General features: G+C 44.2%; 1 protein-coding gene and 1 pseudogene across 2 annotated transcripts; both read right to left on the bottom strand.

Annotated features, from left to right (window-relative positions):
- Positions 1-10,698: 10,698 nt before the first annotated feature.
- BAALC (BAALC binder of MAP3K1 and KLF4) lies at positions 10,699-83,350 on the bottom strand. Of its 2 annotated transcripts, XM_076005106.1 has the most exons (5): positions 83,036-83,350; positions 79,498-79,514; positions 35,002-35,083; positions 24,877-25,043; positions 10,699-13,087 (listed from the first exon to the last, which is right to left on the bottom strand). In XM_076005106.1, exons 1-5 carry the CDS (start codon positions 83,193-83,195, stop codon positions 12,977-12,979), a joined length of 537 nt encoding a protein of 178 aa, XP_075861221.1. In that variant the 5' UTR covers positions 83,196-83,350; the 3' UTR covers positions 10,699-12,976. The 2 variants fall into 2 exon arrangements, with proteins under 2 accessions (XP_075861221.1, XP_012639764.1); XM_012784310.3 differs by lacking the exons at positions 35,002-35,083; positions 79,498-79,514.
- A 45,432-nt stretch (positions 83,351-128,782) lies between these two features.
- LOC109731104 (NADH-ubiquinone oxidoreductase chain 1-like) lies at positions 128,783-131,437 on the bottom strand (annotated as a pseudogene).
- Between the last annotated feature and the right edge of the window lie 12,742 nt (positions 131,438-144,179).

The raw sequence follows: 144,179 nt of genomic DNA on the forward strand, positions 1-144,179 counted from the left end.
GTGTGGTGGGCGTTCAAGGGGTTGCAAGTAGCCTGATTTGTGGCACAAAGTATGTGCACCTTGGTTAGAGCTGCAGAGACAGGGAGGGTTTTGAAACCCAACCAGACTGAGAAATTGGTTCTCAAGCCAGGCAATGAGAGCCACTGAAAATTTAGAGCAAGGAAGGTTCAGATTTAATTAACATGGATTGAGTGCCTCCATTTTACAGATTAGGCAAATGAGGCTCACACGGGTTAATGACTTGCCCAGGTTGCAGGGATTGAAAGTGGCAGAGCTGGAATTCTATCGCAGTCCCTTGACTCTAAGATGAATAGTCCCAGCACACCACAGCCACGCCTTTGGCAGATTCACCATGCAGCAGGGAAGGCCCAACTGCACGGAGGGAGACTGAAGCCTGGGAGCCTGGCTGAGAGGAAGTGAGAGATGTGCCCTTCACCCTCATTCATCAAATCACTGCTGCAAATAAAGCGACCTCGAACACAAGGCAATCCTCCATCTTCCCAATGAGAAGATCCCAAAAGGTCTGACCCAGTATAGACAATGACTGAAGGTGATGGAAGGAGATGCATTTTGAAGCAAATATAAAGTAAGCCAGTCTTGTTAAAGTCTACATTTTAAGGGGTACAAAAATATAGTTAGGTAGAATTACTAGAGTTCTAGTATTTGATGGTACAGTAGGAGAATCATAATTTATGGTATATTTAACATAATTAAATAGTTAACATAATTTATGGTATATTTAAAAATAGCCAGAAGAAAAGAATTGTAATGTTCCCAATAGAAAACATAAATGTTTGAAGTGATGGATGTCCCAGTTACCCTGATTTCACACAGGGGTGGGGAACCTGCGGCCTTGGGGCCACGTGTGGCCATCTGGATCCATGAGTGCAGCCTTTTTTTTTTTTTTTTTTTTGAGACAGAGTCTCCCTTTGTTGCCCGGGCTAGAGTGAGTGCCGTGGCGTCAGCCTAGCTCACAGCAACCTCAAACTCCTGGGCTCAAGCAATCCTTCTGCCTCAGCTTCCCAAGTAGCTGGGACTACAGGCATGCGCCACCATGCCCGGCTAATTTTTTCTATATATATTAGTTGGCCAATTAATTTCTTTCTATTTATAGTAGAGACGGGGTCTCGCACTTGCTCAGGCTGGTTTCGAACTCTGACCTTGAGCAATCCGCCCGGCTCAGCCTCCCAGAGAGCTAGCATTACAGGCGTGAGCCACCGCGCCCGGCTGAGTGCAGCCTTTTGACTGAATCCAAATTTTGCAGAACAAATCCTTTTAATAAACAGATTTGTTCTGTGAAGTTTGGATTCAGTCGAGGGGCCGCACTTGGGGATCCGAGGGCCACACCGTACGTAGCCTTGAAGCTGCAGGTTCCCCACCGGGGCAAGTGTTATGATCGGATTTGCATTTTAGAAAGAGAATCTTGTCAGCAGTGTGGAGCCCGGATTAGGGGCAAAGAGGGAGGCAGAGAAGCGAGAAGACATCTACAGAAATCCAAGAGATTTGGTGGCCTGGGCTAAGGTGGTGGTTGTGAGAGGAAAAGACGGCTGTAAGAGGCATTTGGGAAGTGTATGAGACAGGATTCGATAACACAGGGGGGAAGGGACAGTCAAGGGCGACTCCAGAGTTTCTGTTGTGAGCAGTTATGTATATAGTGGGTCACTGAGTGTCAGATGCAAGGCACATTGATGAAGACAAATTTACAGAGCTAGGAAACTGAAGTGGTATCAGGAAGGGAGAGATAAAGGCAAAAGAATGGGAGAGAAAGAGTAGGATAGCAATATAAAAACAGAAGAGCCCGGAGGAGCAGCTGATCAGGAGGAGTAGTTGATCAGGAGGAGTAGCTGGCTGGGAGGAGTAGCTGATCAGGAGGAGTAGTTGATCAGGAGGAGTAGCTGGCTGGGAGGGGTAGCTGAGCTGAGGGAGGCTTGAATTTCAGCTTTGTCTTGAGAATTAATCATGTGGTACCATCAGAAAGACTGTCTTTCTTGCTTTGATTATTCTAGGAGGAGCAAGACAACATGGTAATTACCAGTCTGTAATTTCCTGCCAGGAAAAGCTAAATCTTCTTCAAAACGAATATAATATTTCATTGACATAGAAAAAATGAACATAATGAAAACAATCTTCCTTTGAAGACAAGAATAAACAATGTCACTCGCTGTAATCACTTCCATCTCAGCTGCTGTCTGTCACCAAAGGACATCTCCACTCAACTGTTTAAAGCATCAAACACCAATGCCCAACCAGAACTCTGGATTTTCTTTCCTGTACCTGCTCTTCCCCCCATCTTCTCCCTCAGCAAGTGACTCTATCAACCAGCTAATTGCTTGAACCAAAAATCTAGGAGTCATCTTTGATTTCCTCATCTGTTCTCTGTACCAATTCCAGGTCAAGAAACCAAGAAATCTCAATTCATCTACTTCTAAAAACAGTAGGCAGAGGGACCTTTGAAAAATACAAACTCTAACTCCCTGCCATGACCCATGAAGCCCCATGAAACCCTGATCTGGCCTCTGCCTCACTCTCCCATCTCGCCTCCCACCTTGGCCCCTTTCTCCCTCTGCCCCAGCCACACTCGGAGCCTCTGCACTTATCCTTCATGTCCCTGGACTCCTTTCTGCCCAGGCCTTTGCACACCTGGCTCCTTCTGGTCACTCGGGTCTTGGCTCATATGTCCCCTGTGCAGAGAGGCCTGTTCTGATCACCCACCCTATGCTGGGGTAGATGCCACCCACGGGAGTGACAGCTGGGCTGGAGCCGTTTGGACGCCTGCCCCAGAGGTCAGATTGGGAGGGTGATGGGTTTCAGCAGAGGGAGTCTGTGTGGGGTGGACCACTGGAGCCCAGGGCAGAGCAGGGAACGGTCACCGTATCACCCCGTCATAGGAGTTACAGCCGGAGAGGTCCAGCAGGGGAGTTTATGAGAATACAAAAAAATGTCCAGGCAAAAAACCAAAGAAGCAAATACACAAGAATGTTAAGTATCACAGGACCCTGAGAACTGGCAGCAAGCATTTAACTGTCAATGAGAACTCTTGGCTCCAGTTCTCTCATCCTCTGGCAAACTCCAAATTAGAGGAAAGAGAGGAAGTGAGCAAAGAAGGATTAGGAACGATCACGCCTCCTTCCCGACAGCAGATTGTCCAGCTCCTATGGTCCCTAACAAGGGACAGGGGAGGAGAATGACATGCTGGGTGATTTCCAGGACTTGCCATTCTAATTTCTGAATTGAGACCACGTTTATGACTTTCAGTAACTGCACGGATTTCTGTTAACCACGAGTGTCTAGAAACATCCTAGGGATGCTGGAGATGGCAGGGGGAAACTTCCCTTTTAGAATATATTCTAATGGTACAGTTAGAGACAAAAATAAAATTTATTGCGATCATGTCCCATGAGCTGTGCTTGAGCTGTGTATCCAAGTAGCGCAGCTTGGAGCTGAACCCAGTCTGTCTGAATCCCAGGCCCCAGGCTGAGGCAAGGAGTGTGATCAAGGCATCAGTGTGAAGTGTAGGCTCACCAAGGTCTCATTCAGTCTGTCTTTTTTTTTGCTCAGAAGATTTTCTTTGTCTCAAAAATGAGTCTTGATTTTGCTCAAAGAATTAGCAGGTGAATAATCTCTATTCTTCCTCTTTTAAGGATCTCAAATTAAGCTGTTTTAGAAGCATGTCTTCTTTACAAGGACTTAATTTTCTGTGCCCACTCAACTGATGTATTTGGACATACATAGTTACCTGGGTCTTTTCTGGATCTACAGCAGGTGTTGCCGACCTTGCCACACTGCAGGCCTGGGTATCCTCCGTGCCTGGAGAACATTGCGCATTTGAAGCTAGGTTCTAGACGATGTCTCCGTACAAAAGAAAAATGTGAAAGCCCCAAATCCATTGCCCTACAACTCCTCACACCAGACTCCTTTATATCCAATGTCATTTCTCACTTCCTAGTTTACCAATTTGGGCAAAATGACCCTCCAGAGAGTCTGCAAATGAACGGCCTGTCAAGTTTAAAGATACAACATTAAGTCCCTGGAGTCTAAACCAACTAAAGAGTTTTCTTTCTCTGCATTGTCCTGAGTCTGTGCTTCTGCCCAGAGCAGAGCAATGCTTTCTGGGAAAATTTCTTGAAGATGTTTACTTTTCTCATCGCAGGGGTGCCCAGGGTATATTTTGTATTAGACAAGAAGAGCTTATCTTGAAAAAATGTTCATGTTGTGGTACGTGAGAGCAAAGTGCTGAAATAAAGGGCCAGCCCTCTGGTACATTTATCCATAACAGCTGAATTTGATATACCAGGCCTTGCCCATGTCTGTCCTGGAAATTTCAGGACTGAATCACAGTTCAACAGTAAAAAACTAAAATAAAATAAAACCAGCTTGTGTTTATCTTCATAGGCTAGGGACTGTGCTAAGTGTTTTAGATGTGTTTCCTTACTTAATCCTCCTGATAGCATGAGACGCTGTGAGCCTCATTTTACGAGCTCCAAACGGGAGCATGGAGCAGTTAAATGACTTGCCCAAAGTCACAAAGCTAGTACGTGGTGAAGCTGGCACCCAAAGTTAGGGAGTCTGATTTAACATCTCCTCATGGAGGTTTTTTGTGCTTTGCTGCTAAGGCTGGAATGCACTGGTGTGACCGCAGCTCACTGCAGCCTGCATCTTCTGGGCTCAAGTGATCCTTCTGCCTCAGCCTCCCAAGTATCGGGGACTTGTACAGATGCACACATGATGCCTGACTAATTTTTTAATTTGTTTTTGTAGAGATGAGGGGGGGGTCTCACTATGTTGCCCAGGCTGGTCTTGAACTCCTGGCCTCAAGTGAATCCCTCCTAAAGTGCTAGGATCATAGGCATGAGCCACCTCACCAGGCTGCTCATGGAGTTTTTAAGACACTAATTCTGTCTGCGATCTGCTAAGCCAGTCATTCTCAACCCTGGCTGCACATTAGAACCCTTGGGGGGGGCAGGGGGGGTTAAACATCATGATTCCAGACTGCACCCCAAACCGATCAAACCAGACTCTGTGAGGTGGGACCCAGGCATCTACAGGTTTTAAAGCTTCCAGGTGATTGCAACGTGCACTCATGTTGCCAGTGTGCCACACAATCATAATTCTTTCTACCTATTACTCTTTTAAAACTAGAAAACAGTTCTGTTCCATTTAGTTCCTTTCCATGAGCAATGGCTGAGAGGCCACTGAGTACAAGACATGGTGCTACCCTCTGTATTCGCATTTCCTTTCTCCTGGGGGACCCAGCTAGCTCGGGCCTTCACTTTGCTCCTCTAGAACAAAGACGGGAGTGATTGCTGTAATAGAACTACAGTGTTTAGGTTTGCAATGCATTCTAGTGTTAGGTTTGTTAGTGTTAGGTTTGTTCCAGTTGGGAAGAAAAGTATGTATAGGATGGAATGTGGTTAAAGGAAAACTGAGGTTTGTGAAGCAATAGCTGCAGGAGTCTGGAGAGTCCCCAGAGGTTGTAAAATCTAACAGACAGCTGCGGCATTCCTCTCCCCCCTGATAAGGATGGAACTACCCTCCTTCCTTATCTCTACAGGATCAGGATGAGACTGATGTAGGGGTCCCAGAAATTGGATGTTTTAAAAAAAATTTTTATTGCAGTGGCTGTTCTAGCTCAGGTACTCACACTCCCTAAGAAACCCTCTGTAAAACCCAAGGCTTTCTGCTCCCTCACTATGGATGCTTTTTCGCCTCCACCCATGTGCACCCAGATGCTTAAAATAAATAGCATTTTGCTACACATGAGGCTTCATCTCTCTCTCTCTCTCTCTCTCCCCCCCCCCCCGGACCTAACACAAACCTCCGCCCCAAATTTATTAGTGTTACCTTCAAAGGAATTTTAATATTGTGGCACAACTCAAAAGACTGCTACTGCTTTGTTGCTATTAACAAAAAAAGTTAAAAGAAACAAAGTGAAATTTCACAAATTTGCAACTGGAGTGCTGTAATTGATCCAGGATTGGCACTGACAGTAGTTAGAAGTGCTGAGATAACAATGCTATAAAAAGGGCTGTGAGGTTACTTGCCATCCATCATGACGGGAAGGAAATAACATTTATTGAGCACTTGCTGATGGTGCTGTGGACAGAGCATGGGTTTTTATAGACAAATGTGAGTTCAAATCCCAACTGTGCCATTTAGTAGCTGTGTGACCTTGGACCTTTAAGTCTGCTTCCTCATCTGCAAAGTGGTTCACCTGGCAGGGTTGTGTGTTTGATTGGAGATGGTGTGTGAAGCGCCTGGACACAAGACAACGGTCATGATCATGTGGCAGACACCATGTTATCCGCATTTGTTATCTCCCCTAAGCCTCACAATACACCCTCAGAAAGATGCTGTTATTTATTTCTATTGACAGGAAGTGAGCCTCGCCCCAGGGCACACAGCTGTAAGATGTCAAGTTAGGATTCACTGGAAGCCTGTGTTCCCTGTGTTTTTCCAGGTTGCCTGCTTCTCCAGCCTGGCTTCTCAAGCCATCCCCTGGCTGATTTAGCTGTTAGAACAGAAGGAGATACTTTATGGATAGTGAAATAAAATTAAAAAGGCAAATACATTTTCAGTGATCTCCCAGGCACATGGCAATGTTATGAAAAGGGACATTTGCATTAGAAAAAGCAATATAATTTACTCCTTTTCCTTTTAGAGTTCCACCTGGAGATCACCAAGCTCAGAAACTAAAACTGCAAAGCTCACTCTGGCATAAGTGCCTAGACTTAGCTCTCTGCTGAGCAAAAAAACCCCTAGGATATCCACTCTCTGATCATGCCAGTTCCTTTAATAGTTCCATATTCCCAGGAGAATTAAGTATAAAAATCCCATGGGACACCATAATATCAATAATTCAAATTGTGGAAACAGTTTGAAGTAATTTAAGGAGAATTAAATATTGACAAAATAGTTGAGGAGCTCTTTGTAAGTGAGCCTGGGAAATACAGCCCAGGAAGGAAGGGGATGGGTTTGGAGGCTGGTAGCAAATCCCTGCCAGGCAGGCCGTCCCGGTGGAGGTTTCCAGCAGTCATTTGGAAATACGCTTTAGGTGCTTGGGATAGAGAGTAGACCTGGGATATAAACTGTTGAGGCCATGAGATCAGAGGAGCTTGTCCAGGAAAATTAGGTAGAGTCTGAAGAGGAAAGGTTGAAAAGGGAACCTTGAGGAATACCAACATTTAAGGGGAAGGTGGAGAAAGAGGAAGCTGAAGAGGAGACAGACAAACAGTAGAATCAGAGATATGGCGGTGACCAAAAGGCGGGGTAGCATCTCCAAATGCAAAGGTAGAACTTTTGCGAAGGACATTGACAAGAAACAGATGCAGAGAGGTCGAGCAGGCTAAGAATTTAAATGGTATCATTGAATTTTGCAATCAGAGTATTGGTGACCCTACAGAGTGGCTGCAGTTGGAGTAGTGGGATCAGAGGTCAGGAAATTCGAAGTCATGAAACGGAGCTGGCGAGCAGCCCCCGCTCGCTGACAGCTGGAGACTTTTCTGGCATTCTAAGCAACAACTAATTATGAAGTCTTGTATTTCCTTTCAAACTAATGCAAATGTCTTTCTTCACTGGGGAGAGTGAGACGTGGCACTTGGCTGGCCCACTGCAAGGCTCAATTGTTTTCCCTGGCATCCGTTCCTGACCTGTGCTTGCTATGGGATCCTCACTGGAGCACGTGAGTCAGGGGCGGGCACACACATTTAAGGAGAGGGGTTCTCTGGGTGGAACAAGTCCAAATAGCAAAAATACTTTGGCAAAACCAATTATAAGAGTTATCAGATATCACCACTTGGGAATCTACAAATGTTCCTTGAACAAGTCCAATTGTGAACCTATAGAATGGGTCACAGAATCTTGGTGCAATTGTTTGTCCTGCCAAGCTTTTTCTTTTTCCAGGCTGTAGTACCCTTAAGTGTGACATACATGTTCCCTCTCATCCCAGGTCCCACTACTCCCAGTGGTCTACAAAATTCATTTGTATCACCCACTTGTCCCTTGAAAGCACATAGTTTGTGACTTTTGTTAAGATATCTTTTGGTGCTCCTTTCCAAGTTACTTCTTGTATCTAGGATATATCAGAGAGTCCCTCTGAAACAAAATAGAGCATCTATTTATTTATTTATTGGTCTTAATGTCTCTTTTAAAATTGTGTTACAATATACATAAACAGAAGAGTTAGTTATAAATCGGTGGCAGCAGAATGTATATCCCATGCAAGGGAGAAGGGGGAGGACTATCTACTGGTGAAAACAGGGTTTTGGAAAAGATGATGTTCAACCGTGATAATAAAAAAGAGAGGAGCCAGGATGCTTTCCTACTGAAGCCTTTGACGACAGCAAGGCATCAACCCTAGAAATTAATCAGAGAATCATTCAGCAAATAAATCAGCTACCCTCTGGGTACCTGGAGCTTAATACAGCTGGGAAAACTCTAGGAGCTCGTAGAAAGCGCATTTCTGAGCATTACCCCATCCAAGATCGAGGGAGCTCCCAGCAGCCACTGACTGACAGGTGCTGGGATGGAGAGAGAGGTGAATAAGCACCACTAGCATCAATGCCCTGGCCACGCCTGACCTGGGAGCAGCAAGATAGAGCCCCAGGCCAAGGAAGTGCTATTGTTGGATGTCAGATGGGTGACTAAAGGGATTGAGGGAAAGGTAGACGCATTGTAGTGTCTGCTGCAGTCCTGTGTTCTTTTGTCCTCTGTCATTCTGGCTCCTATGGAACAAGTTCTAAAAGTCTGAATACTGTTCCACAAATACCTGCTTTGTAAAAATATGCAAATATTTTTCTAGGGCATTGCATTAGTTTGTTAGGGGCTGCCATAACAAAACACCATCAATTGATTGGCTTAAAAAACAGAAATTTATTTCTCACATTCCTGGAGGCTGAAAGTCTGACATCAAGGCTGGTTTCTTCTGAGGCCTCTTTCCTTGCCCTGTAGATGCCTGTTTTCTCCTTGTGTCTTCCCTGCTATGTTTGTCCTAACTAAGGGCAACAGTCATAGTGAATTAGGGCCCACCCAGATGACCTCTGTGCCACCCTTCCACTGGAATTGCTCTTGTCAAGGTCACCAGTAAGCTTCTTGGTACTAGCTATAGTCACATCTCTGATCTCTCATGATTTAACCCATGGGCGGCACTTACCACGACTGACCATTTCTCCTTCCTGAAACATTTTTCTATCTTGGCTTCAGTGCACGAGCTCCAGTTTTCTTCCTAACTCTCTCACCACTTCTCAGTAGCCTCTGCTGACTCTTCCTCCACCACTAACTCCCTGAATGTTGGAGTGCCTCCTGGCACAGTCCCGGATCTCCTCTCTAGCTCCTCCTCAGATAAATTATTAATGATTCCTGTGCCACTAAATACCTCTGTGTGTTGATGACTCCCAAATTCCTCTCTCCATCCCTGACCAAAAACCCCTGACCTTTATACAGATGTGTCCAGCTGCCTCTTAGACACCTCCACCTGGATATTTCATACTTAATGGGTCCAAAATAGTTCTCTTGATTGACACTATTCCCCCCAAAACTTTTTCAACTCCATCTTACCCTTGTAGCCAAGAACGGAGTTGTAAAACCCAAAAAACTTAAGAATCTCCTAGCTGATTTCTCCTAGCAGCACGGGAGGCTGGAAAGTATAATCTTTATTCTAAGTGGACATGTGCCCAGCTAAGGAAGAAGGGGAGGATGGATATTGGAGTTCTAAACTAGGAGTCTCTGCTGGAGCTGGCTTTTTATGTGACATTCCCAAGTGTTAACACAGGGACAGACAAACTAAGCAGTCTGTCATCTGGTTTCAGTAGAGGAGCTGCCAGTGTCGTAAGCCCTGCCTAGAGGAGCAAGGAGGGATGGCATGCATTTCTGCAGGCAGCCCACAAGTAGGGCTAGCGAGGACCATAAACAGATGAAGGTTAGTGGGGCTCAGGCAGGGCCTGCAGGAAGGAGTGTGTTGGGGAAGGCTGGGAGGTGGGGACAGGGTGTGGGGAGCTCCATGGAGGTGGGCAGTGGGGAAAAGGGAAAGGGTACAGTCTTTTACCTCCACATCCACGACTGTTCAGGGCATAGCAGCAGCAGGGATGGTCCCTGACTTCCTCCATTTTTAGGTCTAAGCAGTTATTCCAAGAGGTGCAGCTTCCATCTCCTTTGAATTGTAAAGTCCCTTCTGCGTGCTCAGACGTCCACTGAAGCTGCCCTCTCACACCAGGTCAGGATCACCCTCTCTGAAGGGACAGGTGAGCGTGGACCAACCCCAAATCCCCTGAGAGCTCAGTGGCCCTCTCCAATCTCTGCTGGCCCTGTCCAATCTTCTCTCTGTGGGCTTCTCCAGTTACCCAAATGGCCCTCTGAGACTTGAGCTCGGCCCAGTCTTAGGCCCCATCACATTCCCCTGCAAATGGCTTAGACTCGCAGCCACGCCAGCCCGTCCTGCCATGGAGGCGCGTGTGCGGGGGAAGCACCTGACTCGCAGGCAGGACGCCCTCACTTGAATCCCTGCACCACCACTTACTAGCAGGGTGGACTACCTATAGATACTTCCACAAGTGTAAAATGGGACTAACCGCATTCTCCTTACCTACTTCACAAGGCAGTATCACTTATGTAAAAGGCCTTCATTAAAAAAAAAAAAAAAGAGTCTAAACAGCTCTATATACAAATTTAAGGTTCCAGTAAAGATTCTCTATAACCACCCAGGTATGTTTGAAATTAATGATTTTATTGACACAAACTTTGCGATGAAAAGTGTTATCCTAATAGGATAGTAAGAATCAGTTTGTCTTATACACATACGAAAAAATTGCCGGATGAATTTTCAGTAACGTGGTTTAACTTCTGGTCACTGTCTTGGTGAAATCCAGGTTGTTCTGGGGAGGGCCAGATCCTGTGCCTTTGGCACTTCCTTCCCAGAGTGGGAAACCGTTTCTATATAAAGCAGAGACACCTTTTCAAGGTGATAAATTCCAGACAACATGCAGCAGTGAACTGGTGCAGCAACAAAGCTGTAAAGAGAAGCCAGGCCCAGTACCTGGCAAAGGAACACCTCGCACTAAATGCACATGCCCTGGGAAGAGCCCTTGAACTTGCAGGATCATTGCCAACCACTAGCAGTTGGGGGCTCCTGCCGAGTAACGCCAGTGGGGGCACAGGAGTCACAGGTTTTGCTTTTATTTTATTTTATTATTATTAAAAACATTTTTTTAGAACATTAAGTTCCCCAAAAGCCCTTTCTAAAGGAATCACAAAATGATAAAAGTTTAGGAAAACTGTAGTTATGTGTATGGTAAAGGCTTATCCATTGATTAGGAGAACACCCAGTTTAAGATAAACCTTCCCTGAATATAAAAGTGAGATTTCACTGCAGAGCAATTCACAAAACATGCTGTACCCTAGGGTCTAAGTCAGTCTCCTAGTTGTAAAGTCACTGGTAGATTCAGAATATACAGTCATGACTGACCAGACTCCAAACCCCTCAATATCTGCATAGTGTCTGGCATAGGGTGGAAATTTATTGTTTAATGAATAAATATACAATCTACCCATGGAAGGAATGGGGGAGGGAAAGAAGGGGAGAAGGCAAGAGGTAGGGAGGGAAGGAAGGAAGGAAGGAAAAAAAAAGACACTAATCACTTGTGTTGGAGGAATGACAGAGTTAGCAGATAAGGAGGTTGCATATCTGACTTTCAACCTGTATGTCAGTTCTCTGAACTATGTTACATAAACACACACCATCAGGCTGCCTATTTCTGCTATACATGGAGTTTATTGGTATAGTTTGGTACAACTTTAGTCCTACCTTTCCCAACCCCAGGCATGTTAACAGTCCTTTAAAAATCATGCTATATTATTTTGGAAGAAAATACTTCCAGTTGAACATGTTTAAAGAAATGGTAGAAAATTATTCCTATCAAAACTTGCTTTTTCTGTGTCAGCTACCTGATTTCTAATGTAGTGCACATCAATCTAATGTCAATGTGAATACACATCAACTGGGCACTGGCTTTCTAAAGTGATTTCGTTGCAAGTGCCAAAATGACATAGTCCTCAGGCTGTGTACATACAAGCCAAGGGGAAGCTGTGTGTGCTGCTTCCCTGGTTATCTCCCTCACACAAGCAGTGTCCAGCCTTTGATTGACAATTGCAAATAACCCACGTGCAGAGGGAGAACGCTCAAGAAGACAAGCACAGGGGACTGGAAAGCTATGAAAAACTGCCACATCTGGCTAAGCCTTGAGGGACATTCTAGTTTGGCCACAAGGATGGTGACATTATGGTCTGGAGGCCAACATGGGTGCCAGCTTGGAAGACTTTCCAGGCATACAAGGAGCAGGTGTGACTGCATCGCAGAGACCTCCCAAAGACCCGCCATGGGTGTGGCAGAGCTAGTGCGTGAGGAACTGGATCTGATCTCATACCAAGAGCTAAGGAAACAAGGATAACAGGGAGTTTTCCTGTTTCTTGACATCTCGTGTATCTGCATTTAGAGTTGGGTGAAAGCCAGCTTTTCAGTGAACATGGTAAGTTTGGAGATGGTGGTATTTAAAAAGAAAAAAGGAAAGAATAAGCTTGCCTGAAACCGAACACACCTTTGTGGCCAGGAGAGCTTTAGTGCTAAGATGCGGATCTTTCATCCAGGAAACCCACTCCTCCTGCTTTTCTCTGCCTCATAAACTGATGTGTAATATTAGCTCTTTTACACCTGACCCTGTGACAGGAGTTGGAAAGAGGCAAACTGAACTGCACATCTGCAGTTTATTAGCATTCGTGAGCACTGTGCCAATATATTTACATGATAAACAGGAGGCTCAGAAGGTCCCAACAACTCAGGCAGCTTTTTGCTGCCAGGTAAGACAGTCTCTCAAGGCACTCAGCAGCGTTCAGGTTCAGCAAGGAGCATCCACTTCCTCAAGCTTCCTTGATAGGATCCAGGATTGTGAAGAGCAACAGAGAAGTCCGTCCACTTTCTATATGGACACTGCTAGTTGACACAGTTCTTTGTGATTCTTCGACTTTTGTCTATCTGTCGGATGCTGTCTGTAACATTAATGGTGACTTCTTTTGCAGACATTCTCTTAGTATCTCTTTTAGCCTGTTGGAAAATTTAAAACCAGTGCATTGAGTTACTAGGAAATTGCCAAAGGCCCTTGAATTTGAATTAATCTCTTGAGGTTGTTGCACATACTCACACACACACACACACAGACAGGAAGAATGACCCACAAGAACACATACACATACTTGGAGAGGAGGAAAACAAAAAAAAAAAAAAAAAGAACACATACACATAAGCTCTGTTTCAGAGGTTTCTCTGATGGATCTCTAATACCAACCCAACATAGAGCCTGGCTTAAAACATTATCAAATGAATGAATTAGTTATTAATAGCTAAGGTCCATCAAAGAGTAACGTGAAAGTTTTCATAGTTGGCTTTAGCAGAGCAGTTACGTTTTTGAGCTTTGGAGTCAGACAGACTTTGGTTCAAATCCTGGCTATATAATTTCACTATGGGCAAATTTTTTCTAACCTCTCTAATGCTCATTTATAAAATAGGAAATAATAATATTATCTACCTTAGAAGGTTATTTTAAGATTTAAATAAGGTAATGCTTGTCACTAAACAAGAATAAAATAAAACTTAAAAAGGAAAGTATCCACTTCTAAGTGAAGATAAACCAGTGATAAAGGTCCAGAATTAACATTAAATATTAAAGCTTATGTGCCCAATCCCCGCCCCCACTCCCCCCAAATAGAAAACAACATTAACTAGCGAGGGGCGACACCCCTTCCACTCAAGGACTGTGCGCTGGGAACGAGCACAAGGTGAGCCTGTGGGTCGTGTCCAGCAGTGGCTGGACTGCCAATACCCGCTGCAGGGAGAGCAGCCAGCAAACAGCCTCCAGTTGTCCCCACAAGCGGTTTAGCTCCAGAGCGCCCCCTGGATGACCCCAAGGGCACTTCCTACCAAACAGCCCGTATAATGACGTCACTCAGTCTGCTTCCTGGAAACAGAGTCCGTCTCAGGTCCCGCGGGAGCAACCCTTACGGTGTGAGCATCTTCGCGTGCTGGGTGTCGGGAGATGCACATTTTTCATACACCATGGCCCCCGAACACAAGCCAACTACTTCCTCCGCCGTGCACCCCCAGGAATGGTGGACTCTGGCACCACTGGAGAAAAATAAGTTGTTCTGCTGTATTTGTTTACAATTGGTTTCTGGTGTGTCACATAAATCCTGTGTGCCTGTGTAGCTGCTGGTGACGCCCCTCTCCATAGGCCCTTGACTCCACCGAGCAGAGGCGCAGGTCCTGAGGGTTGGCTGCTAACTGCTCGCACAGCAACCTGCTTTGGAGAATTGCCCTCACCAGATTGGAGCCAGGGATGCCAGGAGGTCACACCCTAATTCCTGGAGAGGCCCATAGCCAATGACTGATTGTCAAGGAAACAAAAGTCTGGCCCTTTTGCCTCCAGGGGGTATAAATCTATGATGCCAGGCGTGCTCCAGGGCTCCCTGTGGGATCAGGGCGAGGCCAGACTGCAGCTGTTCAGCGGAGTTCACAGGTTCCCTGCACTCGGTCCCCTGCCCTGCCCTGCCTGCTCCACTACCGCGCAGATTTCACCTTGGAGTACGTACGTTTTCAATACTTCCGCAAGAATCCTCATCTCAGGCTCTGCTTCTGGGGAACATGACCTAAGATAATACTTTATGGGTGATTTGAGGAATGTCCAAGGATAATTTTGACTCTGTGCCTCATCTATTGATTTCATGAAATAGGATTTCATTTTTTTCTTCCTTGGGTTCCCAGTGCCTAGAGCAGTTCTGAGGGAGAGTAGGCTCTCAATTTAACTTTGGTCGAATGAATGGATGAATGAATGAGAACACTGCATTTGTCAGCAGACTCTTGCTTTAATGACCAGTAAGCAACACTGTTTAGGGTTCGGTCTCACACTCAGACCTTCCGAGCCTGAACTGGCATCAGGGCTGGCAAAGATTCTTAGGAGTTAATTTTTTCCCAAAAGCAGAGAGCTCATAAAGTCTCACAATCTTCAAACTAGACATCTCTGAGTATCTATCTATGACCAACTCCTGTCTTTAAGGCATTTTTCCTAAGAGTAGTTACTTCATCTTCCCACTTCACATCGGACTTCCTTATGCATGCTAATCACACGCGCACACACAGAGATGAAAAAAGGCAACAATTCTGCTTCCTAAAGAAATGTGTGGCCACTGCAAGGCCAGTTCCATCTGACTTCCATCCTTATTACAGAAAAGCTCCGAGGAAGGCCGGGCGAGGTGGCTCATGCCTGTAATCCTAGCACTCTGGGAGGCCGAGGAGGACGGATTGCTCGAGGTCAGGAGTTCAAAACCAGCCTGAGCAAGAGCAAGACCCCGTCTCTACTATAAATAGAAAGAAATTAATTGGCCAACTGATATATATAGAAAAAATTAGCTGGGCATGGTGGCGCATGCCTGTAGTCCCAGCTCCTCGGGAGGCTGAGGCAGGAGGATCGCTTGAGCCCAGGAGTTTGAGGTTGCTGTGAGCTAGGCTGACGCCATGGCACTCACTCTAGCCTGGGCAAGAAAGCGAGACTCTGTCTCAAAAAAAAAAAAAAAGCTCCGAGGACTGAGGCAGGGGAGAGAGACACAGAAGCCGTCTTTGACGTGAGCCAGGTTGATGGCAGCACACCCCTCAAAGTGGCAGGAAGTGGCAGAACTTTCCAGAATAGAAATGTAAACTTTCCAGACTACAGAAATGCTTTTCTTCAGAAAAGCTTGCTGGCAAGATGTCACAAAAGGTTATTAAAGATGACACACTGTTCTCTATTCCAGTCTGCATTTCTAAGCTTAAAAATCCAAGCAAAAATTCAGTAGTTGGATTTCCAAGCTCATTAAATAAAGAGTCAAAGGCTACAAAATTCCTGGAATTCACAGAATATATATGATTGTAATCCCAGTCACAATGTGGCAATTTCTTAAATCTATGTGTCACAAGCCTGCACAATGGAAACGTTCAGAGCACAAGCTTTGGGGCCAGACAGACCTGGATTTAGAGCAAGCCTTTGTCACCAGGTAGCTGTAACAAGACATGTTGCTTTAACCTTTGAGTCTCAGTTCCATTACCCCCAAAATGGGAAAATCATGCCTGGTTTTTTGGTTTTTTTTTTTTTTTTTTTTTTTTTTGTAGAATTAAGTATATCAGATAGCATTGATAAAGTGACCAACTTTTCTCCCTGTTTATCCAGGACTGATACATTTTGAAAATAAAAGTCTCACATCCCAGAAAGCTCTTCAGGCCCCAGCACACCAGGATGATTAGTCACCCCAACTATAGCTATTAGCATCAATTTTATTTGCCAAAAGATGATGTCAGTCAAACATAGCAACCTGCAATCTAAAACCTCATTCTACTGAAACTATGACTACTGCTACTTCTAAATAGCAACAACAACAATAACTATAAAAGATACGATTATGGATATAGCACAAAGCAGAGTTTTATACTCCAGTTATGGGCGCAGAAGATTCCAAACCATAAACAAATCCACTTTCAAATAATTGCATTGCATTAAATTTAGCAAATTAAGCAATTTATTAATAGAATCACAATGTAAATTAAACAATTAGAACAACAATGTGTTTTCTTGGAAACATTTTATAAAAGAGAAGCTTTTGAATCTGAGACATTAACCAAAGGCACCCACCCCTTTGACAGCTGTGAAAATATTCAGGAGGTTGGAAGTTGCAGCAATTTAGTTATGACTTGGAAACCTTAGATTCCAAGCCCAAATGAGGGGGAGAAAAAGAAGATGAGAAAGAAAACTAAAGTGCCAGATATTTTCTCTAGAAGTTCTGAGAAGTGAGTTTCTTTGCCCTCCAGTGAGGAAAGAGCTATGTAAATACAAAGAACAATTACACCATTTTGTCCCTCAGTGGCTGTGACACTTTACACAACAGATATTTTCCCTTCTGATGGGATTTTCAGCTAGCAAAACCTTTTAACACCCCACTCCCTTTTTTTAATGACAGGAAAAGAAAATGTGTTCCTATTGCAATTACTAGCTAAAAAAAAATCTTCTAGTTCCCAATATGATGATGAGAGAGGCCTATTTGGCACTTTTTTCTTATGAAGCTATCTGTGAATTCAATCCTTCCTCTACTTTTAATATTCTTGTTTTGTGAGTTTTATCACCATTGACTCTTGTTAATGGGCCACTTCTTGTTTCTCACCTAGTTTCACAGCTTTTCTATTCCTTCCTTGCCTCATTTTAATTTCTGCAGTTTTAATACCCTGTGAATTATAGATTTTAGTCCTCTTGGTACTGCCTCTTAATTAAAAGTAATGTATTAGCTGCCATTTCTCAAGGGAAACCAGATTGACTGTGATAACTTCTTGGCAGTCTCCAACCCAGATGGATTTGTTTCTCTTGGGGTTCAGAAGTCAATGATCCAGCCTGTTCCCTGTGGAGGTGGGGACAGCCTGGCTGCTCCACAGAGACCTGGATTCAAGACTGCAGCTACATTTTGCTTAGCCTTTTCTCACTTTCCCCAACATGGAAACAAAGAGATGTTCTTGGCTTTGCTTGGACTCCACAAATATATCTGTATCTGACATGGGATTGTATGAACCTTTTCACAGTCTTTGCAGACAACAAAGAAAAGCAAGGCTTACTGAGATCATGATTTATGAGACACCATGTTTTCCGTATAATTAGTATTTTTTAATTATAAAAACAATACATAATTATGATAAAAAGAAATTCGCAGAGTAGAGAAGGCCACATTGAAAAGTAACATTTGCTTCCTAGCTCCTGGCTTTTGGTGCCTTCCCCACAGTGAATCACAGCTAATAATTTCTTAGGGAGATTTTCAGGGGTTTTCTGATCACATATAAGCATAGGGGCCTGTTATTCTTTCTCCCTATACTCTTTACTTCCTGGCCTTTAACTACAGTTTCAACTTTACATTTATCTGTTTGTTTACTTATTTCCTACCTTCTCATCAGATTATAAACTTCAAGAAAGTAGAGATCTAGTCTATTTTGTTCACTACAGTATCCCCAGAGTCTAACTTAGTGCCTATCCCATAACAGACACTCAGTAAATAATTTGATGATGAATACATGTGTGAAGGCAAGTCTCAAGACAGAAAGAAAGGGAGAGAAAAATCCCTGGGAACGGCAATTGTTTTCATTGTTCTGCCTAAATGTCCCAGGGCTTCCCTATAGAATGTCAGTCATGTTCATGATTGATTGTTCCTTGCACCATCCCTGAGAGACAAGTGGGAACGTTACTGTGGTCACTTTCCCAGTGAGGCAGCTGAAATCACTCAGGCTAATGCAATTTGCCCAAGGCCAATGTCAATACAGGTGGTGAGTCAAACTAAAGATGGTGGCCCACGGTCCTACATCCAGCCTCCCACAAATCTGCTGAAGCTCACTCTAAATTCTCCGTTGTTTCAAGTAATGGGAAGGAAGAACATGGGGTTTGGAGGCAGATAGACCTGAGTTTGAATTCTAACACAGCCAAATCACTACTCCCTGGGCCATGTTGGCTGAATCCCTAGTTCCTGAGCCTCTATTTTCCCAAGTAGGGAATGATGCCTCTTACATTTTGGGGTCGTGAGGGTTAAAGATGATGTTATATATAGTGTGCCTGGCACATACTAGGGACTCTGAAAATGTTAGTTTCCTCCTCTCCTCCTTTTCCAAAGATTAAAGACCTGAGCTTTGTCAGTTGTAACTCAACTCATTTGACTTCTTTTCAGTCAGGTCCTACTAAATGGAGAAAGACAATAACAAAACCTCTATTTGTTCCAAAAGTCCATGAATTTATTTGCTGCTGCTTTATGAATTTTTATGGCATCAATGCGAGGTCAGTCAGGGAACATTCGATCTCAACAACTCCATCAAGGGCCAGCTGCTAGCCTGGGAAGCCAATGCCAGACCATGCTTCAGGCAAAACTCTCAAGAATCCTCCAAGCCTGGAGCAAATCCTGTGCAGACCACTGTTCTATGCCCAGTTCTCATTTAGACTCACTCAGCCTAGGGGTTTTCCCCAAGTGCCAAAAGGGGTTGTTGCTTTTCAACTTGAATCTCAGATAGAAGATCAAACATTAGGAAGGCAGCAGAACCTGCTTTAGAAAAGCAACTGAGAAAACAGTCATTCTGTGACCGTGGTGCAGAGCCAGGACGGGTGAGGTCTGAGCCATGGGAAACCTTTTCTAATCTGAGCCAATTACGGGACTGTCTCATTCAATCAACACCTGGTTATCGAGCACCTGTCCGGTGCATAGCCCTGAAGGGGGCTCAGAGGTCAAGGGAAGAATATAAAGAAGGAGGGCTCTGCCTTGAGAGCCTTTTAATTGAACTGCTTTTCCCACAGACCTTTAGATAAATAGTGAATCTTGCAAATCTCCATAACAGGCAGCGGGCAATAAATAGGTGCACATCCCTATACTGCTAAATACCTTCCCTTTTCCCAGTCTTGAGCTAATGAGTGCACCAAAGTGCTGCTGCTTTTTTTTTTTATTTCAAAACATTAACGGGGTACACATTTTTTGTTACATGGATACCTTGCATAATGTTTAAGCGGGGGGTTTTAGCGTGCCCATCACCAGAAGAGTGTTCCCTGTACCCGATAGGCAAACAAGTGCCCTTCTAACAGCTTTCCCTCTCTTCGGTTTTCCCCAGTGGTTTCTTTTGTTCTCTGCCTCCGTTTAATGTCTTGTTTCTGTTTTTCTAGTTTGCTTTCTAAACTCTTCCCTGATATGTCTCGTGGTACTGTTGTCCAGGAGAAATTCTGAGCTGGTCCTGTGCTGCTTTCTTGATCGGGTCTCCCATCTCTGTGGGGCTTCCTCTGTCTTTCCTAGGATGGGCCAGACACTGGGGGGTGGAGGGAGGGCAGAGGGAGGAAGCTCCTTAGCTGAGAATAAGCCCATCAGCTAATTACTTTAGCACGGTCTGGTCCCTTTGCTAAGAATAATAAAGCATCTCAAGGCCTGTAATCCTAACACTCTGGGAGGCCGAGGTGGGCAGATCACTCAAGGTCAGGAGTTCAAGACCAGCCTGAGCAAGAGCAAGACCACATCTCTACTAAAAATAGAAACAAATTAATTGGACAACTAAAAATACATAGAAAAAATTAGCCGGGCATGGTGGCGCATGCCTATAGTCCCAGCTACTCGGGAGGCTGAGGCAGGAGGATTGCTTGAGCCCAGGAGTTTGAGGTTGCTGTGAGCTAGGCTGACGCCATGGCACTCTAGCCCAGGCAACAAAGTGAGACTCTGTCTCAAAAAAAATTTTTTTAAATAAAAAAATAAAGCAACTCGAAAATACACAGCTTCTGAAGGCATGAAGGCTCCTTGGGAGGCCAGCCACATATTTGGAGCTTTTTGTCTGCATAGAGCTATATCCACATATACATTTCTACTCTAGCTGAATACCTGAGGAGGCAGTTTAGGAGGGGGAAAAAACAAGAGACCTAAGCCCAAGGACATGGCATATCCTGTTAAAGAGTGAATGTTTGGAGGCAGCCCAGAGTTCCTGGACAACGGATGGGCAGGAGGAGACAGGCAGCTACAGGCCTGCCTCTCGTGCTGCTGTGGAGCTCAGGCAGGGAGCTGGGCGGAGGAGACTGAGCCAGTGATTTATCAGGCACTGTGGAGTCAATAAGGCCTCAAGTGATCGAGGAGATCAAGGTGCAATAAAGAAAAAGAAAGAGCTCCCCCCAGAGACAGTCAGATCCAATTTGTGAAAGATCATTTTTGCCACAATCTTTTTGCCAGTTAGCACCTATTAACACCAGGCATAAGGCAGAGGCCAGAGGGAATAGGAAAAAAAAAGGAAGATGGTTTGTTTATGAAGCTATGAAGCGGAGAAAGGCCCAGAACATGAGTTGTTGCTGCTCACAGTCATTAGCGACATTAGGTGCCCCCCCCCCCAGAAAGTGCTTTGAACTGTGGAGCAGCATCTGTGTTAGATGGAGTAGTTGCTACCCCTAGTGACTTTCTTTTTCCTTCCTAGCACCATTTCGAGACTATAAATGCTTTGCTTATTTATTCTATATTATCTGACTCCCCACGCTCACCCCCAGTACAACTCGCAGCGGCTTCAGAGCAAACGCCACGCCTGCCTCGTCCCCTCCTGGATCCCTGGCACTAGAATGGTGCCTGGCACCTCGACGGCACTCCGTGAACACTTGATGAATGGATCTTAAGAGTAGTTACAGGAACTAATGAGGAAATTTTCCAGGCCTAAGGATTGCTTTGAACACACAGACTTGTTTTGTAAATCTGAACGGGTAACTGCGGTAGGCATGTGGCTGAGGATGCCTGCTTCATGAAATGGGGTCTTTTGGAGAAGGAAAGCTTTAGAAAAATGCCAAAGAATGATGCACAAACGAATTGCTGTGAAATGCTGCTAGGTCACCTTGAGGGTACAAAGGAAGAACAGAAAAAGCAAGTGGATACTGAGCTTTGGCCCAGAGTATAAGAGACAAACTAGGAAGAGACAGTATATCAAAGGCCCAGGAAGAGAACAGGAAGAAAACTATTTTCTTTGGGCAGATTCTGGGCAGGTGAGAGGCTGCCCGAGTGTTAGTATGAGATAGCTCTGCTGACAGAAGCTTTCATCAAAGGCAAACTTGCCTTGTAAACTTATACTTTAGACACCTTTAGATGGAAAAACCTTTGCCTTGGCCTTTGAAGGACTGTTGAGGACTCAGGATTTGAAGACCACTGATAAACTTCAGCAATTGTCTGAACACTGAAAACTGAAGTTAATCTGCTGCCTGGTCTTATTTTGGAAATAGTTACAACACAGCCATGTTCATTGAACTGCAAAAACAAAAGCTGCCTGTACTGCTTATGGATGTGATCATCTGCTCAGTGGTGCTGTGTTGGTCAGGTGTATGTGGCTGTCACTCCCTTATGACACAGGTTCTACAGCTGCTGGAGCCCTGTGGAAGCTAGCTTTGCCCAGCCCCATCTCAGCTGTCCCACGAGCTCCCAGATTGGGGTGTGCTTTCCTTAGCTCTGTCTGAATCTCAATTCTCATCTGTAACTGGAGACCACAATATCCACATTGTAGGGTTATTGTGAGGATTAAGCAAGACAATACAATGAAGTGTTTAGTGTACTGTGTTGTACCTAGAACACACACAATTGTTGCTATTACAGGCCTTAAGAAGATAGACGAAGCACAGCCAACTGATTTTAAATTCTTATCTTCCATAGCTGGAACATTCATCCACTGCTGGTTAGAGTATAAAGTGGTATAACCACTTTGGAAAACTATTTGTCAATATCTAAAGTCAAATATATCCCGATCCTATGACCCAGCAACTTAACTCCTAGGTACATGCCCAAATGTTAGCAGCTATATTGTTCACCATAGTCCCCAACTGGAAACAGCCCAAATATCCATCCAGTAAAATGGTTAAATTGTGGTGAATTCATATAATGAAATTTACATAACAATGAAAATGAGAAAATTATCCCAACTCACAACAACATGGATGATTTTCACAAGGATAATGCTGAGCAAAGGAAGCCACACACAAAAACACACACACTGTATTATTCCATTTATAAAGGTCTCAAAAATAAACCCAACTGATCTACAATGCCAGCAGTCAGAAGCAAGGTTGCATTGTAGAGGTTGTATCATGGCTGGGAGGAGTGCACAGGGCATTTCTGAGTGGGTGATAATGTTCGACATTTTTACCTGCACGATGGTTCCATGGGTGTGTCAGCTTATTAAAATTCACTGAACTTATGACTTCTGCCTTTTTCTGTATGCATGTTATTTGTGGTAGACTGCACTATTGCTCCTCATTCTTTGCTCTCTCTCCACTTTGGATGGAGTGTGCCTCTCTGTTGAATGTTGGGCTTGTCCTTCGACTTGCTTTGACCGATAGGACATTAGCAGGTATGGTGTGAGCAGAGACATGAACAGTGTTCAAGCAGTCTGGCTCTGCCCTCTCTAGTTTCTGCCGTAGTCGTGAGAAGAACATACCTCTGAGAGCTCTGCTCTCTTGGCCTGATTTCCAGAATAATGCACATGAAATAGACTGAGCCTGGAGCCCAAGGCAGGCCTGGCCTATTTGAGTTGCAGCTGACTATGAGAGGGGAAAACAGTTCTTTTAAGCCACGGAATGTTGATGTGCTTTGTTATGCAGCACTGTTGAGGGAATAGTTGACTAATACATAATTCTTCTAAAACAAGTACTTTAAGATCTCATGCTCTACCTTTCTGACAGCAACCTTTTTCAATTTAAAGTTACTGACAATTATCTCCAGCACTTATGTGGCCTTATTCATGTCACACAATCAAATGAGCCTCAGTTTCCTTGTGTATAAAATGGGGGTAGTGCTTACTTCACAATCCTCTTGGAAGGACTTAATGAGCCAGTAAGCCTAAAAGCACTTGCTGAGCTGCAAAACACAATTTTAAAGTGATGAACGATGGTGGCAGGAAGTGAGGTGGGGAACAGGTGCGTGGATCACGCCATCCACCAGGGAAGCTGCCTCCTCCCCACCGAGGCCCATCTTGGCTCAAAAGGTGGGGCACACGTGTGGGCAGGAGACTAGAGGACAAATGTCAGGGCCTGCGCTAGAGCAGTCACCAAGCTCTGCGCACAGTTCTGTGAGGCCCAGATGGCCTTGGGAGATGGCAACTAGTAGACATTACAGGACCCACAAGGCAGGAAAGACACCACTACGCGCCCATCTACCCCCCCCCCCTTACCTTCAGGGCTTCAGGGCCACTGCTAGTGTCTCATTTAAGTGGTTGTGGCGCCATCTGCCTAACTCCCCTCTTGTATCCTGAGATTCTGAGAGATTAAGTGATTTCTGTAAGGTCCTTAGCTGTGAGCTTTAGAGCTGAATTTGCAACAGGTTTTCTGGCCAAAGCTTAGAAAGGCAACTCATTGACGTGAGCAAGAATTCCATCATTGGATAATGAGTTGTACCCTCAGAAAACACATGGCACTGGCCTGAAGGGACAGACAGGACCAGTAAGTTTTGACGGAGGAGACAGGAGAAAACGGGTTTGGAGCGCAGGGTAAGCAGTCGACTTTGAAGGGATGGGGCACAGGGAAGGTGAGGAGGTTGGAGGGAGGCTCTGAGCAGGAGAAAGAGACTGCAGATCCCCGAGCCCGGCCTCCCGAGAGCATTCGTTCCAGGCTGCGCCCTCCTGTACCCATGGGAGAAGCCAAGGGCAGCAGGATGAACACTCCCCAACAATAGCTCTAGGAGGAAAGAAAGGATCAGAAAGGTTGCCAGCCAGGTACAAGAACACCACTGCCCTGCCTCCCCTCCAACAAACAGTCTAGGATGATGCTGTCACCACATTCTGCTATAAGAATGCTATAACCCTTGGGGACCCTTCCAGTGCCCACCTGGTTGGAGGGTCTGAGACAAAATGCCAGGCTTGTCTCCTACCATGCTGGTCTCTCCCCTTCTTCTGCCTACTCCCCACTTGGCCAACCCCTGCCAGTGGCCGGCTGACTGGCCTAAGTCTGATTCCTCTAAACAGCACAGTCCTTACATCAAGACAGTAAGAGCTGCCACAGAAAAGGAGATCCTTCAACAAAGCTGCACGTAAGCAACACACACTTCCTTTAGAGTGCAAATATCAAAGACCTGCTTCCCCTGATTCAACAAAAAACAGCAACCCTCAGGCAGGGGAAAGGCTGGGGTTAGGGTGGGGTTTGCAGCCATTTTTATATAGCAGGGTGGAGTATTTCCATTGCCAAGGTGAGCCATCCAACCTGGGAGGCAGCCTCTGCCAGGGACACAGCCTCTGGGTGGCTCTGCCTTGAAGCAACCCCCGCCTGCCCCCAATTCTCCAGTCCCCAGTCGATTCTGTGGCTGGGACCTTACCTCTGTGGTCCGAAGGCCATTCTGTTTCTGGGTCAGAGGGCCTGAGCTGAGGTTCTGGGGATTTGGGCACTGGGTCCCACAGTTCGTCTTCTTCTCTGGGTTGGATATTCCACCTGGTGCTGTAGATCGGGGCACACCATTGGAGGACAGTCCATCTTCTAGCACACCTGGGGAAGGTAAGCGGAGAATGGCAACGCAGCTGGCACATGGCAATTGTTGCAAACAATCCCAAGATTGTGGAGAAAAAAGTAGTCAAAAAGAAAGAATGAAAGTTACCAGAAATCCCAACATGCATAGCTATACTTTTCTTTTAGAACATGTGTGCTTTTTCCAAAAGTTAGATTTTAAAATAATTTGTAACCTGAAATTTTCACTTAATGACACCTTGATGACATGTTCCCATGCCATTACATATTCTGCCATATTATTTTTCACACACATCTGCTGTGTATGGATATGTCACCATTTATGTAATCCCATCCAATCGGATACTTGTTTCCACCTTTTCATGATCAATGCTAGTATGATGAAACTCCTTGTGGTAAAGTTTTATTTTTAGTTACTTCCTGGGGATAAGTTTCTAGAAGTGGGATTACTAGCTTGAAGGTTATGCAGAGTTTTGCATTGTTCCACCTCAAAATGTGGGGCTGAACATGTGTGCCTCACAGAGCAAATGCCAAGAAATGACAGAAAGAGGTTCAGATAGCCTCACTGAAACACAAGGGCAGGACTACACTGAGGAATTAATGAAGGATGAAAGTATCTCATTGGAAGGAGAGAAGGTGGCCCAGGCAGCAGGAAGGGGAGGGCCAAGTGGGATGCAAGAAGCAGGCAGAGGCTCTGCTGTAGCCATAGGGAGGCCAGGGGCTGCCACATGGCTCATCCATTCTACCTTTCAACCACACAGCAATGATGGGGGAGTCTGTGAGGCGTGTGTCTCAGAGGCTGGAGACACCTGAGAGACAGAGGAAACCCAGGCCAAGAAGACTGGCTTTGTGAAAACAGTGCCAAGAGTCAGGACAATAGTCATCCTTGCCTCTGGGGCTTCTCAGATAGGTCCAGAGGACAATTAAGTAGGAAATTTCAGTTACGAAAATTAGCACAAAAACAAGAACAAGAAAACATTTGGGGAAGGACAACGCCATTAAAGAGAAACAACTAACTCCCTGTTAGAGACCCAAAGGAAATGGAGATAGTATGGTACACAGAAGAGAATTTTAGATAAGTGTAACCAGTCTGCTCAGGAAAGTGAAGGAAGATAATATAACCACAAAATGAGGACAAGAGTGACTCAAAACGGTTCAGAGATATTCAAAATAATAATCTTAACTATTGAGATGAGAGAGAGAAAAAAAATCCTCAATAGAGAAGCTAAATAGCAGGATAGATATCATTGAAGAACAATTTACTGAGCTAAAAGGGCAAGCTAAGGAATTTTCCTGGAAAGTAGCAGAAACAGTGAGTGAGTGTATAGAAAACAAATTAGAAAACATAGGATAGAAATCTAGAAATTAAACCTTGATCTAACAAGAGCTTTAGAAGGAAAGGCTAGAAAAGATGGAAGGGAAGCAATATTTGTAGAAATAATACAAAAGGATTTCTCAGAACTGAAGAAAGATGTGAAACCCTAACTCGACATAGCCTACCAAATACTTGGTAAGGTAATTATCCTAGTGAAATTTCAGAACATCAGTGACAACAAGAACAGCCCCAGAAGAGGAAAAAAATCAAGACTGAGACTGACAACTTTTCATCAGCAACCGATGAAAAAGAAGACTATGGAACAATGTCTTCTAGATTTCAAAGGATAGCATATTTTTCCATCTTTTACAAGATATTCCCAAATGCACCTCTATAAATCTTTCTCCTTATTGCCTTTCTGCCACCAGTATACAAAATGGCAATATTTCCTAAAACTCACAAATACTGAATATTCTTATTTGTCATCTCTGCCAATTTAGCAGGCAAAATAAAGTAGCTCATTGCTGGGATTTATGCTTTTTTATTTACTAGGAATATTATATTATTTATATGCCTGTTGGCTAATTGTGTAGGATTTTTTAAAAATTCATCATTTGTTTCTCTTTCCTTTGGGGTGTTTGCCTGGGTTTGCATTTAATCAAACTTAAGGAACATAAACAAAATCCTTTCCCTGGGTGTTGAGAAATGACTTGCCACGCGGCAGGCATCAGAAGCACAGTGCACTTGACCTCTTGGGGGCTGGAGGTGTGGTTGACCGAGCAGGGCTGATGACGCTGCAGCTCCCAGCTGGGGAGGCAGTGGTCCACGGGACACCGAGCCACACGTAGCCCATCTGCTCTGCCAGATGCTAAAGAGGCCCTCACTGTGACCGTGGGATAGAAATCAGAATTCAAAACACTAGAAGCCACAGGAGAAAATGCATGGTTCAGAGCTTCCTGACTTGCAGGCTTCAGCATATTGGGGTGCTGTGGATGGATTCTAGGTGAGATTCCTTCGCAGCGGCTTGCCCCAAATCTCTGTGACCCCCTTCCTCTGCCAGCCACAGCCTGCTCCTTTCTCTTCCCATCCCCTTACCCTCCATCCTGCTCCAAAAGGGGCCTGAAACGCATGTGTATGGGCACCCCAGCATACACATCTCATCCTTGCCCCTGTCCTCCCTGCAAGCAGCGTGGGCCCAGGGCATTGCATGCCTGGAGAATGGTCAGGAGAAGAGGCCCATGAAGACCCTGGAAGCAGGCTTGGTGTGATTGGACTTGGTGGAATTTAGATTGCCTTCTAGGGTCCCAGCACCTACAGAAGAGTCTAGAACAGAGACACTCAATGTGGCCCAGGGACCAAATTGTTGTCACTGGTCTACTGTGGGGTAAGTATAAAAAACTGAGTGCAAGCATTTAGAAATTTCTATAGCAACTTGACATTGCCAGAACATCCAAGAGCAAACTTGTCTGATTGAACTTCTCTGATTACACAGGGTACAGACTACTTTGGGTGCTGTCAAGCTCATGTGGTGAGTCACAGGGGGTGTGAGCTGGGTATTAGTCACACACAGCAGGACCATGGATTTGCCTGTGATGGATTGGGGGTGGGAAAGCAACTATTCCTGAAGGAGGGCTGGGGCTTTTGTAGGTACGTCCCTTTGGCCCCAGGATAACTCAGGCCCTGTGGGGAAGGGTGGCCCTGACAGGGTAGGAGGGACAGGGGAGTTTAAAGCACAAGACTGAGGCAGAGACCCCACTTCCCTGAGCTAGGGTACAGCTGCTTCAGCCCTCGGGGCTACTGAGCATGATCCAAGGTTAGCCGGCGCTACCTCTGCCATCTGCCACAGTGTGCCACACAGATGCTGCCATTCCCTATGTGTGTCGTGACCCCGGCCTGGGTTGAAGGTGAGGGGAGGCCCCTGCTGAGCCATCCACTGAATGTCTGTTGGTGCTGCCAGCCTGCATGGTGGTCACCACCCCCTTGTTCCACCCTAGCCACCTTAAGGTGTACCTGACCCCAGTCCTCCCCACACCCACAGCCAGGTCCCTACAGGGGTCGAAGGACGGGAAACACAACTCCCTTCTCCCTCCTCCCAGGAGGAGGGCAGCAGGGCAGGAAGGGGGGGGCCCCAGGCACAGGGTCTAGAGCGGGCAGCAGAGGACGCATCCAGGAAGGCAACAGCAAGTGGGGCCGAGCATGAGTCAGGGCTCCAAGCTCCAGCACATGCCCCATCGTCCACTGGATTTACTTACAAAACACAAAGTCAAAGATAAAATTATTAAGAATTTCAAGATTGTGCCTGCAGAGCATTAGATCCTGAGCACTGGGCCTGTGTGAGCCCCGCAGGCCCCGTGCAGCCCCACACCTGTGGACACACCCTGCCAAAGCCGAACACAGACCCAGGCAGAGCCCCTGCGGCCAGGTGCAAATGGCCAGCGCTTCCTTCTCAGTGGCCCTCCTTTCCTGGGCATCTTTGCTGAGCTTTGGGGCTCCTAGAAACACCATCTGAAAATCCATGATTTGGTCCAGAACTTTCACTTGTCATTGGTGGCTAAACAAAAATTGCATCTCTGGTTTCTTAACCCCCTACCCAGGGACTTCCTCATCTATGAAATGGGAATAATGATCTACCTTCACGGGGCTAAACAAGACCACATAGACGAAGGTTCCAATGGTGCCTGGCACGAGTTGTACTCATCATCAACGGCCCAGCACCTGCTGCCAAGTCCCCCTCTGTGCCCCTGTCCATTAGTCACGTTAGTTACATTGTTGACTCATGAGTCACACAATCAGCTGAGTGCTAAACCACTGGTCCACCAAGTCTGATAAATTAGCTAAGCTCTGACGACAAGCAGGGCCAGCTTGGGGACTAGCATTGCCAAATAGTGGGCAGGGGTCACCTGCCCAGGGTGGTCAAGAGGTCACCCCAGGGGTCAGGAATATGGGGTCATTTACTATTACTTTTGCTTGCAACAAACCAGGTGCTTTTGCTGCACAGGTTTAATGAAACTTGTAGTTTCTAGTTCCAAAAAAGTAGACTCAATCTTAGAAAACTTTTAAAATATGGAAAAGCACAAAGGAAAAATAATTTTTACCTCATCACCTAGAGGTATGCTCTGTGTGGGAGATCAGCATATGCCACCCCAAAATGTGTCACTTGGGTGTAAGGATTATTTTGAGCTGAAGGCAACAGAGATGAAGCAGATACAACAAAGTTCTCTGCCTGCACACTCCCCCGCATTTGCCTAAAAGTAGGACACAAATTTACTTTTCCCTGGTGGCTACACAAGAGGCTAGGGCTCCTCCCTCTCTACCAGGGAAGACAAAAGCTATTGTTCACCAAAGACAACTTTAGACCCTTATCTCCCGGAGGGGCACCAGCGGAATGCGCATTGACAGCTTTACTCACCAGGCTGTATCTATTCATACTACATATCTGCCTTCCCGCAGTTTGCCTCCCCTGGACACTCCAAGTCTTTTTCCTTCCTCTTATCAGTTCTCTAAAGATTCACTGTTGTTTGTTGAAGATGCTACATAAGCTGGAATTCTAAGCCACTTCTTTGAGATTTACTCCTTTGCTAGATATCTCCCATGTATCTGTGAAATATACATGTAAATAAACTTGTTTATTTTTCTCTTATTAATCTGTCTTTTGTTACAGGGTCCTTCTCAGCTAAGAACTAAAAGTAGAAGGGAAATTATTTTTTTCCTCCCCTGCACCTGAATGTCCTGCTGGCAGATGCCACTGGTGCCCGCCCAGATCCATGCACCCGACCTTGGACCCGTCCCCCAGCAGCAGTTAATGGCTCGCCCCTGCCCCCTCCTCCTGAGGCTTGCCCTTGGCTGAAGGAACCCCCCTTCAGGAGAAGCCTGGCCTGGCCAGTGGCATCAGTGGTAGTCCATGGCCAATGACCAACTAAAAGTATGTGTGGGGGGCGGGTAGGGGATAAAACAGCCCCACCCCTTTGCCCGTAAATAATTTCTGTAGCTGTCTCCAAAGCAACCCATGGATCAGGCTGAAGCTAGACCAATCCTGAAACTACATCTTTTCCCAGCTCCTTCTCCTGCCCCCTCCTGCTTCTCTCCCTCCTTCCCTCACATGGGGATCCTCCCAGAAGTGTCCCCAGGAGTCACTTGTGCAAAATCCCCATCTCAGGCTCTGTTTCTAGGGAACCAAACCCAAGACAACATATATACCCTGCTTGCTGGATGCATTTTCTCTGCCCCTTCAGACTCACACTCCCCTTCTCTCCACCCTGCTCTGTGACCCGGGAGACTGATCCGAATGCACCTGTCAGCAGGCTCCCTTGCCTGCTGGCTTCTGGTTGGGTTTGGCCGGTGGGAGGCACCAGCCGTGGAGGGGAGGATCTGCGGTAGCACATTGAGCCAGGTCTTAATTCCCAGGCAGTCATGGGTAGACAGTGTCCTCTACGTGCTCCTCCCCAGGAAGAGGATACAGAAGCAAGAAAACCCAAGAGGTTGTGCCGTTAAGTCTCCTGATCACTTCAGGGAGAGCTCAGGGAAGTGGTGGGAACAGAAGACAGATGGCAAGTTGTTGAGTAGAGCGGTGCTGTATTAGTCAGGGTTCTTAGCTGCAAGCAACAAACATTGACTGGAGAATTAAAGTTAAAAAGGGATTTATTAAGTGATCTAGGAAACTCACAGAATTTCCGGGAAGGCTGGAGCTTGGGCATGGCGGCCACTGAGGGATAACTTTCCAAATCCCCCCATAGAGCTTGTCCCACCCATCCCAAGACCCTGGAAACTGCGCTCAGCGCTGCTGCTACACTTATATTAAAAAAATCATTGTTGTTTTTCTGAGATTCAGATTTAACTGGGCATTCTGAATTTTATCCAGCAGCCCTACTGGGCATCAAGTGCCCCAGACTGGGGGGACAATGTTGGGAAGGCTGCGTTGTCCTTGAACCTGGGCTCCACCTGCATGTCTACTCCACACCACCCCTCTCGAGCCTGGGAGATGGGAGAACTACCCTTATTTTGCAGGAGAAGAAATTGAAGTTTAACACAGATTCTGTATGTTTCAAGCCTTGTGGTATTACCAAGTATTTCCTTCTAGGAAAAACTCCCAAGTAAGCAGTTATCAAATTTTAATGTGCATGAGACCCACCTGGGGTGTCTGTTAAAATGTGGATCCTACATTCATTTCAACAGAACTTCTGATTCAGTAGAGACCTAGTGATATGCATTTTAACAAGTTCCCCCTACCCCACTCCACCCCAGGGACTTGAGACAGGGGATTCTAAAGACTGTAGAGGCTCATCTGTCTCATACACATAGACATATACACATCTATCTGTCTATACGTATGTATATCTGATACAGAGACCAACACTAATGCTAGTTGAGGGTTGCATACAAAATGCTCATCTATATTTTTTCCACAGTGAATTCCATAGCAGTAAATTAAGAGACATTTGAGTGCCCCTCGAGTATGTCTTTTTGACACCCTTCACAAAATTTTCATTCCATCCAGGAGACAAGCCAGATTGCTGACTTTGCCAAAAGATGGGAAACAGCTGTGTCCAAAGCTTGCTGATGAATTGCAACCAATGACTTCTTGCCAAAGCTCCTTGCTATTTTGGAAATGGAGCCAGGCAGGAGGGCAGAGTATGGAAATGTAAAAAGGTAGCTGGATGCCATGGGGAGAGCAGGCAAAGGGGCAGTTTCTGCTTAGCTCGAGCACCTGGCTTTCCTTGGTGAAGGTGATCACCGAGAGTCTGTCCAAAAATAATCAGAAACAGCCTGCAAGTCATTCCCTCAATGACAGAAAACCAAAGTATAAGACATTAGCAATCTATCTGGGAAGAATCTCCTAAAGTCACATCAGATGAAACTGGTTCATCAAACACTTTCTGGGCTCAGGTTCTGAACATATGGCTGATGATAATTTTGTCTGAACTGAGGCATAAATTAAATAAATTGTGATTAACAAGCCACTTACTGAGCATTTGTCTTATAGTTCAAAATAGGAGGGTGTCTGTCATTTCTTCAGTTCTGCTGAGTAATCACTGACCACATATCATGTGTAATATGATATGTGATCTTTTGCATGGCTTTTATAAAATAATTCTTAGAAAATATCTAGCAATGCTTACATTTATGGTCGGTTGATTTTGGACAAGGGTGCCAAGATAATTCAACGGGGAAAGAGTAGTTTTTCAACAAATGTGCTGGGACAACCAAATATCTACATGGAAGAGTACATACACACCATCTATAAAAATAAAGTCAAAAAGGATCAAAGATATAAATGTAAGATCTAAAACAATAAAACACTGAAAAGAAAACATAGGTGTAAATCTTCATGACCTTGGATTAGGTAATGGTTTCTTAGAAATGACCCCAAAAACATAAGCAACAACAACAAAAAGTAAATAAAATGGTCATCTTCAAAATTGAAAACTTTTGTGCTTCAAAGAATGCCATGAAGAAAGTGGAATGACAATCCAAAGAATGGGAGAAAATTTTTGCATATTATATATCTGATAATAACTCTTGGCCAGGTGCGGTGGCTCATGCCTGTAATCCTAGCACTCTGGGAGGCTGAGGTGGATAGATCGCTCAAGGCTAGGAGTTCAAAACCAGCCTGAGCAAGAGTGAGACCCCGTCTCTACTAAAAATAGAAAAGAAATTAATTGGCCAACTAAAAATATATAGAAAAAATTAGCCAGGCATGGTGATGCATGCTTGTAGTCCCAGCTACTCGGGAGAGTGAGGCAGAAGGATCGCTTGAGCCCAGGAGTTTGAGGTTGCTGTGAGCTAGGCTGATGCCACGGCACTCTAGCCCAGGCAACAGAGTGAGACTCTGTCTCAAAAAAAAACAAAAAGAGAACTCTTATTCTCAAAGAGCTCTTACCACTCAATAATAAAAGAGACAAATAACCCAATTAAAATATAGGCAAAGAATCTGAATAGACATTTCTCCATAGAAGATATGTAAATGGCCAATAAACACAGGAAAGATACTCAGCATAATTAGCTATGAGGTAAATATATATCGAAACCCACAAGGAACTACTACTTCATGCTCAGGAGGATGGCTAGTGAGCGCTGGAGAACACGTGGAGAATTTGGAACCCTCATTCACTGCTGGTGGGAATGTGAGATGGTACAGGTGCTTTCAGCCTGACAATTCCTCAAAAGGTTAGACACAGAGTTACCATGATCCAGAAATTCCACATGTGGGTATACACTCAAGGGAAATGGAAACCTATATCCACATAAAAACTTGAACATGAATGTTCATAGCAGCATTATTTACAATAGCCAAAAAGTAAACCCAAATATCCATCAATTGATGAATTCATAAATACAATATGGTATATACATACAATAGAATATTATTTGGCAATACAAAAAAATGAAATACTGATATATCTACAACAGTGATGAACCTTTAAAATACTATGCTGACAGAAGCCAGTTACATAAGGCCACATATTGTATGATTCCATTTATCTGAAATATGCAAAACAGGCAATTCTATAGGTTGAAAAGTAAATCAGTGGTTGCTGAGGTCTGAGGGTATGGAGGAAAATGAGAGTGACTATTCATAGGTATGAAATTTCCTTTTGATGCAATGAAAATGTTCTAAAATTGACTGTGGGGATGGTTGTACAACTCTGAGAATGAAAAAAAAATCATGTAATTGTATGCTTGAAATGGGTCAATTGTATGGTATGTGAATTATAGCTCAACAAAGCTGTTATTTTTAAACTGGTAAGCAACACATTTCAGAATGTTGTATTTGACCAAAGAAAATAAAGCAGCCCATTTGGACTTGAACAGCAATGAGTGGGGAGAGAGATTGACTGGTGGACTTCCACAGTCCTTAAGGACAACTAAAGCATGAGCAACGGTCCCCAAAGGACATGGGTCCTGACTGAGAGGGCCCTGGAAGACCACTGTTCCCTGAGATGAACCACCAGCCTGTCACATCTGCCCTTGGCCATGGGGTTTGGAGGTGGAGACGGCTCCCTCATAGTACCCAGCAGTATGCAAGGAAGATGCCCGCTGAGAACTACAGCTGGAACTGAGAGGACAGCAAGCAGAGGCAAGGAGAGTCCTGTTTGTCTTTGGTGAAATAGACCTGGATTCTTCTCTCCCCAAAGAGACTCCCAGGAGACAACAAACAAGCTAACGAACTGGGGGACAGCCAAAAGGAAAAATCACAATCTCACTTTTCTTCTCCCTACCGCTACCCTTGGGACCTGTCAGTGTTCTCCGAGGCTTGCTTACTTCTCTCTCCCCCTTTGGTCCTCTCCTTGGTACCTTCCTTCCCTGAAGCTTCATCTGTGCTCCGAGAGCACCACAGAGCAGATTCGTTAGGGCAGTTTAAGGTGACACCCCTAAACTGCTCCAAAGGTGTCTGGCACCATGCTAGACTTGATGGCCTACAATTTGGGGTCTTTTCCTTAGTCACTGAAATTTTTCTTTAGGGAAAGACTCTTCTAATGCAATTTTCCTCCCTGCTATAGTCTGAATGTTACTGCCTCCCCAAAATTCATATGTATAAATCTAACCCCAGTGCAATAGTATTAAGAGGTGGGGCTTCTGGAAGGTGATTAAGTCATGAGGCTCCTCGCTTATGAACAGGATTAATGTCCTTATGAAAGGTTGAAAGGAGCTTCTTGACTCTTCTACCATGTACAGCAAGAGGTACCATCTTTGGAGCAGAGATCTTGCCCTTGTCATATGCTAAATCTGCTGGTGCCTTGATCTTGGACTTCCAGCCTTCAGAATTGTGAGCAATAACCTTCTATTGATGATAAATTACCCAGTCTAAGGTACTTGTTATAGCAGCCCAAACAAACTAAGACACTCTTCTTTTCCTGGTTCAATCACTTTTGGGGTGGTTAGCACTTTAAGGAAATGCCAGCTAGTTTCTTGGTTTTTGTGGGGGTTTTTGTTTGTTTGTTTTTAACTCCTTGCCATTTTTGGAGTTTAGTACAACCAGCTTCTTCATGAGGCTCTTTCCACACCAGCTGTAGCTGGCACTAAATTGTTCTCTGAGATGGACATTAGAAATTAGATGATATATCTTTATTAGAGCTAAGAAATATATTTGGGTCAATCAAAACTAGGAGAATTTGATCAATTGAATTGTTTTAATTCTTGTAATTTTTAAACCACCCAAAGCAATCAATTCTCTGGTGCCCCTGGGTGCTCACTTTGTGCATAGTACTGTGCTGTTATGAGTGGATATGTTAATAAAACATTTACTTACCTGAGCCCTTTATGCTCCTATCATTTCCTGGAAATTTACAGATTATGTAAGAATTACTGAAAAGTAGAGCCATGCAAAATTTAAATATGTATCGTTTCTTACCCATCAGAGTAACAAAAGTTAAAAAGTGATAATATTAAATGCTGAAAGGATATGGGATAATGGGTTCTCTCATACACTGTTGGTGGGAGTGCAGATAGAACTATCCTGAAGGGCATTTGGCAGGATCTATTCAAGTTTAAACTGTGCGCCATTATGACTCAGCAACTTTTGTCCTCAGTATCTACTTTAGAAAACCCCTGACCATTGCACAAAGAGCCTTGTTGAGGATGTTCCTTATACCCCTGTAATAGTGAAAAATGTAATCAGCATAGTCATTGGTTGGCTGGATAATTACTAAAATAAATTGTATGCCTATACTATGGAATTCTATACAACAATTAAAAGTATGAAGTAGATTTACATAAATAGAAGCTTAATATATAATACAGTAATGAATGGAAAAGCAAGTGGAGCATTGTAAGGCTGGTGGCAGGCCCCCTCCCTTCCCTAGATCAAAAAAGAAAAGGCTCATGGGACCAGACCCACCAAGGACCTGCCAAGGACGACTGCCCCACTGAAAACTACCACACCTGGATAAAGTTTTGGCTCCTGGATTCCACAAATACTACCAGCTCCTCCTATTTCTCAATGACCACCAAAGGTCACCCCAGCTCTTCCCGCCAGAAGTCCCTAGCCAGGCCCAAATGGTATAAAAGGCCTCACCCCCTTCAAACCAGGATGACTTCTGCTCCCCCCCTTGGGACCCCAGAACTTTGTCCGGGAGTGCTAAATAAAGCCACGTTGTTTGGCCCCACTCTTTCTCTCTCTCTGTCTGTTTCTTTCACTGCCGAAAAACCTTACATTTGGTGCCAAAACCCAGGACACTTGGCCCTACTTTCTCTTTTCACCGAAAATAACTTATAAGCATAAATGTGCACAAATGACAGCTTTGATGTTGAAAAAACTATGTTATATACTATGTTATTATAATGTTTTTGTGTGGGAATACGCACACACACATACTATTTTCTGTGTGTGTAAACACAGAAAAGGGTCTGTTGGGATATCTAACAAACAGATAATAGTGTGTATCTCTGAGGAAAAAAAACAGAGGAGCAGGATCAGGGGTGGTCAAAGGGTCTTACAGCATTTCTACAGTTTTTCATTTATTACTTATGAAACAAAAATGATTTTTAAGAAATAGAGCTATGTCATATTCTACCTTTTCTCATTAGTAATAGCTTTGGACCCATGCAAAATATTTGCCTATTTATTTTTTAGTAATTATATCACATTTAATCATCAAATGTACTATAAAAATAGTAATGAAATATAAAACACATAAGGACAAGGACAACACACAGGAATTAAGACATTGCTATATCAGCCTATTCCACAAAGTCCGATCCTGTTAGAATCAAAGCGTGAGATGTCCAACTCCCTGTAGGACAGTCAGACAGCAACATTCCTTGAGGCACCCTAACAGTATATGTGAGTGGAACAAATGACAGTTGTTCATAAGAATCTGTGGGTTACTTACGTGACTCAAATCAGGCATGGTTAGACCTTTAGAGTAGAGGGTTACTGAGCAGTGTTTAAAAAGAAAGACTGGGCATTGTTGGCATGAAGGCAAATAAAAGAAATGAAATAAAACATAAATTTGTGGGCTCATGCCAGCCCCATGCTCAGAGTTAAGGAAACAAAGGTAGAAAGACTGCTGAAACAACGTGTAGCTAAGAACATGGGGTTGGAATTCGATTCTCAACTCTACTTCATTCTGACAACAATCTTGCAGGTAGATATTATGATACTCCACTTTTTTTTTCAGAAGGGGAAACCGAGGTTCAGGCAGGTTAAGTAACTTACCTGAGGTCCTGCAGCTGGTGCCAGGGCAAGGCTGCCACCCCAGGTCTGCCAGACTCTAAAATCTCTGCTTTCACATGCCCTTGTGTTTGTTCACATCATTTGAAAAAAATCTGCAATGAATCATAGTCTCCCATTTCAGGGCTAAGCAATAACTAGTGGATGCATGGTGCCATCAGAATAAATGGAAGGCTTTTGTTTGTTGCTTTAAGGATAATCCACAGCTCAAATGTCTTACTCCTGGGGTGGGGGTTTGGGGAGCAGATCTTTAGAATCCAAGCAACTTGCCTTAAGAATTAAGTAGGCGGCACTGAAGTGCAGCCAGTGAGAAGATGAGTGTATTTAATTAAACTACCCTGGTGTGTTTCCTCCTCCTCGGACCCATGCCATTGTCTCCTGCCAGGCACTCAGCCCTCTGGGTCACCCACTGAAGCTTAGACACTGGTTCCCTGACACTTAGGAGCCACTGTCTGGCTTATTTTCTGCACACAACAGCTCCTGTGTGGGGGGTGTGGCTGGCTGGCCTTGGGCGATCTCTGCTCCAGGTAGGACAATGACTACCTGCTCTGAGGTGGAAAATAATCCCAGGGAAGCTCACCAAGGCAGGGTTCTGCAGACATCTGGCAACCCAATCAAGGGGGGAGAGAGAGAGGCTGCCACACTGAGAAGGGGTGGCAGCCTGTGGACTCCATTGTCCCCTGGGCAGCCAGTGCAACCATTTAGAACCATGAATCTGACCCAAGCCCAGCCCTTCATTGACTTTTCAATGACCTTAGGATAAAGACGCCAATCCCCATGTGCCCTGCAAGGCTCTTTGTGCCTCTCCTGCCTCTTCCGGCCTCCTGAGTTTATGCTGTGTCCTCTGTGCTGCTGCCCATGGGACATCAAAGGCACCTCCCAGCCACTACAACCCTGTCCCTTCTACTCAAAGGCTCTCCCTGTGGCCTGGCTAATTCTCCATCTCAAGTTAAATGCGACTTCTCAGCAGCTTTCCCAGACTCCTCCCCCACACTAGTTGGGCACCCTGGCCCTCCCACAGGCTGCACTTCCTCCTGGAGCACTCATCTCTGCTGGAATTACTTGTCCCTGGCTTGCCTGCCCCACTAGTCTGGGAGTTCCACGAAGACTAGGACCATGCCTGTCTTGTTCATTACCAGGCCTGGCATACATTAAGCACTCAAGAAATGTATGTGGGAAGAGTCTTGAACTGTTGCGCAGGTTGCCAGAGTGGGTATGATCACCGCAGGAAGACGCTGCCATATGGCCCTTTGTGTATTAAAGTGTTTTTCCCTTGATGTAGCAAACAACTGAAATTCCAAAGAAAGCAAGTACAAACATGAACCATGCTTGCTGTTCTGATTCCTGTGGAGGTATCAGGAAAGGAATAGCTCACATGAATGGTGAGATTGGCCTTGACAGACACCTCTCATAGCCCCCCAGCCACTCGCCCCCGACTCTGCTTCAGGTTGCTGCAGTCCCCTGGGGCTCCCAGAGCAGGCTGGCGTCTTTCCAGGATTTGGGGCTGAATGCAGACTAGAGGACAGTGCTGGCAGTCCTCTCCAGATCCCCCCTGAAGTCCTGAGCAATTGCCTTGACCCTTTGGGCATTAGTGCTGCAGGAAGGAGGGATAGTTTCTCCTCGAGAACATCAGAGCTCTCTGATAACAGCAGTTCTCCAACACCCTCAGCTTGGTAAAGATCACCCTGAACCCAGCTTACAGGAAGCGCTGGTGACAGGGCTGGGGAAGGCTGCATGGGGGCTGGGGAGGGGACATATGTCTTCACCTGACACTGAACCTATTGGTGCCTTGATCTTGAATTCCCCAACCTCCAGAATTGTGCAAAATAAATTTCTCTTCTTTATAAATTGTCCAGTCTCGAGTATTTTCTTATTACAACACAAATGGACTGACACCAGGGAACAGTATCTTTTATACTATGATTAGCACTAAGGTTTAAACTTTAGCTCATTCCAGGAGAGGGAATGTGGTAAACTTTAATTCACCTCTGTCTACCTCTCCCAATCCTTTAAAGACAGAGGATTCTTGACCTCACAGCTTGCATTCTGCATTGAAGAAAGAGAGGGAACATGATACCTTAAATTCACATTCTTCCGTGACAAGGATTAAATAAAAGATTGCATTATATTATATATATTTGCAACCTCTCTCTACCTACCCCAGTCTTCTGAAGGCACAGGATTCTTGTTTACTAGAATGATCTCACAGCTTGCTTCTGGGTTGAAGAATCCAGGTAATTAACCAGTGGAAAGAAAGTCAAAGAAAAGAGAGACATTAAATTGATTTATGTAGAGGGGGGGGTTGGTGGAAAAGGGATGGAGACGCAGAAGAGTGGTATCAGGGAAAGAAGATTTGGAGAAAATCTCTGCCTGGCTTGTAAGAAAGTCTGAGAGCAATAGAATTTCAAAGAGGTTTAATTGTGCATCAAAACAAAACAAAACAAAACAAAAAAACCCCCTCCTTCCTTTGTGATGTTTTTCTTGCGGGACAGAGAAGAATTTGAGTTGCTGTTTTTCCTTCATTGCCATGTCTCTGCATTTGACTCCATTTTGAGACTGAATCTGTTGGGGCCCTATATATTTGTGAGTTCGTGGCTTAAATTCATGTTCATCCTACAAGCATCATTGGTAGTTGGCTCACTGTGTACTGGTAAGATTTTGCTACTTCGGGGCAGCTACTGGCTTTGGAGTCAGGCGGGCCTGGGTTCAAATCCTAGCTCTGCCCTTTGCAAGCAATGTGACCTTTCAGAAGAAACTAAATAATAATATCTTCTATATGTTTTTGTGTAGCAAGTGTCAAAAATACTGTGATGTGCAGTATTTATTGTCACTCTCATTTTGTAGACTAGGACAGAGCAGCTCGGAGAGGCCTAATAACTTGCTCAAACACCACCAGCCAGCTGGTGGTGGAGCCAGGACTCACAACCCAGATCTGTGCCACTCCAAAGACAGCTTGCTCCCTCTCTTGTCTGTTACTGCTCTACCAAGCCTTTATTTCCCTGGGTGTAAAATGAGAATCATGATGTCCGCATCAAAGATTGTTGATCAAAGAAAAAAGAGTAGGTGAGCTGGCAGACCGTCAGGGTTCATTTCACAGCTGCCCACACCCAGGCACAACAACATGCAAACGGCTCATTTCAGATCCTTTCCTGAGAGCAAGGGAGGGCGCTGAACAGGTGAAAGAACCGAAAGAATATCACCAAAGATCAACTTTGCCAAGTCCACACCTTTGTTCCTGATCTGGTCAGGGTGTAGCAACCTCTAAAGGGACTAAGACCCAGAGTTAAGAGGCCCCAGGAGGCCAATCAGGAGGTCAAAGGTTGAACTAAAGTGGGAGATCTGGATCTACGGAGCAGATGCTGTTTACTGCACGTTATCAGAGGGCTGAAAAGCGACACCTGTGACAGAGATAAAGCGTAATGTTCACAGGCTGTTTCTGTGCCTCACCTTCTTAGAAGGGCAGATAATTTGGGGCTTGACTAGCTACTGAGACTTGGTCACACTGAACAGAAATGGACAGAGCCAGAGAAAGACAGACCATGCAGAGCGGATCATGGAGTTCTGGACCAAATATTTATTGCACCTCTCTGATGGGCCAGGCTCTGATCCAGGATGGTGATGCAGAAGGAGGGAGAGAGGCTCAGCCTTGCCCTGTGGGGACGATATTTGGGATGCTGGAAGAGAGAAGTCCAAGAGGTATTGCTGGTGGCAAATCACAGGACAGGCCAAAGAGTAGCAGAGGCCAAATCATGGGTGGCCATGGGTACCTTGTTGGGAGTTTGGATGTGTCCTATGGCCATAGCAGCCCTAGAACGTATGGAGGATCCCTCTGAAGGGTTCAAGCCTGGAGGCAGGGAGACCAGCCAGGGAGCCTTGCCTGTAGGGCTCTAGCTCCTCCCAGAGTTTTGCTTAGCCATCGGAATGTATTTCTGAGATGGCTGTCTTCCCAGCTGGACTCACCAAATTAGAAACCACTCTCAGAAGGCTGTGACCGGAAATCACCCCACTTTAGAAAAATGGCTTTTGCTAAAAAACTCACCGATGAGTGCAACTGAACATTTAGAAAGAAAGAGAAAAAAGGGAAAAAAGCAAAATGATAGTAATTTAATTAGGACAATCATTTATCTATAACCAAAATCTAGATAAAAAGGTTTCCAGTAACAATTCCAAAAGGACATGGTCAGAATCAACAGGTGCAAGCTTATTTTTTTCTTCTGAGAAATCAAATTCAAGGCCCTCCCCCCTCTTGACAAGTTCCTGAAAGGGTCTAAGAGCAAGTACAGTTAGCTTTTCTTGAATCATATTACCATTTTTGATATTTATAAGGAGTTGGCTTTTCTAATGGAAGGGTTTGCTCATCATCATCCACAAGTCAGTGACCCGCTTGTGTGATCTGATCCCAACCTAAACGCAGATTCCACTTTGAAAAAGTTCTGCTTGGTTCAGCATAATACAACCAAGGATATGAGACTGAGACAAATCAAAATCCTTTGTAGGGATTTTCCTACAAGCAGTTTTCTTCAATATAAAATCATCTTTCTTTAGTTTACACATACTGGATTTACACATACTGGAAAAGCAAGAAAAAAAAATAAAATAAAGTAAGAGATTTTAAAAATTAAAAAAAAAATAAAACAAATAAATAAATAAATAATAAATAAAATAAAATAAAATCATCTTTCTTCAAGTTTCCCCTTCAAAATATCTGGATCAGACCTCAGGGATATACAAGAAGGTCAGCAGCCCTAGGGAAAACCTCATGAGCCCAAGGTCATGCAGAGACTTAGATGCAGTACTAGGATGGGTTAATCCAAGCCCCACACTACTGACCCGTGGCTTTGTAGTTTCTGTCCAGGAAAATCAGCACATGTGGCTCCCACCTAACTGAGAAAGCAGACACCCTAAGAATCTCGTTTCCCCCCTCTGTTTTGATATATTCCTCTCTCAGAAACCGCACTGTCCAGCTCACATCTGATACCCAACTCTCTGTTCCTGTCAGTTCATCTCACCTGTATTGCTGAACCCCCTCCTCCCCCTCACACACCAGATATATCACCAGGCCCTAGTGACACACAGAGGCATAAGTTAGTTACTGTCAGTACTGAGTACTCATGGTACTCACATTTAGGGAGAGAGTTGAAAATATAATTCAATGCAGTCCTTATAAATCAAATCCTCCTTGTGGTCCAGTCTCAGAGTGCCATTGGATTAAAGGAAACACTCTTAAGTTATTAGAAAGTAGTCTAAATCCTTTACCGGCTTTTTTTTGGAAGAAAAACAAAGGAAGTTCCATTTATAATCCATTGCAACACTTTACAATATCCCTAGACAAATAGTGCATTTACTAATCAGGAAAACAAAATTATAGGCTTAATGAAAACATGAGAGAAAAGTCCAAAGACACGGAGTAGGATGGATTGAAGGGGATGAGCCCAGAGGAAGGAAAGTCGCCCAGGACTGTTACAGCACGGAGGCAGGAGGTGCTGAGGGCCTCGGCTCACACAGTGGGATGGGACAGAGTCGAACACGGTGGATTCAAGAGATAGTTAGGAGAGAGGAGAGGGAAAGGCTCAGGAAGTGACGCTGACAGTCCTGCAGGACCAGCTGCCATATAACTTTCCCACATGGAGGTCTCTCAACTAACTTTAGACTCAATATGTCCAAACTGACCTTCCCAGGTTACCTTCAAGCCAGTTCCCATTCCTGACACTGCTATTTCTGTCAGACATGCCACCAATTTTCTAGCCTCTGGCTTTAAAAACTTGTGAGCTATCATTTCCCTTCCCTTCTCTTCGTTCCCTACAATCAAGTCTGACACTAATCCCTGTGTATCTCCTCAAATAGCTCTTTGCTCTCCATTTATACTCCCATTGGAAAGGCCCCGTTCACCTCGCCTCACCTCTAGATTACAGCGATAACCTCCAGCTGGCCTCCCTGCGCTCCCCACGGTCCAGCACGTCCTAACCGTGAGAGGAAGATGGATCTCCCCAAAGCACAGCTCTTCCTCACGCCATATTGCCCCCCATCAGGTCAAACACCTCTGCCTGGCTAGCAAGTGCTCCCTCCTGTGGGCTCGCGGTCTAATGTCAGGCCTTCCCCTCCAGTCAGGCTGGTGTCTTTACATTCCCCTGAGGGCCAGGCTCAGATCCCCACCCCCTGCACTGTTCGTCCGCCCTCCTCCACCTTCCAATCTGGCGAGGTGCCACTGACCAGCACCCTGCTCACCAGCGTCTGCCTCTGCAGTCAGCATGGCACAATCCAGCTCTAAACCATTCCTTGCTTATTCCAAGTGCCCGAGCTTCCCCCCACCCCCCACAGCGAGGCTGTTCATTCCTTCAGGAGCAAAGCCTCTCACTTTGCCCAGCCACCTCTGCTAACCCAGAAAAGAAAGATCTCAAGGGAGCAGCGTATTTGCATTAGGGACTAAGGGACCCTCAGAAAATGACTCACTCTGAGGGAAGAAGACTCTAGAGGGGAGGAGCAATTTTAAAGAGAATCAGCATTTGTCCCTCAACACTCTGTTCACAACCTGACCCCGTGGAGATGAGGGGGCCACAAGAACAGATGAGAAAGCTGTTTGCCAAAAAATTATCTAAGACATAGGGTACAAGCAACACTACTTGGGGGCTCCTCTAAGATTACAGCCTAACACAAAACGAGGAGAGAGCTCTTCTCTCCTCCCTTACAGTGTAACCCTGCTTGTGCTACACAAGTGCACATACGCTGCCGGCACCCACCAGTTTGTCCTGTCACAACCGCACTCCAGCGTGGCTCCCAGCTGACACGCAAACAAGGCAGAGAATCTTTTGTGAATTGGTGTCCAAGGAGTGTGGCACTTGGATGGGTGCCATTGAAGATCAGGCTTGTGGTTTAGACTGTGTGCCAGTTGGGACTCTTGGTGGCAATAAATAAATAAACAAACAAACTAGCACCCAAAACACAAAATAAAACTGGATCTGGAGCAGGGTTTCTCACAAATGCCAGCAATACTGACATTTGGTGACAGACAATTCTTTATCGCAGGGGACTGTCCTGAGCATTATAGGATGTTTAGCAGCACCTCTGGCCTCTACCCACTAGATGTCAGTAGCATTTCCCTACACTTGTGACAACCAAAATGTCCCCAGACATTGCCAAATTTCCCCCGAGAGGCAAAGCCACCCAGTTGAGAACCACTGCTGTAGAGCATTGGTGGCTGTGGCAGTACCTAAGAGGACACTTCAGTGCCCAGTGGACGTGGCAGTCGTGCCCAGCCATAACAGTAAATGTGCCTGGAAGGTATGGCAGTGTCTAGGATGTGTGCATGACGTGGGAGGGAGAACAATGAGTGTGGCAGGAGTTTCTAAAGCAGAAAGGGAAAAAACAAGAAGCAAAAACAGGCCCCTGTGGTAACAGAACAGCACCTGGCCTGAATTATTTGTTAGAAACAGCCCAAGGACCCCTTAAAATACTTTGGGAGATTTTGCAAAAGGTCTAGGGTCCTGAGATAGCAAGTGGCTGCAAGAAACAGTGACATATAGCTCATCACTTCTCGTGTGAGCCCATTGTACCCAGAGACCAGTGAGACCTGAGGACATTTGGATTAGACTTGGAAAATTCCGTAACCTTGAGCCATTATCAAACACCTTGGCTCAGAATTACCCAGCACCACTCCCTTGTCACAAGTGCATTTACTTACAGCTACAGGACAATAGACTCCAGGGACCATGGCTTAAACTCAGCATGTTCTCCATTTCTGGGGCTTGGCATTGCAGCGTGTGAACTGGGGGCTACACATTAAAACAAAGCAGGAGAGAGTTTTCTGGGCAAATTTAATCAAGAGACTACAGGGCAGCAGGAAGACCAGCTTGGATGAAGAGGCCTTCAGACAGACAAAAAACAGTCCCAAAGGGAACAGGAATGGAGCTTGTTGACTAGAAGCAAGACCCTTTGGGATTTTCAAAAGGAACCAGGTCCATTTATTCTCCACATTTTTACTGGCCTCTCACAGCTAATGCTGAGGGGCTGTGGTACCACGAGAACTGGCTTTGGCATCAAACAGAGCTGGGCTCCAACCCCTCACCGCCACCTACCTGTCGTGTGACCTTAGGCAAGTTTCTTCTCTAAGTCTCAGTTTCCTCATCTAATAAAGCAGAGCTCATAGTTCCCACCTCCCAGGAAGATTGTCAGGGTGGCAGAGAAAGAGCGGCTGGCGCAGGCCTGACCTTGGTGGATGTCACCTGCTAGGGAACCACAAAGGGAAGCAGAAGGTGACTCCTGGACGCCCACTCAGAGTGCAGATGTTCACCGGCTGCTGTTGCCTGACAGGCCCTAAGGGAGCCCGGCAGAGGAGTGAGGCTTGGGCTCTGCCCTGAAGCTGCTCAGCGTCTCATTCTTGGTTCTGTTCAACAAACATGCAGATTGCGTGCAAGGACAGACATGGGCACGCGGCTGCAGTGAGGACTAACGGAGGACCCTGGCAACAAGTAGAGAGGAGAAATGAGATTTCACGTGAAAAAGAAATGGAAGGCTGCTGGGCGCCGTGGCTCACGCCTGTAATCCTAGCACTCTGGGAGGCTGAGGCAGGAGGATCACTCAAGGTCAGGAGTTCGAAACCAGCATGAGTAACAGTGAGACCCCCCCATCTCTACTAAAAATACAAAGATTTGGCCAACTAAAAATACATAGAAAAAAATTAGCCAGGCATGGTGGCACATAAATAGAAAGAAATTAGCCAGACAACTAAAAATATATATAGAAAAAATTAGCCAGGCATGGTGGCACATGCCTGTAGTCCCAGATACCCAGGAGGCTGAGGCAGGAGGATCGCTTGAGCCCAGGAGTTTGAGGTTGCTGTGAGCGAGGCTGACGCCACGGCACTCTAGTCTGGGCAACAGAGTGAGACTCTGTCTCAAAAAAAAAAAAAAAAAGGAAGAAGAAGAAGAAAAGAAATGGAAGGCTGAGCTCCAGCTCCCTGGGCATGTTCTAACTAAGTGTTTAAGGAGACAAAGAAGTAACTCAGGGTCCCCACAAGTGTCCATGCCCACAGTGCCTTGTGTTTCAAGTTCAAAGCCCTTTGCACATGTGTGACTATTTTACTAATGATTTGGTTACTGTTTGTCTCAATGCTAGACAATAATCCTTTCTTAAATGAAAAATGTCCCTGTTTGGCCGGGAAAGAATCACAGTACCACACAGACTCCAGTTTACAATCCCAACTCCTCTAATCTCCCCTGATCCCTTGCCGATGTGTCATTGGTCACAGTTTCTTAGGAATCACTTATCTGCAAGGCCTGGGGCAAAGCCCCATGTGTTTAGAAGCACCAATGTCTTTTTTATAGGAAAGCATTAAATTGACATAGAAACAGGGAAAGATAATAAGATAATATCTTTATCTTTAGACTTTGATCAACTATGTATATAAAAGCTTTAGGATAATTGTCAGAATACAAAGAGAATGCAAAGATTCCAAACTAAAATAGTATAGGGAAAAAACCAGAAATGGAGAGAAAAATCCAAAAGAAGATGAAAACTTAGGGGAAAAAAATAGAAAAGTTGGGAGGAGAAAATTTGAAGAATTTCAAGTGTCCATTTCTTCGCAGAAGTAGGAAGTGCAGTGCTCCACAGAGGGGGTGGAGGAGGTTCAGAATGGTTAATGAAGGGAATGAGAAGAGGCCAATCTAGATTGAGTCAAATAACCACCTTGCAGCAACCAGGGCCTGACTGAGGTTTACAATTATGGTTTTGCAACTGATGCAATCAGCTGTCAAGATAGCAAATCAAGCTGAAAGCTGCTTGGTGAGTACAGAATCAGTGAACATAGAATTAGGTTTTGAGGCTATTCTAGCCCCAGGCTTGGGAGAGGTGAAGCCAGAGATAGGAACACCACTCTACTATCTGGCATGACACTGTGCCCAAGGACACTCTCTCTCCTCAACAGAGGGCTGGGTAAAAACCAAGACATTCTTATTACCCAGTTCCCACATTGATCAGACTCCAAAGATACCCCTATATCAGTCAAGCTATAAATAAACTGAGTAAATGACAGCTCTCTGTGCTTTAGTCCATGTGGGTCTCTTGAGCCTGCATCCTGATGGCCTTCCGTTGTCAGCAGTGGGATAGTCACCAATTGTTCCTTGCGTAAATCACCACTTCTGGTTGCCACTCTCATCTATTTTAAGTTGATTCACCTTAGCTTCAAGTTCAGGAAGTGACTTCTTACTATGATTTTTCCCTTACTCCCATATATACTCATACATATGCTAACATACATTTTGAAGCCTCTGGGTCCTTTTGGGAGGAAACAAAAGGTAACACAAGGCAGTATGGATTGGAGGACATATGGACTGAATTCCATCATCACCAGCTGTGTAATTTCAGGTAAATCACTAAGGCTCTCTGACCCAGTATTTTCTCACTTGGAAATTAGGGATCGAATGTTGGGGAATTAAACGAGATAATCTGTACAGCACCTAACACTGTCTGACACACAGTAGGCGCTCAATAAATGGCAGCTCTCTATGTATTGAGCACAACTCTGGTGATGTGGTATGTTAGACAGAATAATGCCCCCTCCCACAGAAGTCCACTCGTAATCACCAGCACCTGCTAATACGTTAGGTTCTGTGGCAAAGGGAATTAAGGTTGTAAATGGCATTAAGGTTGATAATCAGCTGGGTTTGAAATAGATTATCCTGGAATATCTGGGTGAGCCAGTATAATCACCAGAGTCCTTAAAAGTGGAAGAGGGATTCAGAAGATAGAGAATCGAGGATGTGACTACTGAAGAAAGGCACAGAGAGATGCAGCGTTGCTAGTTTTGAAGACGGAGCAAGGGGCCATGCACCAGGGAATGCAGGCTGCCTCTAGAAGCTAGAAGGGGCAAGGAGGCGGATTCTCCCAAGGAGCTTCTAGCAAAAAATGCAGCCCTGCTGATACCTTAGCCCAGCGAGAGCATGTCAGGCTTCTAACCTACAGAACTGGAAGACAATAAATTTGTGTTGTTCAAGCCACTAAGTTTGTGGTCATTTATTACAGCAGCAACAGGAAACTAGCACATGTGACATGGGAGTTTTTCCATCCTGCTTTCAGGAACCATGTCCAGAAATTCACTTAGTACCCAACAGTGCTCAAACTTAGCTATTTCAGTGACAAAACTATGACTTCTATGCCCATGACCAGTTTCAGAAATTTAATGTGCCTAGGTTTGTGGGCAGATATGGGACAGAGGTGGTGGGGCTGAATAGTTACTCACTGCAGCCTCTTTGTTGGAAAAGAACTGGTCACTGCTAGCAATTCCAGGGCAGCTATGCTGAAGCCTCAATGTCCACCCACAGCAGGGAATATGCCTCATGACACCTGGGCCAGAGAGGTCTCCCAGGGTGTGAATCACTCGGTCCTTGTACAGCTGTCCCATGTCCACCTGCCCAGATCTGGTCCTCCATCCCCTCTCTGACCTGTGCATGGGCTGTGGCTGTGCTGCCTGAGCAGTCCTTGATCCAGCAGAGCCTTAGACTATCGTCCCTCTATGCAAGTGCAAAGGCAAAAGGGTAACAGGCTGATGGGCAACACCAGGGGAATGTGGACAATGGGATTTGGTGATGGAAGTGGTTAGGGGCTAAAAGAGGAATAAGACTTTCCCTGTTATCCTCTATTTCCCATCACTTTGGCATTCTCACGAAGGACTCTTGGCCATATTGCTGGTTGCCCACCAACATCCATTCTCTCCCTTCTTGGAAGACCCCATCTTTGGTGAAAAAGGCTGAAATACCAATCCTGGCTCTCCCAGCTCTCTGGCGGCGCCTCCTCCAGCCCAAGGGGATGAAGCATGACTGGTTTGAGATAATCATAATAACATCTTCTCCTTTCTCAGTAATTTGTTCTGTGGTGAGCATGAAATTTGATTACGTCCAATGAGATGTCAAGGTCATCTTCTGAGGGGCTTGTAGGAAAGAGACAAAGGGGGAACCTGCCTATCCTCCCTCTGAATAAATAGTGTTGCCTGAGAATGAATGAAGGCCTGTCGTCACGGGGAAGGCGCCCTGGGAGCCGGCCATGCTGTGCCGTGCCGTGCAGTTAGGTCACTTGGAGCCAGCCTGCCTCTGAGCTTCTTGCTACGGAGACGACACATTCCTTACTGGTCAGTGGCCTCCAGCGGGGCATTCTGTCCCCTGCAGCCAAAAACTCTCTCACTGACAAGCACTCTGGGACTCATGCAGACCCCAGGGACACCTGCTCAACTGGCCCCCTTCTGATGGAGACATGCGGGCTAAGTGGGCACAAGTAGTAAGACGGCGTCTCTGCCCTTAGGGCTGCACAGTGTAATGCTGTTATGGAAACCACTTCCTACCTGCTCCTACCTCTGCATTCCAGAAGTCAAGAAAATGGTGTCTGGGTTCTCTTACTTCGCGTTTAACCCACATTTAAATCTCACTAGAGATTATTGATTTTCAGATGGCAAATCTGCTCTCTTAAAATCCAGGTGTTCCATATATAACCACATGCCAAGCCTCTCCAGTCTTCCAGAACCCCACAGGACGAGGGGCACAGAGAGCAACACAAGCCATTTGGGTGGCTGAAGCAGGCATGTTGCAGAGTTCACATCAAATGGGTGTAAATGTTCAAATTTCTAGCATTTTGTGGATTTAAACAATAGGATACCGTGAAAGGCTCTGGCTGGAGCCTCAGGAAGGAGCTTCAGGAAATGTGGCCGGAGATGTTGCACACTTGTGCAGGAAGAAGTGTGGACTTCTTGGATGTTGACTGATCCTGTGGCAAACCAGGGTGGGCTATGAAACGGCAAAAGATAAAGAATAAGGAAGACAAAAGAAGAAATGGCTCTGGACAAAGCAGAAAAGAAATTTCATGTTTCAGGCCCAACTATTACCATATTTTCCCCAAAATAAGACCTACCCATAAAAAAAGCCCTAGCAGGATTTCTAAGCATTTGCGCAATGTAAGCCCTATCCTGAAAATAAGACCTAGTGATGGGCGTGGCTACGCAGTGTGTCTGCACAACCCATGCATTTCGTCGTAGAGCGGTAAAGAAGACGAGCAGCCCTTCTAATCTGCCCCATCGTGACAGCTACTATCCCAGAGGGGACCAGAAAGGTGCGGGCAGCCCCACCAAAAAGGTCAGCTCCCCCTGTCAGCTCCCGGCCATCCTGTGCGTGCTGCAAGCTGAGGCTTTGAGGGGAAAATAACACATCCCCTGAAAATAAACCCTAGGATGTCTTCTTGAGGAAAAGTAAGTATAAGACCCTGTCTTATTTTCGGGGAAACACGGTAATAAGTGCTTTGCCCAAAATCCTCTTGGCGAGGGATCGGGAGTCAGCCCTGGAATGACAATGCCACATCTACCCAGTGTGTGAAGCATGGTTATGCGTATTCATGGCTAGTGACAGCAAAAAGTTTACTCTATAATGCAGGTTTGGCGTTCTCAACTTCACTCTGGTGGCAAAGTACCAGGTTAAAGGAAACCAGCTTTTCACCCGTTATGTAAGCGGGCACCACCCCCCAGTAGGCCACAGCTCGCCTCACAGGGCAATGTCGTTAGTTTCTGTATTAGCTACTACTAGCCAAGTTCTTCTCATAGGTGGGTTATCATAGGCAAGTTCTTCTCATGTGCTTCTCATGACAGCACACTTCAAATATTACATCTCACAGATTTAAAACAGTGCCAATTGATGAGATGGGTAAGAGGGAGCCAGAAATGCCAAGATGCCCTTTGGAGGAGGAACCATAGGAAGGCAAGTGGCTTGGCCCCAGTTGCTGGCCATTCTGTGGACTCCAGAGCCTGGGGATGGACCCAGACTTGGAAACGTCCTCAGTGTTGCCACTGTGGGTCAGTCATCCATGAATTCATCTCAAGTGCTGTTTTCCAGAGCGAATTACTCAGAGGATTAAGTTTATAGAATGATAGATGGTGTCTGTGAAAAAAGTTATGATAGATTTATAAGTTTGGGTAACTCTCAGTGAAACAAAAGTGTATTTGGTTTCTGAGGCCACTGTAACAAATTACCCAACTCTTGGTGACTTACAATAATAGAACTTTATTCTGTCATGGTTCTGAAGGCCGGAAGTATGGATTCAAGGTGGCAGCAGGGTGCCTCCCTCTGGTGTTCCTTGCCTCATCTAGCTCCTGGTGGCTGCCGACAGTCTTTGCCATTCCCCGGCTGGTGGCCGCGTCACCCGAATCTCTGCCTCCATTTTCCATGGCCTTCTCCTCCGTGTGTGAGGTAATGCTGACACGCCTCTGGCTGTCGCTTATAGGGTCACGTGGGATTGCATTTAGAGCCCATCCTGATGACAGGGGTTCAGGGCACTCTACCTCACAATGTGGGATCTTGGCATATTGAAGAACAGCAGAGGCAGGATGGTCTCTCTGATATTCCTCCTGTCCTTCTTTCTTGAAGCAGGTCAAAAGACCTAGGGAGGATTTTTCAAACTTTCCCTTGAAGCAGGTCATAAGACCCTTCGGGAGAAGTGCCCTCCTTGTACCCAGAGGAAAGGAATATCCTTATCTCTGAAGAGAAGGGACACAGAGGAGAATCTGCATCACGAGCCTCTCTAAGATCCCCCAGAACCATCAGATCACACTCCTTTGTCCTGTCTATGTTTCCATGACGATCCACTCTTCAGCAAACCTGGCATAAAAATATACAGGCTTAACCATTTCTCTGGATCTCCATTTCCTTATGAGGGCTCTCATGTCACATAAAATTTATACTAAATAAATTTGTGTGTGCTTTTTTCTTGTAAATATGGCTTTTTTGATAGGTCCTCAGACATAAACCTAGGATAGATCAATAAAAAGATATTCCCTACCCATACTGATAATCCAGGATAAACTATGACTTTCCAGGTCTTTAACTCAATCGCATCTTTGATATATGAGATAATGTTCACTCTTTTGCCATGTAAAGTAATGTTTACAGGTTCTGGGGATTAGGACTGTTGTCCTAGCTTTGGGACCACCACTCAGCCCATTACATGGAGTGAATAGGTTTATTTACTGTAGGATTCTGCTAATATGCGCACATACATGGTGGCCCTCTGAGAGGAGTTTGTGGTATGGAGCATTTCCCAAGCTTATCTAACCACAGGGCGTGGCCCAGGTGGTCATCCTAGAGCGAGTCTAAAACGGTGGCTAGAAAGCCATCATCTGCGAATCGCCCTTTGCACGGTATATATTTCCAAATGCATTCATCCGGGGGTTCCTCTGCCACTTGTCCACTTCTTTGCAGTTTGCAAGGTAAGCGCAGAAAATCAGCTAGCTGGCATGTCTGCAGCAGAGGCCCCGGTTTGTCTAGAAGAGCAGCAGGCCATGCCGTGAGCCCGTGAGGGAAGCCCTTCCCAGGACCTGGCGTGCAGTTTGCTTTGCTGTCAGGCCCTTGCCTGTGCCCAATGCGAGACGCTCCAGTCTCACCTCGGTTCTTTCTCAGAAAACACATAAATTGCTTTCCCCTTTATTGCCAGGTTCCCAGAACATACTGGCTCAGTCTTTCTTTCCTTCTGGTGATATGCCAGAGGGGTTTCCCTGACAACCACATTGGAACTTTTCCTGCTAGAAGTCCATCTTGATGGAGGGGGCTGGAGGGATGAATTCAGGGCCCAACCCCCTTTCAGAGCCTTATTTACCATCAGCTTTTGTGGTCTGAATCTTCTGGAAGCTGCTCTGCATGCTGGCCCTGTAATTTGCCTTCTCTGGATTGTTTATGGATCAAGGCCATCAGTGTTCTCTACAAGGACAACCTTGCTCATTGTGAAAATACATTTTCCATAGCCTCTTCCTATTTCATGTGAAAGATTTTAAAAGTCATTTTTTGAGGGCCTTCTGGTTTGTATGTACACTATAGGCCTATGGTCAAGGACCATAACTTTTAAATAATTTTGCATGTGCAGATCAGTTTATTCACTTCTGGCATCACTGTTACCAGTTACTTAGATTCAAATTCAACTTTGTCAAGGCTTAAGTTGAGTAACATTTTCCCTAATCCCTTTTAATTTTTTTGAAACATGGAATCATTGAAGTCCAGTTGACTTAACTTTAAATATAAAGTCTGGAAATTTCTGCCCTTACTGGATGACTTTGGCATAAATTTCATAAAAACATTTCTTTATCAAGTGCCTACTACATGCTGGATGCTTTCCTACATTTTTGTCAATTTGCCTAAAAATGTGGTGGTCAGCAAACTCCTGGGGGTCTGAGGATATACTATCATTCTCCCATCTGGATGGCAACTGTGAAAAAAAAAACAACTATTATAAGCAAATTTGGAATCATCCAAATGAACTCAGCTTAGTAGAATTTCATGATTTGGTGCTTACATTTGTACTGTTTTAAAGGCTGAATTAGCATCAACTTTTTGAATAGTCTTGAAGTGTTAAGAAAGGAATAATATGAATGAGACCTCTGTACTTCATGAAGGCAAAATGTCAGCATGAATGAAGGCTTCTGAGTCATTTAAATAGAGAAAGGGTTGTGAGAATAGAATCATCCCCCAGCACAAGGTAACACAGGGGCTCTGTGCTGGAAACCATGGAATTCACATCTGTGTGGTCCACAGTCCCCATCCTTGGAGGTACCAATGTGTTGTATGGGTAGTGGGTGATTAAAGTTGGCATCACCATAAAAATGAAGAATAGCTGCAATAATGATGGTGATTCAAATGACGGTTTACTGTGCTCAAAAACCAAAAGAATCTATGGGCAAAGGTGAAATAAAAAAAAAAAATAAGCAAATGTATCTATCACTGAAAGCAACATATGCAATTCAGTTTCTATAAAACAAAATTATTTGTTACATTACATTAATACTATTATTCAGAATGTTACTGGCTTACAGGTCTCTTCTTTGTGAATCATTTTTTGTTTTATAATTGTTTATGAGATATAAGAAGTAGCTTCACCTAATTTGCACATTTTTAAGTAAATTGTGATTTAAAAAAAAATTAGGCCGGGCGTAGTAGCTCACACCTGTAATCCTAGCACTCTGAGAGGGCAAGGCAGGAGGATTACACAAGGTCAGGAGTTCAAGACCAGCCTGAGCAAGAGTGAGACCCTATCTCTACTAAAAATAGAAAGAAATTAGGTAGACAACTAAAAATATATAGAAAAAATTTTCCAGGCATAGTGGCACATGCCTGTAGTCCCAGCTACTTGGGAGGCTGAGGCAGGAGGATTGCTTGAGCCCAGGAGTTTGAGGCTGCTGTGAGCTAGGCTGATGCCACGACACTCTAGCCAGGCAACGGAGTGAGACTCTGTCTCAAAAAAAAAAAGAAAAAAAAATTAAAATATCCCAGGAGTCATTTCATCTTTACACTCGTGGAATTGGCATTATTACCCTCATTTTATAGGGAAACTGGAGCTTAGGAGATATAGAAATTTGCTTCTGCAAATAAAAAGCAAGCCAGATTAGAATTCAGGCTACCTAATCCTAATTACTATCTACTGTCTTCCTAAAGCAAAACATGTTTTCTTGAATAGAATATCTGGCTTCTGGGTCATTTTATGATATTGTAATTCACCAAAAACCATTTCACTGAACGACCAAAAAGACCAGCCAAAAGCTAGTCAAATGCTTTTTCATTAGAGGAGAAAAAAAAGAACCCAAGTGCTTAGTTCTCCCAAGCGCTATCAGACAGTTATGTTAAACTCAGTCTAGAAAAGTTTGCTAGAACTATACGCTGTCCTATGGAGAAACAGAAGCAGACAAGGGCAGGGGCTGGGGGTGGAGCAGGAACAGGAGCAGAGCAGAAGTCCAAAGAGAGAGTTAGAACAGCACAAATGGATGTAAAGAAAAGTTCAGGCATGCTCGCTTAAAAGAATCCTGGACTAACAATTCCAAGCTAAAGCAGTTGCAGCAGAGTTGAGGCAGAACTAAAACTCGGGGAAAGACCTTAGGTATTCACGTGGATTCACTAATTGGCAAATTTATTTTTGGAGAATTGTCCTTTGGACTGACTCTGTTCTTGTCTCGTGTGAAATCTAGATTTGGTGATATTTCTTCACCAACTGTGCTGGGAAGCTTGATCTTCCCTGAGTTTCCTGCATTCTGCCAGGTCCACCGGTTTCAGAAAGTCTTTTGGGGAGCTCCTCTTTCCCCATTGTTGCTCTTTGCTCTCCACAAGTCCCTATGGTCACCAGGCATTTAGTAGAACTACACCCCCTACCTCTTTGGGAAAAGCTACAGCCCAGGGCAATTGAAATAGCTGGCCCCCAGCCCAGATGAGGGCTTCAGTTATGGTAGGAGGATTAAGTAACACAAGTGATAGGAAGTTCTTAGAGGAATTCTTGTGGACAGACAGGAATCTGGATTTCATGGAAGAATTTGGGGGACCCAAATTTGATTCTGGGGGTTCTGGCAACCTTAGGAGGAAGAGGCAGCAGGGAATAGAGTAGGAAGTCTCATTGGGTTCATTGTTGCTAGATTTCCCACTGTTTGGGTCAAAATAAATAGAGATATAGTCCAAATTTTTTTTTCTTTTCTGATTAGCTTTTCTAAACTTCAGCAGGCCCTATTCCGCTTAATAGTTTTCCAAAGAAATTAGATAGGCACTTGAAAAGTTAGCCAGAAAAATAAGACACATATGATGTGTGCTATACAATGACAATTTTATAGTATGGAAGAAAAATTAAGACATTTATTCAATGAAATTGCTAAATAAGAAATGATATAAAGAACAAATTTCTGCTTCAGAGAAAATCACCTTCTATTTCTCACAGCACTTTCCATTTCTTGTGGCTCTTTTTTTTTTGAGACAGGGTCTTGCTCTGTCACCCCAGGTAGAGTGCAGTGGCATCATCATAGCTTACTGCAACCTCAAACTTCTGGGCTCAAGCCATATTCCTGCCTCAGCCTCCTGAGTAGCTGGGACTACGGGCGTTCACCCAGCTAATTTTTCTATTTTTAGTAGAGATGGAGTCTTGCTTTTACTCAGGCTGGTCTCGAACTCTTGAGCTCAAGAAATCCTCCCGCCTCAGCCTCCCGGAGTGCTAGGATTACAGGTGTGAGCCACCGTGCCTGGCCAGCACGTTCTATTTCTAAGAACATTGGAAGTTTCTCCAAGTACTTTCATTTCTAAGAACACTAAATTACATAACTTAATATCCATCTGTATTAGTTTCATAGGGCTGTCATAACAAAGAACCAAACACTGGGTGGTTTAAAACAACAGAAATTTATTGTCTCACAGTTCTGGAAGCTTGTCTGAAATCAAAGTGTTGGCAGGGCTGGTTCCCGGTGGAGGCCTTCAGAGAGAATCAGTTCCATACCTCCCTCCAGCCTCTGGTGGTTGCCAGCAATCCTTAATGTTCTTTGGTTTATAGATGAATCACTCCAGTCTCGGCCTCTATCTGCACATGGCATTCTCCTCCCTATCCAAACTTCCTTCTTCTTATAAGAACAAAAATCATTGGATTAGGGCTCATCTTAATCCAGTATAACCTCATCTTAACTTGATTGTATCTGTAAAGACCCTCCAAATAAGCTCACATTCATAGGTAGTAGGAGTGAGGACTTCAATCTATCTTTTTGGTAGATAGAATTCTACCCACTACACCATACAAAATCATGAGGCATAATGAAATCCATTTTCTACACTATAACCAAGGTGCTTTAAAAAAAGGATCATTGAATTCCAGTTTTTAAATGGCAAATTTTGTAATCACAAATGCAATTAGCTCTGTTCCACCCCCAAATCCCACTAAAGCAAATGTAAGAGAATTTTTAAAGGCATAAACCTATAAGAACAAAGAGAAGAGTAGATATACTACAAAATTATGGAAGCCAGAAAGGAGATGAACAAGTGCTTACTATTTCAGCAGTCCAAGAAAGTTGTATCCTAAGCAGAAAAAGGGAAATTTGAAGCTGGGCGCGGTGGCTCATGCTTATAATCCTAGAACTCTGGGAGGCCAAGGTGGGAGGATCACTTGAGCTCAGGAGTTTGAGACCAGCCTGAGCAAGAGTGAGACCCGTCTCTACTAAAAATAGAAAAGTTAGCCAGGCACAGTGGCGCATGCCTGTAGTCCCAGCTACTCTGGAGGCTGAGGCAGGAGGATTGCTTGAGCCCAGGAGTTTGAGGTTGCAGTGAGCTACAGTAATGCCACTGCCCTCTACCTGGGGCAACAGAGGGAGACTCTGTCTTAAAAAAAAAAAAAAAAGCATAACGAAATTTTTGAAGCAAAGTCTCAAAAAATGTCACCTTCCACATAGAAAGCTATTTGAGAATGTTCTTGGCCAAACAAGAGAACAAAACAAGAAAGAGAAGGACACAGAATACGGGAGGAAATATGGGATACGGTCAACATGAGAGAGGCCAGGGGAATCCTCAAGTCAATGTTAAGGAGCAATTCTGGGCCAAGAAGTCCACAGCCAGCCTGGGGAGCAACCAGCCCAGACTGGGACAGGTCAGAAAGCTCCAAGGGCAATTTCTTCAAAAAGAAAAAAATGGATACAATTCCTAATGTGCCTAAACATGTTGAGAGGAGATTTACACAAACAGAGGAAGGTTTGATGTGAATTAGTGATGAGTGCAAATAAAAAAACACATTTAATGAAGTAAAAATCAAATGTTGTGTGCGAAAGGAAAGGTAATCAGTCTATTATATGGTGTTAACAAAGTAATACCAACAATGAACATTGATCTAACCAAATTTCGTCACAAGCATATTGGCAGTGATTATGGGGAAGGTGAAAGAGTGAAATCCTCATCTTTCCTGTGGGTAATCAATAGATCAGGCCTTAGGCAAGAAACAGTAAGACTTGCATATTATTTAGAGACAAGGAAATAAAGAGAATCAGCTTAAAGAGGTGAAAGTAGTTACCTCTAGAGAACTGAAAAATTGGGAAACATAAGCAGAGATTGTTGATTTTCATAGCAAGTCTTATAGAACTATTTGACTTTAAATTTTGTGCCTATATAACTTTGAAAAATATTTTTCAAAATTTTCAGTGTAATCGGATCATGTTATTTCCCTGCTCAAAACCCTTCCAAGGCTTTTCACTGCTGTTAGGGTAAAGCCCCAGCTCCTTAGCATGGCCTGGGTTCTATGGGAGCCAGCCATCAAACTGCCTGCCTCGAAGCCTTTGTACATGCTATTCCTTTTGCTAGAAGTGTTCCCCACACCACCCCCAACCTAATGATTCCCAAGCATTCTTCAATTTTTAGCACAAATTTCAAAGATATCTTAGCTGACCCTTAGATTGGGTTACATTTCCTAGTTTTATTTTCCCATAGCATCTGACTTCTCTTTTGTAGCATTTACAACAATTATAATTAATTAATTGTGTGAGTTGGTTTGTTACCTGTCTCTTCTTCTATCTGCACTATCCAGTATGGTGGCCACTAGGTACACTGGGCTATGTAAATTTCAATCAACATTAAATAATATGACAAATTCAGTTCCTCAGCTGCATTATCCCCATTTCAAATAATCCACAGTCACAGCTACTGTATTGGACAGTACAGACATAGAACATTCCTACCATCACAGAGAGCTCTATTGGACAGTGCTGTAAAGTGCACGAGGGCTCCTCCTAGATCTACCCTGAGTGTCTAGAACTATGTCTTGCACTTTGAAAGTGCTCTCTAAATACCTGTTGAGTAAATTCATTCATTCATTCATTCATTTAGGGTAAAAACTAAGGCCACTGTCCTACAGAGGACATTCATGTTCGGTCTATCTCAGTCTCTTGAGCTATTCAATAATGTCCATTTCTATATCATCCCAACAGCAAAGTCCACATAAAAGAAAATTAAAACTTAAGTAACAAAATCAATTAATACTCATGGCACCATGTGGGGCATAATAGTGGACTTAATAAGTGACTCATGAAAGCAAAAGCATTACATTTTTCCCCAGTTATCACTCTTAGAATTAGCTTTCCCATTTGCCTTGTGAACCAATCATTAGAATTAACCTGGAAGATGTGTATTCTCAGAGTCCATTTAGATTTAAAGCATCCCAATGTGTCCTTTGTGCCAAGTGAAGTCACTTTGGGCACTGCGGATTATAAATCCAATTTAGATGCTGTATTTAGCATTTCACACAAAGAAAGAGATTAAATAGGTATGGTTTCCTTTTAAGAGGATTATTACAGGGCTTTCCAAAGAAGTACAAGCACCTCATTAATGGTTAATGTGTTCATTGGGTATGAACAAATTCAATAGCCCAGAGATGCATTCAAATATATTTGTTTAAGCACACTGGAAATTTTTCTTTTTAAATAAAAAGAAAAGCCAGTCAAAGGGTCTTTCATGACAATAGTAAAATTACTATCTCCCCCGCCCAACACGCTGGCTGTGGGAGAATCTCCTCCAGTTCCAAATAATGGCATTTGCCCTCTCCCCACCCACACACTTGCTCCACCTCAAGCTCTGATCCAAAGTGGTCCCTGGAAACAGAGAAAATGATTCCTGAGGCCTGAAAAAAAGTGTGGAGGAAGCAGGGTTCTCTGTGGCTGTCTTTTCCAATAATGGATATTTATTTATTTCTCTTGCCTCCCGTTCTTCCACTTTCTGGAACAAAACAATGAAAGGGCAGGCCTGCCGCATTTCAACCGCAGACAGTGGCAGAAACAAAGGCTACAGAAGCAAATGGACTCTACAAATCAAGTAAGACAGGGCGTGGCAGAAGTTTAAATTCTGAGTCTCCAAAGGGCCTGGGGCCGAGATGACCTCCTGTCTGTCCCCAAGCCGTGGCCTCGTCCCACACTGACGGTGCACAGCCATTTCAGGGAACTCAGGCAATGGAGAACCTGCTCGGGTGACAGTTAGACCCAGGACAACAGAAAGGAGTTGAACTTGTACAACTAGAAGCAAGGGATTACGTTGGGAGGAGCACAGGCCAACACAGTCACAGCCCTGATAAATGGTGACATGTATCGAGCACTTGCTGAGCCCTCGACATATATCACATCACACATTTCGTCTGTACTTCACATTCTTGGGGTGTGTTTTGTAGGAAAACTTTGGCACAAATAAGATAGTATAGAAGGTGGATTTTGGCTACTAGCCTGAGCCTCGAGCGAAAGCGTAAGTCTGCTTACAAGAGGACGAGGCAACCATTGGAGCAGGGGTCTGCTGGCCCCAGTCAAAACCAGCACAAAACTGGCTACTGCCAAGATAAAGCCTAAAGTTGACTGCTCATAGACCTTTTCCTTCACTTTAACGCTAAAAATCATGCTCAAGGGTAGAGACTTAACATGCTAGCGAGACATGTGATATATAAAGCATGATATATAAATGCATGGGCAACTGCCAACCAAACCCCACCTCTACATGCTATGACTTCAGTGCTGGCACTAAACTTTCTTTCTCTCTCCCCTTTAGAAGTTCCTCAGTCGTCTGTTCGGAGAGCCTGTCTGGTCGCTTCTTAACCAGCGCTGTCTCCCTCATGTTCGAACATGAGCCCCCACTAAAGCCTTGCCCCTGACTCCCACTCGGCCTCTGGCTAATTTCTATTGCAAAGAGAGCCCAACGGCCTGTGCTGGTCACACAAAGAGGATAAGTGTCGTATCAACTGTGTGGCTTCATGTGCAAAGTGGGGGTAATCTGACCCCATGCAGTTGCTGCAAGTATTCAAAGAGTTTTGTGGATACAGTTAGAGCAGTGTCAGGCCACAGTAAGTAATATATACAAGCATTTGTTATACAGAAACAAGTTCCCATTTTACCAATGAGAAAATGCATTCTAGTTGTGGCTCTGTTGCTGACAAACTGGGACATCAGGCAAGACGCTGAAGCTTCTGGGTCTTGCTGTCATAAAAACGTCAGGGTTTGTACTTGGTTATTAGGATCCCTTTCAGCTATGAGCTTCCTCTGATGAACAGAAGAACATAATTTCTTTGTAGCTTTTCCTTCACCTTACTCCCCTTGTGCTCATAACCTAGGGGTCTTAACAGGTGGGAAGAGGGGGAGTTTGGAAAGGGAGAGGGGCATTTTTGGTTGTCTTGATGATAAGGGAGCCATTTGGTACTGCCATTTGGTGCCAGAGTCAAGGGATGCTCAATGTTTAGCAGTGCATGCTGCAGTCCCACCCAAGATGCCAATGACTCCTCTCTGAATAATACAGTCAGCTTCAGAATCTTGGTAGAAATCACAATGTAACTCGTGGGAAAGCAAAGGGAAGGTTTTCTGTCAAAGCTATGGCGTCACCCAGCCACAGAGCCACGCACGCTGTGGCCAGACAGCTATGCTTATATATACTGCAGCTAAACAGCTAAATAGTTATGCAGCCATGCAACCACACAGATAAATGTTCATGGAGCCAGGCCCCAAATCCCGCAGTTGTGTAGCCAAACAATAACCCATCACATTCTTCAAATGCAAGATGGGTAACAAAATCAATGTGTGTCTGGCTCGTCAACCTCAGACAACAGTGGTGGAGCTCCTATTTCATGCAGGCCTTCACAGGGGACTGATGATGAGCAAGACACAATTTCTGCCACCAAGAAACACTCATTTCTGAGGAAGGGCACACCTGTGCATAAGTGCAAAAGGCTGACCGGATAGCCGTGGAAATAATGATGGGAAGAACAGGGATATTAGAACAGATTAGTTTCACTTGGGGAGAGCCTAGGGGGTTTTGCACAGGGGGTAGCTTTGGGGTTAGGCTTGTACAATGTGTAAGTGTGAAGGTAAAATGTTCCATCTGAGGAAACTACAAGACTAAAGACAGAGAAGGAAAGAAAGGGCAGGCCTAGGAAACAGTGGGGACTCAAGAGTGGAACTGATAGGGACAGAGGGCTCAGGCCAGATGGTCAAGGGCCGTGGTATGACATGCTGAGAATGTCATCATTCATCTAGTAGGAAATAGGGATCATAAAACCTTTTGAGCATGAGAGTAACCCACTCACATCCATGCTCCAGAAAGACTCTTTGGCAGGAAAGTGAGATATGGACTGAAGAAAGGAAAGGTCAGAAGTAAATAAGGGGTTTAGAGGTTCTAATCCTATCTCTGCTTTCCCCCTGTCATGGGAATGAAGCTTAAATCCCACCCATCACTCACAAGGCCCTCTGTATCCCACCCCCTAAATATCCTCTCTCCTACCCCACATCCCTCTCCTGGTTCCCTTCAACCACTGTTGCCACATTCTGTGTCTCAATGCTATCAAGCTCATTCCTGCCTCAGGACCTTTGCACTTGCTGGTGGCTCTTCCTGGAGCACTGTATCCCCTAATGTTTACAAGGCTACCCCTGCTCTTGATTCACAGTTTAACTCAAATATCATTTCTCAAAAAGGCCTGCCCTGACCACCTAATCTGCTAGGCTTCGTCCATCTCCAGTTACTCTCCACTTCACGACTTTGGTTTTGTTCATGCTGCTTACTGATACCTGAAGTTACCTTGGTTATTCATTTCGCTGCCCACCACCATTACCCCCAACCTGAATGTAAGCTCCAAGAGCAGGTCCTATCAGTCTTGTTCACCACTACAGCACCAGCACCGAAAACAGTGCCCACCCAGAGTGGGTGCTGAGGAACATTTGTGGAAGGGAAGGGAGGGAGGAAAGAAGGGCATTTTCTACGTAAGAAATGCTAAAATTCAGCTGACCTTGTGATTTTGTAAGAGACAAGCATGGAGCAATGAGGGGGGAAGGGGACACTTGCCAAGCCACCAAGATGCCCTGACATCAATGGAAGGTCATTTGAAGGGGAGCATTAATGAGGGCCTGAACTAGGGCAGTAGTGCTGGGACTGGAAGGTAGGGACCAATTCACTGAAACCATTCATTTCGAAGACAATCTGTATGATCTGGCTCCTCATTGGATGTGCAAAGAGAGAAAGATAGGAATAAAACGAAAATAACCCCCAAATCTTGCACCTGGACAACCAGAGATGATTCTGGTCACCTGAGAGGGACGATGGCACAGGATAGGCAGGTGTGTGGAAGAAGAGGGATATTTGGTTTTGGACAAATTGAATGTGAGGCACCCAGCTGACAGCACTCAGAATGTCCTCGAGAGTAGGCAGGGGGGTCTGCAATGAGGAGGGGCACCGTGGAGGCATCCACGAGGGGGACGAAGTCAGCAGTGGCTGAGCCTCCGGAGAAAGACCCTGCTGGACCGGGAAATTGAGCTGAGAAGGGAGGTGAGGAGACATGGGCAGGGTGGGGGTGAACCAGGAAAGAGACAAAAAATGAGGATGATGATGAGGCTGAGAAGATAGTAATCAGAGGTGGAAGAGAAGCAGTGGTTGAAATGAGGGACAAGGTCATATTCCAAAGTGGGGAGGAGGGGCAGGCAGAGGAGATTGGCCAGATCAATGGTGCTGAAAGGTGCGGAAAGGTCAAGGGACACTAGCTCTGACCCTCCATGTACAAGGTCTTTGCTGCCCTTTGTGAGAAGAGTTTTGGTAGATTAGCAGGAACAGAAGCCTGTAACACATGTGTGAGATCCATCTGGACCCATCTGCTTCTCCCCAGTGAGACATGGGGAAAGGGAATTGATGCAAGCGTGCTAATAATGCTCATGTTTGCTGTGCCACAGTAACACAGTCCCGTGTTTCTGACCTAAAAGTCTCATGTCCTGTCATCGTCCAAGAAACTGTGACAGGCTAACTTGAAGGGTAAAATCTCGGATCCTTCGCAGTTCTTAAAACTTCCGTGCTCTTCTATAATGGAAACTCGCCATGCCTCCATCAACAGGGGGAGTCTAAATCTCCTTTCTTTGAATCTAAGCAGGCTGTGACTCACCTGTAACCAATAGAACACAGCAGAAGTGACACTGCATGTCTTCCAAGACTAGGACATAAAAGGCAACACAGCTTCTGCCTTGCTAGCTGGGACTTGCACCAGAGCTCTGGGAAGTTATATAAACAGTCTGACGGCCCTCACGCTGTGAGGAAGCCCAAACTAGCCCTTGCAGATAGACCATATGGACAAGCCCTAGGACTGCACCTCAGCTGCTCCATCCGATAGCAAAAACCCAGCAATTTATTCACCAAATAACTTCACAGATTTTTTTGCTTTTTGAAATGTCTCAGTCATCCTCAAAAGATGAAAATTTGCAACTAGTAAATAAGATCAAAAGGACAGGTCTAGAGATGTGGACAGATTGTATACAGGGGGGAAAAGGCAATTTTGTCCATAATCGTATGAAAAGACAGCAACCTCACTCATAGAGATCCACACTTAATCCAACTGAGCTATGATTTCTCACCTATTAAAATGATAAAAATGCCTAAGTTTGACGATATATTCTGTTGGCTAGGCTACAGGGAAACAGGCATTCTCATGCACTGCTGATGGGAATGCAAAACAGTAAAAGCCTTGGGAAGGGGAATTTGGCAATATCTAGCAAAATTACATTTGCGTTCAGCCTTTGGCCCACCCATCCAATTTTCGGGAATCTATCTAAATATACACTGGCAAAAGTGAAAAGACACATGGACAAGACTATTTGTTACTGCAAAAGACTGGAAAGAACCCCAGCCGCCATCAGTAGGGGGCTGGCTTAATAAACTAGGACATATCCACACAATGGAGCACTATGTAGCTATAAAAAACATGTAGAATTTATATAGTGCTTTGAAGCGATCTCCGGGATATAGTGTTAAGTGAAAAGCCAAATACAGAACAGTGGTATAGTATGCTGTTTTTTGTCTTTAAAAGGGAGACATATAAATATAGGTATAATTTGTGTGCATGTGTGTTCATTTGCTTATTTAAAAAAAGAAAAGATAACCCCCAAAACTAATAAAATGGTTATTTATAAGATAAAGGAAACAGAGGGGGCAGAGATAAAAGTTAGACATCTTAAATGTAGTTTGTTTTATAAATTTATCACTGGAAACTTGTAAATGTTTAACTAAGGTAAAACAATATTAAACTGAAATGAAAGAAACAGCAGTTTTGCCTGAAAAGCAAAAGCAACATGAAACAAATGAACCTACCTTTATAGTAAGTTGATGGCTTAATTATTTCAAGTGACTCTAAAACGTAATAATCTAACTGTATGTATGCCCTTATTGGGATATACCCTGAGGACAGAAAAAAAAACTTTAGAAAATATTTTCAGTATTCATATTGTTAGATATATAAGACAAAGCAAATAAATACTTATAATGTTGTTAGGAACCAAGATTTTCAGCATCTGAAAAAAGAACAAATATAAAACTTTAAAAGAATGAAAATTTGAATAGATCAATATACATTGTTCTTTTTTTCTTCTTCTTCTTCTTTGAGATAGTCTCATTCTGTCACCCAGGCTAGAGTATAAGTGGCACGATCATAGCTCACTGCAGCCTCAAACTCTTGGGTTCAAGCAATCCTCTCATTTTGGCCTCCCAGGTAGCTGGGACTACAAACACACACCACCTCAGCTGGTTATTTTTTAAATTTTTTGTAGAGCTAGGGGTCTCAACCTGTTGCTGAGGCTGATCTCCAACTCCCAGCTTCAAGAGACCTTCCCACCTTGGCCTCCCAAAGTGCTGGGATAATAGGCATGAGCCACCGCACCTGGCCACCACACTGTCTTTTTTAAAAAAAAATAAATAATTCCTATCTCTGTCCACTGAAAAGATATGTAAACAACAACCAACCCAGAAATGAAAAGCAGCCTAGGCGCCCAGGCTATATAGTCTCTAAATATTATATTTCAATTAAAGGAACCAGGGCTCCTTAGAGAAATGGCTAATTCCAAGTTTAGTCTAGAAAAATACTAGATAAGCCTACAAAACAATGTATCATACCAGAAAGCAAAGATTATCAAAGACCATTAGAGTTGTATGAAGGGGAATAAAGAGTTAAACTGAGGCCTCCCACTAGCCAAAAAGGGGACAGTTTGAGTACACACACAAAATAATAAGTGCAATGAATTAAAACTCATCAAATATGCTAAAAATCCATGAACTCACGGTGATACTTTAAAAAATACTCAAATGTTTACCTTTGAGAGATATTAGGAAAGAAACTGAGAACTGATCATTAAAGGAAAAAAATATTAGGCATTTAATTCACTCAGCCTTCTCAGGGAAACCAAACGGGCAATGAAGAAAGGTCATTCTTAATAAAAAGAATCCCAGCTAATAAATATTGAAGCAATGTTAGAATATCACCATTTTGTGACTCTCAATGAAATAATTGATACAGGCAATGGTTATCCACAACTGCTAAAATCATTTGGTAGAAAACTAATGAGAAACTTTATTACAGATGGATCAGGTTGCATAAGCTGATCTCAACACCACAAAAATGAGACATAACCAGATATTGTGTGGTTCTGATGGGTCACAATGGAAAGAGTCCACCATCACTTACTAAGTATTCTTGCCAAAAAATATCAATCCTGAACCCCATCAAGCCTGTCATTCTAATTACAGTTTACAAGAAATATAGAAACATTTTTTTCAATGAATTAACTTAATTGACAAATGAAATAATATATATTTATGGCATATGACATGATGTGTGGATATATGCATACATTCTGGTATGGCTAAATCAAGCTAATTAACATAGCTATTATCTCACATATTTTTTGCGATGAGATTATTTAAAATCTACTCTTTTAGCAATTTTCAATTACAGTAGACTGCCCCCCCCTTTTCTGCAGTTTCAGTTTCCACAATTTCAGGTATCTGTGCTAAACCAGAGTTTGAAAATATTGAATGGAAAATTCCAGAAATAAACAATTCATAAGTTTTAAATTGCACACTGCTCTGAGTAGCGTGAAAAAATCTCTCACCACCCCCTACCATCAGGTCTGGGATGTGAATCATCCCTTTGTCCAGCATATCCATAGTGTAGACACCACTGGCCCCTTAGTCACTTCATAGCCATCTCGGTGATCAGATCGACTGTGTATAGCAGTGCTCATGTTCGAGTAACCCTTCTTTTACTTAATAACGGCCCCAAACCTCAAGTAGTGATACTGGCAATTCTCATATGACAAAAACAAAAAAAGTCATAAAGAGCTTCCTTTAAGTGAAAAGTGAAAGTTCTTGACTTTAGAAGGAGAGAGAAAACATAGTACATATACATTCAGTACTACCAGTGGTTTCAGGCATTCCCTGGGGGTCTTGGAACACATCCACATGGATGGGGCAACTCCAGCACACAATACATTGTTATTAACTATAGGCACCATGTTGTGCAATAGATTATCTGAACTTTTTCCTTCTGTCTAACTCAATATAGGAACATTTTAAACAACACCATAGGGATGCAATTCACAAAATTCAAAAATTGGGAAACTCAATAAGACAAAAACCCCAGTTTCTTCAACAAGTAAATTGAAGGGGGAGGGAGGAAATGGGAAACCTATACATTAAAAGAAACTTAAGAAAGATACCAACCAAATACAATGTGTGGGCATTGTTTGTATCTTGATTCAGACAAACCAATTATAAAAAAACATTTATGAGACCATTGGAGAAATTTGGACCCTCACTGAGTTTGTATTATATGAGTGAATTAGGGAATTTCATCAATTTTTAAGTGTGATAGTGGTATTGTGGTTATATATTAAGTGAAAGCATGTGGAGAATGGCTGATACTATGGTGTTTCAACCTGCAAAAATGACAATTTCATATAGTCCAATCTAATATATGTTATAGTCCTTATTTCTTAGAGATTCATACTAAAGTATTTATGGATGAAGTTACTTGAGTTCTAGAATTTGCTTCAAAATTATCTAATTGGTGAAGAGGAATAGAGCAGGGATGAAGCAAGATTTGTAATGTGCTGATAATCGTTAAAGCCAGGTAATGGATACTTGGGGGTTCACTATGCTAGTCTCTAAATTTATATATATGAGGGTATATAGTTTGAAATATGTGCATTTAGTTTTACAGTTTTAAACTTTTATATATGTTTGAAATGCTCTGCAAAAAATGCCTAAGGCTACAATTGAAGGGTTCCAGAATTGGTTTTGAGCAATTGCAATCATATGATGTTATTGCTCAATTGAAGATATACTCTCTGGTTGTGTGTGTGTGTGTGTGTGTGTGTGTGTGTGTGTGTGTGTGTGTGTTCGCACGCACGTATCTGTGCATAGGCTTGTGCCTGTACACATGTTTAAATCACCTTCTCATATAACTTTTTGGTACATTTCCCACTGATTTTTTACGTATTGCTACAGGGTTTTAGAGTCCGGGAATAGACAGTGTTTGAATTTTGAATTCATGTGCAAAAGAAAAAAATACAGCTAAAGATCACACTCTTTGGGTCCCTTTGTTAATATTTTTGGTAGCTTCTATTTAAATGATGCCTTTTCTCTAAGAAGTTCACTGGGTGTTTTCTGAAGCCTTATGTAATGGCTGGAAGCCCCCCTGCCTCTGCAAAGAAACACCTGATTCGGAAAAGTAAACATCGTAACAGTAGCCCATTCATTAGCTGCCCAGACACACAAGCAAGCAGACGTGCAGAGACTTTCTAAAAACCCTCAACTCTGGCATTGTGGCCTGTGGCAATAACTAAGAGTCAAGGAAAGGTGAGTGCAGCTCAGGGAGACACAAGGGAGAGTTATTCCTCACGCCTAGAAGAGCAATCCGGACTCTCAGAAGTGCCGTCTCAATCAGAGTCAGCTGGGAAAACAACTCAGGCCACAGCAGCTGCTCTGAAAACTGATTCAACAGTGACCTGTGCTGAAGGGACAGGAGGGTCCTAACACTGCTGGGAGCCCAAGGCAAGGAGAGCTCCTTTGAGAACTGGGAAGGAGATGAAATTAACCTTCAGGTACCCCTGCCTTGCTCTGGGTAACACCATGATGTTCTTCCCAAATCGCACCCAACTCAAGAGCATTATTTGCATAACAAACTCTCTAATACCTTAACGAGCTCATCGGAGATGCTTTAAAAACTGCCTTCAAGGTGGGAAATAAGCTTAATCCCATGAATTCATTCTTTGTTCATCTCACAAACATTGTTTGAGTATGCACCAAGCATATTTGGAGGTGTATTTGAGGGCTGGCACTGGTAACTGCACATCCTTTGCTCTTTTCTCTCCCTATATTGCCTTCCACGTTACAGCGGCTCTTAAATCTGGTCGAGCCTCAGGCCCGCCCAGGACAGGAGGCACTGGACCGCAGACGCACTCATTCACGTATGTATATTGCTCATGGCTGCTTTGGCACTAAAACAGCGACGTTGAGTAGTCGCAAAAGAAACCAGGTGGTCCGCAAAGCCTAAAATGTTTACCTTCTGATCCTTTACAGAAAAAGTTTGCCAATCTCTGATCTAGGACCTCTGGTCTCGCTGACTGGTCCCTCGACCCGCAGCATCAGCATCAGCATCATTTGGGAACTTGTTAAAAATGCAGAATCTCAGACCTACCAAATTCCACCCTACGCTGACTAGAGGACTTGTTAAGCAGGCAGGCTTTCTGGCCTCACCACACCCTACCTAGCATGTCAGAAGCCCCGAGGGCGTCTTTGTTTTAGGTTCCCCGGGTAAATCTGGTGCGTGGCCACTAGGGAAGCAGAAAGACGGGTAAGGTGATTGCGGCCCCTGCCTGTAGAGGTCGCTGTGGTGGCCCGCCGGGGAGCCCAGTGGGGTGGCCGCACCAAAGCCTCCAGCTGCCTGCTTTTCGAGGACATGGCCCCACCCAAGGTCACGTGTCCTTGCTGGGGGCAGCCAGCACCCAACGCCTGGTGGATACTGGGTAAGAAGGCCTGGCCTTCTCATCTCAATCGCTGAAGGCCATCGCAGCTCCAGAGCTCCCCAGGGGATCAGCTGAGGCCCCTATTGCAACAGCCATTCAACTTCTCCCTCTGCCATCTGCAGCCTGCACCCCGCAACCCTCACAGATGGTGTTCCCTAGCTCTCTCCCCATCAAGAGTCCAGCTCAGAGTCTGTTTCCTGGCTCTGTCTTTATGAGTATACAGTATGATAGCAGAAACAAGTCACAGCTAAATTCAAAACAGAGTTAAGTGTCCTAAAAGGTGTGTGCTAGCATGGAATGCATGACTGGGGCGGAAGGGCAGCGGGATCAGGCCTTCAGACACAGGGCAACCTGCTCGGTTGATTGGAGAAGACGTGTGGATAACTGGTGGAAAATGAGCTGGCCTTAAATGCCACGCTGAGACCTTTGCATTCAGTAGGCAGTGGGAAATCATGAATGGCTTTGAGCAGAAGATTAACACCATAATGATCCCAGCTATACATCAGGACTGTTCACCTGGCAGTATGTAAAAAGGATTAGAGTGGGAGTGACTGAGAGTAGGGGGACTGCTTCACAGCTGTTGCAGATATCCAGGTAAAAGAAAGGCAGTGAGGACCAGAGTTAGCAATTGGCCAAGGGGCTGGTATAGTGGGAAGAGACTGAGCCTAGATTCCAGCCCCCACCCAACTGCTTACAACCTGTGTACACTTAGGTCATCTCACCAGTCCAACTCCCATCATCTGTAAAATGGAGATAACAGAGTTAGGTCATAAATCTGCAATGCCTGGCACATGCTGGACACCCCATTAATGAAAGTCACACTCATGGAGATCCTGGCTGTGTTCATCTGAGTTTGTATAGACATCACTTATCACCCCAGCAAGAAAGTCCAAGCCTGGCTGCTATGAAGACTGCCCTTGTGAAGTGATTCTTGGAGGTAATAATTTAATGAGACCTCGGTTTCAGACACGACTGTTGTTCATTGAGGTGCTCACACCTGAATCATTCCTCTTCCGAAGGGTGCTCGGGCCATCCGCTTCCACTGTAACTGCTGCCTTGCCCTGTTGTTATGGCGACCGGTTTCCCAAACAGCAATGCTGTTTTCTACAAACCTTTTCGGTTTCCTCATGCCCTGAAGTCCACAAGCCCTGGAGACAGCAGCAGGGTGGTTTTTTTCAACTTCCACAGGAAGTTGAAATGTGCCAGCCGGCTGTGTGCTGCTTCTCCCCCGAAACCCCCAGCCTGAGCATCACACAGGCCTGCGCAGCAAAGTGCCACGAATGTTCCCACTAATTGGAAATCAGTGCCCTGAGATATCAGCTGGCACATCAGTCTCGGGCTGGCATTACCCTTGCAGGAAAATGAAGCAGAAAACAAAGGAATGTCCACCACTCATTTCATGCACACAGCACAGCGTGTTTAGGGTACTGTTGCATTATTTTAAAAAATTATTTCAATATTAGCACGTGTAGCTTTTCCAGCAAATGTTCACCTTATGAACTCACTTGACACATGAAAATATTTAAAAACAATGTTATTATTATGGCAAAATCTTAACATTGGTAATCATGTCTCCTTGGTTTCCAGCAGAACTCCTCTCCCTCTTCACCTATCTTCTTCCTTTCTTTTTTTGAGACACAGTCTTACTTTGTCTCCTGGTTAGAGTACAGTGGCATCATCATAGCTCACTGCAACCTCCAACACAAGTGATCCTCCTGACTCAGCCTCCCAAGTAGCTATGACTACAGGCGCACCACGATGCCTGGCTAATTTTTCTATATTTAGTAGAGACGGGCTCTTGCTCAGGCTGGTCTCGAACTCCTGAGCTCAAGCAATCCTCAATCCTCAGCCTCCCAGAGTGCTAGGATCACAGGCGTGAGCCATCGCACTCTCTTCTCTCTTGCTCCTACTAACCTTTCCTCTCCGACCACAGCCTTAGGAGAAAGATGCAGCCACCTACTGGCAGCCTTCCCAATATCTGCCCTCCCCTATTTTCCTTTGCCAAAAGGATGCTGACACTTTTAGGGTGGCATGTCCCCAGCTAAAGGTCTTGGTTTCCTAGATTCCTTTGCAGCCAGGGACATCCCCATCACACAGTTCTGGCCAGTGAGACCCAGCAAAGCCTACTGGGTTCTGGCAAAGCTGTCATTTTAAAGATAAGGAATAGATCAGGGAGAATGCTCCTTTCTACCCTTCTCCTTCTTTCTATCTAAAATGAGATGGCACAGCGTCTTGCAGCCATGAGGATGAGATGTACACACTAAAGCTGGCAGAGCAATAAAGGAGCCCAGGCCCTTGGCAGCGCCCTGGAATGGGTGCGGCTGCCTAACTCCAGACTTCCGTGCAAACCCTCTACTTGCTAAATCCCATTACTGTGGTTAGTTTCTGTGCAGGCAGCCAGACACAATAATTCCTGGCTGGTACAAAAGGTGAGGAGGGTTCTCCTCATTCCACAAATATCCACTGGGTGCCTGCTCTGTGCCGCGCACTGTGCAGAGCACTCAGGCTAGCACGGTGAGTCAGTCAGCCCTGTGACCTCATGGAGTGAGGGAGTCAATAAATAAACAATAAATGAACAGACAATGGCAGGCTGTGGTGTTAGGAAGGAAATGACCAGGCAGCCACTGGGGAAGGCTGAAGACTGGTCTCTCTTGAGGAGGCGACATCTGAACTGAGAGCTGAAGGGGGAAGTGCAGATAACTATGTAAGGCGAGGTGGGTGGGAGGAAGCACATTCCAGAGAGTGTGAAGTCTTGGTAACAGGAAGGGGCTGGCTGCATTCAAGGAGCCGACAGGAATCCAGGAATTCACCCTGAGTGAAAGAGCGAACAGGATAAACAAAGCAGGCAAGCAGCAGGGACTGAGTTCCCCAGGCCCCTGGAGGCCAAGGAAAGGGATTGGGGTTTTATTCTACATGTAGTAAAAGGGGAAGGGGAAGCCATCAGAAGGCATTAAACAAGAGAAGGACAGGACCTGATGTATGTTTTTAAAGGTTGTTCTGCCTATGACATAAAGAATGAATTGTCAAGGGCAATAATAAAAGGAGGCTATCGCAGAGGTTCAGGTGAAAGATGACGGGCTCGGGCTCAGGGAAGGCCAACGGAGAGGCAGAGTAGACCGTCACCCAAGCCGAGCTGCCTGGGAGGGCCTCTCATATGGTCACAACAAGGAACTACCTCGTCACTGCACTTAGAATCCAAACAGGCAGATTAGAGGACAGGATGGCTAAAACTCTGAGGTGGCAAGAAGGGACAGGTGATGACTGGAAAGAAAAATAGGAGAACTCACAGCAAGTCTTTGATTGCTTGTTTTTTTATTTTATTTATTTATTTATTTATTTATTTAGGTGTTCAGAGGGAAAGTAGGATCAGTATTGGGGGCTATTATAAGGAAACTGTCACAGAGTATTAATAAAGAATTATTAGGCCGGGCGCAGTGGCTCACGCCTGTAATCCTAGCACTCTGGGAGCCCGAGGCAGGAGGATAGTTCAAGGTCAGGAGTTTGAAACCAGCCTGAACAAGAGCAAGACCCCGTCTCTACTAAAAAATAGAAAGAAATTAATTGGCCAACTAACTATATATATAAAAAATTAGCCAGGCATGGTGGTGCATGCCTGTAGTCACAGCTACTTGGGAGGCTGAGGCAGTTGGATCTCTTGAGCCCAGGAGTTTGAGGTTGCTATGAGCTAAGTTGATGCCATGGCACTCTAGCCCAGGCAACAAAGTGAGACTCTATCTCAAAAAAAAAAAAAAAAGAATTATTAATACTAGAATTGCCAAGAGGTGGTGATATCACTGAGGTTCTAGTGTGTGAATTGCTAGCAGATACAATCACCAACACCATGGTTTTCTCCAGCAGTGCAGGGCAGCTCCAGGGGAAGGGTGACCCATGGCTTGAGATTGGCATGAGGTAAGGAGCAGAGGGGAAGGGTGACCCACGGCTTGAGACTGGCATGACAATGAGCCTAATGCAAGCTTAAGGAGGTGAGGGTATCCTCATGCCAGGTGGGCAGCACTGAAACACAAGGCACTTCATATTTGTGAATGCATTATTTCTCCAATGATTCCCATCTCAATGCGGAAACTACAGCTGAGAGAGGCTAAGAAACCTGCTCAAGATTACACAGCAGAAAAATGTCTTTTGTTAAAGTCAAGTTTGTTAACCACTGACCTGTATTATCTCCAAACAAAGTAACAGGGAAGATGATGGATGACAAAAGCAGGTGGAGGTCCAAGGACTGGAGGTCATGATGCACATGAAACGCTGGCTCATTAGTAGGGGAGGAAGCACATGAAGTTGTAAATGGAGAGACCAGGACATGCCCTGTGGGTGTGGCTGTATCAGAGCATGGGGCAGTCAAAGACTCTGGGCTGGATTCCCAGGCCCAATGGCATCTGGCTGGCAGCGCTGACTCAGCTTTGCCTAACCACCCATTAAAATGCCCATGAAGACATAGAAAAAGTCCAAGACTCAACATCACAGCAAGTGAAAATTAATAAGCAACCTAACCCCAGATTCTAAGAGAAATTGGCACTAATCAGGAGAATATCAGGTTAGACTAAGAAAAACCTACTCACTTCTGGCTTTGCTTCATCACATAAAAGCCACATGGTGAGGTGTAGGCAGACACTCCACACATATCCATGTAACACAGAGACCCAGACCTGTGTCTGGAATGGTAGCAGCCAGAACACTCACAGACAACCTGCCTGACCTCTGGGCATTTAAGACTCAGAGAGCTGGTACATGTGTGCACGTGTGCACGCACACATGCACATGCACACACACACACACACACAGGCCATGTTTCTGTATCCATAAAGGGACTGAAAATCCCGGAATATAAAGCAGCACACTCAGCCTGAGACTGTTGTGGGGGAGTGCAGGGGAGCTGGGCAGGGAACATGGAGGAATTACACACAGTGAAGTCACAATATGCATTTGCCTGGTATGTAATTTGCCTGAATTCAAGTACATTTGCTCAGCATTGAAAGAAAATGCTGAGCATTGAAAGAGAAAAATCTGTTCCCTTATCCACAGCCTTTCCTCTTGCTCTTTCTCCATTCGAACTAGACTCTGACTCCTACTACCTCCAGATATTTTCCTAAACACAAAGAGGAGCATGCATTGCATTTGAAACCAGAAAAATATATTATTCTGTGCCAAGACTGTTCATCTTGAATAGGCCCATCAGGTGATTAGGATGCAGGTGATTCTCGGAGCCCCCCCTGCAGGCCTGCTCTGGGAAGACAGGCACAGCGCACTCACCGCAGGGAGGGGCCTCAGAGCTGCAGGACTCAGCCTTGTAAACGCTGGCAGGAGGCTCCCAGGAGGCTCCCACTTCAAATGGTTCGTATGTTCAAATGGGGTGGAGGAGGGTCCTAAACTCGTACTTAGCAATACAGCACAATGGACTCTGCCCTGCATTTAGAAACTGGAGACCTCAATGCCCATCCTGGCTCTGCCATTTCCTAGCTGGGTGACCTTGCTCACTCTCTTAATTTCACTGTATCTCACTTTCCTAACATGGCAAATGGTGATAAAAATGGTTTATGAAGTTATTACAGAGAGTGATATGAACTAATGTCCAGAAGTAAAGTTCTCACACTTAGCAGATGTTCAATAAATGCTACTTAAATCTAAATGGCAAGGAAATAGGCCCAGTCTCAGAAGAAAGAGTAAGGAAGTAACAGTGAAAATCCTCTTATTATCTCCAAATATTCACAATGTTTGTGCTCACAAACACATTTATGTTAGTTTGCAAGGACTGCTGTAGCAAAGTACCAGAAATTGCACCGTTTAGACAACAGAAATCTGTTGTCTTCTGGTTCTGGAGGCTGGAAGTCCAAGCTCAAGGTGTTGTACAGTTGGTTCCTTCAGGACACCCTGGGAGAGAATCTGTCCCATGCCTCTCTTCTAGCTTCTGGTGACTTGCTGCAGTCTTTGATGCTCCTGGGCTTGTGTCACACCATCTGTGCCTTCATCTTTATATGAAATTCTCCTGTGTAGTTGTGTCTCTCCTTTTCATAGTGACACCAGTCATATTTGATTAGGACTCACCCTAACAATTTCATTTTAACTTGATTACCTCTAGAAAGGCCTTCTGAGGGACTGGGAATTAGGACTTCAAAATGAATTTCGGGGGGACACAATTCAGTCCATAACCACATTCCACAAGAGCTTTATCTTGAGAGGGATGAAAGCAGCTGGGCATGGGCAGAGTGGGAGGAGAGCATGTGAGGAAGTAAGGGCTCCCGGCGGCCAGGCTAGGGGGACTAGATCACAATGTAGACTCAGAGCACACCCATCAAGTCTGCTCTGCGGAGGAGAGACGACACAGCATTCAGAGTGTCCAGGGAAGCTCTGAAGAAGCCCCTACAGGAGTAGGATTTTGCAGCAGAAGCTAAATGGTCTGCTGAGAGCGGCTGGAGCCCGTGGGCCTGACACAGAAAGACTGCTGGGATGAACGTCCAGGCACCATCATCCAAGAACAGTGCAGACGCCCAGCTTCACTAAAGAGCAGAATGGCCTTATCAGCAGGAAGACACTGTGGGTCACAGGTGCACAGATCCCAGGGCAAAGGTGGGACTTCTAGGGGTCTGAGCTGGAGGGACTGCCAAGTGCAGGATGAGCCAGGAAAAGACCTTTGCTGACTGAGAGAAGACTGTCTTATTCCCACTGAAGCCTAAAAAATCAGGGGGGAAAAGCAAAAGGCGATTCTGGAATGCACTTGGGACGTTACTACACCTAGCAGTGGAGTCACCTTAAATTTATCTCTGGTTAGCGTTGAAATTGCTTTATCTAGTGTCCAGCAAAGACAAGGTTCAATGGATTGTTGTCTAAGACAAAAGTATCTAAGATGAGACTCAGGAAAGAAGTTACAAGAAAGACAGACTAAGCTTCATTTGCACAGCTAGATCATTTATCCACGCATTCATTTTCACAGTCATTCAACAAACATGTGATAGATGCCAGGCATGCAAATGTCAACAATGTGGTCCCCAACCTGGAAGAGCTCACAGCTAACTGGAGAGACAGAGGCATGAAAAAGCCTCAGCAATGCAATATGGTAGGTGCTGTCACTGGGCTCCCAGAGAGCCTGGAGAGCCAGAAGCAGGACCTGATACTCTGCCCAAAAGACAAGGGCCATGAGACCATGAGACTTCCTAGACCTTTATAAACTACCTAGGTTTGTTACCACCTGTTTCTCGTAGTGATTTTTGCAGAACAACTGAGACTGTGACAAAGAGGCTTGCGTTTGACAAAAGGGTTGTGAGGAAGGTGGGGAAGATTTCTTACTATGCAACCAATCTTGTCTACCAGTCAGGTAGACCAGAACCCCAAAACGATGAGCAGATTGAACTGATGAGGAAAGAGAACATCATATCTGGGTTCTACGAGAATAAACAGGCACATAGAAGTTTTCGGAGATTTATTCATTCAAGAGAGATCACTTGAGGGCCTCCTACAGCCATGCACGGTGTTAGGCACAGGGAAAGAATGGTGAGTGTGAAGACCCCTTACCTAAACAGGGTTCCTCGTATCAAGAGGCATGTTGACAGTCATCCTTGAGAGGGGAAGACATTAGTCAAAAATTATTTGAAAATACAACCACAGTTTGTAACAGGTATGCAGAAGGAGCTGGGGCCGGGGGAGAGGGGACTCATCCACCAGGAATAAGCTCCAGCTGGGCTCTCTGCAGCTGCTCTCCTCTCAGGGGAGGAATCAGGACAACTGGGCACCTCTTTCTCGTGCCTCTCCCAGCTGGAGGGCCTGCGGGAACAGTCCTGCCACCTGCACTGAGCTCCTGCAGAGGTCTATACACACACTGACCCGGCCCCCAGCAGAACAAACCGCTCGGTCCCCTGAACTCCTTCAACACTTCCTTCGTGCCCTTCCAGTAGGGACCATGCTGACCTGAAGTGTGCCCCCTTTTGTGTCTGTTTCCCCTATCACATTAACTTCTTTAGGTCAGGGAACATAGCTTACTCATCTTTGTGCCAAATGTCTACTGTATGAACAAAAGAGCAAATAAATGTCTTTTATCTTTAGTCTGTCAACATAGGGAAACAAAGATCTAGAATACTGTCTTCATAGCACTTCTACCCCTGGGTAGAAATTACAAGGAAACAGGAAGAGGCTCAAAGGGGAGCTGCCCCACAAAGGTGTGGGAAAGCCTCCTTCCCTGGGGAAGAGATATGCCATCCTCAGGGATGGTGCCAAAGAAAACTGTGCTGTCCAAGAGCAAACTAGACTGTCAAGAGATCAGATTAGACTTCGGGTCTTATAAACTGTAAAATGAAGAAATCTATAACTAATCCCCCATTAACCAGGAAGACAGTATTGAGAAATACAGGCTTTGGAATCAGATTGAGCTGGATTCCAGGCCGGAAATGGCAAAAGTCACTCACACACTTCAAGCCTCATTCCCTTGCTTGTAAAAGGAAGATGGTAATAGGTCTCACCTCATTCCGGAGGTTGGGATTAAATGAGATAATTTACATAAAGTGCCCATCCAGGCCCTTTGTAAATCATCAATAGATGTTAGCAAATGGTAATGTGAAGTGCTCTCCATTTTATTTCACTATCTTTCAGTTTATTTAGGCAAATCATTTTGTCGTGAGTCTCTAATTCTGCAAACTTCTATTATACTAAAGTAATTATTTAGCAATTTAAAACTATAAAAAAGTACTTTAGAGAAATTTGAAATGCTTTATTCTCTAGAGAAATTAGAAAAAAAAAAAACCCTAACAGTCCAAAAGGGGGTGTTTACTGATGCAATTTAAAGGACTTGTGATTGCATCGGGGTGACACTAGGAAGTTATTAATGTATGGATGGCTGAGCTAGTCTGGGTCATGGCAACCTCAGAGACTCCCTTTCTCCTTGGAGACCCTCATCAGACAACAAAAGTAAAAATCAATCCAGCAAACCGATTTTTATGAGGATGAAATCATTTCAGACCAATTTAATTTCCTTCTGTGACAGAGACAGATTTTGGTGACTCAGGGAAGCAATTGATATCAGATACTATGGCTTCAGCTAAGTCTTAAATTCTAGCCTCCATCATAATCAAATCTAAAAACTGAATTCAATTCTGCTGGCTGGCGGAGATGATGTCCAAAAACAAGAACCAGAGGCTCAGGATCACTTTTTGAGTAAGGAAGAGAAGAAAGAAACTCTCCCTTTGTGAAAGTGGCAGAAAAACATACCCCCTCCCTACTCCCAGTGAGATGCAGAATTCATTCAACAAATATTTACTGTCATGTGGCATGCCCTCAATCTGGATGGGGGTAAGAGAAATTGAAGTGAGATTTAACATATTAACTGCCATTATGAGTTGTATTTGACTGACAATAGTTTTGAGCCCGGGGCCTCCGTGAAGCATCTGTAACTCACACATCTCTTCACCTTGGGAGCTGTGAGAACTATTTGTCAAGTTGCATATAACTCACACACAGGAAACAATAAAAAATAACAAATTTTTCATCAAATTAGAAAGGATCATTTTGTTTTCGAAGTTTTTATTCTATTTTCATAATAAAACACTGTGGCCCCAAGGAAAAAAAAATTTTTCTATTGTGGCAATCAATGTGTTAAAAGCAGGTATGCTGGCCGGGCGCTGTGGCTCACGCCTGTAATCCTAGCTCTTGGGAGGCCGAGGCGGGCGGATTGCTCAAGGTCAGGAGTTCAAAACCAGCCTGAGCAAGAGCGAGACCCCGTCTCTACTATAAATAGAAAGAAATTAATTGGCCAACTGATATATATATAAAAAAAAATTAGCCGGGCATGGTGGCGCATGCCTGTAGTCCCAGCTACCCGGGAGGCTGAGGCAGAAGGATCACTCCAGCCCAGTTTGAGGTTGCTGTAAGCTAGGCTGACGCCATGGCACTCACTCTAGCCTGGACAACAAAGCGAGACTCTGTCTCAAAAAAAAAAAAAAAAAAAAAAAAAAGCAGGTATGCTTAAATGGGGCTTTTTGGTAGATGTGGTTATGGAGTTGAGATGTGGGGCAGCCACAAAACAAATGGAATCTTTGGGCCAGGCCAAATGTTTCAATGGAGTAAAGTTAGGGGGGATTTTAAAAGAGAAGTTATGGGATCAGAAAGGCACTGCAGAGAATCTAGGTTAAACTGATTCAAGTGGGAAAACATCAATAGCAAGGACGGCAAGGAAGAGAAAAGAAAAGGGGAGTCTAGGAAGAGCTGACAGGAATGGAGGGCAGGTGCAGGCAGAGTGTCCATTCAGAAAACTGTCATTAAGCCTCAACCTTGCATCACACATGTGCTGCAGAGTGTACTCAGCACAAAAGAGGCAAAAATGAATTAGGTTCACTTCCTGCCCTTAAAGGTCCCGAGGATGAGGTAGCCAGGAGAAAAGGTGGCTTCGATTTGACACTAAAGGGGAGTGACCAGGGTCCCAAAAGAAAGGATTTTTGAGACTGAGGGAATGAGGGTGAGAGCTGCGAAGTGGTTGAGGAAGTTTCCACACTGAGACAATTCAACTGGTAGGCTCATTTGTCTTGGATAACTGACCTCCAGAGACCCCCTCCAGCTCTAGAATTCTAGTAATAAAGACATTTTTTTGTTGATTTTACAATCTGGACTCTCCTGAATCCAGCTCTTTCATTTACCCTCCCCCATCAGAAAAAGATTGCTGTAAACAGGGAAAAGTGGCATTCTGGCTTCTTGTCATAACATAGCCACCATGGGCCACTGGGTGTCCTCCAGCAGCTTGGTGTTGAATCCATGGGTAAAGCATTGGCAGAGGGTGGATGAAGTGGGGGGATCAGGGAAGAAGAAAAGTATAAAGAAGTCTGGCTAATCTCCCAGGGTGGCTGAGACCCAGGAGATTTGTAGCTTTCTCAGATAACTCATTCTGACTATGACCAGTCCCCAATCTGAAAAATCCATGGGAATCAAGCCACACTTCCAAAACCCCTAGGGAATGGCAATACACTCCAAGGGAAGCCTTGATTCCATCTTGATTTTTGGAAATGTCCCTCTCCCTGAGACTACTAGGAATTTCTAAGGAATTGAAATGACTCTGCCCATAAGAGTCTTGCCGATTTCAGGGTGCCGTCCCAGGGCTGAAGGATGCAGGTCTTCAGGACCACCTGCCTGGCAGGGCTGCCCCATGTTTGGCGGGGGACCATGACTGAGTGTGCTTGTCCCAGGCCCCACCTGTTGCAGGGACCAGATTTCAAGATAGAGGGTATATGAGTTAGGATGGCAGAATGATAAATGAATTAAATGTTTGAAAAGATATGAGAAACATATATGTACATATTTAGCCATCCCATAATAACTCTCACACCCACATACATGCACGCATATGCACACACACCCCATATACTCTCAGTCACCAAGGCAACCATTCCATAAAGCTGTACTTAGGGGGTTTTTCACGCTAGATCTTTTCACCCTTATTTCCTTGGAGTGCAGCTCTGGCATTTGACTCTGCTGAGAAGTACCACGCCTGCCTGGGAAAACCTGTTACATCTAGCATTTACCAGGTCCCTTTAGAAGGCCCATGTCTTATCCTCACTCTGACACTGAATTCAGCCAGCACATCACTTGGTAACTTTCTGAAAGCATCAGCAACACAAAATAACCAATATGATTGCCTTCATGAATCAGAAAAATTAGCAACAAATACACTGTTACGCCCTGCACAGCTTTCACAGACAAGTCTCAATTTTTTTAAAAAGCAAGTCACAAAGTTCATGTGAAAAAGAAGCCAGCTTTGGTCCTAGAAAATGGATAAACCTATTCTCAGGATTACAGTGATAGCTCTTATTGAGGAGTCATGGATTAGGATCATTAATCTTTTAAAAGTACTTCACATTTCTTTCTTCCTCCATATAATAAACATTGTGCTTCAAATCTAACTTATTTTCTGTTTTAGATTTCATTATTCAAAAATGCAGACAACATAAAGAGGTCGGGAAACAGTTAAAACATTTTTATCCAAATATTGATATAGCTTTTGACAACATCCCTGTAATAAGTAGTGACTTTTTTTTCTCTTAATGTCACCAACATGTCTATAGTCAGTCTACGGGCACATTTTTCATCTCTATGCCATAATTATTAGTGTCTGCTTTCAAAAAGAAAAAAAAATCCTGAGCTGTGACTGGACCAGAAAGTTCTTTGCATCTCCTTCTTTCAGATTTCTGCCAGGTGGGGAATGACCCAGGTAAGAGTATTTAATTTATAGTCAAAACCCACTTTTATGCCCTGCCTCATTTACAGCACTAAGGCACCAGGATTGGGAAGGGAAATGTTTTACTATGGAACAACTGCTTGCAAAGTAAGCTAAAGCGCAGAACTAGCGATGGGGCGGGCGTGCATTTGTTTCGACCTGAACTAGGGTTCTGGTGTTTGAAGCCCGCAAAGGGGCTCCTTTCCGAGAGGTAGAAAGAGGAAGCGACTGGGAAGACTCCACCCAGGCAATCCCAGTCAGGCGCCTAGTCTATAAATCGAGGGAGAAGTATGCCAGGTGGCCAGTGGATGGAGAAGTCACCCGACCGGTGGCCACGCAGGTGGCCAGAGGGAAGATGGACCAAAGCAGGGCAGAGGCGAACCCGGGCGGATCGGGGGCGTGGGGTGGCTGAGGGACAGGTGTGCGGGGGCAGGTGGGCTGTCCTCCCACCATCCATCCCTGGCCAGTGAGCAAGCATTGGCCGAGGCAAAGAAGTGATGGGTTTCCCCGAAGCTCAGGGGACTAGCTCAGCCCTCTGCAAGGGAGTCTCATGGACCCGGCCCGCCGTGCTCGGGTCTGTCTGCCCATCAGCGGGCGGGTCCAGTCTCGGTCTCTGTCTGTCTCTGCTCCCCCCACTCCGCCCCATCAATTCTTTAGGGGAATGGGCTGCGTGCTGTCCCCGGAGCCCCCAGCCCTCCCGCTCCCGCCGCCGTGGCCCCGCTCTGCGGGAGCCGGGCTCACTCACCCGCGTGCAGGCCGCCCGCCTCGGGGCCGCTGTCCGGGCCGGCGGCGCTGGGCGGCGTGTCCGAGTCGGTGTAGGTGAGCCAGGTGGACTCGGTCTCCCGGGTCCAGCTCTCGTAGTAGCGGGGCTCGATGGCATCCGCCCGGCTCCCGCCGCAGCCCATCCTCCCGCGCTGCGGGCGCGCCCGGCGGCCGCTCGGCTCCGGCTCCGCGGCGGCTCAGCCCCGGCGGCGCAGCCCCGGCCCGCGAGGAGGCGGCGGCAGCGACATTGCGTCCCCGCGCCTGCCCGCGCTGCCGCCGGCGCCGAGCTCCCGCCGCGCCCGCCGCCCCTCGGCGGGTCCTCTCCCCGCCCGCCGCTCCTCTCCGCCTCCAAGGCCCTCCCCCTCCCCACCTCTCGGTCGGTCCTCAGCTCCCCTCGCCCTCGCAGCTGCCCCCACCCTGGCCCGAGTCCCCCGATGGCCCGCAGCCTCCCTTAGTGCGCCGCCGCTGGCCTGGGCTCAGGGGCCGCTGCTCCGAAGCGGGGGGAGGGCAGCGGGGTCCGCCGGCTCGGATTACCGTTTCCAGTCCCTTGCCCATCTACCCTTCATCCACCCATCCACTCGCCCACCCATCCACCCGTTCATCCGTCCACTCACCCGTCTTTCCTCCCTCCCTCCCTTTCCTCCTTCCATCCATCCATCCTAGGGAGAACTGAAACGCTTAGAAAGGGACCCCAAGCTTTCTGGCCACCTGTTCCAAAAGCGATGGAGCTGGGGTTGTTGGGGACAACCTGGTAAAACTGGGGAGGAAGTGTTGCCCCTAAGAATCAAGGAGCAGTCAGAGGCCATGCCTGTCTTATCTGATCTGGGTAGTAGGGAGTAGGGCCTATGATTTCGGAGAGAGCTGGGCTAGGCCCTCTGTCACTAACACCCCTTCCAGGGCTGGGGCTTCATGAGCCTCTGAACTTTGTTCTCCAGAAAGCCAAAGATCACCAGGAACCTGGCAGCATCCCAGATACCCTCTCTGGGTGGGGCTTGGAGGCTTGGCGGACTTTCCTGTAAGTACAGGGGTGGCCTTGGCATCCCAGGGCTCCACTGCCGGGTTGTCAGCCTTTCTTTCCCTGGGGCACACTTAGGTCTCTGTGTGTTCAGACCTAGAATTCAAACTTGGGCAGGCCAGTGAATTTACCTATGCCAAGAACCCACAACAGGTGGTAAAAGAAGGAAAACACCCCTAAAGACAGGGCTAGGAAAAGGGAAGAGTTTGGAAGAGTAAATCTTCAATAACCAGGCTCTGCTAGAATATAATATGGTGTTGAATAAGTATTATATTCATTCAATGTATGTTTACTAAATATGGCAAACCACTGTTTTAGTATACATAATACTCATGTATATTATCCATTGTATATAGACTGTAGTGTGTAATGTTTAATAAAGATACAAAGGGTAGAGAATATCAGTATGGTACTCATTATATCCTGTATAATGTATAGAATGTACATTGTCTATAAACTTTACTATGTAGCATCCAATAGATAAGCCTGGCACATAGTAGGCCCTCAATAAATGCCCACTAAATGAATCATGAAGTATCTTTTTGTAGTAACTCAGTTTGCTTTAATCATTGCAATTTGGGCTAAAGAGGATTCAGGTTAGGGAGGAGCTGTTGGACGTGCCTCTGGAAGGCACCAACCAGAGTCCATGGGCAGGAGGGAGCAGAGACTCACAGAGCCAAGACTAAGTCCCTGGCAGGCCTCTTCCACCTCATCCCAGCCTGTGGGGGGGGGGGGTGCGGTTATCCAGGAAGCGGTAGCTTCCCTAGTCCTTTGAAACTCAGATGCCCTGTGCCCCTTTTTCTCCCCCCCTGAATATTTTGGTTGGAGAAGAACAGCTGTCAGGAAGAGAGAATACTTGATATCTGTAATGGAGCCTGGGCTTCCCTCAATTCTGTGGCAAAGTGCCCTTTTCATAGCCAGCTGCTTTGTAATGTCACCACCCAAAGAGCAGTCAGGCCAGAAAGAGTGCCTGAGTTGGAAGGTGCTGGGTGAAAGGTGATCTTCCTAATAGCCTATCTAACAACGGAAAATAAACTATCAAACAGAAAGTAAGAGAAACAAACTCACAACACAACTACCCTTTGTTTAATTAAAACACGAGTGGCCTAACTGGTTATCTCTGAGTTCTTTCTCAGCCTTGAAAAAGCTTCTGAGCAGACAGTGGGACTGAGAACTTCCCCTGCTTCCTCAGGAAGAGACAGATGCCTCCCGCTGTGGAGAAGAAAGAAGAAACTACGAAACTAATTCTGCTATCAATCTGCTGCGTGAGAAACAGAAAAAGCCAACACAGCAGCTTCACAACAGCTTTTGTTATCAGTCCCCAGAAGCAGAGAGAGGGGAAAAAAAAACATTTCTATCCTTTAAAAACACCAAGCAACTTTCCTCGCAGCCTGGCCTTTCTTTCCTCCCTCTGTGTGTCGTGGCCACTCTCTCTTTCTTTCTTTTTCTTTCTTTCTTTCTCTCTCTGTTGTTTCTCTCTTTTTCAGGAAAATAAATAAACGTTTGTATATCCTAATCACTGAGAATTCTTTCTCCTCCCATGTATGGACTTCGCACCTTAACACTGGGATGTTCTAGAAAATGAAAGAAAGTCCTGGAGTTGGAGCTTGGCATGCAAAAGAAACAAGGTAAACATGAGATGAGGCGCAGGAGTAGGCTGGGGCCAGAGGTGGGTGGAGAGGACCACAGAAAGGGATTTGGACTTTATCCTAAAAGCAGCAGGCAGCATTGGAGGGCTTTAAGCCTTGCACTCCCAGCAACAGATCTGCTTCAGGAAACAGTTACTCTGAAGGCAGATGGAGAATGGGTGGGCAGAGAGGCCAGAGTAGTTTCTAGAGGGTATTAGGCGGTTCCCAGACAGAAGCAATGATGGAGGATTCTCGGAGTTTGGGGACAGGGTTGCCAATTCATCACTGGGGAAGGGAATACTGGAGGTGAACATGGTGGGGTGGAGAGGTCTGGGAAAGGCAGGTAGAGGAGGAATACTGTTTTGGTTGGATTTGAAATGCCTGTGAGACATAACTCAAGTGAAGCACTTAGCTTAGCTAACTAGGACATGGTAAGAGTCGCTTTATAAATGCTAGCTTTCATTATCACATGGCTCCATGACTGGAACTCAAGAGAGAGGTCTCAGCTAGAAAATTAAATTTAGGAGAAATCAGCATTTAAAAGACATCTGAAAAGAATGTCTTTTGCAGGATGCAGTGGTTCATGCCTGTAATCCTAGCATTTGGGGAGGCTGAGGGGTGGGAGGATTGCTTGAGGCCAGAAGTTCAAGACAGGCTGAACAAGAGTGAGACACCATCTCTACCAAATAGAAAAATTAGCCAGCCATGGTGGCGTGCACCTATATTCCCAACTAGTCGGGAAGCTGAGGCAGGAGGATGACTTGAGCCCAGGAGCTTGAGGTTGTAGTGAACTATGATGATGCCACTGCACTCTAGCCTGGGTGACAGAGCAAGACTCTGTCTCAAAAAGAAAGAGAGAGAGAGAGAGAGAGAGAGAGAGAGAGAGAGAGAGAGAGAGAGAGAGAGAGAGAGAGAGAGAGAGAGAAAGAAAGAAAGAAAGAAAGAAAGAAAGAAAGAAAGAAAGAAAGAAAGAAAGAAAGAAAGAAAGAAAGAAAGAAAGTCTTTTCCCAAATATCTTGGCTTTTCCTGCTTTTGTTTTCCAGTGCTCAACTTCCCAGCTCGTGCCTACCCCTCTCCGGCACAACCTCTAGCAATGTACCTCTGTCTCAGCATCTGACCCCAAGTCTGAGATTCCAACTGCTGCTTACCACGGTCTTCAGGTATGTCAGAGCCTTGAAGGATGAAGATATCATCCACATTCAGCATTGAAAGATCCTCTGTTAGCAGGCAGTGGAGAGGAGTAAATTATCATTTTTTTTCTTGTCACATATCCAAATTCAAAATACGTTATTTAATATATACCAACAGGGAATGCGACTCGTTGCCATTTAGCCAGTTACAGGAGACAGGAGTGGAAACCTGGGCAAACCAGCCTCCATTTCTGATTCGTTCCAAGATGCTTCAGCACCCGTTGTGGACTGGAGCCTCCGACAGTTGCACTTCCAGAGGCTCTGGAAGGAGGAGAGTGGAAATAAGGTGGAACTAGAGTGCTTCGGAAGAAAAGAGGGACTGTCAGAAGAATGTGGCATCATCACAGGCAGGACAGGGAGAGGGCGCAGTTAAATTCTCATTAAGTTGACTTTGGGCTGCCCAAGTGACATCTGAATAAGGACAATGTCAAGTAGGTAGGTAGAGAAATCTAAAGCTGGTGCTCGAAAAGCAGTGTGGGCTGGGCCTGCAGGAGGGAGTGACAGCCTAGGGCCAGCATGTAAGAAGGGACAAAGGCTGGGATCAAGCTCAGGGGACATCCATCATTCAGAGACTGAGTGGAGGGAAAAGAGCCAGAAAAGGGAATTGAGGCTTAGCTGTCAGAGGAAAGCCAGGAGAATGGCATGCAGAAAACCCTGCAAGAGAAGAGTTTCAGGCACATGTACATGATGCAGATCGCCTAACTTGGGGACTGAAAAGTGCTCGGTGGGATCCAACACCAGGGAGGCCAGGTTCTAGTGGGATGTGGGGAGTGGAGGCCGCATTGGAGTAGAGAGTGAAGGGCAGGGGGAGGAATCAGCTGGAGGGAAAGTTCAAGGAAGGAGTTTGTGTTTTCAAACTGCAGAAACTAGAGCGTGTTTAGGGCGGAGGGAGGGGTCGAGGATGCTGAGCCACAGAGGTAGGAGGGGGAGAGGGGCAGAAGTGCCCCTCTGCCTGCTCCATAGTGACCCGCACAGGAGGGGGCTGCAGTGAGGCTGCCTGGAGGTGTGCAGATTTACAACCAGGACATTGAGCCTTTTCCAAAGGATTGGGTTTTATGTTTTCTGAGAAGTAAGAAGCAAAGTTAGCTATTGGCAGTGAGGTGGGGAAGGGATTTCAGAGATTTGAGGTGGTGGAGAAGGATCCAACCATTATTGCAGAGATTAGCAGATGAAGCTCTAAGTCTTAGGGTGCAGTGCAAGTCCAGTGGAGGCTGGTGACTTTATTCTGCCAACAGTGGCAACTTCTCAGCCACCCAGGTGCAAGCTACCCAGGTGCCGCCCATGACAGGAGAAGGTAATGTGCAAAGACAGAGGAGCGAGAAAGGGACAGGAATGTGGCTGTGGAACTCAGACCAGGTGCAGGGAGCTGATGGAGGAGAAGGACGTCATGAAATTCATGACCCTGAGGTACCCAGGAGGTCAAGGAGCCTGTGGGGCCCCTTGGGCCAAAAAGCTGGGAGAAGAGGGAGCGATGGTTAGAAATAGCAGCTGTGGGAATTTGAAACCCCATGAAGAAGGAGCCCTAAAAGTGCTGAGATCATTCAATACCTGGGGACAGGCCCTAGGGGCCTAGACAAGAGTACAAATGGAAACCCACATGCCATATGTCTACATTGTAAAAGCTGTAAACCAAGTTGGCCAGCTTAAGTAAAATATGTTCTATCCTCTTGGTTAGACAAGTTGTCTTCATAACGACCTGAAAGGTCAGGTTGTAATGTGAAGTTCTCTGACTCTTTGGAGTTCTGCACTGAGCATGGCAAAACAGGCAGAGTCGGCCCACCCAGTGCAGCCTTTTCTACCTGCAGTGCAGCCCTGTTCCTCATGGGCACGTGTCCTTGTGGGCCCACAAGTCCAAGTTCTGTCCACACTCCCCTTCCACAAATACTTGCCCTTGGCCGTTCACCTGACTGAGGAGTCTGTGCCTGGATGGTGCAGTCTGCTCTCATGGGGCTTGCGTCCAATGCAAGCCCTGGAAATAGGTTCGGGGCATTTGGAGAAGAGAATTTCAAGGTCTCAGGTACCTAGCAGGGAAGTTAGAAGAGGCTGGGACTCAGGCTCCAGGTGGACTCATTCTATGGCCCCTGGATTCCCTGACCAGGGCTGCAGAACCAGACTAGGGCCTCTGGAGCAGGGGTCCAGTGTAGAATCCCTCTTGCCAGGCACTGTCTACTGATTTGAGTGGAATAAGGAACATTTCCGGAGTGCAGGAGATGGCTGACAAGTGCCACCTGGCTTAGGTTGAGTGTGGTCACTCATTCTGCAAACATTTCCGAGCATCTATCTTGTATATTTTAAGCTTTTCAAGGACAAGAACATTGTTCCATTCAGCTTGGAATCCTCAAAAGGGATTAATTCCGTGCCTTCATAGAGTTGGTGCTCATCAAATATTTGCTCAATGAAAAAATAAAAAATGACAAGAGGCAAGGTGGGGATGTGGGTGAGAGGGTGGGTCTGGAGCCTAACTTTCTGAGTTTGAATGTTGGCTTTGCCACTTAAGTGGATGGCCTTGGGCAGGTTACTTAACCTCTGTGTGCCTCAGTTTCCTCATTTGTAAATGGAAATTACAATTAATTGCATCAGTATGTGTAAAGTGCTTAGAAGAGTGCCTGGCACATAGAAAGCATTCAATCAATGTTTCTGTCACCACACTTGTGGGGGCCAAGGAGCCAAATGGCCTCTCTTCCTTAAAGAGGAAATCCCTAAAATTATTAGGTGTTTTCACATGAGATAATGTTTGTGAATTTCATTAGCACACTGCAGAAGTTTGGTAAATGGTAGTCTCTTTTCTTTTCCCTCCTTTCCTTTTCCTTCTTTTATGGTATTACTGCTAACAACCTTCCTGCAAATAAAATTTCTTCCCACCAATTCCTATTAATGCATGATCATTACTGACAGGGCAATGTACTATTTTTTCACAGAATAGATTTAGAGAATTTTTGAACCCAGAAAAACTTAGAAAGCAGCTGACCCCACCTTTGATATTACCAACTAGGAAATCATAGTTTAGAAAAGTTTGTCGAATTGCCCGAAGTCACAGGGTAACTGTTATCTCTGGCAGAGCTGAAGTTTCAGCCGGAGCTCTGGGCCTCTGACTATTCGCTCTGTTAATTACAACTTTCTAGTTGGGATTGAATTTTCTCCTAAGCCTTTAGGAATCAACATAATAAATGTAATGAACTTTGATAAATTAAATGTAAATATGTAAAATGTAATAAACATAGTAAATTATCTTGAACCACCTGTTCAGAATCTATAGCTTCACTGGCATGACTTGGTCATCGTTTTCCATCAAGTTTGAAAGCAACGGAAAAAGAATCCATCTAAAGGGAGAGTTTGCAACAGGGAATTGGAAAGCCTTGGCCAAAGCCATCCAGAGAAATGAAGCAAATTATGCCTGCAGAAACTATTGCACAGTGGCAATTGTTACAAGATGGGATTTTCGAAATAATGTATCTGTGGCTTTAAGACCCCCTGTGGCAGGTACCACCCCTAGTTTCTAAGGAAACCAGAGCAGAGGGCTGCCACCTCCAAAGTTCCATTTCTGTGGCCCAGCATCTCTGGGCTCTATCCAACAACTATTGTGAGCTGGAGAAAGGAGACCTTCAGTAAGATGGGACAGAAGGCCTTCAGAACCAGTCATCTGAAAAGGAGTAAAGATAGATTCACTGCCTTACAAGTTCCAATGTTTCCAAGTGAAAAAGTAGTATAAATGGAGAACAATAGTCACAATAATTCTGGCCAATGGGGTGTAGACCATAGGTAAATTTATTTAGTCCCAAATGCCAAATCTCAGCAAGTATCCCCTCTGCTCCAGAACTAGGGCCCAGGTGCCCTTCCTATGGAGGATTTTATTTATTTTGTATTATTTTTTTTTATTTTATTTTTTTTAGACAGTCTCACTCTGTTGCCCGGGCTAGAGTGCCATGGTGTCAGCCTAGCTCACAGCAACCTCAAAATCCTGGGCTCAAGCAATCCTTCTGCCTCAGCCTCCTGAGTAGCTGGAACTACATAGGCACATGCCACTATACTCGGCTAATATTTTCTATATTTTCAGTTGGCAAATTAATTTCTTTCTATTTATAGTAGAGACGGGGTCTTGCTCTTCCTCAGGCTGGTTTCGAATTCCTGACCTTGAGCAATCCTCCCACCTCGGCCTCCCAGAGAGCTAGGATTACAGGCGTGAGCCACCGCACCCAGCCCCTATGGAGGATTTTAAAGCAATTTCTACTGAGCATCCCTCCAGGTCCCCAATCTTGGCTAGCTGACACATCCTCATTGATCTACAAATCACAATTTAATTGTGAAGGAAGAGAGCTCAGAGTTAGCAACCCAAAGCACGAAATCTGATTCCACTGCCCACATCTGGGGGAAAAGTCAGAAAGTGTCATTTGACATGAGCCCCTTCTTGCATCTTTTGCCTTTGAAGAATGACTGCATCCCCTAGAAAAATGGTATTCCTGGAATTAAGGTGATGCAAACAGATGGGGTAAACACTATCTCAAACAGAGTGAAAACAGGAAAGGGAAACTGAAATATTAAAACAACAAGAGGATAAATGAGTTTTTGATTTGATTTAAGAAGTTAGAAAAGGTGAAAATGGGAATTTTGCAAAACAACAAAAAGGAAGCAATTAGATATGTTACAACAAAATATTTCTATGGGAAATGAAATTTCAATGTAGAACTAAATACTGTGGAGTTAATTCTCCCTCTACTAATCTTCAGAACAAATAGTTCTCAGGAGAAGAGAGGCCCATTTCCTTTGGGTTAATTCCAGAGAGATTCAGCCCGTTCTTTCAATGACTATAAAACTCTTTAGAACCTATCTCAGTGCCTGGATTAATGTTCTGTGGCACTTTATCATACCCCACATTAAAACACAGGACAAAGCAGTTTCTGATGTTTCCCAGTTTCTGATTTCTATATTTCTTTCTGGTGTAGTACTAGCTCATTGATAAGATGTAATGAATAACCAATTTGTTCTCTCATAGAGGATATGAGCCACATTCTACTGGAAATAGCCCCGTGAGGAAAATCTGGTAATCATGAGATATTTGGGTATTTTTTTTTAAAGAACAGAACAGCTTCAAATTGTAGAGTGTAATAGTTAGAAGAAAAGGAGACTGAATTAGAAGTGAGTATAGATCCAGAAAGGCATATTCTTTTTTTTTTTTTTTTTTTTTTTTTTTGAGACAGAGTCTCGCTTTGTTGTCCAGGCTAGAGTGAGTGCCGTGGCGTCAGCCTAGCTCACAGCAACCTCAAACTCCTGGGCTTGAGTGATCCTTCTGCCTCAGCCTCCCGAGTAGCTGGGACTACAGGCATGCGCCACCATGCCCGGCTAATTTTTTATATATATATCAGTTGGCCAATTAATTTCTTTCTATTTATAGTAGAGACGGGGTCTCGCTCTTGCTCAGGCTGGTTTTGAACTCCTGACCTTGAGCAATCCGCCCGCCTCGGCCTCCCAAGAGCTAGGATTACAGGCGTGAGCCACAGCGCCCGGCCTAGAAAGGCATATTCTTACAGGACTAATTCCAAAGAGAATTCTGAAAACGCAGGGAAGATTTTGACAAAACATCCACATATCATTATATATTTTTAAAGACCTTTAGAGTCATGATTATCTACTTTTTCTAACTGGACACTGTGCAAATTAATAAGATTGTCCTCTGCACTTTCTCTTCACCTGGAACAAAGAAAGTTTGAGTAATTTGCCAAAGGTTGTCAGGAAGAGAAAGATTGGAGCCTAGATCTCTTAGTCCATAAACATGGACCCTTCTCTTTAGAAAAAAGGAAAAGTAGATCATAACTTCTTTCCAACCTCAGAGAAAGAGCATTTTCTATAGATTGAAATAGTGCATTTTGCAGTGCAGATTAAGACCATTGGTTCTGGCCAGGCGCAGTGGCTCACACCTGTAATCCTAGCACTCTGGGGAGCCAAGGTGGGAGGATCGCTCAATGTCAGAAGTTCAAAACCAGCCTGAGCAAGGGCAAGACCCGGTCTCTACTAAAAAATAGAAAGAAATTAATTGGCCAACTAAAAAGATACAGAAAAAATTAGCCGGGCCTGGTGGTGCATGCCTGTAGCCCGAGCTACTTGGGAGGCTGAGGCAGGAGGATCACTCGAGCCCAGGAGTTTGAGGTTGCTGTGAGCTAGGCTGACACCACAGCACTCTAGCCTTGGCAACAGAGTGAGACTCTGTCTCGGGGAAAAAAAAGACCAGTGGTTCCATGTCCGTGGGTCAGCTCTGTCTCTCATTGTATCTTCACCTTTATTGCATGAGGATTTTGACAGCATGCGTCTTAGCCAATTCCCAGTGCTATAATAAAATACCTAGACTGGGTAATTTATAAACAACATAAATTTATTTCTCATAGTTCTGGAGTCTTGGGAAGTCCAAGGTCAAGATTTTGTGTCTGGTGAGGACTGCTGTCTGCCTCCAAGATGGTGCCCTCTTGTCGTGTCCCCACACGACGGAAGGGCAAAAGGGACAAATGCCGTGTCCTCACAGGGCAGGAGAGGTGGAAGGGCTGGCCAGGACTGTCATTATAAGGGCTCTAATCCCATTCATGAGGGCTCCACCCTTATTTCCCCAAAGGTCTCACCCCTTAGTACTATCACATTGGAGATTAATTTTCCACCTATGAATTTTGGGGGACCACACACATTCAGACCATGGCAGTAAGTGAATCTGAGGGGTAGTGTGGGAATCAGCAGGTGCCTGGAAAAATATAAGCTGATGAAAGGAGAAGAACTGAAATAGAATAGATTTTGGCTGATGCTTTTGGCAGAAGATTGCTAGTTTACCATGCCAGGCAACCGGGAGTGCAGAGCTTGGGTTTCTAAGGCAGAGCTGGAGGAGTGGAACAGAATGTTCTCTTCACCCCTGTCCATGGCCTAAGCATGGAGGCCCACTGTTTCCTTGGGCTCTTGAAGGCTCTCAGAAATGTTCACATAGCACAAAGTAGGCCAGATAATTGAGATTCTTTCCCTGAAAGAAATTTGGAACTTTTTTGTTTGCTGTTTGCTTAATTATACCACAGTTAACCTGGACCTCAAATCATCAAAGAGATGTGGTCTATCTTTTTTTATTTTTTTTCAATTGAGACAGAGTCTCACTCTTGTCACCCTGGGCTAGAGTGCAGTGACATCATCATAGTTCACTGTAACCTCCAACTCCGGGGCTCAAGCAATCCTCCCAAGTAGCTGGGACAATAAGCACGCACCACCAGGCCCAGCCAATTTTTCTATTTTTAGTAGAGACGGGGTCTCACTCTTGCTCAGGCTGGTCTTGAACTCCTGACCTTAAGCAAATCCTCCTGCCTCAGCCTTCCAGAGTGCTAGGATTACAGGCATGAGCCACTGCACCTGGCTGATGTGGTCAATCTTTTTCATTTCCCTTTGCAAAGAGTGGCTTGTCTACTGAGTCGGAGCACAAAAAACAAGTCCCTTTCATGTTTAGTCCACTGCTTCTGAGGATGGGGCAGGGTGGTAATTGTACCACACCGTAGCAGAGCGCAGGGAAGCAGATGGCGACTTTTTCTCATCATTTCCCAGATGAGGGAGAGCAACCACATTTACTCCATCAGTGCCATTTGGGCTGTTGCTATTGCGGTTGATGCTTTTGTCAGAGAAGATACAGATCTAGAGGAGAGCGGGTGAGACCCGGGAAGTCAGGCCACTTCTCAGTCCTGTCCCCATTACATGAATGTAGAAATGAGGCTCCATTTGCTTTTTGCTAGTCTTCAGTCAACAGTGGAGTAATTGCCTTACCCTAAATGAAAAACATGACTTCCCGATTATAGTAAATAGAGGAAAGGAGGAAAAATGAGCAGGACAGACAATTGGGTCTTTCATTGTAATTACCCAGAAAACGCTGCCTCCAGAGAGAGTGGCAGCTCAGGAGCTGATGGAAAACAGCCCAGGCAGCCTGCAGGGCATTTTAAAAGCCAAAGTTGTCCCTATGCATGAAGCTCCTGGTACTCTACCTGTTAGGGTGGGTTGATCCAACTCTGAATTTGGGGGTAATTAAATCAAAAATTAGAATGATTATTATATTTTTTTCCCTCAAATAAACCTGTGTTCAAATAACCATAATACCTACTTCACGGTGCTTTGGGGGATTAAGGTAGTGCATGGAAAATGTTTCATGCCAGTCCTGACACATAGCAAGTGTTCAACAGATGGTAGCTAGTATTTTAATCTTTAAAAATGTTTTATTCTGAGATTGTTTTTCCTTGACTAAGTGGGATGGTTGGGTCTTCTTTCTGTCCTGGCTTTAACATTGCAGAGCCAACTTGACATGCTCACTGACAATGTCCCCAAAGTCCTGGCATCCTCAGAGCAAGACAAAGAGTGAGAACAAGCTAAGGTAACCCCCAATGGGGCTCTGAAAGAATGGAGGTCCCTCTCTCCTGGCCAGTGAGGTCAAACTCACGGCAAGGCCTACTTTTCTGCACACGTGCAGCTGCATTTTGCACTTGGAGGTGAGTGTGGAAACCAATTGGAGACACAGGTGTGTCTTTCCCTGCAAGAGCACCCTTTCTGGTACAGTGGGTCAGATGGGCCTTTGGAACAGCAGGCTTCCCAGGCTGGGAACAAGTACATTCAGAGGGAGGCAGCAGTCCTCTCCACCAGCTCCGATGACAAATATAAGCCAACATTTATGCAGCCCTTGCATGCCCCAGTCCCTGTGTAATAAGCACTGTGAGTATGGCTTATCTCATCTAACCATCACAGCCATGCTAGGAGGCAGGTACCCTTCAGAACTCCATTTTCATAATGAGAACACTGAGACTTAGAGAGGTTAAAGGACTTGTCTGTTGTCATCCAGACGTGGAACACAGGATTTAAACCCAGGTTATATGACACCAAAGTCCACTCTCTTGATCCCAATGCCAATCTCCCATTTTAGAGTTGTCTCCACTGGGCTTGCTACCTGCAAATATCTAAGGAGCTGCTTATGTCAGTCCCCGGTAGAGACAGTGAGGTCCTCTTGAAGGACAACCCCACTGTGCATAAGTTATGGGTGCTACCCTACAGTTCATGGGAGGAAAATCAAGAATTATTAAGAGCCTTGAGAGAAATTTTCCAGTTCCAAGCAGTGTCTATGCTGTGAGTAATTCTATTCGAAATTCAGAAAATAGAACAGTTACTGAAAATAGAGTGAAAAATACTCCCTCCTCAGTTTAGAACTGCCTCATAAACAGTCATATGGCTAAATCCAGGAACAAGCCATGAATATAAGAATGGTAATTTGATTCTGTTTATTATCTATGTTGCATGGGGTGTTATCCTGGCAGCACTGGGGAGAGATGAGCTAGTGAGAATTATGTGTGGGCTGGTAGAATGTTTGAATTATCTCCTGATAATTCTTTCATAAGGCCGAATTAACTGATGTGCATTTCAAGTTCTCAGCTGCTGGCACGCAACTCACTTAATGAACTGCCGCTATTGCATAGGTCAGAAAGCAGTAGTTTCACTGTTATCAGATAGAACTCCTTACTGAATAAGCCCAATATAAAAAGAACAGTGTACCTCTTAGGGTTTCTCAAGAATGCATGCAAATATTCTAGGTGGAAAAAGTCATGATTAGAGAGAATTAAAGAAAATAGATGGTGGTGGTAGGGAACAGGTTAAAGCTAAAATTGCTCAACTATATCTAAACCTATCTGGACAAAGGCTCTGGTGGGCTCCATTTGCTCGAGAGACTGAGAATCCTCCTGGGAGGAAGATTTCTGGAAAGCAATTTGGTCACAACATAAGGCCTTAGCTGTCAGGAGGGGAAAGGTTCTTAGTGCAGCCTAGTGCTTGTCACTCACATTCATCCTCTGCTGCACCCATGCCCCCAGTCCGCAGACTCCCTTCCTCCATGAACTTGTGCCCAAATCCTACAGAAAGGAGGCAGCTATAAGCAAAACTTAGAAAATAATTTCACTCAAAGCTCTTTGATAGATTTCATTCCTTTGGCACTCTTCTAACCAGATGGAACATGTACAAAAATAGGAGAGAGATGTGGCTTTGGCACTTCTAGGGCTCCATGTCCTAGCAGGAGACTGTGATGCCGAGAAGTGGTGGCTCCAGGGAAATAACAAGGGTGCCCAGCAGAAAAGCCATGGCATCTGGTGCAGACCATGGTAACAAATTTGGATTTTGTTTTAAAAGCAATGAAAAGTATTTTTATCAGAAGAGGGAATAATCTGGTTTTCAGTTTTTAAAAGATCACTTATATGGATAACTCATTTTAGGCAGCCAGGAGAAAAAGTAGGGAGATCAGTTTGGAGATTGTCGCAATAGACAAGGCCAGAGATGACAGTGGTTTCGAGACTAAGGTGGTGGCAATGAAGAGGGAGAAAATGGGTAGATTCAAGACACGTGGAGGTTGAGGTAAGAAGGACACATTTGGATGGCAGAAAGGACACATTTGGATGGGTAAGAAAGAGATAGAAGGCCGGGCGCTGTGGCTCACGCCTGTAATCCTAGCTCTTGGGAGGCCGAGGCGGGCGGATTGATCAAGGTCAGGAGTTCAAAACCAGCCTGAGCAAGAGCGAGACCCCGTCTCTACTATAAATAGAAAGAAATTAATTGGCCAACTGATATATATATATAAAAATTAGCCGGGCATGGTGGCGCATGCCTGTAGTCCCAGCTACCCGGGAGGCTGAGGCAGAAGGATCGCTCGAGCCCAGGAGTTTGAGGTTGCTGTGAGCCAGGCTGACGCCACGGCACTCACTCTAGCCTGGGCAACAAAGCGAGACTCTGTCTCAAAAAAAAAAAAAAAAAAAAAAAAAAAAAAGAAAGAGATAGAAAACAAGAATGACTTTCTGATTTCTGCTTGGATATCTGGGTAGGTAAGGAGACTTAATGTGGAATAAATTTGGAGGAAAAAGACCAGGGTTTCTGTTTTGGATACTTTGAGTTAAATATGACTGGAAGATAAGTAGGCAAATAGAAAAGATAGGAAATCAAAGGAAGATTGGTGTTGGAGCTGAAGGAGAGAGTCGCGAGTACATAAAAATAGAAAGAGGGTGGCCTGAGATCATGCTTTGAGGAACCTACTCTTTAGAGAACTGGTAGAAGAAAGTGAACTTGAGAAGAAACACAGGAAGAAGAAATCGGAGAAGTAGGAGAAAAACTAAAAAGATGTGGTCTCACAGAAGCCAAGAGAAGAGACTGTGTCAGAAAGAGGGTGTTCAGGGACGGGCGAGGTGGCTCACGCCTGTAATCCTAGCACTCTGGGAGGCTGAGGCGGGTGGATTGCTCGAGGTCAGGAGTTCGAAACCAGCCTGAGCAAGAGCGAGACCCCGTCTCTACTATAAATAGAAAGAAATTAATTGGCCAACTAATATATAGAGAAAAAAAATCAGCTCGGCATGGTGGTGCATGCCTGTAGTCCCAGCTACTCGGAAGGCGGAGGCAGTAGGATCGCTTGAGCCCAGGAGTTTGAGGTTGCTGTGAGCTAGGCTGAAGCCACGGCACTCACTCTAGCCTGGGCAACAAAGTGAGACTCTGTCTCAAAAAAAAAAAAAAAAAAAGAAAGAGGGTGTTCAGTTTTGATTAAGGCTGCTGAGGGGTTGTGTGAGTCGTGGATGACAAATAGCCCACTGGATTTCATCCACTGGAATCGAGAACACGGAGGTCCCTGGTAAACTTGGTAAAAGTGGTTACCAGGGGAAGGGGAGTCAGAGCCAGAGTGAGTGGATTAGTGAGTTACTGAAACCCTACAACACAACACCAGAGTGATTGTCCTTAATGTAAATTCATAGGAATGGTAGGAAGGGGAGAGGGCAAAACAACCATAAAATTCTGAAAGCTGGAAACCACCTGGATAGGTCTTAACTGATTTAGTAGACTGAAGAAAGCACTCCTAAGTCAGTAGTGAGGAAACTTAAAACCAACACAATTTACACCTCAAAATCCTTCAAAGTCTCAGGAATTGGTGGCACCAGGAAACTTTAAAAGTGGAGGTAAGGCAAAGCTGTGGGAATTGGCATTAAAATAAGGAAAATTGATTGAAAGCATTTTAAACGGTAATTATATCTGCAGAACTCTCACCCTACCCTCAATAGTCTTTTAACTGCCCTTCCTCTATCCTGGCAGAAGACTGATTTATTCTCTGGAAAAGATCAAACAATGAGCCCCTCGACTGGGGTACCAGGTAGGAAGAGTAAGAAGCTGTATGCTTACTTGTGCTGAGACATTTGGGCATCTTCCCCTTCTCACCTTCCAGAACACAGGCTGGGAAGATTCTCTTGGAAATCAACCAGTCCAGAGGAAAGGCGTAAAGATAACAGCAGGCTATCCAAGGAAATAGTTGAGCCAGACTGCCCTACTGTGAAGCTCATGGTGGCTAAGCTCCACTCATGTGAACAAGGCTTCAAATCAGCTTTTTGGTCCCATTGTCAAGTATAAGCAGGCAGCAAGCATTAAAACATACATGAAGAAAGCTTTTAAGGTGGAGGAGAAAATAGACTATACAGGAGGATGAAAAATTCCAAAAACTATATTTAATATCCTCAAAGAGAATAGAGGAGATATTGTAACCATGAAAAAAGAACAGAATGCAAGTAAAATAGGACCTCAGAGAACAATCAACAGCAAGAAGAAAAAGCCCTTGGAAATTAAATATATGATGGCAGAAGTGAGAACTCAATAGAATGGCTGGAAATATAAAACTGAGGGGGAAAAAAGCCAAAAGTCAAAGAGATAGAATATAGAAAAGAAAATTAGAGGATCAATCAAGGAGAGCCAAAGCTAAATAATATTCTAGAAACTCCAAAAAGAGGTAAGAGAACACAGAGGGGAGGAAATCATCAATGAAATAATTCAAGAAAATTTTCTAGAATTAAACTGTCAAACTAGGTGTAAATCTCCCCTAAAGCACACCAGCATAAAATTTCAGAACACTGGAGGCAAAGAGAAGATCCTATACATTTCCAAAAAGAAAATAGGTCACATACAGAGGTTTAAGAATCCCAATGCTGGCCAGGTACAGAGGTACACACTTGGAGTCCCAGTTAATGTGGGAGGTTGAATTGAGAGAATCCTTTGAGTCTAAGAGTTCAAATCCAGGCTGAACAACATAGCAAGACCCCTTCTTTTAAAAAAATTGTGTTTAATTAAAAAAAAAAGAATCATAATGTCTTTAGACTTCTCAATAACAACACTGGAGGCTAGAACACGGTGGAATATCGCCTTTAAAATTCTGAATAAATTATTTTAAACCTAGATTTTTTAATTCCCAGTCCAACCATCAGTTAAGTGAAAAGTCAGAATTTTATTTGTAAGGTCTCAAAAATTGTACCTCACATACACTTCTCAAGAAGTAACTGGAAGATGTGTTGCACCCAAAATAGGAAACAAAAGTTTGGAGCCAGGGCCCAGGGAAAAGATGAAAAGAATCTCCAAGATGATGGTCAAGGGACCAGACAGTGCTACACCAGGTCTGGAGGGAAGACTGGAGAAGGTCCAAATAGAGAAAGAAGCTCTGGAAGAGATTTCTTCAAGAGGATAAAACTGATAGCATAAGTAGACGTTTTTAGAGGAGAGTCAAATAATGGCAGTTTGAGGTGGAACTGGTACTTAGTAGAGCAGAAAACTAAGCAAATAAAAAGTTATTCCCATGGAAAACCAAAAGTTGTATAGGAAATAAAAAGTAGTCTAGGTTTATTACCTGGCTCAGCTCTCAATATCACTATATAATCAAAATAAGATAAACATTGATTATTGAACCAAGCAAAATTATGATGTAAGCATACAGGAAAGGGTAGGAGGATGGGAAGAGTTTATATGTGTGCTGTGGGAAGGGGAGAGAATGGGAATTAAATGCTCATCCTAGGGGAAGTCAGTAGATACTGCTCACAACTGAGGGATCAAGAATTACAATAATACCAGCATTTTATTTAGAAACACAGAGCCAAGTGCCAAAAAGAGAAAGCAGCTAAAAGAGTTATAAGTAGTTGTCTTTGATGGGGGGAGGCAAACAGGGGATTGCTGTTCTTCCTAACAAATCTTATTAATCTATAGGACTACTTGAGTCTTTAAAATGTGTGCAAATAAAAAAATTAATAAAATAAAATGTGTGAATGACCTTGCTAAAAATAGAAAGCATATAAAAACAAATGCAAATGGAAAGTGAAGAAGTGAAGGTGGCATGTACACACACATGTTTTGGGGGATTTGGTTCTTTTTTTTTTTGGTTCTAAAGGGGAATTAAAAAGTGAGTTAGGGTAGCTTGGGTCAAGGGTGGGTTTTTTTAAAGTTGGGAAATTGAGCTCACTGAGACAGGAACTGTCTACCTGAGAGGGAGGAATTGATGGTGCAGCGGAGGGAGGATTCTAATAGAGCAAGGTCCCTGGGAGGATTACAGGGATAGAAGCCAAAACCCACAGAGTGGGGCTGGGCTGTGATACAAGAGAGACCCCCTTCACTGAAACAAGAGGGAACAAAAAGGTAAGTGCAGACACAAGTGGAATTGTAGAATTTGTTATGATCTGTTTTTCTTATCAGGCCCAAGAGACACTCAGAGCAGAACACACTGCAATACACTAGCACTTCTATGAGAAGTAACACCCAGACTGCACCCAGACGTGTGTTCCCTCAACCCTCCTCCGTGTGGAGTGCCAAACTGCACATGCTTGATGGATAACTTTCCCACAATAGATGCGTTACCCTTTATCTCATAGAAATAAGAATATATACATTTTTTAAAAGAAAACTTCCACTGGTAACATGTTGGACCAAATATGTTGGTGGGCCTTTCTGCTGCAAAACAACCACAGCGTACATCCTAGTATCACACCCTAGATAAAGCATACTTACTGATGCAATTTTTGGCTTGTAGGAAAGAGAGGAAATTACCAAGGGACTCTTCCTCACAAAAATCAGCCAACTATAAATAGAAATTAGAGCAGGAAGCAGAGTGAGTAGGGAGGAACAGAACTACCCTAAGAGCAAATTACAGTAGAAGTGCCAAGATCCAGATACTAACTCCTGGGCCAGCAGAGAGGAGGGGGAGCCAAACCTAAGACTCTTTCATTAAGCCAGAATGCTGGAAGAGCTCTAAGTGATTCCAAGTTTTCAGTGCCCTCTGGCTCTTGGAAGGAGCAGGTGTAAATCTTCCCTAAACAGAGCATCCTCCACTTAAGCCCGGAAGACTCCATCAAACATGTGTCCACACTCAGAGATCGGCAGGCCCAGGAGGGACCATGCCACCATGAGTGAAAGTCAGGAGACACATGTTAAAGGAAAGATAGGAAAAGCCAATGAAAGAAGGAAATCAAAAAACTATTTGTTGCTCTCCAAGTCTGGCCTTCGGAACGCTCATGGCACTATCACCTGAGTGCTTACTGAAGTGCGCATTCCTGAGTCCCATTCCAGTCTTACTGAGCCTCAGCTCTGGGGATTGAGCCTGGGGGAATCTGCCTTAATACTCTCTCTTGACAGAGGGAAAATCAGAGAGCTGGACACACACCTGGCTTTCCTTTCTACAATCATATTCCTGTACCTTTTACTATACATTCAGGGAGATATAAATGCAGCATGCCCATCCATTCAAAGGCTAAAACAAAACTAAGAAAAATAGCTGAACAAGACAGCACCCTCTAGTGCCAGGAAGGTAGGGACTGACTTAGCTTGGGTGCTGCCTGTCTGAACACAGCATGAGCCCTAGTCAGTCCAGCACACGAACCCTGGAGCCATCACTGTGCTGGAATGAAATCCCGGTCACACTTCAATGACTGCAGATGCACAAAATTCTGTGATTGAAGATGACAGGAAGTGGGTGCCATGATACTAACTAATGTCTTAATAGCTTAATATGAATTGTGTTCACCAGGATTTTAGAAGAGCCTGGAGAATCCATACGGTGGGCTGTTAGGAGACACTTTGCAGGAGGGACCAAGAAGGAGCTTGGAAAAGAACTCACTCTAAAGGAAGAGAGAGTCACGCATAGTGTAACAGAAGGAATAGCCTTAAAAAAAAAAAAGGCAAAAATATTTTCTCTCTCTTTAAAACGTCCTCCACTCCTTTTTGGGAACTAAAACATTAATCCCTGCCTCAGGCCAGTGGTTGAGAGGAGCAAGTAAAGTCTTTTGTTATTTGTGCTACAGGAGGTGGCTCAGCCACCTAGTGGAGGGCGGTCCTGGGTGGAGGTCCTGGGATTGTCTTCAGCGAGATGGGCTGATCAGAATTATCAACCGCAGCTGAACAGCAATTGCCTGAAGCTGAGAACCCACCCTTTAAAAGCTCTGTATTTCTGCTTATTATTAGGATGATGGCATTTTTCAGACAGAAGTCTCCATCCTCCTCCATTGCTGGCAAAGGAATAAACTTCTCTTTCCTTCTCAAACCACTTGTTCTTGTTCTTAGGAGAACAAGTGCTCAGCTTTTCATAATAGGCTGGATCCAAAGACAATGAGTCCATTTCAAATAGAAGAGCTAATTTTGACAATAGTAGAGGGTAATTCTGATTTACCTGGCCCAACCTCTATGGTTCTTATCCTAGAGAGAGGATGGGTAAAAAAAAAAAAAAATAGTAAAAATGCGAACAGAAGATAGCACTGCTCTACTGTTTTGTAGTTTAAGGAGCACAATACAGGCTAAGAGTGAGATAGGAAATGGAAAATGTGAAAGGGGCGGCCTTGCACAAATAACAGAACAGGAAGATAACTAATCCCACAATTTGCCAGTAATGGTTAAAGACCAAACCTATGAGTTCTCTCCCCAACAGGTACCCTGCAGGAGATCTGTTTTACACAACTTCTGAAAAAAGCTGAATGAACAGAAAAGAGTTGTAAATCTCTCTTTCACAATTGTTTTTTGGACAATCTGCTTTTAAAGCCTAAAAAGTTCCTGAGCGAGACAATAAAGCTTCTTTAAGCTGCAAGAAACAGCAACACTCTTAAGTTACCTTAGCCCAAGGGTGGGGAACCTGTGGCCTTCTAGATCCTTAAAGTGTGGCCTTTTGACTGAATCCAAATTTTATAGGACAAATCCTTTTATTTTTATTAATACATTTTTGTTCATCTTTTTATTTTTATTTTATTTTTAAAATGAACATACTTAAAATACCAAAGAATAAACTAAATTTCAATGAAATAACCCTCCCAGAGTGACTGGCACAATTAGAACATTAGAAAGCCATAAGGGCTAAATTGACAGTTGCTACATTCATGATTTAGTTCTAACTTCCCCCACCTGCCTGGTGCCATTACCGCACAAGGCTGGTTGGCAAAAGTTTAATGGGGCTCAAATGCACCAGTCTGTTATCAGCTTTTGACATGATGCACTGTGTTTCTGTTTAAGTGGAATTTGTGAATAGTTGCACAGCTCGACAGCATTTTTAAATTTTGTCTGCTTAACAGCCCATCATGCCAAAGAATACGGAGAGAACACTGAAGGAAGAAAACAAATTTTTAAATAAGGATTGGGAATTGCAATATTATCTTGTTTCTGCTAAAGATAAGATGATTTGCTTGCTTTGTGATATTACAATATCAATATTAAAGAAATTCAATGCTCATCAGCCTTATAACACTCATAAGGACAACAAATATTTTAAATTACAGGGAGAGGCATGGAAGATTGTATTACAGAAATGAAAAGATGAAAACCAAAAGCAAAGACAGTTCTTTCAAGCAGCAATAAGACCTGGAAACAATGCCACTGAAGCAACTTACTATAAAGTAGCTGATATGCTTGGGAAAAAAGGGAAGCCATTCAGTAACATAGAAATTGTGAAAGAATGCATTGTCAATGTTGTAGGATGCTTAGACCCTAATAACATTTCAAAGTACAAACAACTGCCTCTTTCAAGGAGAGCCATAACTGATCAGCAGCATGAATTAGCCTTTGACTTAACAGGACTACTTCATGCAATACTTGAAAAGGAAAATATACATTATTCAGTTGCTTTGGATGAATCAACTGATACTACTGACTTGGCGCAGGTTTTATACTTCATTCTGGTCATAACAGAAGATTTTATTTGCTATGAAGTTACTTGCTTTGGCCACTCTTGTGAACAGAACACAGGGAATGGATATCTTCAACAACTTTCAAGATAAATGTCATAAAGTTAGACTGAATTTGGTAATTTAGTGAGTGTATGTACAGACAGTGCACCTTCCATGACAGGAAAACATGAAGGGTTTATTACATAGATTTTAAAAAATTATTAACAGATCCAGATGCTCTCATTTTTTCCATTATATCCTGCATCAGCAAAATCTCTGTGCTAAAGCTACTATTTTAAGCAACACTTTGCAACAAGTTATACGTATTGTTAACTATATTCATGCAAATACAACAGAGCATCATCAATTTCATAACATGCTAAAGTTGAATGATGAGGTATTCAGTATGGATTTATTATGTCATTCTAAAGTATGTTGGCTATCTCAGGGATAGGTGTTAGCCAAAAGTTTATCTCTGCAAGAACAGATAGTTAAATTTTATGAAGCACAGAATCAGCAATGTGAATTATTAAAAGAAGATTTCTATAGGAATGCAGCATTTTTGTGTGCTATCATGTCAAATCAAAATGACTTGAATATTTCTTTGCAAGTTAGAACTAAGTCTATATATGATATGTGGCAAAAAATCCAAGCATTTTGGAAAAAGCTATCCTTTTTGGAAACCTTCTTCAAAAGGAGATTTGGGATGAATATTTTCCTCAGTTAGCAAAGGTCATTGATGAGCAGGATGACATATGAGAATCATTTGAAGAATCTGCAGTTGTTATAAACCTATTAATTGAAGAATACAGTGAAAGATTCACTGACTTTGAGAATCATGACATCACACTCAAATTACCATTTTAGCCTCACCTGATTGATATCACCAAGATATCTAAAGAACTACAGATGGAATTGATTGAGTTCTCAGTAGATGACATTTTAAAGTTATTACTTGATGCTAAGAAAGATCCAATTGAAATATGGGAAAATGCAATAGAATACCCATGCCTTCAACAACATGTCCCAAAAATACTTTCTTACTTTTCAACCACTTATTGCTGCGAATCTATATTCTCCTACATAACCCAAATCAAGATGCCCTTAAGGTCACAAATGACTGATATTAATACCATCTACAGGATCAACTGAAACTGGACCTCCATGCTGCAACCAAATATTCAAGTGCTTTCCAACAGAAAGTGGACACAACAAAGTCATTAAAAGGTTAACTTTAAAATTAACAAATAGTTTTCATTTTTTGAAATTATTAAGTGCATAGTCGTTAGCTTTTTACAAAATAATGTACAGTTTTATCACATTGAAGTTTCTTGAATGTGGACTTACTTGATTACAGCTAAATGAATGCAGCCTTCCAACATGAAGAATTTCGCCGCCCCTGCCTTAGCCAGTGGGAGTGTTCTGTGAAGGATCACAAGACAAAAAAGGAAGCTGGAAGCAGCTTAAGAAGGCAGGAGGCAGAGCAGCTTTGCCCTTGGTACCAGGCACCTCTCCCCTGCCACCCTGCAGCTGTGAGGGGGTTAGCTCCATCTAATGCCAAGGCCACCACTCCCATCAGTTACTGGGCTCCCTCTGGGTGCACCTGAGTCCCACTGTGCACACAGGAGAGGGGCAGAGTCCCTGGGCAGGCTGGGGAAGCTGCTGGCTGGTCAGCTGCCCTGGGAGCAGGGCCTGCCCCTTGTCCCACCAGGTGTAGCCGGGTGCTGGGGTTGAGTGGAGAGAACCTGAGGCTGTGCAGAAGGCCCCTCTTCCCCAGGAGGGGCTTGGGGCCCTCAGAGCAAAATAGCCTCCCGGGCATTAAGGATTTACCTCCTAGCCAGGAACCCCAGAACTGCCTGGAAGAATTGAGCAGACTGGAGTTCCTGCTGAGCAAGGGAGGCCAGAGTCACAAAAACCCTCTTAAAGTGACCTTGTTTTTAGATGCAGGCTAATTCAGTCTGGAGGAAAAAATAACCATATGTAACCACTTAAAAAGCTCTCTAGCTTAAAAAGCAATTTCACATACCTTAGCCCCAAGACCAAAGTCTTAGCTTAGACCAAAGCCTCATGCAGTAGACACCAACAGCAGCACTCCCATTTTACAGACAAGAAAGTAAGACTCAGAGACATTGACTTACTTGCACAAGGCTATAGTACCAAGTAGCTGACAGAGCCAGGGTTCAATCTGACTCTATTCTGCATTATTCTCACTGTAGTAGACTTCCTGGGACTGTGGGCCACAGCCCTGCACTCTGTTGCACAAGCTGGAAGTCATGGGTTGTCCTTCACTGCCCCACCCCACCCTCACCACCCGGCTTCTCACCCCTACAGCTGCTTCAGAGCCAAGTCAGTCCATTCCACCTTCTGGATGCTTCTCAGGCTGTGCCTTCTCTTCATTCCTATTGTCACTTCCTTAGTCTAGCCCCTAAATTATTTCTCCCCCATTACAGAAATAGCTTCCTGTGGTGTTATGATATACATATTGGTTTTAACGCATGGTCCTGGCACACATCTCTTGTTATATGTTGAATGTGTTGGGCCTCAGGAAACAACCTCTCTGGCCTTCTCTTGCCCTCCTTTTGCCTGCCTCAAGGCAGGGCTTTAATATTCCCCTGCCTTTCTGATTGTGGGGCATAAGAACCTCATTCCAGAGAGGTCCTGCCCCATACCCTAGAGGTGACATGGTTGTCCATAAAAACCCAAGAGAACTGGGTTCAGAGAGCTTCTGGATAGCTGAACACCCGGGGTTCGTGTAGGGTGGCCCGAAGCTCCCCCCATATGCCTTGCCCTACCCAACTCTTCACCTGTATCCCTTATAATAATCCAATAAACATAAGTGTTTCCCTGAATTTTGTGTGCCAGTCCAGTGTGTGCCACTCCAACAAATCAATCAAGTCCAAAGGAGGGGGCAGTCTTGGGGACTGAGCCCTCATTCCGTGGGATCTGACACTATTGAATTAGAGGACACCCAGGTGGTGTCTGCTACTTGTTGCGTAGGTGAAAACCCTCACACGTTTGGTCACAGAAGCCTTCTGTGTTGATGATTGTTGTGGTGCGAAAGCATGGGAAAAACACGGCTGGAGCTTTCCCAAAACACTGCCTAAGTAGTTTCTTTGTCTCTAGCAACAACCTCGCTTCAAATTCTCTCTCCCTATGAATGAGTTTCTAAAATATGCCTGATCATTTCAATCCCCTGGTTAAGAACCTCCAGAGGCTTACTCCAGGATTAAACCCCAACTTCCTGTTCCTGCTGCCGCCTATCCATGCAGGCAATCTCTTGCTGGGTCTCTGAAATGCCCGTAGCCTAACTAATAAAAAATGGGCTCATCTCTTCAAGGTTTCCACTAACTGAGAGAATTTAGTACTCTTCTTGCACACTGCACTGATCCAGGCCATCTCCACCGTGTTCCAATGAACTACAGAATAAAGCCTGAGCAAGAGCCATTCATATGCAGAACAGAAAAAGGCTGAATTATGCAGGAACTATTGATAAGTCTACAGTAATCTATTGCACAACTGTTTACCCAGTAGATTGTGTTTATATTGTCTTCGGTGCCCCGTAATTTGTTTGCATGACAGTGTAGCTAATTAGACCTAGGATGGCAGGATTTATGTGTTGCTGAATCATTTATTACTCCACACCTCATTGAAGAGAGCTTCATAAACCTTCCGAAACTGTTCAACAGAGAGAGCATAATTTGTGCTCTGCAGACAAAGGATTCTGTTAATATTAGCATATTAAAGGCTTGGAGAAAATCAGCAATGCAGAAATTAGAGCAATTTTGTTCTCAGAAGATGGTATTCTTCTGCACATCTACCAAGTAACATCTGAAAGATTTTTCCCTCAACAGAAGTTTGGGGAAGCACTGGACTAGAGTGCAGAGGCCCTGAGGGCTTCTGGAATTTCTCCTAATCTGACATCAGGATGCAAGCGCAGACCTGCCACTGTCTGTCTGGAACGTCTTTGGTTAACTCCTGCTGGTCTTTGAAGATTCAGTTCAAATGGCATTCTCTCCTACTGCTCTCTTTCTCCCTCTCTCTTTCTCTCTCTCTCTGTCATGCACACACACACACAATTGTGACATGTAATTATATGTGATTCCTTAACACCCTCCTCATAATACCTCTGCATTTTTCTATTGGTTGATGGAAAATTCAGCCCATACCAGCTAGAGCTGAAGGGGAATTTATTGCCCAGTCTTTGCAGGCCTGGCAGCAGCAGCTCCACTTCACCTCCTCCCAGGTTCAAGTTCAGCAGGAAAGCAAGTTATCTCAGGTGCCCAACCCTGACCCGATCAGTGTGGCTGGGGCAATGAGTGCAGTATCATCAAAACCTGTGGCCTAGACCACCGGTGCCACCTCTGAAGTTGGGAGTAAGCAGGCTTCCAGAGAAAAGGTTGGGAGGATGGGTTCAGGATGGCCCCAAACAACCATCACACACAGCCCAGAGCACCCACAGCCCAGAGCACCCACAGCCCACAAATCTTCGCTTCTTCCCTGTCTCCACAGACAGACGGTAAATTCCGGGAAGGTGGGCCATGGTCTCCATCTCCATATCCTAGCACCTTCCCTGGCACACCTTATTTTCCACAAATGATAAATGGGGACACGAAATGTTCAAAGCAAGACTCCTACCTTAAAGGAATTTATAGTCTAGTCCAAGAGTCAGCATTTATACAATAAAAATCAATTAAGCATACAAAGTCACATGATATAAGTGCCAAATGAGTGCTCTGGGTATTAAGTGTCAAAGAGATTCAAAGAAGGGACAGCTCTGGAAGTTAATAAATAAGATCTACATGCTGAACTAGAGAAACTCAGCTTCTAGTGGGAAATAAAGATATGTTACCCAGAAAATGCCAACTAGAGTGTTAAGACCTGGAGGAGGAATGTTAATCAGGATGTTCTGGTTGGTTCTAGAAATCTATTCTTTCTTTCCTAAATGATTTAAACAATAGCAGCCTTATTTGGGGGGTGTTCTTGGTTTCATTTTAATAATAAATGTTCCGAGAGAAGAATAGGGGATTCCCTGTGTTAGAGTGTGGCTGACTCCGGACACTGGCGCCCACATCCCAGCCTGACATTGGAGCAGCTCTTGCCAATTTCACTTCACTGCAGCGTCTTGGTGCATCTTCTTTTAGCTGAGCATCTGTCCGCTGTTAAGGCCAATTAAGCCCCGCCCCTAGAAGCATGCTGCAAGTGGCAGCAATAACCCCTCTGCAGGGAGAACTCCCACCCGGGCTTGCTGATCTCATGGAATAAGAGCTGCAGGTACTGTGGGGAAGTTTTCCTCACTCTAATGGAATGTTTTCTCCTCTGGTCTTGCCACCAGAATTTGAGCAAGCTTTGGTTTTGGTGGGGGAAGGTCTTCAACTTGCAGAATTCAGACAGCAAATCTTGCTGGGCAGAGCTTGGCAGAAGTGAGGCGGGAGAGCTGGCGTCAAGTGATCCTCGCAGCCCCCCCCACCCCCCCCCCCCCCGGGACCCTTCAGTGGCTCTGCAGGACAATCCAAACTCTGTAATGACCACCATGGCCTCTCTGCAACCTCCAGCCCAGGCTCATGGCTCAGCGCTCCCCGACGGCATGTTGCCCTCCAGCACCTCAGAACCCTCCTGGCTCCCATACACCCCATATCCGTGCTCTTGCTGCTCTTAGCCTGAGGCCTCCACCTCCTGTTGGCCTGGTTAACTGTCCCTCCTGCCCATAAACCTCTTCCAGGAAGCCTTCTCTGATCCCTCTGCCTGCTGAGAAGTACGCCCATAGCACATCGTGTGCACCTTTACTTGTATGTGTGAGATGAGGGAGGGAAACAGCCATGCCTAGCATTTCAGCAGGGCCTGGCATGCTATGGACCTTCCACACAATTTTTGAATGACAATGAGTGAATGAATCATACAGGAGTGAATGTTTACCTCTGACACCTTGACCTCCTCTGAACCCTTTCCCTCCTGGGCCTTTGCTGATAACACCAGCCCAAACAGCTAGATCATGATCAGCTGAACTGCGATGTCAACCACACCTAGACACAAACAATGCTGGCTGTCAGCCACAGGCGTGTTGGTGGAAGGACAATCCTTCCCGAAGGGATGCCTATTTTCCCCAAGATACCAGGGTAGATTGGGCTCTGCTGCCAAAGTGACCTCTGGCAACTGCCCCTCTCCCACTCTCAATGCGCCCTTCCATGAAATGAAGATGATGATAATGCTTCATATACAGAGTGGATGGAAGGTAAAGGGAAGAGAAGCACAATGCCTGGTACACAGTAAGCATTTAATAAATGTAAACTATTAATATTTTCATTGTCATCAACAGTATGTTTGGAGCCATGGATATTGTCTCTGCTTTCTCTACACATCTCCATCCCACCAGCTTGTTATCATTGCTATTGTTTCTAAACAGAACAAGGAGCTTAGTTTTCCGTGTCTGCTTCCCCAGCTGATCTGGGAGCTCTTCAAGAGTAAAGATCAGCTTCTCAGTGTCTAACACAGAACCTGCTTCAAAATCAATGAACAAATGAATTGATTAATTTTTAATCCACATGAGAATTTGGGGCTGCCATTAAACCAAGGAAAAGTGGAAACTTTTGAGCTAACTTGTATCTTTATTGTGTTTCTTTCTCTTCTTTCTCTAATCACCCTGGCCACTGTCTTAAGGTCCGCAGGAAGGGAGTGATGGGTTTGGTTGTTAGTGTAAACCCAACCACTCTGAAGTGGTTCAAGGGCTTCACTGACTTTGTAGACGCAAGCCTTCCAAAATCACAAGGGACTTCAGCATTATGGGGTGGAGGTTGACCTTGGAGGGCCTTGAGGTGTCTCTGGTAGCAGTTCCTCAGGCCAGGAAGACCAATGTTGGCCACCACGAGCTCACTTCTGCCTCTGCCCCTCTCATCCTCTTCTCAACTCCTTCACTCCTGGAGTTGCTGGTAGAGCATTTAGATCACTTGCCAGCCCAGGGTTTCTAGACTGGGAATATCTAGTCTGATTCACTTTCTTCCCTTAAGCCTTTAAGAAAGCCTACACTTAAGGTGGACAGAAATCTGATTAGCATACAAAGAACTCTTTAAAAATCTCTCTTGAGTCCCATTCTGATATCTGCCAATTTTATGATGTCTATTTTTTTTTCATTTTTATTGATACATAATATTTGTATATATTTAGGGGGGTACATGTGAGATTCTGATATATGCATACAATGTGTCATGATCAAATGAGGGTAATTAGTATATTCATCATCTTGGGCATTTTATCATTTCTTTGTGTTGGAAACATTTCAAATCTTCTCTTCTAGCTGTTTTGAAACATACAATATCTTGTTGCTAACTGTAGTTACTCTACTGTGCTACCAAACACCAGAACTTATTCCTTCTATCTAACTGTATGTTTGTTCCTATTAACCAAACTTCTCTTCCTCATCACCCCCTTCCCAGCCTCTGGTGACTAGGATGTCTATTTTGAAACACTGAATTGCAATTCAGGCCCATGTCCCCCTGCCCAATCCCTTGTTGAACGTTGGGAAACCAATCACCTCCCAGCCCATAACACAATGTTAGCAGGGGCAATGGGTCCCACGACAAAGAGAGAATCAGGTTTTCTCTCCACATTTAGAAACACTGACAGGAGTTAGGTGATTTTCTTGCACCCTACACTGTCTTGTTCTGAGAAAAGATTTGACTTAACCAAATACAAAGGCTGACAGCTATTTCTCCCAAATGAATAGTGGGGAGGAGCCAAAGTGACATTATTTTAAAAAGAAATGAAATATTTAAAGAAAGAGTATTCTATTTTCTTCCTTGGGGAAGGGAGCCCTTAATATTCCCATCAACACTGACGCGTGTGAATCACAGCCCTTTCGTTCCTATAAAAGCAGGGTGATTCATCACGGGTCCCGCCAGCTGTGGGCTGCACGTGATTCTGACGGTGCAGGCTTCCCTGGGAGAAGAGCGCTGGGAGCACGCTGCTCCCAGCTGTGTGGTTGTTATGAACCAGCCCTCTGTTTACATCTTTCCAGAGGTTGGAGATAGACTAGGGGTAACCCTAATGCCAGCTTTGAGATGCATTCAAAGGGCTCTGTAGTAGGGTCACTCTCCTGTCATTGTATCAACCAGGTCACCTTGGCTGAGAAAGCAAACTGCAATTTGGTTTTTTATTTCAAATTCTGTGCATAAATGAAAAATTTATAATTACCTCTTGAAAAAATTTTACTTAAGTGTAGTTTATATACAATCAACTACACCCATTGCTATGAATTGAATATTTGTGTCCCCACCACCACCCCAGAATTCATATGTTGAAACCTAAGCCCTAATGTGATGGCATTAAGAGGTGGCGCCTTTGGGAGGTGATTAGGTCATGAAGGTGGAGACCTCAGGAATGAGCCTAGTGCCCTTATAAAAGGGACCCCAGAGAGCTCCCTGGCCTCTTCCACCATGGGAAAACCCAGTGAGGAGTTGGCAAGAGGACCCTCACTAGGACCCAGCCATGCTGGCAGCCTGATCTTGGACTTCCAGCTTCCAACACTGTGAGAAGTAAATTTCTGTTGCTAATAAGCTACCCAGTTTGTGACATTTTGGTATAGCAGCCTGAAGGGACTAAGACACCAATTTCATGCATGCAGTTCAAGTTTTGACAAATGATATGCATGTGCATCCTCCACCCTAATCAAGAGATAGAGCATTTCCATCATCCCACCCTGAGCAAACACTGCTTTCTGTCACTATAGATTAGTTTACCTATTATAGAATTTTACATAAATAGATTTGTACAGTATGTAGTCTTTCGTGTCTGGCTTCTTTAGGTAGCAAAATGTTTTTGAGATTCACTAATGCTGCACGTATCAGTTTATTTTAATGGCTGAGTAGTATTCCACTGTATGGATATACCACAACTGGTTTTTCCATTCAGCTGTTGATGGATATTCAGATTGTTTCATGTTTTGGCTATCATAACAGTGAATAAAATTGCTACGAACATTAATGAGCATGTCTTTCTGTGGACATGTGCACCCATTTGTCTTGGACACCTACCTAGGAGTGGAGCAAACTGCAGTTTTAAGAATGTATCAAGTGTGATGATACAGACCATGACCAAGAATTTGGGGGAAATGTAAATATTACAGGTGATTAGAAAATTAGTTAGTTATAATATTATAATAGGGTGAAAATTTAAATGATGTGAGTTCCTGTGGGATGGGCAATATGACAGCAGGCACAGAGTGTCCTGGAGCACAGGGATTTAACAATTACAAAATAATTTAAAGAGGTTTATGTGACCATAGCCCAGAGAGCCACACCCAAGAAGGCTTGAGCAAGTGGTCTCACCATGGTTGGGTTACAAGTTGGTGTTATACATTCCAGGGAGACAGTAATTACACATAAAGTCATAAATCAATACCTGGAAGGTGTACATTGGTTTGGCCCAAGAAGGCAGGACAACTCAAAGCAGGGCATTACATGTTATAGGTGGATTTAAAGATTCTTTGATTTGTAATTTGTTAAAGAAATGAATCTTTATCTAAAGGATTGGAATGTTTTAAGATAAGGAAGTCTGTTCATCAGAGACAAGCCGCTGGACATATACGGAGCATATATCCAGACTCAAGTGATATATTAAGTAAATCAATGACCTGCAGGTGAGGTTCAAGCTTTGTCTTGTGTAGCCTTAGGCCTTTAATGAGTTACACAGGACATCTCCAAGAAGGAAATGGGGCATGATGAGGCATGTCCCATCTTCCTTCTCATGGCCACCAACTCAGCTTTGGGATATTTCTGGGGTCCCGTTGGCCAAGAGGGAGTCCATTCAGTCAGCTGCTGGGGGGAGCCTTAAGATTTTATGTTAGTTCACACACCACAAAATGAAAGTAGTAATATCTGATCCTTACTTCACCAAGCTTTGAGATCCTCTCTTGGAAAATGTTTGGGTCCTTTAAGAGAACTTTAGCTATGAAAAGCCAAAGTGACATACACTGTACTTACAAATATGGATTGAGTGTGGAAGGCCAGGCACAGATTAGGCACATGGTAGGAACTGCTGGGGAAAATATAATTAGAAACAAAATCTTCTCCCAACCCAGAAATCCTCTCCTCAAAGGTGACAGAGAACAAAGACACTTTTACTATTGAGTAGGCATTAAACCAGAATGCGATGCACATCACAGGCAATGTGCTGACAGACTGTAGAGACAGAAATCTCACCCCTTTGTACAGTCAAGCAGGCACAACCCACACACCTGTTTTCAAGGTCAACAGTAACCAGTCCTCGGGTAGGAGGACTTGACAGGACCATTGGTGACACACAGTTCATACCGACTTTGCCTGGTAATTGGGGTGACCATCTGTGTTAGCTAATTGGCTTTGCTCAGAGGAAAAACAAACTTCTATCTGTGCGAGGGAAGGTAGTTTTGCAACTTGGACCAAGGTGCCCACTGAAGTTGGGCCTCAGCCTCCCTCAGAAACTGGCAGATGAAGCTGCTGTCTCTCTTGCCCTTCAAGTTTCAAACAGATGGCTCCCCGTCCTTGAGAGAGACAGTCTTGCTTCAAAACGCTGATGAAATGCCAATCTAGTCTTCCAAAGGACTCATTCATATACATTTCAAAGGGAGAAGAAAGTATTTACGGTTCCAAGTTTTCTAAAGTAAATGCTCAAAGAAAAAGGAGAAGCGGTGGGTGGGGGGGAATCTCATTTTCAACAAAGGAGAATGAAAGAATGAAGCCTCTTATTTTAAATTTGTATTTGTCTTTACAGTACACAATGGATGTTTCTTAAAATAATGCAATCAGGCCGGTTGCAGTGGCTCACACCTATAATCCCAGCACTTTGAAAGGCTGGAGGGGAGGGATTGCTTGAGACCAGGAGTTCAAGTCCAGCCTGGGCAACATAGCGAGACCCCACATCTACAAGAACATTTTTTTGAATAAAATAAATTAGCCAGGCATGGTGGCGCATGCCTGTAGTCCTAGCTACTCAGGAGGCTGAGGCAAAAGGATCATTTGAGCCCAGGAGTTCAAGACTGCATTGAGCTATGATTATAACACTGTACTTCAGCCTGGGCAACACAGCAAGACCCTGCCTAAAAAAAAAAATGATGCACAGAAATAAATCGTTTCTGTTCACAGTTTTCAACCTGGAGCCTCAGGCTTTGGGATGAGCAAAAGTGAGCGATGAAATTGAAGGCTTCCACCCCCTGCAAACTTTGGGTCATACAATGGACTCTGCATTTCTTTTCTGATCCAACCCACTTTTGGACTATCTCTGACTTATTTTTATTCATGAGGAGGCTGCTCCTAGGAAACCACCCTTCTCCTTCCTGCCACTGCTAGATCCTGGGCTTTGATTTTTGGGGGGTCACTGCAATTATTCAGAAGCCCCAGCAAAGTCCTTAACTGACCCCTCACCTCTGGAGGCCACCAGTTCAGAGCTTGAGACCCGCCCCTGTGCCAGGCAGTGTTTGGGTTCCAGGATCCAGCCGCTGCTCTGGGCACTGATTAGATCTAAACATGGCCGTGACCTGTGCCCTCTTTCCTGAGCAGGTTGCCCTATTGTTCTGTCTGAAAAGAGGCCCTGTAAGCTGCCTGATCCAATTACTGCAGCTGCTTTCTCTCTAAAATGCCACCGATTTCTAACTGTTTTAAACTGAAATTGGGTGGCTTCCCTGCCTAATTAACTCAAGTGGTCTCGTCCCTGATGATGGTGGCTGTAATTATGCCTCACTTAGCTCCCAGGGGACTGTTTAAAACTTGGGGATGTACAAGGTGACCTTTTTAAAATCACACCCTGTTTACCTGAGTTTGGCTTCCGGGGAAGAGAAAGACATTGCCCAGCAGATGCGTTGCTTACGCTGCTGCTCAGAGAACCGCACGTGTGTGCTCTCCTTTCGTTTTGGCCCCGTGGGGAGGAGCTGAGTCAGTGGGTTCAAGGCCAAGGAGCGTGTGTTTGGTGATGCGTGGCACCGTGGGAGAAAGGAGACGGTGATACTGTCATTATTTAAAATCACTTCCACCCACCGGGCTGAGTCACAGGAACGTCACTGCTTGGGATTTTGCATCAGTCTCAAAAATATACCTCTGCAAAGCTTTCTGCTCTCAGTGGCGCGCCTGTTCCCTCACTCAGGCCCTCCTTAAAAGGAAGGCTGCGTGCATCTTCCCTGTCAAGTGCCTAAATTCTCCCACGGCGTCCTCCTGGCCACAGTGATGTGGCACATTTGTGCGGCACTTGGTGTTGAGCTCTGATCGGGGCAGTGCAGGATCCCCACTTTACTTGCAAAACCCCCTGCAGATTCTAGGAGGCTAAGGGCTTGACCCAAGCTAAGGTGAGAGGCCTGGGCTAGGATCCAGGCTTCCTGCCTCCCGGCCTAATCCTGACTCGACAGGAGAGGAAAAAGAACGTTGGGTCTGAAAACTTGGACCTCTGCAAAAACCGCACTGTCCGTGGAGCAGGTGAACATAGACAAAACCCCACTTTGGCTGAATGATTCTACCACCTTACATTCAGTTTCAGATTTCAGAACAAATTGGATCATTTCTTTGCATTCCCTTTTATTTCAGATCATGATAAATATCCTCTTCCTGTCCCTCAAAATCCAAAACAAGGCCGGGCGCGGTGGCTCACGCCTGTAATCCTAGCTCTCTGGGAGGCCGAGGTGGGCGGATTGCTCAAGGTCAGGAGTTCAAAACCAGCCTGAGCAAGAGCGAGACCCCGTCTCTACTATAAATAGAAAGAAATTAATTGGCCAACTGATATATATATAAAAAATTAGCCGGGCATGGTGGCACATGCCTGTAGTCCCAGCTACTCGGGAGGCTGAGGCAGAAGGATCGCTCGAGCCCAGGAGTTTGAGGTTGCTGTGAGCTAGGCTGACACCACGGCACTCACTCTAGCCTGGACAACAAACCGAGACTCTGTCTCAAAAAAAAAAAAAAAAAAAAAAATCCAAAACAAGAGCTTTCCTATAAAGGCTTGGCTGGTTTCCAGAACACTACTAACTGTTCATTAAAAAAAAAGAATGATTTCCCGGGCACGGGGGCAGCGTTGCCTAGCAGTTCTAAGAACACAGCTTTGGGGCCATGCAGGCTTGAAGAAAAGCACTGGGTGACTTTGGGCAGGTGACTGTCACGCTGCATCTAGTTCTTGTGGTTATCATCACAGGGTTGTTACGATGACCGAATAAGGTGATGATTGTAAAGCACTTTGCACAGGGCCTGCCCCTTAGTAAGCCCTCTAGAAATGTTGGCGACAATGATATCATGAACATATATTAATTACCTCATGCTACAGATCTGGTAGATACTGGGTACTATAAGGAGTGGCTCTGGTCTCACTCTTTAAGCACCTTCTATAATGATAGTCTTTGGCTTTCCTCTGTAAAAGATATTTAAGCACATATCTTAAACTCTAAGTCCAATCATGCTCCCAAAACAAACCTCCTATAATGGAAACATTTATTTTCCATTTATCCTGTGGGTGACTGGAGCCCCCTACTGTCAGGGAAGCCCCAGTTACCTGCCTTTGGAGTTTCGTTTTTAATCCAATTTCCAGACAAACTCTTGGAGCCTTCGTGGAAAAGTCCTGGTGAGGCCCAGTGTGGGGCGCGGTGTTAACGCCATTGCAAGATGGCGCCGACTTCCTGGTCACACCCATACCACAAGACTGATAAACAGGGTGAACCACGCATGTGTAGGGGCTTTTTCCTGTCTCTCAGCAAGTATGCTAATGAGGGCTCTTGCGTGAGCCAATCAGATTCTGCCTAATGTACTTAGTGCCTATATAAGCCCGCTCCGAGAGCTCCTCGGGGTCGTCCGCTTTAGTCATCTTCAGATTCCCCAATAAAGCGCTGTCAGAAGAACTCTGGTTGCCGCGTCTTCCTTGCTGGCGAGGCGGGCGCGACAGCCCAGGATTGGATAACCCATCAGAACAGGCCCCACAGCAGCAAGAATATGAGAAAACTTGCCCTCTCCAAGGTAGCGGGCATCCTCTCCAAGAGCAGGTAAGTTGAGATTTCTTGCTGCTTTCTGCTGCTTTGTGAGCAGTCCCCTCCTCACAGAGTTGAGAATGCACTTGCTGCTCCTCTGTCCTGGGGGTATCCACAAGGCTCTTTGCTTCGTGGTTAGAACCAGAACTGCATGGCAGACGTCTCACTGCCCCCTGCGCCCTGCTCTGAAGGAGGGGTGGGGCCTGGGAGCCTCTCCCCCAGCCTCCCACCTCCCAAGGGAAGTTCTAATCACAGCAGCAGAGGGGAGTGGTCACGTGATGTTGGCGAGGGTTGGCGCCGAGATGTGCCATCTGCACAGAATTCCGACTGGCACTCCTGCTGTTGGGGAGCCACTCACATGAAGGCCCAGGTCCATAAGTTTGGTCATTTGGAGCAGTGACCACAGCATAACAGCAAGAAACAGACGTTATACAGCACTCTGCCAGGCACGGTTCTAAGCTCATTATGTGTATTAACGCTTGAGTTCTGTCCTCAAGCCCCACAAAGGACAGAGTCCGAATTCCTCCCAGGCAAGGAAGCACGCCACGTAAGAGGTGGTGGAGAAGGACAGAGCTTTCTCTTTTTTGAAGCCTCTGCAGGCTTGGAACCTCCCCACCCTCATCTCCTCTGAGATGTTCCTGCTTCCCCGCAGTTCAGCCCTTCTTCAACCTCCGCACTCAGACATCTTCGAACTCCTTTTCCCTGCAGTGCCTGGGCTCCCGCCCCACATCAACACCCGACCACCAGGTCGCCCTGAGGTGGCACTTGCCTTCTCCAGGAGCCTTGCTGTTGTCTAGGTCATTGTCAGCGGCCCTAACCCAAGCGGCTGCCCTTCATGTCATTCTGGCCCCAGCAGGACACAAAGACCCTTAGTGCACAAGGAAAGGATCCAAAGGGACCCCTGGTCTGGAGGGTGAGTCCTTTCAATATTGCTAAAGAAAAAGCCCCGTGAGCTTCTCCAGAGTGAGACTGTTTTCTTTGTATCTCCTACAGCTAACAAGGACCCAAGAAGCGTGCACTAAGTGTCTACTCAGGAAGTGAATGAATGACAGAATCACCCCCCTCAGCACACTCAGATCTCCCCTCGCCAGCATTAGTACTCCATGTGGAGGTGAACAGCTGGCAGCCATTTCTAACTAGAACACAGTGCAGGTAATTAAGATGTTAACTGAATAGAGAGACTGTGAAAAGGAAATATGTTGACATGGTGGAATTACTAAAATCCTTTGTCCATCTGCCAAGGACAGTTTGACGGCACATGAATTGATGATAAGGGCAGAATCGGGTTGTCAGTTCCAAGAGTTCCCACCAGGTCACAGGTGGAGTCAATACCAGGACAAGAGAGCAGAAATGTAGCTCCACCTGTTCCCAGTATCATCAAAGCTGGGTAACTACACAGAGTGACTCCACCCAGCATGGAGCCCGCCTCCTGCAGCCAGTGCCCTAAGGTGCCACCACCTTACCCAAGGGAAAGGCCCAAAGTGACAAAATGCAAAGGGAGAAATGAACCAATGTAGGGAGCAACGGGGTTACCTGCTAAATCTGTTCATTCACAAGAGAAGGAGAATTATCCAGAGGGAGACTGGCATAGGTGATGGAGATGCCACATCAACGCACAGCAAGTGGGAGGTGCCGGATAGGCCCTCTGAAATGGTGTGCTTTTTTTTTCTTTTCTTTTTTTTTTTTGAGACAGAGTCTCAGTCTGTTGCCCAGGCTAGAGTGAGTGCCGTGGCGTCAGCCTAGCTCACAGCAACCTCAAACTCCTGGGCTCAAGCAATCCTCCTGCCTCAGCCTCCTGAGTAGCTGGGACTATAGGCATGCACCACCATGCCCGGCTAATTTTTTTTTTCTATATATTTTTAGTTGGCCAATTAATTTCTTTCTATGTATAGTAGAGATGGGATCTTGCTCTTGCTCAGGCTGGTTTCGAACTCCTGACCTTGAGCGATCCTCCTGCCCTGGCCTCCCAGAGTGCTAGGATTACAGGCGTGAGCCACCTCGCCCGGCCATGAAGTGGTGTGCTTTTTAAATAACATGAGGAATGTATAGTTTTGATGAAATATTATTTTGCCAAGACTTTATAATGCAAATTTGGAGTTCCTTTCATCTGCAACAGCAAAAAATAAATTTTGGGAGGCATATATTTCATGTCATTGTTGCCCTTAGGGAAGGAGAGATATCACTGACAGAAATGTGCCAGAGGCGGAGTTCAAACGAAGTAAAACAGAATCCCATTGCCTGGTCCTTTAGGGAATGTCTTTTGAATTTTCAGATTTTTCCAGAAATTCCTACACATCAGCTGTATGACGTGCAAGTAACTTTAAAAGCAATTCTCTTCTGCTTTTCTGTCTACCATAGCATAGGATAAACGCAGAGGCAGGTAGGACCTCTGGCAACCAATTATACTGCATGCTGCCTCAGCCAGCCCGGTGTTCAGAGGGACATCCATGGAGAGGCATTTCTCTAAGCTTCCCTTGTCTGAGGTGGGGCCCTCGGCAATCTAGTTGCCCAGCAGCTCTGGAAGCCAGTCTCCTCCTGGTGTCCCCTTGCTCGCTGCACTACAGACACACCAACACACATTGGCACTGCAGACACACCCACGCACGACATGCTCGCTGCACTGCAGACACACCCACGCCGCACTCGCTGCACTGCAGACACACCAACACACACACTGTAGACACACCCACGCACACCGTGCTTGCTACACTGCAGACACACCCACGCACGCCGTGCTTGCTGCACTGCAGACACACCCACGCACGCCGTGCTTGCTGCACTGCAGACACACCCACGCACGCCGTGCTTGCTGCACTGCAGACACACCCACGCACGCCGTGCTTGCTGCACTGCAGACACACCCACGCACGCCGTGCTTGCTGCACTGCAGACACACCCACGCACGCCGTGCTTGCTACACTGCAGACACACCCATGCACGCTGTGCTTGCTGCACTGCAGACACACCAACAGACACTGTAGACACACCCACGCACGCCTTGCGCAGCCCTGTAAGGAGGTCTCCTGCCTCGGGGTATTAGCACTAGCTTCTCTCTGCCTGATGCTCCCACATCAGAGATCTCTGTGGCCTCCTCCTTCATCTTCTTTGCTCCAATTTCTCACTTTCTCCCGAACTCTGACATCGTATTTAAAACTACAATCCCTTCTCTCCATCTCCTAGCACTTCAGGGTTTGTTTTCTCTCTCTCTGTCTCTGCTTCACTTTGTTATTTGTCTTGCCCCTTGTAGTATGTACACTCCTTGAGGGCAAAGCTTTCTTTCTGTTTGGTACACTGCAGTATCCCGAGCACCTAGTACCCTGGCACACAGTAGGCTCTGAAAATAAACAAAAGGATCAAATGAAAATTATTTATTGGGTTTGAAAATGGCTTTCCCTTTTTGACAGATCACAAAGGGGCAAACTTTAAAAGTTTTAAAATGTTATTTGTGATTTTTACTCATGTCCTCCTCTAAATATTAATATGGGGCCGGGCGCGGTGGCTCATGCCTGTAATCCTAGCACTCTGGGAGGCCGAAGTGGGCGGATAGCTCAACGTCAGGAGTTCCAGACCAGCCTGAGCAAGAGCAAGACCCAGTCTCTACTATAAATAGAAAGAAATTAGCTGGACAACTAAAAATATATAGAGAAAAAATTAGCCAGGCATGGTGGCGCGTCCCAGCTACTCGGGAGGCTGAGGCAGGAGGATCGCTTGAGCCCAGGAGTTTGGGGTTGCTGTGAGGTAGGCTGATGCCACGGCACTCTAACCCGGGCAAGAGTGAGACTCTGTCTAGGAAGAGAGAGATACAAGGCTTAAAATATTCACTGTTTTCTTTCTGGGTTTTCTTTTTCCATCTGCCTTATTCTCTCCACACCACTACCATCACCGTGCCCCACCCAACCACCCAACCACAGCGTATGCACATCCTCTGGGCTTTTCCCCCCATTTAAGGATCTATACTATTTTGTAAATTGAAAAATGCTATAGTAGGGAAAAAGAGGGCTCTATTTTTAGTTTCAAACGCCTAGGCCCTGAAAAAACAGAAAAATTGTGATGACTATAGGCCAGATTTTTATACCATCAGACAAGAAAAAGATTTCCCAGCCTTTTGGAGATAGAGACCAGAGACCAGGAGGGCAACAGAAATGTGGGGTGGAAAGGGAGGTCTTTCCCACTGACTTCTTGTTATGACATGTGGCTGTAAGTAACACATCTGTCTAAATATAGTTAAACAACAGAGACAATTATCTCATATGAAGTCTTAAGAAAGAAGTCTTAAGGTTGGTTTGGCAGCTTACTGTCATCAAGGACCCAGGCTCTAGCTTCTGCTATCTAGAGCGTTGAACTTTCTCTTAGGTTTGTCACCTCATGTATGCAAGATGGCTGCCACAGCTCCAAGCGTCACATCCTCCTATAACTGCATCCAAAGACAGAAACACAGGAGGCAGGCAAGAAGTGCTATTTTTGTGCATCTTTCTTTTTAGCAAGGAGGAAAATCTTTCCTAGAAGCTATCATCAGACTTCCTTTTACATACCACTGGTTAAAACTGAGTTACATGCCCTCCCCAGCTGCAGTGGAGGCCAGAAATATCTGGCATATTCGGTCTCTATGGTGGGAAGTGAGCTCTACCAACAGGGATGAAGGGAAAAGGAATATGGACTGCTCTGTTGAATAGAAAACCAAGAGTTTATGCCACAAGCTCTCTGACGCTAGGGCGTCTGTCATCCATTAGCCAGCCTCCAAGAGTGGCACTTGAGTATACCCAAGACTGAGTCCCTTATCTTTTAACATCCCGACATGCATAAAGCCTCTTGGACAAGAAGAGGTCCCTAAGCACCTATCAAGGTGATGGCATTGGGGAGGGAAATGTCCCACACCTGTACTCAGACAAGGCTAACCAGAGAATTTGATCTGGATTTAACTCCTTGATACCCCTTCAAGCCAAAGAGTGAGGCATTCCCCAGCTGCCTCTATACAAGCAAACAATAGTCCTGGAATATTGAAGGCTCTTAGCCACTCCAGGTCCCGCCACCAGAATGATCACTAGCAAAGCACCATGCAAAGTGTGATTCAGATTTCAATGTTTTCCTCATCACCAGTCTAAGTAGAATATCCCAAGGAAAAATATGGATTGGAAGTAGAACTCGATTCTGAGAACACCAGTAGGTAGGATTTAGCTCAGTAGTAAATAAGGCAAGACTGGTTGTTGTTTTTCTAAGACTCACTGTTTCTTAGAGCCAAACAGCAGGAGCACTGCTTCTATAAGTAAAGATGGATTTGAATAACATGATCATCTATATCTGGTGCCATTTCCTTTCTATTAAAAGGAAACAGTCCAAACACTTGCAGTAAAATGAAGAGTGGATAATTAAACTCACTAAATAAGATCGCACTAGATAAGTGAAAACAGAATGCCAAATATGACATAAAAAATTACAACTACACTATATATATACTCACACACTGTATGTATATATACAACACTGTATACATACATAATAAAATGTATTATAAAAATAACCTAGTTGTGTGGGAGTATGAATCATTTAAACTGTTCTCTTTTGTGGGAAAAAGAAATGGCAGATAATTAAACTAATTTGGCTTTAGACATATTGAAGCGAGATTTTCTTTTTTCCTTTTTTTTTCTTTCACAGCTTCTCAGACAGCAGAAGTGAGATTTCCTTAGTGCCTTGTTCACTGTCTCCCACGGGCTTCTCCAAGCCCTATAATTAAGAGTCCTGCACTGCTGCAGACACTTCGACTAACGACTAGACTAACGCAGCGCCCGCGCCAAGGGAGGCTGGGTAAGGTGAGCTGGTTGGGATGGGGAAAGAAGAAAAGAAAGCGAAGTTCCCATGTTTAAATGTATGTCATGTGTTCTTCTCAGAAATCTCTCTTATTAAACACATTCTCTGTAATTAATACAATTTACTAGATTCACATGGATAACTCTATCATTGCACAACAAAGATGAGCTGTCTGCCTATTCTAGGCAGCACGACTTCAGAAAATTCACCTTTTACATTTCTCCATCTAAATAACATGACTTACTTCTGGATCTTTTATTGGCAAATCTGAAATACCCATGCTTCTAAATGTATCTTTTTGATATTCTGCAAAAGGAAATCGCGGCTAAAAGAAATTCTCAAGTGGTTACCTAGTTGCAGGCTAGTTTCCTCACTAAGTTACGAAAGAATGGTGCACTTTACAACCAGGAGAAGCTTCTTGAATGCCTCACTTCGAAAGATTCTTTGACTTTGCTAAGGAGCCTGGGTAAGACAAGTTCATACATCAACATTTACAATCGCTTTTGGTTCTGCTTTTCAAAGTTGAGGTTAATGAGAAAAGGGCAAGAATCAGCAAGAATAAACCTGCAGTGCTTGTTTTTTAAATCAGTGTTTAATTATTCAAGATAATGCAAATACACAAAAAAAAACAATTTGCTCTTGTGTAGCCACCTCACAAAGTCAAGAAGAAAGCAGGTTAAGTCAATGATTTTCAAATGTTTTGTGCCACAACCCATAGCAAGAAATACATTTTGCGGCCGGGCGCTGTGGCTCACGCCTGTAATCCTAGCTCTTGGGAGGCCGAGGCGGGCGGATTGCTCAAGGTCAGGAGTTCAAAACCAGCCTGAGCAAGAGCGAGACCCCGTCTCTACTATAAATAGAAAGAAATTAATTGGCCAACTGATATATATATAAAAAATTAGCCGGGCATGGTGGCGCATGCCTGTAGTCCCAGCTACTCGGGAGGCTGAGGCAGAAGGATCACTGGAGCCCAGGAGTTTGAGGTTGCTGTGAGCTAGGCTGACGCCACGGCACTCACTCTAGCCTGGACAACAAAGCGAGACTCTGTCTCAAAAAAAAAAAAAAAAAAAAAAGAAATACATTATTTTGCATCATAAGCTTTCTCAAAACAACATTTGCCCTTATGACTTGTGTAGCACACTGATGCCTTTTATTATACGTTATCCTATTCTATTCCACTTCGCTGTCTTCTTACTGATCTATTCCCTCCCTCCCTCCCTCCCTCCCTTCCTTCCTTCCTTCCTTCCTTCCTTCCTTCCTTCCTTTTCTATGAAGAAAGTCCTGATGGAATCCCCCTACACTGGCTTCACAACCCCCGAATAAATCTTAGTCAGCAGCTTGAAAACACTTGATTAAATGGTAATTATTAATTAATGAATATTAACACAAAGAATATGTTATAGTCAGTTATAATAATCATGCTAGGGGAATAAAATTAATTACCATGTTATAGACTATAATAGCGGTCTTTTGTGGAATTTTATTACTTCTTCCTTTACTTAAGAAAAAAAAAATCTGTTTTAATTAAGAGAATAATACTGCAGCTGAATATCGTCTCACTGTAGAAAATGCACACAGTGCAGCCAAAGTAGAAGTGCTTGCGGACCACTCCTCGCTCCCACCCTGGGAGTGGGCCTCTTCCCAGCTGAGGCTGCTTTCTACGCCCTTCCTGGGCATTTACATGCACATAGGTCTCTATAGAGAGATGAAGTTCCGGTCTATGTTTTATATTATAAATCGTTCATGAGGTTCAGGATACACTACCCCAAAATATGGCACCTTGGCACTTGGAAAAACAGTGGAAGCAGGAAGGTCACTCTTATCTTCCTCTACCCTTCTCCCCTATAGTAGGTCATGAAAACCTAGGAAGACTTTTCTGACCTCTTCTTGAAGTAGCTCATAAGACCCTCATGTAAGAGGTGCCTTCCCTAAACCCAGAGGAAAGGAACATCCTAATCCCTGAAGACAAAGGGACAAAAAAATTAATCTGAGCAGGTCTTGCTAAGTTTCCCCCAGTTTATTACCATTAGGTCTGTTGTAGGGATCATGTAAGAATCCAAGACCGCTCCTAGTGATAAAGCATAGTGGAAACGTGCTACACATTTGTGTTGTGGAGGATGAGTTAGCTAATACAATTCCTGTTAGGCCTCTAACTGTAAATAAACAGCTCATAATGTTGCTAGAGATCCTTTAATGAGTTCCTTCCAGACAGGGTTGGAAGTCAGTCAGCTAAATACCTCAACTTGTGTGCGAATAACAATGATTACAGTCGCTGATGCAAAACATGCTCAGGTGTCAACATCTATTCCTATTGTAAATATATGTTGAGCTCATACAATAAAGCCTAGGAAACCAATGGATATTGTAGCTCACATCATTCCTATATAACCAAATGGTTCTTTTTTTCCCAGAATAATAGATTGTGGGATTATTTTAAAGCCTAGTAAAGTAAGAATATATAAGGTTTGGGTGGCCAAAAAATTAGAATGGATGCTGATATAAGATTGGATCTCCTTCTCCAGCTGGATCCAAAAATTGGTATTAGGGTTTCAGTCTATTAATAGCATGGTAATGCTGGCTGCTAGGATACGTAGCAGTGGTGTCTGATATTGGGACCTAGCCAGTGGTTTCATGTTAATAATTGTCGTAATACAGGTAAGAGCACCTAAGATCGATGAGACACTTGCTAGGTGTAATGAGAAGCTGGAAAGATCTACAAAACCTCCTGCATGTGTGAGATTTTCAGCTAACGGTGGGTAAACTGTTCATCCTGTGCCAGCGCCAGTTTCCACTACTGAGGAAGCAAGCAGGAGCGGAAATGATGGTGGGGGAAGTCAGGAACTTGTTATTTATTCAGGGAAATGCTATACTGGGGGCTTTGATTATTAAGGAGACTAATCAGTTATTGAATCCTATGATGATAACAGGCATAATTATTAAAAAGATAATTACAAATGCATGGGCAGTGACAATGACTTTACAAATTTGATTATCACCTAATGGGGACCCAGGTTGATCTAATTCTGCTTGAGTTAAAAGACTAGGGCTGGCCAGGCATGGTGGCTCACACCTGTAATCCTAGCACTCTGGGAGGCTGAGGCAGGTGGATCGTTTGAGCTCAGTAGTTTGAGGCCAGCCTGAACAAGAGCAAGGCCCCATCTCTACTAAAAATAGAAAAAAATTAGCTGAATAACTAAAAATATATAGAAATAATTAGCCGGGCATGGTGGTGCATGCCTGTTGTCCCAGCTACTTGGGAGGCTGAGGCAGAAGGATCGCTTGAGCCCAGGAGTTTGAGGTTGCTGTGAGCTAGGCTGATACCATGGCACTCACTCTAGCCTGGGCAACAGAGTGAGACTCTGTCTCAAAAAAAAAAAAAAAAAAAAAAAAAGACAGAGGTCGAACCTTCTTTTTACCCAGCCTTGAGGTGAATATTCACGTTGTTCAATTCTGCCTGGGCTTCTGTGTTTTTCTCCTCAGTGGGCAGAAGTAAATTGAAGCCAGTTGATTGATGTATTTATCTGTTCACTGAATTTCTGTGGGGCTAGATCTCACCCATCTAGTAAGGATGGATGGGTTTCACTTAATTAAAGAGCTTTATTTGCATTCAGTTAATGCATGATAGAGTCTTGCAATCCTTATTTTTCAGAAATTAAGAATAGGGGCCGGGGGCGGTGGCTCATGCCTGTAATCCTAGCACTCTGGGAGGCCGAGGCGGGAGGATCGTTTAAGCTTAGGAGTTCAAGACCAGCCTGATCAAGAGCAAGACCCTGTCTCTACTAAAAATAGAAAGAAATTAATTGGCCAACTAAAAATATGTCGAAAAAATTAGCCGGGCATGGTGGCACATGCCTGTAGTCCCAGCTACTCGGGAGGCTGAGGCAGAAGGATTGCTTGAGCCCAGGAGTTTGGGGTTGCTGTGAGCTAGACTGATGCCATGGCACTCTAGCCTGGGCAACAGAGTGAGACTCTGTCTCAAAAAATAATAATAATAATAATAAAAGAATAGGGTACTTAGCCTGGGCAAGAGCAAGACCCCATCTGCAAAAAGATAGAAAAATTAGTCAGACACGGTGGCGCTTGCCTGTAGTCCCAGCTACTCGGGAGGCTGAGGCAGGAGGATTGCTTGGGCCCAGGAGTTTGAGGTTACAGTAACTGTGATGACACTACTCCAGCCTGGGTGACAGAATGAGACCCTGTCTCCAAAAAAGAAAAGAAAAGAATAGGGTACTAGCTTAGGGCTTTAAAGGTTCTTGGTCTATCTATTATTATAATTTAAATTCCTAGTCCAATGTTGAGAATATTGATGAAAGTGGGAGGGAAAACGTTGACAGTACACCAAGCAATGGTAGAAAAAGGATGTTTGTTTTATATTTTCAATTTGTCATTTTGTTTTTGTGTCATTAGTTGTTAGAAATATAGTTAATGATGTAGATTAATCATATATAAAAATATAAGTTGAATAATACTATACTACCTATAAATGTTGGCACAATAATGCTGCTTTTTAAAAAAATTATTGAATGATAATTCATTTGGATAGAAATCCTGTAAGTAAGGGTAAGTCTCCTAAGAATAATAGGGTTATAAAGATTGTAGAAGTTATTAGTGGTAATTTATTTCATGTGTGTGATAGTGATAGTGTTGTGGTATTTATTTTTAAACTAAATATTATAAATATGGTAATTGCCAGAATGATATAAATTAGTAAATTTAAGATTATTGTGGGGAGATTACAAATGAGGATAGCTATTATTTAGCCTACATGTGCAATTGATGACTAGGGCATTTCATAGCTGTGTTTGATTAAGCCCTCCTCATCCTCTTATTAGAATAGATAATATGGTGTTTATTTATATTATATTTAGATAAATTGATGATGATACCAGAAATATAATTAAACTTGGTCCCAGTTTTCATCATGTCGATAGGATCTTCCCTGATATAAGTGAAATTCTTTGTGTTACTTCTGGGATTCAGAAATGGACTGGGGAAGAGTCCAAGTTCTGTAATCAGTGCTATGATAACTACAAGGGATGCTGTTTAGCTGGGCATTTTTATGATTGTTCATTGCCCAGAGTCTGATATGTTAATGATGATGGCTATTATTAGGAGTATAGGTGTGGTTGCTTGTGTTAAGAATATTTGTGAGCTATTAATATTTCTGTGGATCATGGATTTGCTTTTTTAATCAAAATGGGCATAAGGGCTAATACATTTATTTCTAACCCCATTCAGATTATTAGTCAGTGTGAGATAAATATGGTGATTATGTTTCCTATGAAGAGGGTAGGTAGAATGGTGGAAAATTTAGGGAACTAATTAGTATGGGAAGAATATAAACCAATATTTTTGCGGTATGGGCCTGACAGTTTTTTTTAGCTGACCTTACTATAGAAAATGGTGAATTAGGTAGTGCAGAGATTTTTTTAAATTCTTAAGAGTAGGTTCAATTCTTATAATTCTAGAAATAAGAGGGCTTAACCTTCTATCATTTACTCTCAAAGTAACTCTTTTATCAGAAACATTATGTTTCTGATGGAATATGTGATCGTAAAATAGGTATGGATGTGTCATGAGCATAAGGTGGTAAAGAGTGGTAAAGAAACTTCATATTAGGAGCATGAGTGGATCATATCAGAATCATGAGTGGGTATGATCCTTATTCATAAGAATAAGATAGGAAAAGCATTTTTTCTTTTTTCTTTGTTTTTATTGATTTACTGTTATAGAAATAGAGGTCTCGCTGTGTGGCCGGGGCTGGAGTGCGGGGGCTATTCACAGCCCCGACCCCACTGCTGATCAGTGCGGGAATTTTGGCCTGCTCTGTTTCCAACCTGGGCCGGTTCACCCCTCCTTAGGCAACCTGGTGGTCCCCTGCTCCCAAGAGGAGACCATACTGATGCTGAACTTAGTGTGGACACCTGATCGGCATAACACACTACACCCGGAACTCCTGAACTCAAGCCACCCTCCTGCCTCAGCCTCCCAAGTAGCTGGGACTGCTGGCAAGCTATCACCGCACCTGATAGGAGCAGCTTTCTTTACTGATGAAGTTGATTGTGTAAATTTCTGGTATCTGAATATCATGGTGTGCTCCTAGCAGAAGAATAGTGGTTAGGGCATTTATTACAATTATGTTGTTCTCTGCTTTGAAACATAGGGCAAATCGTCCTGCAGTGTACTCAGCGTTAAAGGCTGATATAAATTCTGACTCACCTTCTGTCAATTTGAATTAGGCTTGATTAGTTTCTGCTAATGTTGAAATAAATCATATTATGGCTAAGGATCATGATGGAAAAATTAGTCATATGTATTCTTGGGTAGTAATTGAAGTTGCTAATGTAAATGATTTGTTTATTAAGAGAACTGATAGTAGGAGAATGGCCAGGATAACTTCATATGAAATCGTTTGTGCTACTGCTTTTAGTGTACCAATTAATGCATATTATCAATTTGATGCTCATCCTGATCAAAGCATACATAGTTAGGCTCTATGTGGCTAAAATGCATAACATCCCTATGTTCGTGTTAATTAGTGGATACAACATCAACAGTAGAATTCACATGTACAAAGCCCAGGGTAAGGGCAATGGTATATGATGATAGTACGGAAGGTGTGAGTGGTCACATCACATCAGGGAAGGGTTCAAGAAGGCCATGGCAGCCTACGATATTAGGTCCTTTGTGAAACTGTATGTAACCTAATACTTTTCATTCAGCTAACATTAGGGATGCTATTGCAAGGATAGAAGGGGAAAATAAGTAGAGAGTAACTGTAAACATGCTGTTAAGAAGAGAAATTGAGCCTCCAAAGCTAAAGTTTTAAGTTTTACACAATTATTGGGCTCTGCCATCTTAACAAGCCCCGTTTTGGAACCGAGTGTGTAATAATATGTTGGATTGAGATTATATCATCTAGTAAAATTGAAGGTGCTTTTGGAAGTGGGCTCTATTTCTCTTGTCCTTTTGTACTGGGATCGTATTGATGAGATAGAAACTGACCTGGATTGCTCTGTTCTGAACAGAGGCCATGTGGGACTTTAGTTGTTGAACAACTAATGAATCATTAATAGTATTTATACCATTGGGATATCCTGATCCAACTTTTGGGATTGTAAACCCTATTGTCAATACAAATTCTAAAATAGAGTTATCCTTAGGCTAACTTATTCTGTTGATCAAATTGCTTGGGTCAAAAGAATGATTATGTTACTTTGATTAGTTTAATCAAGGGTTTAATCATCTGGAGGTTGTATTGTGCTCTGAGGTCACCCCAATGGAAATTTTTAGTCCAGTAGATTAAGTGTTATTCCTTTGAATAGTTAAGTTTAAGTTGCTTAATGTGGACTAATTAACTTACGCTCCTTAGAGTCTCCTTGTCTTATTTTGATATCCCTGCCTCTTCACAGGGATGGGAGGGTCAGTTTCACTGATTGAGAAAGTAAGAGACAGTTAAACCATCTTGTGGCTGTTCATACACGTCCCTATTTAGGGAACAAATGATTATGTTACCTTTGCATGGTCAAGATACTGAAGATATGTGACTAGGCAAACCACATACTACTCTAATACTAAGTTATTTTAGAGATAATATTTTTGGTAAACAGGCGGGGTTTGTATTTGCCCAGATTCTTTTACTTTGCTTAATCTTTCCTTAAGTGAATATCTGTGTTGAATTCAGTCAATTAATTAAACAGTCAATTAATTAATTGGTTTAATTTTAGTTGGTAACTATCAGTGGCCATTTAATCTGATACAAGTCTACGCAAAGAGAAAATTGTTTCTTGTTACTTATATGGACAGTATCTCTTCTATTTATAAATAGATTAACCCAGTAAAATATAGGTTTACATAGTCACTAGAATTAAGATATTTTGATTGTTGAGCTTGGACACTTTCTTAATTGGTGGATACTTTTAAGCCAACTATGGGAATTTAATAGTTTACTCGCCACAAAAGGTTGTTTCCTATTTCTAAAGACCTTTCCCTCTTTAGATTAACATTTAAATTTACATTGGGATTAAATATTTCTTTAAATTCTTTAAAGTTGAAATTCTCCCCTGCATAACCAGCTATAGCCAGGCTCAATGGGCTTTTTACCTCGAATCAACCATCTTCTCATTATTTTGCCACATAGACAAGTTTGTTCTCGTAACTGTCCATGAGTAGCTTGTCTGGTTTGGGGCTTTTTAGCTAAAGTTCTTTTTGTAAAATTGTTCCAGTTAATTCATCGTGTAAAAGGCATAAGGAATAAGCTTTGACTTGTTTGTACTTTATTCTTTCATCTTTCCTTACAGTAGTTTTTCTATAGCAGCTGAATACATTTCCGTCTCCTATACTTTTTGCTGTGAATAAATGTTTTGGTTTAAATATGTATGTAATTGTCAAGTTGTGTTAGTTTTAGGCTAGTTTTGGTTCAAAGTGGTCAGATTAATATGAAATCTTCCGGGTGTAAGCTGGGTGCTTTGAATTAAGCTACGCTTTGGTTTGTCCAAGCACACTTCCCAGTACACACTTACCTCCCTCTCAGATGTGGATGCATTGATTATAAATTTGGGTTTATTGAAGTATTTGAGGAGGGTGATGGGCAGTGTGTGCATGCTTCATGGCCCTATTCAACTAAGCTGTCTAGTCTTAATTTAACACTAAATCCTCCTTTGCCCTTAGTTTCACACGGGTTATTGTGGGTTGGGTATTCTTGAACTCCTGGCCTCAAGTGATCCTCCCACCTCAGCCTCCCAAAGTACTGGGATTATAGGCATGAGCCACCAGGCCTGACCATTTTAAAATATTTTATTTTATTTTAATTTTTTTTTCCGAGACAGAGTCTCACTCTGTTGCCCTAGATAGAGTACAGGGGTGGCATGGATCCTCCTGCCTCAGCCTCCCAAGTAGCTGGGACTATAGGCACATGCCACAATGCCCAGCTAATTTTTCTATTTTTAGTAGAGACAGGGTCTCACTCTTGCTAACGCTGTTCTAAAATATTTTAATTTTAATTTTTTTTTTTTTTTTTGTAGAGACATGGTCTTGCTACTTTGTCCAGGCTGGCCTCAAACTCCCAGCCATCACTCCTAGCTGGACATTCTTTAATTAGAAAATGTAGCTAATTTCTTGCCATCTCATAAACTATGCCTTGAGCTAATGTTTTTATGTAAGTGCTTGTGCTTAGTTAAAAGACCTTTTTAGAGTTTACAAAAATGGCAGCAGATCATGAGGTTTATCAGGGTTTATTGATTATAGAACAGGCTCCTCTAAGGGGATATAAAGCCGTTTGAGTTTCAAGCTGTTGCTAATAGGACCATTCTGGCAAATAACTTTATTTACTTATTTACATTTACGGCTAAGCATAGTGGGGTATCTAATCCCAGTTTGGGTCTTATCTAATGTGTATTCAGAACATATTAAAGTCACTTCTGTAGTTTATTTTTATTTTAACTATAGTTTTTTATGACTTAAAGTTTAGCTCTATTTGTGTGTAATCCTTAACGCAAATATGGTTTATGGCCAGTTTTACTAATTTGGGTTAATCGTATGACCGTAGTGGCTAGCGTAATATTTACCGGCCCTAAGGAAAACTAGTATAGCTTAGCCAAACTTTCGCTTATCACTCACTTTTATCGCTGCTGTTTCCTGTGGAAGTGCAGTTGAGCGAGACATAAGCTACTACTAATCAGGGTGCTTGATGCCAGCCCCTGTTGATGTTTTGCTGAGCGAGAGGGCATTGTCACTGGAATTCAGATGCTGGCCATGTGTAGTCTTAATACAAATCAATATTATAGAAAGGAAGGCCAGGACCACACCTGTGTGTTTATGGAGTTACATGAACTCACTAGGCATTTATTTTCAGTGCCTTGCTTTAGTGGATTAAGCTACAACTTATACCTAGAAAATTCTCTAGGTTAGTATTGGGGGCTTTTTTGGCAATCTTAGTAAGAAAAAAAAACCATCTTAGCCTAGAAAGCCTAATTTTTTATTTTTTTACTCTAGAATAGATTCTACAGAGAAAGCCTAAGTTTTAATGGACTTTTGGATTTATGAAAAATGCTTTATTCAGAGTTGGGCTAAAACTAGATGAACTTATAATTGGATTTAATATTATAACATGTGAGTACATGTATGAGCCTTAGCTTGAAGTCTAGATATAAGATTTCTTATTGGGGGGGTGCCAAGAATAAAAGACGTATGCAGATGATATTAGAGCTTAAGGTGGGGGTGGGGGATTTGCAAAGTTAATTATACATGGTGAGAAGAATTGGGTGTATGTATACATGTATATGTTTGTATCTTGTTTTTATTATGTCCATTGAGCATGCATTAATTAGTACCTTACGGTTTTTCTGTGAGTAAAGAATTCTCAATTTAAGCTCAATCAAGTTGACTGAGGCAATGCCTTGATGGCCGCACTGGATCACAGCATCTCCCAAAATCAAAAAATACCAAATGTGTGACATCACAGTCATGTGTGATCATGGGCTGATTAGTTCTTAGTCCATTGAGATGTCTGCCTTAGGGAGAACAAATGAGTAGTTTTAAGTCTGTGGCCCTCAAGTAAGAAGCAAATGCTAGGTATAGTTTCAAGTCCAAGAAGCCCCAGAGTTTTATGGGCCCGGAATGAGAAGAGGGACACTTCCTGAGCTGGTTGTGGGTTTCTCAAAGGCTGGTAGTAAAGAAATCCTATTGGAGGTGATAAGTGTGTGTTGAGGGTTGATGTAACTTAATGTGCCATTATAATTCATGATATTATGTCCTATGTAAAATAAGGGAATTAATGTACTGGATGATATCCATGTGTTGAATCCATTTTATGTAAGCTTGTAATTTAATGCACTATGCACTGTAATTAGCGTAATGTACATGCATGCATTTATATGCATGGGGAATGAACCTTAATGGACAACAAAACACTTATGTACAATGTACGATTAAGCCTATATAGTACTAGTCCATTATTAATGGGGTAAGGCACACAATGCAAGTTGAGGGCCTCTTTGGAGGTTAAAAAGAACAAGGAATGTGGAGTGAAAGGAACAAGAGAGATAGGTAGTAGCTCAGGAGGGACACCGGGTCAATGGAGGGGGGTTTTTGAATGAGTGAAAGAAACAGAACTATGTTTCTATAATATTAATACAAATGTAAAGGGGGAAATAAACAGGAAAGAGAAGAAAATTGAGCTAAGTGCCAAAGACCTGTGCACAGAGGGGCAGGCCCTGGTGAGATCAGAGCAGAGCAGTGCCTGCAGGAGGGGCAGGGCGTGCTGGCTGGAAGGGGACACACCTTCCCAGAAATGGGAGGAATGGGGAGAGGGAAGTCAGGGCGTGATTATCACCCAGCACCAAGCAGGTGCCCAGGACTAACAAGATCACTTGCTTCAAATGAAATCCCAGTTTGACCATTCAGTCGCTGTGTGTGACCTTAGCCAGGTAACTATCCTCTCCTGTCTGTGAAGTGGCCAGATCTTAAGCAGACGGCAATGGGGCAGGAGTTCTGGGAAGGGACGCCGTGACAGGGGAGAAGATTTGGAGCAATTCCTGTAAAGAATGGGAGACAGTTCGGCAGAGACCAGTAAAAAGAACATGCACAAAACATGGTGAAAGGGTACCAGAGTGGTATAAAACTTAAAAAATAATGTCACAGTTAGGAACTGAGATTTCAGTTTTTCCTTTTTCTCTTGGTTTAATTTCTGTACCTACCAAAACAAATAACCCCAAGCCCAGGACTGGGCTGTGTGGTAGGGAGCAAGCAAGAGCTGCCTGAGATGGTTCATTTTCTGCACCAACCTGATGGGGCCATGGCTGCCCAGATAGTCAAACATTATTCTGGATGTTTCCATGAGGGTGTTTTCAGATGAGATTAGCTTTTAATCTGTGGTCTTCAGTAAAGCAGATTGCCCTCCATACTGTGGGTGGGCCTCCTCCCATCAGCTGAAGGCCTGAATGGAACAAAAGCCGAGAGAGAGAGAGAGAGAGAGAGAGAGAGAAACTCTCCTGCCTGATGCCCTCAGACTGGGACAGTGGCCCTTCTGCTTCTTCGCAGCTTCCAGCCTTCATGCTCAAACAGGGACATCAGCTCTACAGATTTTGGATTTGCCAGTCTTTGTAATCACGTGAGCCCGATTCCTTATTATAAATCTCTTTATATATACACTGCCTAACTGCATTGAGTTTCATCGCTCATTCCTCTCAACTTCAGAAGGGGTTTGAAATGACTGCTTAGCTACATGAAGTTTTAGGCAAATAGGGTCTTTTAAACTATAGTCCTCAGAAGGAAAAAAAGCAGGTTCATTGGAAAGGGATCCTGACATGAAGCGAGCAAAAAGGAAGAAAGAATAAACAGAAGAATGACCAAACGGTCAAAGTGTAACTAGAATATTAAAAAGGAAGATTTTAACCACATACAATTAAGAAGCAAAGAACAGGGGCAAAACTAGGAAACAAAAAAGGCAAGAAAAATAGACAGTGGCATTGAAAAAGAAAAAAAAAAGAGTCCAATAAATGTCACCGTCCCCTTACAATTCTAATGCGGGATTTAATGAGTTTCCAGAAGCCGATGAAGCAGGGACAACATTGTGTACCACACTGTGGCTGGGAGTTAACTCTCCTAGCCAGGAGGGACTGAGGCTGTGTGTCTGGTTGTGAAGATAAGAGCCATTCAAAACATTTATTTTAGAAAAGAAAGTCTGACACAAGGGCAAGCAGCCAATTACAATCTGGAAAGCTGTGGCTATGGAAAATTTTACAATTTCTTTCAACATAAGTACCTAATTACACAGGCCCCATTCCAGAACTAACAGGAACACTTCTCAAGCAATCAAGTCATACACTCCAATGTTCACATCTCTCCAAAGTCACTGTGTTTCCCCTGGAAGATGGGAGGGATCAGAGATAGCTACCCAAACTAACACCTTGAATGACCTAAGGCAGAGCCAAGAGGGAAGTTAGAGCAGCAGCAATTTATATGATAGACTTACACTTCTTATTTTGAGTGGAGATCGAAGCCTCTGGTCTCCCAGCAAAAGGCTGTAACAGTTTGAAGCAAAAAAGACAACCTTCCCCTCTAGGAAAGTGGAAGTGAGAAATACAGACATATTGGGAAAATGAAAAGGAAATCACAGCGCCCTCCCCGCCTCAAAAAAAAAAAAAAAAAAAAACAACCCTGCTGTCACATGTTGGCTATTATCAAAAGACTATTGTGTGACTAATTCGGAGCTGTGGAGTCAGCCAGTTATGTGTCAAATATTATTTAAAACACCAACCGATTTTATAAACAGGTGATGGTTATGTCTTTGAAGAAATCAAGGCAGCTGCAAAAGAATTTAATAATAAAGTTTACAAGTTACTAAATTCTGCCTGGATCTTCACTGGCATTTGCAGGAGAGCATGAAGTATATTTATTTGCAAAACATTCTTAAAGAGTGAGCAGATGGAGAGAAGGTTCGGGAGCGGAGTCCAGCACATTTCCTGGTGTAGCGTGTACTCAATGAATTTATCTACTGGAGAAGCAGAACCCAGTGCCTACTATGAATGTGCCATGCACAATGGAAGAAATTGGGGTTAACAAACACACGATAAGACCACTGCCAGGGTGAGCCTTGAAAAATGCAAATGAGACCCTAAAATATGTTCCTTTTGTCATTAGAATAAAATTTTAAATTTTTCACCATGGTCTGAAGACCCTGAGTCACACTCTTGGAGATTGCCTGCTGTTTCCTGACTTCTGTGAGCTAGCTTCTTCCCCAAGGTCTTCATGTGGCTGGGATCTTCTGGAGTACAACTAGCCACCCCCTCTGAAGCAGCTCTTTCCACCCAGCCCCAGCCTAGTTCAGTCCTTTGTCCTCACAAGTTTACAGAATGCAAAGTCTTACCTTGTTTACTATGTGTTTATGCCTGTCACCCACTAGCAGGTAAGCTCCATGCGAACAGGGTCCTTTTTCTTTTCTTTTCTTTTTTTTGAGACAGAGTCTCATTCTGTTGTCCAGGCTAGAGTGCCATGGCCTCAGCCTAGCTCACAGCAACCTCAAAACTCCAGGGCTCAAGCAATCCTCCTGCCTCAGCCTCCCAAATAGCTGGGACTACAGGCATGCGCCACCATGCCTGGCTAATTTTTTTTTCTATGTATTTTTAGTTGGCCAATTAATTTCTTTCTATTTTTAGTGGAGATGGGGTCTTGCTCAGGCTGGCTTCGAACTCCTGACCTTGAGCTATCCTCCCATCTCGGAACCCCAGAGTGCTAGGATTACAGGCGTGAGCCACAGCACCCAGCCTGGGTCCTTTTTCTCATTCAACTGCTCCTGCCCCAGCGCCCAGGCATTCAGCAACTGCTAAAAATTTGCTAAGTGAATGAAGATTCCGCCCTTAGTAAACGGTTGTTGAATGAATGAATGAGCTGTGGGCACTTTTACCTAGGCAACTTATCAGTGACACAAATATTGGAGAAACAGAAAGATACTATCAGACCAGTAAAGTCTCAGACAATTATCCTAAGCCAGCTGTCTTTTCTTCAGAGACTGCTGAGAATGAACGGTGGCCGCTAAAGTGATAACCAGTGATATGAGCTATCCTGGGACAGATTTATAACTTTGCCCTGGAAGTGGAGGAGAGGTTTGCAGACTGCTGCAGCCAAGTCTAACTGAGGTAATGACTGGAACAAATGAACACACACCAAAAAAAGCAAACTGACAGAATAAATAGCAAGAGCATTGAATAGACTGAAACCTTAAAGTACAAAACTCCTCATCTTTCACAAAAAAGAATTCAAGTTAATTTTTAAAAAATACATTGATATAAACACATAAGCAAAGAATTAAGAGAATTTGTAGAAAATCTGAGATAATCCCTGGCATGTTTTTTTAAATTGAGAAATAATTCACATACCATAAAATCCACCCTTTTAAAATGCACAATTCACAGTGGTTTTCAGTGTTTTCACAAAGTTGTGCAATCATCATCACTAATTCTAGAACATTATCACGCCAAAAAGAAACACCGTACCCATTAGCAGTCACTACCAAACCCCTCCCCCATCCTGGTCCCTGACAACCATTAATCTTCTTTCGGTATGGATTTGCCTATTCTTGACATTTCTTATAAATGAAATCATATGTGACCTTTCATATCTGGCTTCTTTCACTTAGCACAATGTTTTCAAGGTTTATCCATGTGGTGGCATGGATCAGTATTTCACTCTTTGTTATGGCTGAATAATATTCCATTCCATGGATATATCACATTTTGTTTATCTATTGATTCATCAGTTGATGGGCACTTGGGTTGTGTCCACTCTTGGTCTATTATAAATAATGCTACTATGACGTTTCGTGTACAAATTTTGTGTGGACATATGGTTTGAATTCTTTTGGGTATATACCTAGCAGTAAAATTTCTGGTCATGTGATCCTGGTAGGTTTTTAATGGAGAAGCTGCCTTCTAAATAGATGTAGTTAGAGGGAAACTAATTTCAATTCACATATGAAGCAAGAAGCAAACAAAAAACAAAAATTAAGTAGTGAGAAAGGATAACACTAAAGTCAATATGTTGAACCCCTTCTCTGTGCCATGTCCCTTACTAGAAAATTTGTACCTAACATTTAATCCTCATCCTCACAATAGTCCTATAGTGTTATCCTTTTTTTTCTTTTCTTTTTTTTTTTTTTTTTTTGAGACAGAGTCTCACTCTGTTGCCCAGGCTAGAGTGAGTGCCATGGTATCAGCCTAGCTCACAGCAACCTCAAACTCCTGGGCTCAAGCGATCCTTCTGCCTCAGCCTCCCAAGTAGCTGGGACAACAGGCATGCACCACCATGCCCGGCTAATTATTTCTATATATTTTTAGTTATTCAGCTAATTTTTTTCTATTTTTAGTAGAGATGGGGCCTTGCTCTTGTTCAGGCTGGCCTCAAACTACTGAGCTCAAACGATCCACCTGCCTCAGCCTCCCAGAGTGCTAGGATTACAGGTGTGAGCCACCATGCCTGGCCAGCCCTAGTCTTTTAACTCAAGCAGAATTAGATCAACCTGGGTCCCCATTAGGTGATAATCAAATTTGTAAAGTCATTGTCACTGCCCATGCATTTGTAATTATCTTTTTAATAATTATGCCTGTTATCATCATAGGATTCAATAACTGATTAGTCTCCTTAATAATCAAAGCCCCCAGTATAGCATTTCCCTGAATAAATAACAAGTTCCTGACTTCCCCCACCATCATTTCCGCTCCTGCTTGCTTCCTCAGTAGTGGAAACTGGCGCTGGCACAGGATGAACAGTTTACCCACCGTTAGCTGAAAATCTCACACATGCAGGAGGTTTTGTAGATCTTTCCAGCTTCTCATTACACCTAGCAAGTGTCTCATCGATCTTAGGTGCTCTTACCTGTATTACGACAATTATTAACATGAAACCACTGGCTAGGTCCCAATATCAGACACCACTGCTACGTATCCTAGCAGCCAGCATTACCATGCTATTAATAGACTGAAACCCTAATACCAATTTTTGGATCCAGCTGGAGAAGGAGATCCAATCTTATATCAGCATCCATTCTAATTTTTTGGCCACCCAAACCTTATATATTCTTACTTTACTAGGCTTTAAAATAATCCCACAATCTATTATTCTGGGAAAAAAAGAACCATTTGGTTATATAGGAATGATGTGAGCTACAATATCCATTGGTTTCCTAGGCTTTATTGTATGAGCTCAACATATATTTACAATAGGAATAGATGTTGACACCTGAGCATGTTTTGCATCAGCGACTGTAATCATTGTTATTCGCACACAAGTTGAGGTATTTAGCTGACTGACTTCCAACCCTGTCTGGAAGGAACTCATTAAAGGATCTCTAGCAACATTATGAGCTGTTTATTTACAGTTAGAGGCCTAACAGGAATTGTATTAGCTAACTCATCCTCCACAACACAAATGTGTAGCACGTTTCCACTATGCTTTATCACTAGGAGCGGTCTTGGATTCTTACATGATCCCTACAACAGACCTAATGGTAATAAACTGGGGGAAACTTAGCAAGACCTGCTCAGATTAATTTTTTTGTCCCTTTGTCTTCAGGGATTAGGATGTTCCTTTCCTCTGGGTTTAGGGAAGGCACCTCTTACATGAGGGTCTTATGAGCTACTTCAAGAAGAGGTCAGAAAAGTCTTCCTAGGTTTTCATGACCTACTATAGGGGAGAAGGGTAGAGGAAGATAAGAGTGACCTTCCTGCTTCCACTGTTTTTCCAAGTGCCAAGGTGCCATATTTTGGGGTAGTGTATCCTGAACCTCATGAACGATTTATAATATAAAACATAGACCGGAACTTCATCTCTCTATAGAGACCTATGTGCATGTAAATGCCCAGGAAGGGCGTAGAAAGCAGCCTCAGCTGGGAAGAGGCCCACTCCCAGGGTGGGAGCGAGGAGTGGTCCGCAAGCACTTCTACTTTGGCTGCACTGTGTGCATTTTCTACAGTGAGACGATATTCAGCTGCAGTATTATTCTCTTAATTAAAACAGATTTTTTTTTTCTTAAGTAAAGGAAGAAGTAATAAAATTCCACAAAAGACCGCTATTATAGTCTATAACATGGTAATTAATTTTATTCCCCTAGCATGATTATTATAACTGACTATAACATATTCTTTGTGTTAATATTCATTAATTAATAATTACCATTTAATCAAGTGTTTTCAAGCTGCTGACTAAGATTTATTCGGGGGTTGTGAAGCCAGTGTAGGGGGATTCCATCAGGACTTTCTTCATAGAAAAGGAAGGAAGGAAGGAAGGAAGGAAGGAAGGAAGGAAGGGAGGGAGGGAGGGAGGGAGGGAATAGATCAGTAAGAAGACAGCGAAGTGGAATAGAATAGGATAACGTATAATAAAAGGCATCAGTGTGCTACACAAGTCATAAGGGCAAATGTTGTTTTGAGAAAGCTTATGATGCAAAATAATGTATTTCTTTTTTTTTTTTTTTTTTTTTGAGACAGAGTCTCGCTTTGTTGTCCAGGCTAGAGTGAGTGCCGTGGCGTCAGCCTAGCTCACAGCAACCTCAAACTCCTGGGCTCCAGTGATCCTTCTGCCTCAGCCTCCCGAGTAGCTGGGACTACAGGCATGCGCCACCATGCCCGGCTAATTTTTTATATATATATATCAGTTGGCCAATTAATTTCTTTCTATTTATAGTAGAGACGGGGTCTCGCTCTTGCTCAGGCTGGTTTTGAACTCCTGACCTTGAGCAATCCGCCCGCCTCGGCCTCCCAAGAGCTAGGATTACAGGCGTGAGCCACAGCGCCCGGCCCTATAGTGTTATCCTAATCATCCCTCTTCTACAATAGAAGAAACGGTTCAGACTCCAGGATGTTAGGCTGCCCAAGATCACACTCGGGGAGAGCAGCGGCCAGCTCAGAGAGGGCAGGAGAGCAAAGCAAGCTGCTGGAACATTCGTAATAAACATCTATGGTCTAAATTTTCCTTTCAAAGGGGCTCCCATCAAATTAAAAAACAAACATTAAACGATATTCTGTTTTCAGAAAATACACAGAGAAGCCAATTTGGAGAGGGGAAAATCCAACTTGAACAAAGGGACTTTATTCTGTGGGCAAATGAGGAGCTCTTCAGGATCCGTGAGCAGGGCCGTGCGTGCCGGCTCTCTGGCAGCAGAGCTAGGGTGAACTGAAGGTGAGCGGAGACCGGGGACAAGGTGGCCAGTTAGGAGGCTTTCAGAATAGACTGGGGAAAGAAATATGGCCAGCGAAGTGGAGGAGCGGGGGTGGGTAGAAAGGTCAAAGAGACACAAGCAAAGTGTCTCTCCCGTGAGTGAGAGGTGGGGGCTGCGGCACAGGAGCCCCACGGTGCTCGAGAGGGAGGGAAGAGCCATGCCGCATGTCACTGATGGACAATGAGCCACTGACAGAGGGCTCTCACTTTCCTGTATAATTTGCCTCTTTCCAAGGGCAACTGTAAGTTGCTAGGCTTCTTGTGAGAGGCCTTAACTGCTTCAGCATTTTATGAACTTCTCAAATTCCTGAGAGAGTCAATAGAGACAAATAATGTCATTCAAAAGCATGTGCTGAGCAGCTCCCTGATGTCTCCCCACAGAGCCTGGTGTAGTGAATGCCCTGCACACAATGGATGCTAAGTGTGCACTGATTGACAGAAGAAATTATATCCCCATTACAACCACACAGCTGTGTTTGCAATTCTGCTGATTCAATATTTCCCATCAGAAACAGCTTTTGGTCTTTCAATATTGCAACTGGTTTACCCTCATGCACATAAAGGCACAAAGTATATGTAGTTGTCTTCTGTGATCAAAGAGAATGCAGTCTGTGTAGCAATCTGAGGCACATCAACAATGACTAAGAGAGCAATACTTTCCTCTCCTTGATTCTCAGACTTGTGGGGAAATTAAATCTGGCAATCAAAGTGAATAGAAGCTAGGCTGGCTCTTCCAGTTATAGGATCCCAAAAAAAAAGGCCAAAGGGTACAGGACATATTGGAAACTTAAGAGCAAAAAGACTCATTGCCCAGGTGTGACCAACTAGACCTGTCTGTCCAGCGCAGTAGCCACCATGGCA

The sequence above is a fragment of the Microcebus murinus genome, chromosome 7, assembly GCF_040939455.1.
Source record: "Microcebus murinus isolate Inina chromosome 7, M.murinus_Inina_mat1.0, whole genome shotgun sequence".
NCBI classification, from domain to species: Eukaryota; Metazoa; Chordata; class Mammalia; order Primates; family Cheirogaleidae; genus Microcebus; species Microcebus murinus.

What these genes read in the sequence shown, in the direction of transcription:
- BAALC (XM_076005106.1), bottom strand. Translation starts at nt 83,195, where the DNA reads ATGGGCTGCGGCGGGAGCCGGGCGGATGCCATCGAGCCCCGCTACTAC. An exon ending in GGTACCTCTTGCTGTACATG is followed by an intron (nt 25,044 to 35,001) that starts GTAGAAGAGTCA and finishes TACCTTCCCCAG; the next exon opens with GTGTGCTAGAAGATGGACTG. An exon ending in ATGGCCTTCGGACCACAGAG is followed by an intron (nt 13,088 to 24,876) that starts GTAAGGTCCCAG and finishes ATTTTCCAACAG; the next exon opens with GCTAAAAGAGATACTAAGAG.